We start from the raw sequence: 115,745 nt of genomic DNA on the forward strand, positions 1-115,745 counted from the left end.
TTTTCGCCCAGACCTACGCGGTGTGGTGAAATGTCGTGCTTTCTCGATGCGCTCTCCGTGAGCTGTGCTCCGCTCGCTCCGACGCTCTACCTCTAAACTGTGCTTCAAAGAAAACCCTCGTTATTATTTACAATGTAAACCACACAGCAAGACCTAATCCTTTCCGCCGGCTACACATTAAAACGGAAGGGCTTGTGACGGACGGCTGGGCGTGCGCGAGCACTCTGACAACGTTCTCGCGACACTCCGACAACGCTCCCGCGCCGTTGCGTTGCCGGACTGTCCCGTGCTTCCGCCGGGATGGGAGAGCGGGACGGGTGCGCTCACCGCGCTCCGCGGAGATTGGGCAGTGAATCTGTGGTTTCTCCCTCCTTCCTCCCTCTTTTTCTTCCTCCTCTTCCTCCCTCTCTCACAACATTTGACCCCACCCCCCCCCCACCCCCACCCCCCACAGAAAAGAACCTCGTCCCATGATTAGTCACGAACCCCGAACCTTTGCTTTCGCCCAGCCGAGACGCAAACCTCGCCGAAAATAAACCTCTAGCGCAATAGTACTGATTTTCAAACTCAACAGGCAGCCAAGGGATGTGAGTAGCAGAACGCACTGGGAGTAGCCGCTCGGTCCGCGGTGGTTACTGGTCGACGGGCTTGACGTAGTTCCCCGGGAAAGTGCCAAACTCTTTTGTTCTCCGGGAGGTTCCTGAACACAACGAGAGACACAAAAAATAATTAATGTAAGTCAACACCCAGGCAGAGACATTTGTAATGCTTACTGTCTTTCTAATGGCGGCAAAAGCAGACATCACTTGCATCAGAAGGAAAATGCTAAATCTGCGCAAAATCAAAAGCTCGACCAATCTGTCCTTGTCATTCACTTGCTGTGCATTAGCGGATAACTGGAAAGGTCCGCTATTTTTAAGACCCAAATCAATAGACCAGCACAAGCTATAGAGCTGTAGAGCGCTTGATGTCTGTTCTTACAGCACAAATAGGCTGATGATACTATTTTGCTGAAATAAATGAATGGCTGAGGACGCAAGTACGTGATTACTCGCAATATTGCAAAAACACAGAAAGCCTGACACGAGCAGCTGGAGTTTGATTGGATAAATAGCTGTGTAGTAATGCTAACGCCAGCTTCCACGGGGGGATCCGCTGGGCAGAAGTTCTGTCGCTGTCACATGATCACTCCCGCAGTTTACACATCAAGCTGCCAAGCGTTCTGCTCAGCGTGTGTTGTAACTTTTTTTTTTTTTTTTTTTTTTTTACGATCAAAGCATCCTCCAGCTTAGATGCAAAATGAAAGTAGCATAAATCCATGTATCCATTATCTATACCCGCTTATTCCTGGTCAGGGTCGAGAGAAGTGCTGGAGCCTATCCCAGCATGCATTGGGTGAGATCCAGAAATACACCCTGGACAGTTTGCCAATGCATTGCAGAAGTAGCATTAAAAAAAAAGATATATAATTATATTTATATGTTATATTTGGAACAACCACCACCTATCCAATAAGGATGCTGCTAGAATATGTACAATATTTCAGCCAATAGATGGCGCCAGTCTGGTTGTTTTATATCAATGAGCAAATGGCAAGGGGAGCGTTGGACGTACCGACAAACCAGCCGTCATCGCACTTCTCCATGACGTTGACCAGATCCCCTTCCCGTAGCTCCAGCTCGTCCTCGTTCTGGGGGACGTAGCTGTAGAGAGCCTGGAAACTGCAGAACAACGTGAGGTCAGACGCAAAGCACCCCAAAACCACAGAAACATCACCACAAACACCGCTCACTGCCAAGGCGCAGAACAAATAACCAATGTTAAGTACTTGCGGTGAGCAACTTGATAACAACACTAAAATCATTTCCATTGCAGGCATTTAGCAGATGCTCTTATCCAGAGCGACTCAAATCACCAACAGGAATGGGTTGTTTCTTTAAGTAAAAGGGTGGAATTGAAAAATGCATTTTGAACGCATGTAACATAAATTGCACATGCACAAATGTTAAATTCTCCGATGCCCCAGATACTCTCTGCATGTTCTTAACAACCCTACCAATTTTAAATTCTAGCGCCTTCTAAAGACAATATACCATACTTCCTTCCAGTGTGAATATTGATCCAGTCATTAGATATACTTTCATGCCACAGGCCTGATAGTTTCATAAGCACATACCCTAGTTAATTAAATATATGCTTAAATATCTGCTCTATGCAAAACATCATCACTATGACATGAGTTCAGGGTCACAAACGGAGAGATGTATGGTTGAGTGACTTTACACATTCAGTTTTTATGCATTGGGAGTCATTCTGAGAACCAAATGAAGCACAGACATAGTCTACATGTAGGAATACATCTAACAGAACCAGCCAGCAGAAACAAAGACTTCTGTGGCCTTCAATGACCTGCGAGTGACCCCAATATAATACTGGCACTAATCAAATAAAACATCATAGAGATCATGCACTGTCACTTGCAGAACCTCAGCTTCTGCTGTGGGTTTCCTGTCATGTGTCATTAGCGAATGAGCTCCGGCCAAGGGCAACGTGTCAACTGGAGAGTGTTGCTCAAACAACACAGTGCAGTACCTCAACTTTAACAGGTACTGATTGAGTCACTAATGATCCCCATGTGCAGTGCTAGGGAATCCTCTTCCTGGAGGGAAGCACTGGTATTCTGTTTTTTGCTTCCACTAATTATCCCAGCTCAATGAACTAATTAGTTGTTTAGACAAATTCTGCTTCACACTCATTAATAAGACCACAATCAAACGGTGTTATTTTTGCACCCGCTTTTGTCCAAAACGCACCCCTTGCAGAATCTGCTCTGCTATGATTGGTCAGTAGCACGAGCCTGAGATTTGCACAGGTTAAGGTATCAACTCTCTCTACACATCCGAAAGTTTAGCTGAATTATAGACCAGTGGCCATTCTGTTAAAGAGGTACCCCACCCCTCACCCCCCAGTAGAACAAAATCCAATCCAAAGGCATGCAGGCTAGGCTACTTGGGGGGGGGGGGGGGGGTGAGGGGGGGGCGAGGGGGGGCAGCATTCTCAGGGCGTTGCAGGTCGGGGTACTCACATTCCGCAGCTGGGACGTGCGGGTTCTGGGCTGGGGGTGTGCGGCTGCGGTTGCTGGGAAACGATGAGAGACTGTTTACTGGGGTGCGCTCGCAGACCCCGCGCAGACGCGGGGGCCCGGGAGAGGGTGCTGCAGTACCGCACCGACGTCTCGGCGATGCTCAGGATCTCCTTGCACACCGCCTCCTGGTGGTGGGAGGCCAGAGTCCGACGGCCCGCCCCCCCTCCCCAAGCCCCACCCCCATCAGAGGGGACAGCCAGTCAGAGGGAAGGAGAGATGGATGTTGTTGTTGGTGGTGATGGTGGTGGTGGGAGGGGGGGGTGGGGAGGGGTTAGAAGACAGTCAGAGAAAAGGTTCGGAAGGAGGCAGCAGGTCCGGTAAGTACCGAGGTGGAAAGGGGAATCCGTTAGAACCAGGGAGACCAGGAAAGATGGGAGGAGGGGTCCAGAGGTAAGCATGAAAAAGCAAGACATCAAAGTAAGTGCATGTGCAGTAAGCAGTCACAACGCCACCCATTAAAACTGCGTGGAGCAAGACATGCAAAGAACATGAATAGAAGACAGTGAAGACAGGGTCTGCTTAGAAATGGTTTCAGAGGGAGAGTAATGCCAAGCACTCGTATTACAAATGAACTACCGGTTAGTTTCACTTTTAAAGGAAAGAACACCCGAAAAGAAGGTAGTAGGAATGGAAGTGTTAGAGGAAAGGTTAATCTAACAGTGAGGCTGGGGTGATGACCAGGGAGAGTTCGCGATGGGCCGTCTTCTCTGTCCTCAGCACCCTCTCCCTCCGCCCCATCCTCTTCCTCTTCGACAAATTCACTAACGCTTTGGAGTATGTTTTTTCAGAATGATTTTCTTAAAAATTCTATGTCAGTGTTCTAGAACTCCATTGCTTTCAATTACCAGTAGTGATTGTGACATCAGCATTAGAATGTTCAGTTAAGAACATTCCATCACATATTTGTGACCTCACACCTTAAAGCGTTAAATGCCGTTATAATTCAACACATTGTAAACAAATGTGATGTTACATTTTTCTTTTTGCCCTCCCTACATTTTCTTTGTTTGCATCTAACTACCTTTTTGCTCTGTGATAGAAAAGGAACAAAGCAATGCTGCAATTATGTACCTCGGCTTAAAAGAAATATAATTTTACTGCAAAGCAGCAGCTTGGCGCTAAGCAACCACTTACCGCAAACGAGTTGGCATTCATCACGTTGTCCTGGATGTCGAAGAGCAGCACAGGACTCCTGGAGGACCTGCCCTGATAATCGCTGTCACTCTTCACCAGCTGGTGAGGAAAGAAACCGCGATTAGCTTCCGTGGGTTACACAGCCTGGCCTGCAGAGGGCGCTGTTAGTCTCACAGAGGCGAGGGGAAGCACAGTCCGTCAGTAAGGGAGGCAAAGGTCACCCAGGTGCATCACACTGAGAACTCTGTGCATATTTCACACCAGAACTTATCAGCTCGGCGCACAATTCACACAGACGCACACAAGTGGCTATCTGCCAAAACAACACATAATCCTGCTTTCATAGACAACATGCAAGTGAGCATTTAAATAGCAGAATAGCTTTGGTTGTTCCTCGAATGAATAAAACCAGAATCTTCAAGCAAAATGCTTAAATATGACTGAAAATTCTAAGTAAACGTACCAGCTCAGAGCTAATATAAAATTAACCTGTAATATTTGATGTGGCACGTTTTTAAAAATCCACTAAAAATAATCCCCATAGCTTGCTTTCTCCAGGAGAAAAGGCTGAAGAAGTAGCAGGCAGTAAGGGTTAGTGGTGAAGAGTTAAAACCCTGCGGTGTGATGCAGGCCCCAGCGTTTGGAGTGTCTTTCTGTGAAAACTCAGGATTTAACTGCAGGTACGTGACTTCACCAGTGAAAGAAAGTCACTGATAAGACAGGCTTCAGACTGGCACCAGTACCATACAGACATCTGAATACACAATGATATGAGAAAACCCACTCAAGAAGAGCCAAGGCACACAGCAAAAACCACACAGCGACATTCTGTTAAAAAACGTTTCAGCCTGGCATTCGCCTTCTCATTGGGCGGTAGCAGTGGTTGCTGGGTAACGATGCTGGGGGGCTAAGAACGCGATTGGCCGGTGGCGGAAGTGATTTGCGAGGCCCTGAGATGCAGCACTGCACACCATGCAGGTGATACCTCTCCGGGGCTGCTGAGCCACTCCCCCAGAGCCTCCCGTTCGCTGGCCCTGTCAAGCTCCGCCCCCTCCCCCAGCAGGCTGCTGAGGGGGCTCCGCCCTCCCAGCCAGCCCTCCAGCTCCGCCCCCCCGCAGGGGCTGAGGCTGCGCGAGAGCCGGGGGGAGGGCGGGGACAGCAGAAACTCCTCCCCCTGGGGAGGGGTGAAGGTCAGGTAGGGCGTGGCCGAGCTGGGGCGAGGCGGGGGCAGTGGGGGGAGAGGGGACGGGGAGGGGGAGGCAGAGGGGGACACCAGCCCGGGGCTGTTGCTAACTGGGGGGACGGGGCTGGCGGAGAGGGACGGGGGGAGGTACTCCCCCCAGCGGTAGGAGGAGGAGGGCGGGGGGGGCAGGGGCGGGGTGGGGGCCGTGGGGGGGCTGCAGCCCGTCCCCATGGTGAGGGAGATCCACTCGGAGGAGATGGCGTGGACCTCGGGGGACACCGAGCGACGGCTGGAGCGGGGCAGGGGGAGGGGGGAGGTGCTCAGACGGTTTCGGGAAATCTTTGGGTCGAGGAGGAGAGAAGAGAGGCAGAAATGGAGGAAAGATGGAAGATTAAAAGCAGACAAGAAAAAACCAGACACAAAATAACAGGAGGAAAAACTTGAAAGGTTAAAATAATCTTGAAAGGTTAAAAAAGGGGAGACAAACACATCTCTCTCTGTCGCAGAGCACAAATGGAAAGACCTGATGAGAAACGGAGGACTCTTCTGTGACTTTTCATTTCCTCGACGAAAATACACGGTTATTTCGAAAGAGGTCGAGCGCTCGCCGATTGGCTGCCTGCTCACCTGCGGTGAGGCGTTGCTGCTGCGATTGGGCGACGGCGTGATGGGCGGGTCGGGGTAATCCACGCCGTTCTTGACGCGCGGCCGCTTGTGCACGTCGATGTAGGTGACCGGGAAGATGCCCTGGCGGTTGGTGCCGGGGATTTTGCCCTCGTACCAGTTCTCGTCCACGCGGCGAATTAGCGTGATCCTCTCGCCCTGTGGGGAACCAGAGCAGCGCTCAAACTATCGCACGGACGGAGTGTGGCACAGTGGGTAAGGAACTGCGCTTGTAACCGAAAGGTCGCAGGTTCGATTCCCAGGTAAGGACACTGCCGTTGTACCCTTGAGCAAGGTACTTAACCTGCATTGCTTCAGTATATATCCAGCTGTATAAATGGATACAATGTAAAGTGCTATGTAAAAAGTTGTGTAAGTCGCTCTGGATAAGAGCGTCTGCTAAATGCCTGTAATGTAATGTAATGTAATGCACGCAAAGTCACACTAGCGCGTATGCTAACGCTAATGCAGATTCCGCACTACAACCGAAACACAAAAATGCACACATGCACAAACCAGCCAACCAAACCAGGCACTCAGATACAAATACAAACACAGACACGCACACACACACCGCACGCCCCAAGCGCACACAGGCACGCACAGACGAACACATATTGATTGTCCCCTTTGAACAATACACACAAACACAAGCAAACAGATTTGCGGACAGCAACGAAGAGCAATCACACAGCAGATACACAAAGGAGGATGAAAACTGAAATCCATTTTTAGCAGCCGAGCAGGAGAGCTGAAGAGGATCTCTCCCACCTTTCTGAAGGACATCTCCACGGCGGTGTCTCCGGTGAAGTTGAAGCGGGCCAGGGCTTCGCCGTATTCCAGGACCTGGACCGGGGTGGGCTTCTTGGGCTGGGCCTTTTCTGTGGGCGGCAGGAGCTGCAGACCATACAGACACTAGCTTCAGTATCCTCGTGCATCAGCTTCACCAGCTTCACAGACATACCAGCTTCACATGAACACCAGTGTGACACAGGCACTGGTACCATACAGATGCTATGTTCACCCAGAAACCAGCTTCATATGGACAGCAGCTTTAGACAGGCACCAGTACCATAAAGAGAAAACGTTATACTGTACAGATGTTTGCTTCATGCCCTTTGCTTGTATAGTACACCTTTACCAAAGATGTTACAAAAAACCCATGACACAGGGTACAAATCTGCATGTTGTTTACAGAGGAAGTTTTTAATATATTTTAACTGACATCTCCAGGAACTAATGAAAAAAAAGCACATAAATTACCTCCACATAACTCCGGGGGAATATACCCATTCTCCCATGGTGCTCTCCTTCGAACCAGTTCTGATCAATCTGTCGACAAATGTACACGATGTCCCCCTTGTGAAAAGGCAGCTCCCTGCAGGAGAAGAGCACAGGGCGAGAGCAAAGCAAAGCCCCAAATACATTAATAAACCACCCGCATTACCACTTACTGCAGAACGGCAGCCCGTGTGATTCTTAGTTAAGGCAGCGTACTGTCTTTCATTACGGAAGAGACCGGGGACAAACTCAAATGACGCATCAATTCAAAGCCTAATTCAAGAGTTGTGCTTTTCCTGCGAACAAGTAATTTTCACATAATGAACAACAGTCACTGGGGAAAGCAAAAATAGCGCTAAGCTAAACAGCGAAATGAGACCGGTGGCACAGCACAGCACCCGACCAACTGTTCGGAGTGGCACAGCTGGCACCGTGCCCCCCTGCCGTAGACCTCTCCAACGGATTTTTATTTTGGGAAATAAAAATCGCTCCGAATATATTTATTTATTTAGGCTAGAGGAGTGACACTTATAACAGTCTATCGTAATGTATTTTACGACACTTATTTGAAAAACACCGTTAACAGAAGCTTCTCCGTGATGTCGTATCACGATTACGTGTGGTGGTCATGGTGGATGTGCACAGTGGAAGTCTCTTTACAGAATCTGAAGATAACATCCAGGACTATATGCCCACCTTGCCAAGACTTCATACAAGACCTGATCCACCCAAACACTACTCCCAGGTTAAAGCATTCTTACAAGTGAGACTACATTAATTACAATCCCACACTGGATATGACCACTGAAGAGCTGACCAGCGAGGAGTCTGCAATTTGTGTGCTTCTTACTCACTTGAGTGTCTCGGCTTTGAAGTCAAATTTCGCCAGAGCCGGAGTCCTCTGTGAACACACAAAGCTTAAATTAGGGAAAGAGAACAAACAGGCCCCTTTCCTGCGGCTGTCCTGTGCTGAAGGTCCCGCAGTGGTCACATGAGCACCTGTGACCTGCTTTACACACACTTGTGAGGACGCAAAAAGGTCCCCACTAGTGCAAATGCAAACGCTGTAAGGCAAGACTTACGATGAAAACGCACGGCGCTATGGTACTTCAGCACATTTATGGGGTCTGAAAATTCTACCAGTAAGCTATCCACACACTGAGAAACTAAAGACTGATAGGGGGCATATGTACTATGTGTTGGGCCTACCACAAATAGCCTAGATGCTACTGCAGACAGTACAGTAAAATAATAGATTTCATATCTGTTTCATGCAATGTTTGCAAAGAAAAGGTATGAGGTGTATGGCACTGGAGAGAACAGCATTTATGTCATGCATGTGAGTTCACACAAGAGCCTGTTATAATTAAGTGAGGTCATCAACTTGCGTAAGTTCTAATCCTCTGGCATCTCAATTGCTCTCTCTCAGCACTGCAGCGCGCGTATGTATTCTCACTGAGGGAGGGGGGCAGGGAGAGCTCATCTGTTTGGGGGGCTGCTCTCTCTCAGCACTGCAGAGCGCGTATGTATTCTCACTGAGGGAGGGGGGCCGGGAGAGCTCATCTGTTTGGGGGGCTGCTCTCTCTCAGCACTGCAGAGCGCGTATGTATTCTCACTGAGGGAGGGGGGCAGGGAGAGCTCATCTGTTTGGGGGGCTGCTCTCTCTCAGCACTGCAGAGCGCGTATGTATTCTCACTGAGGGAGGGGGGCAGGGAGAGCTCATCTGTTTGGGGGGCTGCTCTCTCTCAGCACTACAGAGCGTGTATATATTTCCTTTGAGGGAGGGGGGCAGGGAGAGCTCATCTGTCTGGGGGGCTGGTCTCTCTCAGCACTGCAGTGTGTGTATGTGTTTCCTTTGAGGGAGGGGGGCAGGGAGAGCTCATCTGTTTGGGGGGCTGCTCTCTCTCAGCACTGCAGAGCGCGTATGTATTCTCACTGAGGGAGGGGGGCAGGGAGAGCTCATCTGTTTGGGGGGCTGGTCTCTCTCAGCACTGCAGAGTGTGTATGTATTTTCTCTGAGGGAGGGGGGCAGGGAGAGCTCATCTGTTTGGGGGGCTGCTCTCTCTCAGCACTGCAGCGCGTATGTATTTTTCTCTGAGGGAGGGGGGCAGGGAGAGCTCATCTGTTTGGGGGGCTGGTCTCTCTCAGCACTGCAGTGTGTGTATGTATTCTCACTGAGGGAGGGGGGCAGGGAGAGCTTTGTTTGGGGGGCTGGTCTCTCTCAGCACTGCAGCGCGCGTATGTATTTTTCTCTGAGGGAGGACGCACCTCGGAGCCGGACTTCCTCTTCTCGGTGTTGTCCATGTTGAGCAGGTCGCCGAAGCGCTCGTTGGTGATGAACTGGTGGTGGGTGAGGAAGTGGCTGGTGTGTCGCCGGGCCGCGGCGTCCGCCTCCTCCTGCTCGCGCTTCAGACGCCTCTGCTCCTCCAGCATTTTCTGCGCGGAACACACACACGCACGCAAAAATATCATTACATTATTCCTCTTATAAAACACAGCTTCAAACATTTTATTCAGCTGCTATATTATATTATAATTCTCTGTAGAAAAAATCCTGAAGGGAAAAAAAGTGTTGATAAACACTAAACCTACAGGCTTAACATATTTACCTTGCATTTATCAATTTACCTGAAGATTCTCAATTCATTAAATATATCAATATCACCAAAATGAGGACAGGGGCACACAATACTGCAATATCACACATGATAAAAACACAGAATATATTATATATTTTTCAACAAACATGAAATATCCCATTTTAGAAATCTAACGACTTTTAATAACAACTTTATCCTATTTAACTTCATTTAATAACTTTATTGACAGCAGCACAGAACGCACAAAAACGAGCGAGCGCACAGCTTGCGGGTTTGCGGGCGCTGAAAGACGTTACCTCCTTGTCCCCGTACCGCCTCCTGAGGGCCTCCTCGGCGTTCTCCGCGTGCTCCCCGTGGGCGTGGCGCGGGGAGTCGGACTCTACTCGGGAGACAGCGGGAGTCAGCACTTTGCCCCCGTGACAAACGCACCAAACACGAGCCAGACATTCCCCATCAGCACGGTCACGTGTTTACACCAGGGCTTTCACTTGCTGGGACACGAATGCCGGTTCCATTACGTTTTTTTTTAATTTTTAAAAAAAAGGATTTTGTTTATTTTACGTTCCAATGAGCGAAGAAAGCCTCCGTTGGTTATTAAAATTTCAATGAGGAAGCTCGTTTTGGAAAAGTTTTGTAAATATCCGATTAGCTTTGATAAAAGGGCGTATATATGGAGAGGTTAAATTGCACGAATTTGCTCAACCACTGCAAATCAAACAAACAGAAACAATATGACGTACAGCCTTAGACCGTACATGCCAGTGTGGAAACAGAACACACATGTACACATACACACGCATATATGTATGATAACATACATATATAGCCATATAGATACATAAAGGTTCGTGAATGGAGTGATGTGTCAAACAACACACCCAAATGCTTCACTTTCAACCACCAGGACAGAGAAAGTGCTTGAAAGGCAAAATAAAATGTGGAAGGACCCGTGGCATGCTGTTGGACTCCTCAGCGGCTAACACGCTCCTTTAAAAAGCCACCGTACACCTGCACCTCCCCCTCACCCTCTATACATGCAGAGCCCTCATTAGCATCTGATTACAGCATACAGACAAGACACGCCGCTCGCTAACCTCAGTTAGAAATGTGCAGGTGTATTCTCACAGGTAGGATTGTTCTGAGTTTCATATTCACACAGTGTACTGGCTAATTATGGCTATTTAGAACTCCAGAAAGACACATAGAGATGGATTGCCTGATAATAAGCTTGAAGACCTTGAATCTGCATTGGAATGTAGATTGTATTTATTTTATTTTATTTTATTTATTTATTAGATTTTTATTTTTGTGCTTTTTTGGTGGGTGGACTTTTGCTCTAAACATTTCCTCAATCTTAAAATGGCAAAATCCTGTATTTTACCCCGATAGCAACACAGACAGCAAGTACTAATGGATTCATATACATCATTTTCTTTAAAAAAAAACCATTAAATATAATTTTTCAATATTACCATTTAATGGTGCATACTGTGTACCGGACAATGTATCATAATAATTCCATTAATTCTATCAAAGTTTTTAAATGGTCTTTTTGTAATTTATAAATGCATTATTATTTTCCACAAGATTACTTTCTGATGACTAAGTTCATTGTGAACTATACAACATATCTGCTTTGATACTATTTGACTTTTGGATAAAGCGAAACTTGCAAACAACTGAAACGACTGGATTACAGTGAAATCTTTTCTGTAGCGAGAGACTGAAAGGCTGATTAAATGAAAAGCCTAGCCACACACAATCTACGCCATATCAGTCAGAACGCAAGCAGGCTACGCTAAAGTGTCCTTGCAGCACAGTCAAATGCCACATTTGTTTGCTTGCGTGATAAGTCTGCTCATGCATTACCGCAGTGGGTTTACTGTATCTGGGTTTTCCCAGGGACAAATGCTACAGATATGAATAATTACGGCAGCGGCAAACTAAAAACACCGTACTCAACTATATACTGTAAACGGACTGCAGTGGGAAGCTTCTGTTTATTGATGTAGGGAGGTGACGGGTCTTTTATATATTTGCCAAATAAATATAAACATTCACTTGGGAACTGATGTTAAGTTTCATAGAAGTGGTATAAACACAGTTCACTGAGTGCATAAGAGGAAATAAAAAATGTGCCGTCTCATGTTTACTGTCTATACTTTAGAGATGGGTAGCAGTTCTTACTGCAAGTAAGCAAAAATAATAAATGTTGTTTATCTCAATCTAAGTGTTTTTTCTTGTTTGCTTGAGCCAAGTAAACCAATTCCTTCATTCTGGATATAAGTGAGTGGATCTGGATCGGATTTTGGACGTATTTATTTTTTCTTCGGCGACTGTAAATAAAACGACAGGTTTTTGGGTTTCAGAGAGCTTCTCTGATCCACACACTTCAGCCGCTGTGTGGCAGAAGCTCTGAAAGGAGACAGCGATCAGTCACCGTGGCGACGCTGCGCTCGTCTCAGCTATTTCAATCGCGCTTTAACGACATCACGTTGCCAAGCCTCTGCACTCAAACGCCAAACACTTCATCCGTCAAAACAGATCCGCCTCAACGTGACGCAAATGTATTTGTAGCTTAATTTAAAATGATTTATAAATATTTAGCGACCTCCGGGATTGATTTGCTCTGTTATGAAACGCGCACCGATATTTATTTATCTGTCAGCAGTTTGTATTGTGCGGAAAGAACTGGAAATCTTTACCATATGTAATGAAGGAGACGGTAGCGTGGACAGCGAAGGACAGTTAGAACGCACCTCCAACCTCCACTGTTCAACAGCGTAAGATAAGCATGACCTATTATGCAACTCTTTACACGCACGCAATGCTCCAACTCAGCCCAACGTTGCTTTGACAACACTGCTTAGATACAACAGCTTAAGTACAACTATTTAGCACCTCAAACGGATCCCTGTAAAATTGTCACTTCTCTGGTTACAGCAACTAACACCCACTGTCCACCAAAGACGCTATCAAGCCCACAAAGCAAAGGAATACATCAAATCCCATTCACAGTCTGCCTCTTCATCAACCTTTCAGAGACAGATGCTCACAGCACACAGATGCATGGATAGAAAATAAAAGATGAAAAGAAGGAAATATAGATAAACATGCACATTATGAACACACATAACCATACACACACACACACACACACACACACACTCACACACGCACAACCACACACACACACACACACACACTAAAACATGATCAAAGCTTGCAGGTACCCCTCCTTACATCACACCCTCTTAAGAGGGCCACAGTCCCCTTTGGTAAAGTTAGTAAAGGGCTTGACTGACGGACGTGTCCACGGCCAGACGAAATGCCACTGAGATCCTGAGAGATGCGACACCACCACCACCACCAAAACAGCACCACACGGACAGAGAATGGAGGCCGGCGTCACTCGCTCTCCGCCGGCGAAGGAGGGAGATGCGGAGGGAAAGAGGGGCCGGGGGGGGGGGGGGGAGATGGGAGGCCGCAGAGATGAGCGAGTGATCGGCGGAGGGGGCGGGGGGATTGGGGGGGTCGGGGTGGGGGGGGGGATGGAGATAGCCACCTCGGTCGTGCGCCGCGGTCGGGCACACAGGGTTTCTGTTGCAGTCCAAGACGGCCGGGCCCGAGCCAAAATGGCCGCCGTTAAGGAGGCGTCGCCCGCCGCCTCCGCCTCCGCCGCCGCCTCCTCCCCCGGGGGAGGAGCAGGAGGAGGGGGAGGTGACCTCCCCGTTGCTCAGCCTCTCCAGCACCTCCAGGGAGGACATGCGCGCGGGGACGAGCGGCCGGGGTTCCGCCGAGTGCCCGCAGGGGGCGCCGTTCTCCGAGGGCTTCACGGCCGAGAAGGCGGCCGTCTTGCGGGCCTGGTGGCTCTGGAGCGTCTTCCTCAGCCGGAAGGGGGCGGGGCCCATGAGGAAGAGGCTGCTGGGAAAGGGCTTCTTCCTGTCGGCGCCGGGCTGCCGGTCCCGCTGCGCCAGCTGCTTCTCGTGCCGGCGGATGGTGGTGAAGCGGGTGTAGGAGGCGGGGCACGTCCCTTTGCACTTGCTGGGCTTGTGCTGGTGGTGGGCGTGCGCGTGGGCGTGGTGCGGGGCGGGCGGGGCCTCGGCGGAGGGGGCGGAGCTGTCGGCGGAGGCTACGGAGCAGCGGTCGGAGCAGCGGTCGGACTCGGGTTCGACGTCGGCGTCGGGCTTCGAGGGAGAATCCGGACTCGCCGCGTCCAAGAGCTCCGAGGAGACGGGCTCGTCCTCCAACGGGCTCCCCGATACGGGGGCCTCCTCCTCCTCCTCCTCCGCCGGCGACGCCACCTCCCTCCTGGGGCCGCCCGGGAGGAGCAGGGATTCGGCGGAGACGGCCGCCGTCATGTACGACGGGGCGGGGCCGGGGGCGGGGTCGGCGTGGAGCGCGGGCATGGAGCAGGAGCGCTGGATGATCTGCTCGAACTCCGTCACCCGGGACGAGACGGCGTCGCGAGGGGGGGCGCCGCCGCCCCCCGGCTCCTCCCCCCCCGCCCCGCCCCTCCCCGGGGCCCCGCCCGCCTCCCGCTCGAACAGCGAGGCCAGGCTGCGCACGCTCCCGCGGGGGCTGTGGCCCTCGGCCCCGGGCCGGCGGATCTGGTGCATGGTCCGGTACATGGCGCTGAACTCCGCCGTGGCCCTCCAGGCCGGGCCGGGGGGCGGCACGCCGCACTCCGCCAGCCCGCCGGCGCTCCCCGCCCTCCTCTCCGCCCCGGGCTCCGCCCCCCCGCCGCCCCCGGCCCCGCCCCCGCCGTCCCTCAGGTCCTCGCAGCTGTGGGCTTTGGGGCGTCTGGCGGGCGGGGCCCGGGCCTCCCGCCCCTCTCCGCCGGCCGGGGCCAGCTTGGGTTTGAACTTGGAGGGCAGGATTTCGGGGAGGCCCGCCTTGGCCGCCGATAGCGGCTTCTTACTTTTACACTGGCTAGCGAGTGCGCCGCCGGCCAGAACCGACGGGCTAGTTACAGAGGGAGAAGGTGAAATTATGTAGCCATTCCCACCTTTACGGTCCACTGGCAAGCATGCAGGACAACAGAACAGACAGCATGTTAGGAGACATAGAGCACAGGGTTAACACGCACCAACGTATGCAGCGCCCTACCGGTCGCCCACACAACCGCTAAACACGCCTCTGAGCAAAGGGAAAACAGTAGTGGGGTGGGGGGGGGGCCGGGGGGGGGGGGGCCGGGGGGGGGAGGGGCGGTCGAGCAGGGGGTCAGGACGAGGCCGACTCGACACCGCTCGCGCCCATCTCTCCACCGGACCTGAGAAACAAAATGGACGTTCGAAAGATGCGCTGCTTCCTAACGCTACGCCGCGTTCTGATCAGAGAACACAAAAACGACGCGCAAGATGAGCGGAGAGAGGCATTCCCTGGATGATGGGAGGTGAGCGTGGTCCTGCAGTGACTGTGTGACACGAGGACAGGCACAGAGCGTGACTCACTGAAGCCCATTTCGCAGTTTTAATGGAGCAATCTTGAATGACGGAGTACATGCATCGCAAAAAAGCATTCCAGACCATGCATAATTCACTATAAAGTGGAACGCATGTGCATTTGATGATGAAACACATTCAAATAAACACATTTACAAAAAAATATGAATTCAGGAAATGCGCATGACAGCATTCAGTGCAACTAAAAAATATACAGCCAGCTACAGCACAACCAAACTAAAAGGAACAGGAAGGAAACAAAATAACAAAAAGAAACAACATGATAAGATGGCAACAGATAATGTAGACATCTATGTCTGATAGATTCGTATCAGCCTAATTCTTAAGATTCAAGTCCAGTTCAGACCAAAGATTTGCAATGCGGCAAAACTATTGCACATAGAAGAGAAGAAGTATTCGTCTTAGAACTCCTAATTCCAGAGCTTGCCCTTGCAGTCTGATCCAACTTCTGTAATCGCAAGTGACAAGCTGTAGAACACTGCAAAGAGTCTCCTGTTGCAATGCGTTGCATCGCGAAACTTTGGCTAGAAGTGGGCTTCAACCTCATCACCCCCATCCCCTCCCCTACAGGGGACAAACAATTAATCTCAGGTTTCTATTTAAAGTGCAGTCAACTGGGAAAATGTATTATTCAACATTAAAGATTGATGTTTGTTCCGTAATTCCACAACCTACAGTCCACATAACAGTTACTAATTTCAATTTTCCTTTAACAAATTAAGTAATCGACACAACATCATAAACAACATCATTTGGGACATCAAATCAAGGAAAAGCAACACTGTAAGTTTCATTCTGTTTTACAAATTTTTACTGGATTTATACGTATCAAAGTCTTGATTTAAGACCATGATTAGTTAATGAATGAATCAGGTGTCATAGTGCTGGGCTAAAACAAAAACCTGCACCCACACTGGCCCTTTTTGGATAATATTTATCACCCCCAGAATAGAGAAAGATTGCAGTTTCAGTAAGCTGAATTGCAAGTGAGAGATAAATGTTCTATTCTTATCTTAATCAATCAATCAATCAAATTTTATTTATATAGCGAATTTTACAACAGTCACATTTACAAATGCGAACAATCTTTATATGCCATTGTATTTGTACAACAACAGGACAATGGACAACATATATATTTTTAAAATTATCATTAATAGAAAGGAAGACAACATCATCGATGAATGCTTTTCAAAAACAGTAAGCAAGCTGCTGATAATTTCAGCGTTCTGGAGGATCCCAACTGCCCTGACCTGTCTCTTTACATCGCTAAGCAACACTGTGTACTACCAACCGATCTTCCATCATCATGAGCGCTGGCACTGTCCCCTCTACCAAACATTAATAGCTCATCCTAAGCCTTCCGCCGTGACATACTCACACAGAGCAATCAAATCAATCATTTAAACAGGTACGAAGTGGTATCGGTAAGAACGAGTTCCAGCGAATCATCACCCTCGATGAAGGTCTCAGTGGACACGGTACTTCACGAAACATCAGTCACTCAGACTACGTACCAATCAACAAGAGGCATGAAGTAGCGCCCTGGATACAGCAGGGAAAGGGAAAAGGAGAGGTAATGCCCTCCTAGAGTTGCACCAGCTGACTGGCGGGTTGGCGCGATGCCTGTAGCGGGTACGCGGGTGGAATCTTCGGCACGTCGGCCACGGGGGCTCCGATACCGCCCCCGCTCCCCGCCCCACCCGATCGGCGTCCGCTTGCATTCCGTCCCCTGACCCCGGGTCAGCTGACTTCCTCCCGCCCCCCCCCCCACCCCCCGCTCGTCTGTTTATCTCTCTCCCTCCCGCCTGTCCATCCCTGGCACGCCGCGCGGTGACCTTCGACCCCTTCTCCTTTTATAAATACATCGCTGAGCCGTGACCTCACTCTTTAAAACCGCGGCACGGACCTTCCAGGTGATAAATAAAGAGACCCCGGAAAAAACCGGGCTTGAGCCCCCCGCACGGGTCCGGGCTAGCGCCATTAGCACGACTGAGGGCCACCAAAAATAACCCCTCTGGGCGTCGTCAGGTTTGGAAGCGAGAGCCAAAAACCAGCAGAGGACCGACAAAGATACACAAGACAAGTTAAATATTTGGCTTCTTTTGTTGGTTTTTTTGGGGAGTAACGGATGAGCGTCTTTGTTGAACGATTTCGTTCCACTGTCTGAAGAGATAAACAAAGCCTTCCTGTCTGTAATCTACGCAAAACGAGCTCTTAAAGTGTGAAAATGTTTCAGCCCAGAAAAACACGTAACACTATTCGCGCATCGACAATCTGGGAACGTTATTCAACAAATGCCACTCTGATAATTACAACAAAATTTTTATTTGTTTCGAGCGCTAACGTTTCACGCGCAATAAACTCACGCCTGCACGTGTCACACGGGTGCATTTTCCTGCATCTGTACATATCCGTGAGTAAAAATGTCAACACTGAAAAACTGAAAAGTAAAAAAGAAAAAGACAAATGACTGTTTGGAATAACAGAAAACTGAGAATGAGTCAGAAACAAGATGTTAAAAGGAAAAGACGTGGACCTCAGCTCGCTTGCCAACCCCACTGATTAAAACCCACATTTCAGGGAGGGGTTTGGAGTAGGGGGGGATGTCTGAGGCCTCTGAACCCTCACCTTTAGAGGAGGAGGAGCTGGGGTGGCGCTTGTTCAGGGCTCTGAGCCCCTGCAGGGGGATGTCGCCGCCCTCCAGGACGCTCTTGTAAATGTGGCGGTCGCTGTCCGCGGCCCCCGTCTCGCCGGGGGCCGGCTCCCCTTCCTTGGCATCGCCGTGGTCCGACTCGCTTTTGGAACTGGAGGGAAACAAAAAGCCGGAGAAAGTGGTTCTTAGCCTGCGGAGTGCCGACTCCCCTGCCAGAGTCCCCCCCCCCTCCTGCTCAGCACATGTGCCGGGTGTGCGTTTCGGTACTCAGAAGATTTTGGGCGCTACACTGCGGTTGTGCTCAAGCTGTGTGTCCCCTCTTTTGCTTAACCAAAAGCAAAAGCACAAAACTATTGCCCACACAGACAAGCACAAGACTTACAAACTTACACAGGACACACAAAAACAAAAACAACATTGATTATTTTGGTGTCTTGAAAAATATATGCAGTAAAAAGTCCAGTTTTAATTCAACTGTAATAGATTACATATGAGTCCAATAGGAACCGTGTACTTTGTAAGATTTGATTCAACACTGAACATTTTACTGTGTTATGTTCCATGCTCAGTTAAGACACAAACAGAACAAGCAGTAGCTTTTACAGACACAAACAAACACAACAAATTAATGCAGACAAAAACATAAAGGCTGAAAACTCATACAGGTAACACATGGTTTGTTATCTAGTCAAAAACAGACACATTAAACTGTTGCTTATTTTGACACAAAATCCTCAGTTTACACCCTGCTTCATTTTACATCTAGAAAAGTGAGGCGAAAGGGTTCTGAATGTCCACATTTCAAGAACTGTTATCTCTTTGTGCCATTTCATCACTTGAATAGTGCAGCGATTCATACTAGCTTCTGAATGGACTCATTAGCTTTAATGAGATTAGCAGTTCATACGTGTTCCTGAATGGACTCCTCATCAGACGCAGTTCACAAACAGCACACTACACATAGCTATTCATTTTAATTTACTGCTTTCCTGACAACACACCCTCAATGATATACATTAAAACATAATTTTCATATTTTCATAGAAATTCCACATATTTGCATTCCATCATTTTCATAAGGGTAACACAATAGAATCACTTTCTGAACTAGTATCACCAAACAATTAATAAACTGTCTGCAATGGGCTATTTTACATAATGTATTGTCTGACGGTAACAGTGCTGACTCTATCAATGGGAGCCCACAGGGATAAGACAACAGGCCTGTAAAATTCTCCAGTAGGGAGGGAGGGCTCCGGTGGGTCATTCCCCGCTATCTGCCTACACGAGCTGGTGGGAGCCACACACCAAATAAACCAGCATCCCGAATGTTTCAGGGGACACTGGTACCAGGCTGGCCCCTTCTGAGCTCACTGAAGACGCGACAGCGACGGGACGGGCCCGCGGATACGGACGGACATTCCAAATTTGGAAGAAAATTCAATTAGGCGGCAAGCACATGCTGAGCAAATATCACAGGAAACTGTTATCTTCAAAGCGTTTCGCACGGTCATGATTCCTCTTGTTACTGACTGTTAGCCCGATGCTAATATACAGACAAAAATCTGTAAGTGCTGCTTGAACGGACAAAAAAAGAAAAAGGCAAGCTTCTACAGACCAGAACAAATGTGATACAGATTCCAGTTGCACGACAGACATTTTCATGTATGGAAAAAAAACACACAAAACTGCTGCTTGAGAAACTTTCACTCAAACTGAACTAAATCAAAGACACAAAACAGCCCCTGTTATATTATCCTGAGAAAATAAGTTTTAGTACTTTCATTTCACATAATACTAGTGTCTTGGATGACCCGGAAAAAAAAAAAAAAACCTGTTGCAGTGAAAATGTTTCCAAAAATATTGATTTCATTTTTAATGAATGTTCCTGGTACCATATGCTTCAGCACAGAAGAACATATGGTTCTTAAAATGAAGACCAGATACTCATGTCCCCTACAGGGGACAAATTACTGGGTCTTAGGAGGATGAACGAAAACAGACATGACAAAAGCTGGCGTAGTTAAAAACAGGCACAGCGCGCAGACCACCGGGCACAGACTGAATTCAGCCCGAAATCGAAATGCAGACAGAAACAAAAACAGGTCAATCTTTGTCAGTTAGACCCAGCAGTCTGAGAGACCAATTACTGGGATTAGCCTGACAGAAACCGAAGCGTGCTGCCAGCCCCTGTGTGTGACATCTGTCCCCGGTGTTGTGTTACGCCGCGCTTTTTCAATAAAAGGAGCGACCGGTGCATTAATACACTTTTTGCAAATCTCCTGTGGATTTAAATGTCACTTCATACGCGTCACAGACTGCTGCAAGCTGAACAGGGCGGGGGTGGAGTAGGGGTGGGGGTCGCTATCCGAGCGATTATTAGCTGAGTGTCACCGAACACCCCCAGCCGCTCTTTAACGCCGTAGAAAAGCAGACCGCTGGTGTTGACACGCGATCTGGCGGATCTGGTGACGTCGTTGGCGTAAGTGTTTTTTTTTTCCCTCTCGAACTCAGAAAGCATCCGGGCCACTCGCGGAACCGGGCAAGGCACAAAATATTAGACCCAAAAACAAGAGGCCCCCCCGTCGCCGTGACTCTTATCTCTAGATTCCGCAGAGGACAACATGCCACCGCTCTAAAAATACTGCTGAACATTCCCGTGTGCCACTGGCAACATTATGTACCTGCAATTACATTTGTGCACTGCAGGTACATAAATATACACTTTCGTTTCCTATACATTTACAAAGCCAAAGATTCCCTAGACCACATACTGCAGCTTATTACAGGTCAACTGCTATTTGCAGATGTGGACATAGGATAGATACACAAATAGGTTTAAACAGCACAGGTTTCTCAAACAAGAATGCTGAAGAACAACTGAGCTCTATACTGGAACACCCGTTTTTCATCAAAAATGAATAATATAAAAACACTGAGCAGAGCAGAACATTAAAACTGATGTTTAAATAAAAAAAGCAGACCCTAGGTCCTGTTAGATGGGGGTCCCCTGAGAGGGCCCTAAGGCACAGAGGGGCCTCTGTTTCTCAGGGCGTCGCCTATCCCGAATTAACACTGGAATCCCGGAAAGCGGGACTGGTGACGCAGACGCGACCCCTGCGCGGCACGCACATGACACGGACGCGACCCTCCTTAACCCCCCTCGGACGCAGACATCTCCGACTCGCACGCCAACTACGGGCACGGCCCGCTCCCCACACCACGCCCGGATCGGAGCCGAAACCAGCCCCGGGCCACGCGTGACATTAACCATGGACAGAGAGGAGCTTTCAGCTTCAGGGGCAGGGGCAGGGCCAGTGGAACCTCTGATGAGCTCAACTCCTGCTGTCACACAGCACATGCCGGTGTGCGAAACATCTGCTTCAGTGCGAAGATGATCGTGTGCATTCAATTTTATTTATTAGTTTTTTTTTTTTGAAGTTTATTTTTTTGGGGGTGGGTGGGGTGGGGGTAGGAGAGGGTAGAATCTTGTTCCTGTTTATGAGTCACGCCCTAGCAGAAGCAGAGGAATGGGACTCTGACAGGAAAGAACCTCTCTGTCAGACGCTCATCCGTTTCAATCACGACGGACGGAATGCCGTCGCGGCTCGAACCCGCCCGCAACCTTCCCGGTCGTCGCGGCGACAGCCCCGTCCAGTGAAAGTGGACTTTGGGCTGTGAGAGAAAGCATTCTCAGTTTTCCCCCCCTCTTTCACAGGGAGGAATGCACAAGGCGAGATCCAGGAGACCGCCGGGACACTTCCGCCAGCACCTTTAAAAGCGCTCTGTGGGGAAGGCTCTGCTCTACGGGGAAACGTGTTTACCGTGTAAACAAGCACGGGGCTCAACCGCAACGGCGAGAAAACTGCACGCATTTGAGCAAATAAACAGCCCCCCCCCCACCCCCCCCCGGCATTTCAGCCGGGTGTGGCTGGGGAACCCCTGTTTAAACGACATTAAAACGCATGGCGCAGCCTGGGACGGTCCCAGCGTTTCACACGCTAATGAGCTTCATCACAGCCCGCGATCGTATTACTCTAAAACTGCACGCGTACTATACCATTATATACTATAAATACTACCGCATGTCCACTGCTACTTTTTCTACATAATCATTACTGAAGCCAAGAATGGGAAGATAATGAATGCAACACTGAGTATCTGGATAAGTAATTTGGCTTTAATGGACCCCCCCGTGCCCTTGGTGACCTACGGAGAAACAGAGTCCTCCTATGGGATTTAAACTACAGGGAATTTCAAGTATCCCTGTTTCAACCACGGCTGCTCTGTCTGAAGCTTTCCGTTATATACACAATATTTCCCACACATTTACATAATAATAATAATAATAATAATCACCATCATCATCATCATCATCATCATCATCATTATTTGTAGTGTCACAGTGTTTATTACAGCACAGAGAGGAAACCTGATGCGTTTAGTGCACCAGTAACCGCCTGCTTGTGTCGTCTTCAGCTGCAACAGAGTGAGCCCAAACCGCCTCCACCATTATGGAGAAAACAGATGGGCGAAAAATGCATTAACCCACTTTTCCTGCGTTTTTCTCAAAAAGACTGGCGGTTACGGCTCGGCCCCCCGGGGGGACTGAGAAAGCACGTGAAACGCCGCGCCAGCGTTCCCCGAGAACGGGAGAGCGGCCTCTTTTTTTACGCAGAACTACCCGCGGGCCCGTCCGCCGCTCGGAGACGCGCTTTCGAAAAATCGCGAGGAGCGTCATCGACCCGGCCGCCCCGCGCGGGCCTGAGGATCGCCGCTAACAGAGCCGCGAGTCTCCCCCTGCGCTCGCGCCGATTTCAGCGAGCCGCCGGCCCGGCCGCCAACCGAGAGGGGAGAAAATTTTAAGCGAGGCTCGGCAACGAGGTGCCGCATTCCCGCCCCCCCCCCCCCGAGTCGAAGCTGCGACCTCCTCGCGCCCGTCGGCGCAGCCGGGAGGGAGCGGGGCAATTACCCGTGAAGATAATCTGCGTGTTTACACAGCTCCGCGAGCCCACGTGGGCCGGACTCCGGAGCCTCAACGCTCCCCTTCAAGTTCCCGGCAGCGCGCCGCGCGACGGTCGTCTCGCTAGGCTAGCTAGCTCCTAAGGAGCGCTGTTGTTTTAAACGGCGCCCCGTAAGACCGCTAACCGCTAAACTGTTTCGAGGGAAACGCGCAGCTGACGGCCAGGAAGCGGGCGAGGGACGCTGGGAGGGAGGGAACGGTCGGCCCTTAACCCCACAGATGTGCGAGGACGCCGGGAGACATTTTTAACCTTCCAGCCCCGAGCCGGGTCCAAAAAATTCCTGACATTCCTTTTTTTTCGGGAAGAAACGAAAATAGATCAAATAAATCGAGCGTGACGTAAACAAAGCCCGCCATCCGTCAAATCCTGTCGCGAGTTCCGAACAAAGATCCACCTATCACCATTAAAGGCTGCCAAACTGACAGAGGACAGAAAAGGAAAAGAAAAAAAAAAGAGCAGGAGTTTCCGTTATCACCTCCACATGGGAGATAACGGTACCCCCCCCCCCCTTCCCCCCCAAAAGAGACAGAACAGCCAGGGTGGGAAAAGCAAGTCTCTTATCTCCTCAAAGAAACATTTCCAGCTTTTATTTTCAGTTGTTAATTTCCTGCTTTTAAAATAAATCAGGGTAGAGGCTAACCCCCCCCCCCTGCCCCCGCCCCCCCCCCCTTTAGCCACGCAGTGAGCACGCTCTGTACGAGCAGCCCGCCGGACAGCACAGCACCCCAGGCAGGAAGCTGGGGCGCCTCATCGGGGTGTTCCCGCTAACGCACAAACCCAGCGGCAGAACTGAAAAAAGCGGGGGACCGGGACATGAACACACACCGGCGTGGAGAGGACACGCAACGCTACACAACAACGGGGGAAAAAAAGGACGGTAAAATGAGAGGAGGCACTTACAATTGCGGCAGGTCGGCGGCTGTTTCCAGAGGAGTGAAAGAGGGAGCGCTCTGCAACAAACCAAACAAAGAAGTCATTGATAGATCCGGGCGAGGGTCTTTCCCAGGCAGAAGAGAAACAGGGGCATCGGTCAGGGTCGTTCCGTTCCCTCTCGTCCGTCCCGCGTCCGTCCGTCCGTCCCGCGCTCCGTCTGTCCTCTCTGAGAGCCCCCGGGCGCTGTGCTGGGCAGGAGCGGGCTCTCTACATGGAGGAGTAAACGTGTGTTTTGGCTCACATGCGAGAGGGAGAAAACAAGCGGTAGTGTGGGAGGGGAGGGGAGGGGAGGAGGGGAGGAGGAGGGGTGGGAGGGAGCTGGGGCCAGGGGGCTGAGAGGGGCACTTGGGAGGGGAGGGGCTGATTACGACGCAGCCAATAGGCTCGCGGCTTCCACAGAGGTCCATTCTTTTGTCTGGAAGTGAGCCAGTCTCATTACCACTGGACCAGACCGTAGATCAGCCAGCCAGCTGGTGAGAAGAGCAGGCCTCTCTCTCTCTCTCTGACTCTGTCTCTCTCTCTCAGCCTTACTGTCTATCTCAGTCTGTTTCTGCGTCTGTCTCTGTCTCTCTCTTTCTCTCTCTCTCTCAGTCTCTCTGTCTCTCTCAGTCTGTTTCTGTGTCTGTCTCTCTCTCTCAGTCTCTCTCTGTGTCTGACTCTGTCTCTCTCAGTCTCTGTTTCTCTCAGTCTCTCTCTGGCTCTCTCTCACACACACACACACACATACCACTACACTCAAAAACACAGATCAGCTACCTGTATGTCAGACTCAGACAGCACATACTAATACATTCTCTCTCTCTCATACACACACACACACACACCAGGTTTCCATGAAGAATGTGAGAACTTAGTTTGTATTATTTTTGGTGATGCTGCGTGTAGCTTCAGAGTGAAAGCAGGCGTTATTCTGAAGCAGAAACTGAAGCCCATAGCGCCAAACACAGAGCAGCTTCCTCCCTCAGCCCAGCCCCTGTTTCTATGGCTTTACTTCACGCGGACGTCACAGAGAGCAAAAATAACACCGATGACCAGAGCGGTAGCCTATGAGTATTTGGAAATAATATTGCGCAATCCCTCCCCGACGGTCACACAGAGCCTCACCCACACCAACACCACGCCCCTCGTCCTCCGCCCAACCCCAGCCCCACCCCTCCCCTCCCCTCCCCTCCCCTCCCTGAAAACAGAAGCCCAAAAAACCGCACCGCATATCTCAGAAGAGCTATTGCAAGGGGTTGCTAGGGGAAAGAATATCATGAGTAACCTTTTGAGAATGAATGCCGTCCTTTATAAGACAGGAATTAGCCTGGCAGGCCCGCAGATAATCTATTTATACAGCTCGATGTTCCAGTCCCCGGACCCCTCATGGAACAACACACACCACATGAATGCGCACACGGCATGCCATAGCTTAAAAGCCTTTTTCCTGTACGACTGACACACTGCTCTCGGTAATAAAATTTAAAAAAAGGACTTTTAAATGACATAACCTACCGATGCCCGTTTGGCGAGCGAGCTTTGCACTGACAGCGAAGGAGGGGGAAATAAAACAGGAAAGGGTCGTAAGCATCCAGAAGCAAAGCCTCTGTTGGCGGAGATAAGAACGTTTTGACGCTTGTTTCCTGTCGCAAGATGACCGGCCGCTTCCAGCGATCAACACCGCAGTAAAGACCCCTTAAAAATATCCCGGCGGCCATCTGCGCGAAGCGGGTCAAACGTGTAATAAACTATGTCACTAGTAAAGAGCGCCAATGAGCAATCGAGTGGACAGTAACGCGAAAAGGTGAACCGCTTAACCTCACCCGCATACCATTGTCAAAATGTGGAATTTAAGATGAAGTTTAATGACACAAGAGCCGACAGTTCACGAAGTGCTGTTTTTCGTAACTTAAGGAGTTTTTGCGATGGGAGAAGATGGTGATGAACGCTGTCAGTGCAGACGGACGTGTCGTGACTCACCACCCATCTCGCCGGCCGCTATGACCTTAAAAGCTAACGGCCGCGCAGACCACGGTCACCCGGAGAGGCGTGAAGGCGTCCGCTCTATTCGTTACCGCCATCGACAGACGCCCTCCTTTACGTTCGCGGGACGCGCCTTCATTCGGCCGCCGCGTCCGTATGGCGGTACGGCGTTAAACCTGCCGGGCCCGCTGCTTTGTTTCCAGACCAACGGCCGGTGTTCAGGGCACGGTCCTAACAAGCGCTCTCGCACGTTCACGCCGACCTCTGCAGGTGAGCTCACGCTAAATACCCGAAGAATAACTGACATCAGCTGGCAGCGACAGCGCTGCAGTGAGCCACAGTCGCCTCAGACCCACAGACAGCGCTCGCGCAAGGAACAAATGCACTTTGGGAATCGTAACAACTATAACATAAGCCTTGAACAAAGCCTTCTAAATGTAAAAACTGCAATTATGTGGTTTGGGCTGTTTCAGTAGCTGGATTCGGCTCTGGGAAACAATCTGCGTAAACGTTTAAAATACATTTAGACGAACGGCTAAATTGAACGCAATGCGGGAGACCTGATGGCGGGTTTCTTTAAATGGTAAATGGTAAATGGACTGCATTTATATAGCGCTTTTATCCAAAGCGCTTTACAATTGATGCCTCTCATTCACCAGAGCAGTTAGGGGTTAGGGGTTAGGTGTCTTGCTCAAGGACACTTCGACACGCCCAGGGCGGGGTTTGAACCGGCAACCCTCCGACTGCCAGACAATCGGTCTTACCTCCTGAGCCATGTCGCCCCAGCGGAGCTATTTAGACAACGGACCTCCCTCACGTGATTATTAGGAATGTAAAAAACACCAGAAAATGGGGCTTTGAAGAGGATTAAATCTTTTTTCACGAATTGAAAAAAAGTGGTATATTTTATACCCCCCTCTAGAATACGAATATCATAGACACAAAATAGAGACTCAATAAAGACATGACACAAATGCGATATGCACAAATTCATTGGTAGTGGAGGGAGTTGTTAGTTGGCTAGTTTTATAGCAGAAGGAATTTCCTCCAATAAAATAGTGCATAAAGTTTCACAGAGACTGCAAAGATGTTTTGAAGGCAGATACTGAACAGCTAAAAACAATACCCAGAATATGATACAAGAGCACAGAAAGCAATATCTACATGGCATAGACATACATCCTTTAGCACACACAAATACACACAAATACAAACACACAAACCCACGCACAAATAGACAACACACAGAGGACCAAACACCACCCACACAGTACATACCCCACTCACACCATCACCACCGCACACTACCGTACACATACACACGCATGCCTCTCACACACGCAAACTCCATAACACACACACACACACACACACACATACATACAGTACGCCTCACACACACCACACAAAAATCTGCGGGTGGCTCCATATATCTAAAAATGACAGGGAAGCAGTGTGAAATGTGATAATGACAGACTGACCCTGAACTGCGTTAGGAGCGAAGAGGGCCAGTGGGCTAAAGGGGCCGGTTGGGAATTCGGGGGAAGGGGGGGGGGGGGGGGCGGCGGGGGGGCGGGGCGGATTCCTGCGGATAAACGCACGGGATCCAGGCCGGGGTGTCATTGGAACAGCTGGAGTCTGCATCGTCCTCCTCCGTTTGAGTGCTGTTTGTTCAGTCTGCCTTTACCCTCCCGCCACAGTCGCACATAGGTATCCAAACAGGTGCTGAGGATGCCATGGACAGCCCACTGCTTTAGTGCGTATAAATATGCCTGTGTGTGTGCATGTGTGTGCCTGTGTGTGTGTGTGTGTGTTAGTGTGTGTGTGTGTATGTTGGTGCATCGTGTGTGTGTGTGTGTGTGTGTGTATGTTGGTGCATCGTGTGTGTGTGTGTGTGTGTATGTTGGTGCGTTGTGTGTGTGTTAGTGTGTGTGTGTGTATGTTGGTGCATCGTGTGTGTGTGTGTGTGTGTGTGTGTATGTTGGTGCGTGGTGTGTGTGTGTGTGTGTGTGTATGTTGGTGCGTGGTGTGTGTGTGTGTGTGTGTGTATGTTGGTGCGTGGTGTGTGTGTGTGTGTGTGTGTGTGTGTATGTTGGTGCGTGGTGTGTGTGTGTGTGTGTGTGTATGTTGGTGCGTGGTGTGTGTGTGTGTGTGTGTGTGTGTATGTTGGTGCGTGGTGTGTGGGCGTGTGTGTGTTGGTGCGTGGTGTGTGTGTGTGTGTGTGTATGTTGGTGCATGGTGTGTGTGTGTGTGTGTGTGTGTGTATGTTGGTGCGTGGTGTGTGTGTGTGTGTGTGTGTGTGCGTGTTGGTGCGTGGTGTGTGTGTGTGTGTGTTGGTGCGTGGTGTGTGTGTGTGCACGCGGGAATGTTTTCTCATTTTCCAATTCCTAAGCAGTGAGTGGAATGATGACTGTACAGCTATAACGGGAGACTTTCATAAGCTGTCAGCAGTGACCTCGTTCCTGGCTGGGGGTCAAACAAAAAAACAAAGAGCAATGACACGGCCGTGCTTTCCTGTTGCCTCGGTGACAGCCTTTCCTCTGCGCCGTGTGTTTATTTACAACTGTGACTTTACAGAAGCAGGACACCAGCAGACAACAACTGCATTAATCCAAATGGGGGAGGACACCACTTCTCTAAGCCACTCCAAATAAGCCCGTCCGCTAAGTGACGGCAATGTAATGTGATCCAACGGACATCACATAATGCTAATTGTCACAGGGGACTGTTTGCCAATGCCTAAGGAGAACTGGGCTCCAGCCCCTCAGCTCTGAAACAGAGACCCCTACTTTCAGCATGCACCAGAGAGAACCGCTCAAAGATGGTCGCCCTGTCTACCCTTCCCAGCGTCCATCACCTTCACAGCCACTAATTGCTCCACACATTTTAGACTTCCTTTCCGTCTGGGATGCCCAACCCAGGTCCTGGATTCAGTGGGTCTGCTGCTTGTTTGCATTTTATACAACCACCCAGTTCCAACCCACGAGACCAGGTGAGTTAAGGAAAGTCAATTGTAATCAACTGCTTTATTTTATCAAATAAAAACAGAGGACCAATAAGACTCAGCAGGTCCTATGGCTCTCCAGGACCAGAGTTAGGAAACTTAGCTTTAGATACACTGCAGGTGGCTAACAGATGCTTAGTAACTGTCCCAGAGCCATACGCGTAGGTTCGGGGGGAGACAGAGAGACACGTCACCCCCAGTATTTTCATATGAATGAACTGCAAGACTAAGCTGGTATGCTTGCGAGACTTAACATCTGACTACGTGAGACTAGGCGGTCCAGCAGTGTGTCTCCCCCAAAAATCGAAACGAAGCCTGCGCCTCCGTTCAGAGCCCGTGCGGTCCCCCCTCCTTTCTCTGCACAGAAACACGTGAGGCTAAGCGGGACGCTCGGTCCTGAGCGTATACTGAACGCGCTCAGCGCTCGCATGCCGCTCCACCCGGTGACGGAGACGGTGACTCTCAACGCCGACATTAACAGCAGGAGCGTCTCCTCGAGTCGTCCCCTTCCTTTCCCAAATCCGGTCACTAGCATTTTCACCGCCGAGCAGCCTCAGATAATTCCATTCCAGTCAACAGTACAGTGGAACCCACTTGTAAGCATGTAAAATGAGAAGAAAATCCAAAGGGTGGAATCACTCCTGTCTAACTGCTGTTTAAATACTTTGCACTGAGTAATAAGTATGTTTCTAAGAATGATTTTCAGTTCTGTGAACACATGAAATATGAATGGCATGCACTCCCATCTATTAATGCTGCAGAAGTATTTACTGTACAGTCCTTTCATGTCAGCCTGATAAATGAGATAAATACTAATGGAACGCAGACAACAGTAATGTACAGGGCTATGTCAGACTGTCCATCACAGGAGCCACACGCAAGGCCTGCTTCAGGAAGAAGCTCAGACCAGCTCTAGTGGTACATTCTTAAAGATGTGCTTGAATACGAATGTGCTCATAGTGCTCATGTCTAGTATTTTTAATGTTGTGACTGTCATATCTTGACTTAATTCTGTGTTGTTTTATGCTTATTTTAATATTTGCTATATCTTGAATTTTTTTTTGTTTTTTTTTGTTTTTTCACTTTTAAATTATTTTGTCTTGCACATTTATAGAAATGTTTTTGAGTTATTTGTGGACCCCAGGAAGAATAGCTGATGCCTTGGCTTCAGCTAATGGGGATCCTAATCAAATCAAATCAAATCAAATAATAAAAGAAGCTCTGATCTGAAATCTGTATGTTCTCCTGCCTTCTGTTCAGCTTCACAGCCTCACATAAAACGTTTAGATAAAGAAGACCTCATGAATCAGGCGCTCTTCAACATGGCTGCAGAACGGTAAAACACAGCCACTGCCAGAAAACAGAACGATGCGACTGAAATGGTTCATTTACGTTTCTGAGTTTCTGCTGGCAGTTGAAATAACGAGCATTAATTCTGTGTTTCAGTTGGCTGGACTGTAGCACTATGCGGCTGATACCAGTTCAGATGCAGCATCAGACTGTGAGGTGTGCACTGTGAGACAGCTTCAGTAAACATTACTATAACTACTATCACATTCTTCTGTGTGCTCACCATGTCAAACAAAGCAAAGAGGAAAGGAAATCAATATTTCTGATGCCTGCTCATAGAAGCCAAATGTTACCCATTCACATAGGGAACATAAGGATCAGAACACACATACACACACACACAAGCACAGACACCCTATCTCTCTCTCTCTCTCTCTCTCTCTCACACACACACACACACACACACACACACACAAGCACAGACACCCTATCTCTCTCTCTCTCTCTCTCTCTCTCTCACACACACACACACACACACACACACAAGCACAGACACCCTATCTCTCTCTCTCTCTCTCTCTCACACACACACACACACACACACACACACACACACACACACACACACACACACACAAGCACAGACACCCTATCTCTCTCTCTCTCTCTCTCTCTCTCTCTCTCTCTCTCTCTCTCTCTCACACACACACACACACACACACAAGCACAGACACCCTATCTCTCTCTCTCTCTCTCTCTCTCTCTCACACACACACACACACACACACACACACACAAGCACAGACACCCTATCTCTCTCTCTCTCTCTCTCTCTCTCTCTCTCACACACACACACACACACACACACAAGCACAGACACCCTATCTCTCTCTCTCTCTCTCTCTCTCTCTCTCTCACACACACACACACACACACACACACACACAAGCACAGACACCCTATCTCTCTCTCTCTCTCTCTCTCTCACACACACACACACACACACACACACACACATAAAACAAAGCATTTAAGAGTATAAATGTTCCTTCACATATGAATGAAGAGTTCAGGTAATGAGGCCTTGTCAGTGAATTTTTAAAAGGTTGCAGATAAAAAGGGTACTGAAGAGGTAAACAATGCCCATGATTCATTGTAAACACATTTAGAAGCAGATATTGGTGGATGTGCTACCAGACTCTTCATAAATATGAAACAGCAAGAGAAGCTTAGCGACAAACAGACATGATTATGGGTCCAGGACCTGACATCCTGTTATGGATGTGAGTTTAGGACCTAATATGATGTTATGAATGTGAGTTTGGGTCATAATATTATGTCATGGATGTGATTCTGGGACCTGACATCATGTTATGGATGTGAGTCTGGGTTCTAATAATTATGTTATGGGTCCTGTTCTGAGGTTATAGATGTGAGTTTGGGTCCTGTTCCGAGGTTATGGATGTGAGTTTGGGTCCTGTTCTGAGGTTATAGACGTGAGTTTGGGTCCTGTTCTGAGGTTATGGATGTGAGTTTGGGTCCTGTTCTGAGGTTATAGATGTGAGGTTGGGTCCTGTTCTGAGGTTATGGATGTGAGTTTGGGTCCTGTTCTGAGGTTATAGATGTGAGGTTGGGTCCTGTTCTGAGGTTATGGATGTGAGTTTGGATTCTGTTATGAGGTTATGGATGTGAGTTGGATCCTGTTCTGAGGTTATGGATGTGAGTCTGGGCCCTCTCCTCAAAGGAATGGATCTGGTACAGAGAGGGAGGGATTCAGGGCTCTGAATAAAATATTTACGACATGCAGGGTTTTAATACATCGTCATGTCAGAGCGTTAAATTAAAGAGTTCAACTCTGGGACTTACCCGTTTTCCAAACTCCATCTCTGAAAAGAATTTATACCAAGGCTCATTCTCTAAATCTACGTCCTCGGGACTTAAACCGTGAGTCTACAGGGGGTGCGGCAACAAGGAACGGGGCGACAAAGAGAGAGAGAAGACAGTTGAGCACAGAGCATAAAGACAAAGCACTCATTCATAGACATGCTCTGAAGCAAAATGACAGCGGGGAAACTGGGCACATTTTCAGAGTCCTCCGTTAAATATCTGCAACACAACGGAGGCATAAATAATAGCAGTGGCTATCGTTCTTTTAAGGAAGATGACACTCTACAGGAAATCTCAGCTGCTGAACCTGAGCAGTGAACATTGCTACTTTGTTATTCCTGTGACATGCACTGTTCATGCACATGTGGTTTCTGCAGTTTCAATGATACGTGGTCTCTGCTGCAAACACCGAACGTCTTCACTTTAATATCCAAGAGGGGAGGAGAAACCATTTTCAGTGTCAAAAATAATGAACCAAGCTACGGCCACAACCAATCAGAACGATGGAGAGGCCTGCGATCCGCCCACTGAAGTCCACACGGTTAATATTCATGAGGAAAATCAACAGTCTGACACATGCGTCTCTCTGACGCTTTCTGAATTTTGTATTTCAAAGCTACAGCTATGTAAAGCAACAGTGGTATGCTTTGATGAATACCCCTGCAAGACTGACTTCCTGATATTCCACATGAATGGCACATGTGATCAGGGTCATGTGACCACCACCGACACGTTCTCATTTCCTCTGCAAGCTGAGGACAATGCGTTCTACTGTGCAGCAAGACCTGCTCTGGATTCAGACAAACGCTAAGGCCTCCTTCCCCTAGATCTGTTTCGTATTTGTATAGCTCCACCAATCTTCATCTGTACCGGATAGGCTTTGTGAATGGGAAGACCGATCCAGATGATTTCAAGATAAGTATATCTGTGCAGTCTGAGATCAAACCGAGAAACCGCTTAGAAAATTTGGTCTCAAGGAATTGGCAGAATGATTCCAATGCATTCCAGGGAATTAGCCAAAAGGAGAAGGGAAAGGAAAAAGCGGTCTTTGAGCACTGGAAGGAATCCTGACCAAGTGCACTGCAGCTGATTTAGGCCAATGCTCGGTCATATGTCTGGAAGAATACCCCCCCCCCCCCCGAACATCAGCTTGCGAACACTGAAACAAACCGCAAACAGCTGTAGGAAAAACGGAGGAAGAGACAAAAAAGGAGAGGAAATGAAATCAGGAAAGCCTAGAGAAGGGGAAACAGCGTAGACTAATGCCTTTCTTCTGCTTGACTTGAACCTTTTTTTTTCTTTTTGGGGGGGTTGAGTTTCTTACCCAAAACAGACAATGTATTTTTAACACAAGCCCTGTTGGTTCATGCTATTTCATGAAGAGGAGACATTCTGCGTGCTTATCTTTCTCTATTAGCAGACTCAAGGTTTTCAGTTAATTATCTTGAATCAGAAAGAGGTCAGCCTCCCAAGCCACCAAAAAGCTATCGCGCATATTTCAGGGCCTTTGTATCAAAGAAAGTGATACCGTCAGAGGAATAACATTCAGCTCAACGCACGGCTGTCTGTGACAAAGGCAATCTTTCACGAGCAGCTGATAAAGGTCTGCTTTTATACCAACGGGAATAATTTGAAAAAAGACAGCCTACGTGTGGGGCGATTATGAAAGACCTTCCAGACAGACCAGGCCGACGACTGAAGTGTAAATTTCATTATAATAAATTTGCGCCGAAGCAGAACGACGGGCGAGAAACAACTGGTCCACCGCCAGAACACACAGAGTGCGATTCACCCCCTACTGTAAAAACAGCGAGTGACATCCTCTCCCGTCTCTAATGAAATACAGCGTTATGCAAGGGCTTACGCAAAACCCTTTATTCATAAGGGCGCTACCCGCCTGTCACGGAGGACATTAGCGTGAGCTATTTAAATATCTGAGAGATTTTTAAAAACGCACCGTCAAAAATTTCATTTACAAGAATTTTTTGCCGATGGGATGGTTAGGACAGGGACCCTGTTTTGCGTATGTTTCCATGTAATTTGCTTTATCGAGAACATACAGCAAGTAATCAGACCAAATGTGTTCCGTACACAAACTGAAGCTGAACAAAGCTAATGGAGTCATTTTCAGGATCAGCTCTCCTCTCCCGGATTCCTCCGCCCACACGGAACGCAAGGCCACAGTGAAGAGTCTCCAGCGACTCGGAGACGGCGTGGCGTACGAACGGTTCCCCGCCCCAGCCCAAGGGCATCAGCTGTACCGCCGGCAGGGGGGATGTCAAACTGAAGTTCCTTTTTTCTCTGACAGAGCACCATTGTAATGAGACAACATTATAAGCGCATATTAAACAGAGAGCCAGCCTCCACTCAGAGAAGCAGACACACTGCTTGTGTCGGCTACGAAACATTGGGCGAGAGAGCCTTTTCCGTCGCCTGTGGGTGACAGAAGACGCCGGATAAAAACCCCGCCCCAGAACACGACAGCCTGGGAACCGGCTGGCACCAATCGGCGGGAGGACTCCCCGGAACTCAGCCAATCGGAGGGGAGGAGCAGCGAGTGGGGGGGGGGTGTGTGGGTGGCGCATGCAGCGACAGAGCGGTGTGTGGTAAAGCAGAGCAGAACAGCGTGCAGTACCGTTCTCTCCACCCTCAGCACCGAGGACTTCCCCGGCTCGTACTGGAAGATGCTCCTGGGCTGGGCTCGGTACCGCCTGGTGTCCACCTTCCTGTCGGGGGGCTCCCAGTCCTTCCTGGAGGGGGAGAGACGAGTGGGGGGGGGTGGAAGGAAGGGGAGGGGGGGTGGTGTAACAAACTGCTATTGAATTGAGGACAGTCTCCATGACAACCTTCACCACAGGATTTTTGGTTGATGTCTCAGCCAACCATGATACTTGTTCCCCCCCCACACCCCCCCCGACCCCGCTGCCCTCACAGTCAGTGTGTGGCGTTTCATGTCTGTTTAACCTGAGGATCTCTCTGCGGGCGGGCAGTTATTTTTATTATCGCTAACGCCGTTACTGTTGTCGCAGCTGTCAGGTGTTATCTGTTCTCTCGTAAAGCAGGACGCCGTGTCCATGTGTCCGTGCGTCCGTGCGCGGGCGCCGCTTCGCGCTCCTCTTATCGTCCGCCTCACGCTGTGCGCCGGAACATTCCGTCTGTGCCGTCCTGCGGCCCGTGTGCGAAATGCGCCCTTTTCGAGGCGCTAGGCTAACACTAACGCACGCGTTCCTGCGCGGCGGTGCCCGTCCGCTCCGCTCACGGCCTCCTGTCAGGTCAGAGGGAGCGCAGACCCGAACGCTAGCACAAACAGCGACCCAGCTACCAGCCCAGCCGCTCTTATATAAACTGTGCAAACACAACACGCTGGAGGTTATTCGCCAGGGCTGTGGGTCACCGCTGATTTACTAGCGCCATTGTAACTTCGGTCGCCTCTATAAATCTGTCCGAGCCCTCCGTCCGTCTTCCTTTGTTAACCACACACTGCAGAGGGGCCACTTTCCAAACAGGACTTGAATTTTTTCGAGCCCCACCCCTCCCCCCTTTGGCTGTTCTGGCAGCACTGCTGGCCAACTGTGACATCACCGCCCTTCCCTCCAATCGCGCTCGCGTCATCATGCAGGAAGCAAACTTCCCTTCTCCCAGATAGTATTAATAATGGAACTGCTCTTCTGTATGTGCAGGAGACTGAGAAAGGGCATTAATACCTGAGCTGAACAGATGAAGGTTCTGGAGAGAGTGAGGGTCACCTACATATGCTTATGTACACGAGAGCACAGAATGTTCTTCATCAAAAAGGAAAATGTGTGAGCGGGGCGGGGGAGTGGGGCGGGGGGATTTGGGGGGGGGAATGGGAGCACGCTGCCCCTTCTATTTGAAATATTGAGTTCAGCATATGTTACTGTAAATCTGTCCGAACTATTTTGTTTTATACTGTTTACTTTTCATTATTCCATTCCCCCGGTATGCTCTTCCTGCTCTTTGTATTGAGTTTATTTTGTTGCGTATGTTGTCTGATGTTAAAAAAAAAAAGAGAAAATAACATAAAAAATGTATGCCAGCTAGGGAACATCATAAAAATTGTATTCTGCATCATTGATTTGTGCAGTTTGTTTAACCGTTGACCCCAAATAAAACTTCTGTCCTTATTAGATATGACTGAATAGGTCATCCTCAGTAAAAAAAAATAAAACAAATACATAAATAAATAAAAACCGAGAATTTGAATGTGGGGTGCACTTTTAGTGAAGTTAAGTGCATAAGGCACAGTTTGACAAACTCTTTGGCATGTGCAAACTCTGAATTTGCTTACAACTTCAGTGCATCCATTGAACAACAAGCCCGCATCGGTTCCACACAGATGCTAAGGGCTAAAGCACTGTACTTGACTTCAAGGCAGCTGCTTTCGCTGTCTCAGGCTTTCTGTGGCTGCTACTGAAGGAAGGGGAAGTGGGGCTACTGGATGGACCAGCGGGGCACTGTCTCACTGAAAGGGGGCGTGACCCCGACCGGCCACTGAATGACTGGCGGCCCGCGCGGCCAATCGCTGACCTTTCGGCGGACGGCCTGAGGGAGGAGGTGCGGGCCGGGACGGGCATCCTGGACGGGGCGTTTCCGCGGGAGTCGGTCAGCCCGACGTCCGCGGCGCTCTTCGATCGCGGGACCCCTTTCGCTGGGAAATTAAACGCAGAATTCAGCAGCGAAACAACCTCCCTTTTTCACACAAAAAAAAAACATGCAACTTCTGCACATGAATTAGTCATCGTGAAGAGGTAAGCTTGAAAGAGCCATCGCCTTTGCTGCCATTTGTTTTTAGAAAAGAAACAGAAAGAATTCTGGGATTGGTGACACATTCGCAGGGGGCACAGGACGAAAAGGGGGAACATAAACAAGAAAAATGTCAATTATTATGCAAGCAAAAGCAACAATGGCTGCATTCTGAATCTCTGCAGCCGCTCGGTGTTTGGCATTTCGGGAACACAAAACAATCATTTTCTGCATTCATAAAAGATAAAAGGCAACCCCTGTACAGTTCAGGGTGGGCGTTAATGGCAGCAGCTATTACAATTCTTAGCACCCGCATCTCCTCATTGTGGTTTAAAGAGCACAGCTGTGCTGAATCTTCCAACAGACACTGGCAGAAATAAAACTATAAAGCACCTGAGGACAGCGTGAATTCTAGTGTACTGGCTGCCGTTTGGAATGGCTCTGCAATATTAGACATCGTTAAACAAGGGAAGGAACTCACCACTGTCGTCCGAGTAGATGCGACTGTATGGAGCATCATCTAAGAGAGAAAAACTCAGGATATTGTTACGGGTCAAAATACTATCACGGTAGTGACAGAAAGGTGGAGAATATTTGCCTTTCACAAAATAATGAACAATTTTCTACATGTCTATAAAACCCAGAATCTTCTTAAGATTTGTTCAGTTGAACTAGCCAAAGAACACTGCCCGTCTGTTGAATATGGTGGGATGATCCATATTTCAAATAACTCTGATGTTTCACAAGTTTCTCTCCAAATTCCAATCCTGACTCTGGAGTGTTGGTCTGTTGCTCAATGTAACAAGCGTCACTCAGTATACTGGACTTCACCTCAACACCGTGACAGACAATTTAAGAAATTCATGAGCAGAAAACTGTCAAACAAGGGCTACAATGGCTTTCAGGGCAAAGGAATTCTCCTCCGACCACTGTTTAACCCTCACGTGATGTTTGACAGCTTAGAGAATTCCCAAAGAGCCTCTGCCCATTATAAATGCTCTTTTCTTTGCGTATGAAATCTTAAGCGGACGAAGCGATAAGCCGTTCTCACAGAACTCTTTCTGTAAACACGCATGGCAGCCACGGCCGTGCTAGCTGCTGATAGCGAGCGTGCGGCGTGGTCCAAGACACCTGGAGCGTCCTGATGGACCGCTCTGAACATAACAAGAACAACGCCCCCCGACCCCCCCCCCTCCCCCCGCTTCCCGCTCAAAACATGACTTATGGTGTAAACCCACAGAACTGAGAGATATCGGGGGATCGGCTGCACTGACGCTCTAACGATGGCACGGGGTAAACAAATGCAACTCGTCTGGGCTAAAAACACAGGAGAGAAAAATGTGCTTAAATACATAAACTCATTTTGAAATATAAGGAAAATGGTTTGAAACATGTTGGTCCAAGAGAACTGCCAGTAGAGTAGATCTGGCAACACTTATCGGATGAGTAAAATCAGATGAGTTTCAGCCAACTGTAGGACAGACTGAGCGAACACACAGAATAACTACCACTCGGGTGCAAACACGGCAACATGGACAGGTAACGGAACAGTGGCAGAACAGACAGGAGGGGGCGGGGAGAGACGGACGTGACTACGCATGCATTAAGGAGAGTTAAACGTGCGTAAGCTGTTAAAAGCCACTGCGGTGAGTTCATTCTGCGTGATGAATAACCAAGCATGCCCAGGGGAGACGCTTAGTGAGAAAAACGCAGAACTAATGCAGTTAAGGTACTGAATGGAAACGACGCGTTCTCTTTCCATTAATGCTAGTGTTACTAGATCCTGCGTAACAATGCTTAGTATGTTGTTTTATGTCATTCTGTTCTACTGAATTTGTGCACCACCTAGTGTTTTGGATAATTATTGCAACGAAAGAATAGCTTTTCTAAAAAAGATTAAAAAGTCAAACTGAAGCAGCATGATTAGCGTAGTTAATCATCGGAAGTTACGTTTGCAAAAGCCGAAAGGATGAAATAAATAAAATCCTCTGCTGTCGTTCGGTACCTCGCACTTTTAGTGGCTTGTCATTGGTTTCTGGAAAAATGTAGGTGGGGCGGTACGGATTTTCCTCAGGAACCTCTGAGCCAGACGACGAAGAGACAGAAGACGGGAAACACAACATGTGACAAACACGCATGCCACAGGAGCTTCAGCACTGCGGGCACACAACGCACTGCCACGTGACACACACTAACGGGCACACAACACACTGCCACATGACACACACTAACAGGCACACAACGCACTGCCACATGACACACACTAACGGGCACACAACACACTGCCACATGACACACACTAACGAGCACACAACGCACTGCCACATGACACACACTAACGGGCACACAACGCACTGCCACATGACACACACTAACGGGCACACAACACACTGCCATGTGACACACAAACGGGCACACAACGCACTGCCACGTGACACACACTATCGGGCACACAACACACTGCCACATGACACACACTAACGGGCACACAACGCACTGCCACATGACACACACTAACGGGCACACAACGCACTGCCACATGACACACACTAACGGGCACACAACGCACTGCCACATGACACACACTAACGGGCACACAACACACTGCCATGTGACACACAAACGGGCACACAACACACTGCCATGTGACACACAAACGGGCACACAACGCACTGCCACGTGACACACACTATCGGGCACACAACACACTGCCATGTGACACACTAACGGGCACACAACACACTGCCATGTGACACACAAACGGGCACACAACACACTGGCACACGGGCACACAATGCACTGCCATGTGACACACACTAATGGGCACACAATGCACTGCCATGTGACCACACACTCACATGCACACTCTAATGTAACACACTTTCAGATAGACTGCGGGTTATACTACCTGGGACTTTGTGGATCTGTTTAAACATGTTCTTGTACCAGTCTTTAGACCTTTCTGTGTTCTGGAAAAAAAAAAAACACACAAAAAATAAAGTAAAGCATTAGCCAGGTATTTAGGTATAGATTCACTCTTAAATAATACGGCAATACAGAATATGGAAAAGCGAAGAATAATGGACTTCCAACCGTCCAAACGTCCAACCGTCAAACTCGGAAGGAAATCACAGGCTTCGTAACGCTCGGGCGGAGCTGGAGACTGCGGCCCGAAGATGGACACCCTGTCTGACATCTGAAATTCAAGGCTCTCAGCTCGCCTACCCCCTCTTTAATGATACCCCCTTTTTAATGACGGGTGAACACGAGACATGGAGAGAGTACTCCGTGACTGGACGTTCTGGTGCAGTATGCATGTGGAGTAATTTTTTAAAGAGCACAACATGTACCACTCACCCGCAGTAAAGTAAACTGTGACATTATAACCCTCAATTGAACTCGGAACGGAACATTAATTATGATTAACAGTGGTAATATTAATACTGTCATTACTGTGAACAGTTCAGGATTGAGATTTCAAAAATATTCAGTAGTTCGTATGATGTGTGTAGGCTCATACATAAATTCCTGAAATCATAATTATCATTAAGCAAACTTAACATATGCTGTAAACAAAAAAAAAACAATCTTATGCTGTTTTTTACACATATTTTACACAAATTGAACATATTGAAAGTTCTCATACTGTTCAATGCAACATAAACATCCCATAGTGATTAAGAAATAAAACTGGTTCAAAAATCTATTTGACTAACCATGATTTGTGTTTGTAACAGATTTTGTTGCTTGTGAGAATTCCACTTTTTAGAGATGTGAGGTTGTAGTGTGATAAAAGGTCTATTCTCCTGAGATCTAGCAATTCATTTCTGTCGACTGACAAGAACCATATATCCTACCATGCTGAAACCTACACTACAAGGGACATTCAATAAAAATTTAGACGGAAAGTCCAGGGGTCATAAATAAAAGTCCTGCTATGTGTTTCTTCCACCCATGAACTCACCCACCGATTTCACTAATTAGTTCAACCTCCTGGCTGATGAATTGTGCTAATTGGCAAAGCCAGGTGATTGGATTTGAACTTGGATTTTTCAACTCTGACAAAAAAATAAAACAAATAATATTCTTCACTGCAACATTTTTTTCATCCAAGACACTTGCATTATGTCAAAAAAATAAAACTACTGAAACATTCTTTCTTCCAGGTCCCAGTGTGGAGGATATGGTACGCTCACACACACTCACACTCACAGTGTACGCTCACACGCTCACACTCACAGTGTACGCTCACACACTCACACTCACAGCATACATGCTCACACACGCTCACACACGCTCACAGCGTTCAGCCTCCCTTTCCCGAAACAGAGCGGGTGTGAGCGTTTGAGTCAGTGTGTGAAACGCACCAGATGTGTGTGAAAAGGCAGAGAGTGGGGGGGGGGGGGGGGGTTTAACAGGAAAGCAGGTAAACACAGCTGACAGCTACAGCCTGTGCTAATCTTCTCTGCAGCCCCCGCCCTGGATTTACAACCGCTCGGCAACGAGCTCAAACAGACCCCCGGAGCGTGTCGGAGGTGAAAGGCGAAAGGCGGAGCGTGCGTGGCAGACGGCGTGCGTGGAGGACGGCGCGACGCGGCGGGGCGGCGCATCCTTACCCGCACGGCAACGGCGGCGTCCTCCAGGGGGCGGGTGGCGGGGGCGTGCAGGGAGAGCCTCATCCGCTTACCATCCATCTCCCCCTGGCAGCTCTCCGGAACCCCGCCCGGATCACCCGCCGGCACCGCCTTGGTGCTCCCCGTCTGCTCCCCGGCGCCCCCTTCTGGAGCGGAGTCTTAAAAAACGAACGCGCACCGTCAGTGAGGTGCTGCATCCTACGTGGGACGGGTAAAGAGGCACTGCATTGGCCACAAACAGCTGTTCGTACGGTTGTAAGGACCAGTCGAGCATCATTGTCAGGTTTCTGTACAGGGCACATGCATATCAAAATGAACATTTAAAAATCGTTACAAAACACTGCACTACTGGAGTATGATTATTTGCCCAGATAATTAAAAAATCATAGTAAATTAACAAACCAAAACCAGTGGTGAAACCCTCATAATCACGTTCCATTATGTAGACCAGCATGCATCTCTTATGTTAAAACATAACAGGCTGATATTCAGGTTAAAATCCTTTCAATTTTTAACAGAAATAAACAAATAAAAATAGCATAGCTGTAGGACAGAGGACACTAGAAACAGAAACCACAGTTTTAAAAGCAGAGACAATAAAAGTGAGAAGTTGCGCCGTCTCTCTTCCGAGTCAGTTAGGCAGACAATACAAACCAGCGTGGGAATCCACAGCACAAGTAACCCGCTGGCTTTTCTTTCTGAGGCCAAACACTCGGCCCTTGACATGAGCTCACAAAGACAAGACTCACCAAGACAAGACTATCAAGCGACAAGAAAGAGAGGACACAATCACACGACAATTAAGGACACAGTCATGTGACAGGAAAGGGAAGAGAGGACACCAATGATGTGAGAGGGAAGAGAGGACACCAATCATGTGACTTCGACATCTCAACAGTAACACTAGTTATCTGTATTAATGGGAAATGGGGGAGCTCGCTTTTACTCGATAACTACCAGCAACCAGCTTGTAACAGGCTTGGTATCAGTATAAAGGGAAGCTCTCTGCTGACCCGCCATCTGAAAAACACCTCCACAGATGCTAAATCAGAAAAACAGTGGCATCACTACTGTGAGGCTCTGTCTACCTCTTCAGCAGATGCTTCACAAGAGATTCTGGCAACATTTGCAAGACATCAGCAGTGCCCAAAATACATTTTATTGGGAAACAACATACTTCACAGCGAGTCCTGGATTCCACAGTGCGTTGGGTGGAGTCTTAAACATGATCTGCAGATACAGCCCTGATCTGTCACCGTGTGTGTGTGTGTGTTTGTCTGTCTGTAGGGGGGTATTATGGCATAGAAACTAAGTAAAATCTTATTGAGAGTTGTAGAAGTCGTGAACTGGAAAAGTCTGATGTATTTGAATTTAAAAGTTCAGCTAATTTGTTTTTATTTCAATTGAGCGTCCCGGCAAAAAGAGTAACAGTATAAACACTACGTGTTCTTGTTAAACAGCAGCTTATATACCACAGGTTCATGAAACGTCTGTTATCCATACATTAACATTCGATCCAACTCAACCGTATCACAAAATATTCAACGGGGAAGGAGTACATGGCAGCATGCCTACACACAGTTAAAAAGCCATACAGTCAAAAACAGGCGTGAAAATTCATTTCCCTATAGCTGCTGGCATCACACTATATTCTTGTATAACTTTCTGGGGAAATCTCATAACAGTCAGAGAGAGAGAAAGCATGACTCCCCTACGGTTCTTTTCTGTAAAATCAGACTTCACTTTGAAAAGTCATTTATCAGATAACGTGCAAGTTAAATTCTAAAATGGAGTCACTTTCATGATTCGTAATTTCTGTATGTGCTAATATAAATCTCCAGGTAATAGTATGACTAAGTCTGAAAAAATCTACAGGGTATCCTGCATGGAAACTAATACTGCGTTCTAAGTGTAGTTTTAGCACTTTGTTTCACAGTTAAGGTCCAATGAAGGTCATGCAAAAAAAAAAAAAAACACAGACATGCCACATCCACCACAGAGAAAAAAGAAGTATTTTGACAAACAGGGCCAAGAGCAAACACATCCTTAAATTTTTTTTTTTTTATGATTATGGGGGGGGGGGGGGGGGGGCACTCATGTTATTTCGCCCCTTTAACAGAACTTTGACAGAAAGAGGAGGAATACGGAGACTAATGGTTCTGTACCATCAGTGGCTCCATTGCTCTAAAAAGGGCCATTGTTTGCTTTCCTCAATGGAAGCTTTTCACAGACTTGATATATGTCTTTTTTTGTTTGTTTTTTTGCTGTCGGGCTGGTCTCTCAGTTATTTATTCACTGTTGATGACTTCCTCTTGCGATATTATCTTGCCTTGTCTCACACAGAGACAAACTGTCTGGTATGATAGGTCAGCTAGAAATTTCATAAAACACACGCTCATGACAAGAATTCAGAATACAGAACGGGAACAAGACTACAGTCAGATGAATTCAGACAGCGTACCGGCGCATGTCAATATGAATAGAAGTATGACTGACATTTTGGGAGTGATCACATTTTCACTTTCATTTTCATCTTTCTTTACCCGACTGTGTGATATTAAAATGGGTTAGCAACACTGCTGTGGAATGTAGTCCTTTTCTCAGTCCACACACGCCAAAATGTTAAATGACTCAAGACTTCCTTAATGGGAAAGACTGCTCGCAGCAAGAATCGGAGCTCTGTGTCAAAGCTCTGACCAAGCTCACAATCGCGAGCATTGTTTCCTTACGCGTTAATCCTCCGTTTCAAAACGGCAACATTATCATTCATGCTGTCATTCTGATCATTTTCCTCATCGTAAATCTGACAGCCCTGAGGCTAATCGGCTAATATCACAGAAAGTTCACTCGAAGACCTATTAAGACAGAGTGTCAGGGAAAACACACACTGATGAACAAGAGATGGCTGTGTATCAGAAACTTCAGCCCTGTGATAGATGGGCGGCCTGTCCAGGGTGTACTCCTGCCTCTCGCCCAATGCATGCTGGGATAGGCACCAGCACCCCCCGCGACCCTGCTCAGGTTAAGCGGGTACAGGTAATGGATGGATGTGTATCAGAAATGGTTTCTGATCGTGTTTTCTCAGCCTCCGTGGCGAAGCCGAATGTGTTTGCTGATGGACCCCCCCCCGTTCAGCCGGACCCTTCTCCCCGACCTTCACTGCCTACCTTCCCAACAGTTCAGGCGCTTTTGTTGTTCTGCCAGCGGAGAAGAACAAAAGTGAGAGACAGAGAAGAGACGATCAGCTGACTTTACGGGCGCGGGGCGGGGCGGCGGAGCGAGCGCGAGCGAGAACGCGACAGCTCGAGGCTCGTCCGACGCCTTCGCTTCTCAATGTCTTCAGAACAAACAGTGTGAAGGCATTACAACATGGAGGGCATGCAAGGCGGAAGCTATCGTTTGAGTCACGTTATTGATCCAATATTATAGTATTATGAGGTCAGGGGCTCATAAGTCAGTTAAAGTATTAGTACAGCAAATGTCTGTGGTCGAATGTGCAACAAACAGTACAGGAGGTAAATCTTCAAACTAAAACTTAAATGTCTGTGGGGAAGATATAACTACTGTTAAACTTCCCATTTATTTTCCAGTTTTCTTACTGCCTGTATGACTGATAAAGCTTGTGTGTACAGCACAGGCCCCCAAGCTGGGTTCCACAAATTATTTTTCTTCTTTTACGAGTATCTATATATTTCCACATATCGTAACGGTCCGACATATTTTAGACTTCCTGAAAAAAAAGCTTGTTTGATCATAATTATTATTAATGATTACCATTATACTAACTTGACCTTTTATAGATCCACAGTATAACATGCGTCCATGTGCTAGTGTGTTATTCATACCAAGTGCTGCATGCAGACTGTGGTGGGTGTGGATAAAGGACTCAAAATAAATGTTCTCATTCACAGAGTGATCATTTCAGGGGCGTTGAAATTGGCCGTCTGAGAGAACAGGGCTAACAAAACGTCCTTGTGGTCTGATATGTACTGTACTACGTAAAAGGACAACAAAACAAAAAAAGATTCAGACTTCCCTAAACGTTTAGTCATTTCTCACCTCCAGGAAACAAAATACCTTCAGAAGGATAGAGAAGGAGGAACAGACATAAAGAAACAGCAATGCTAAAAAACAGAGACACTGACACTAAAGTTACAGACAGGGGGAACCCTGAATCTGGTCTGAGTGAAGGCAGGAAATGGGGGACAGGAAACAGGATGTAGACACGCTGGACAGGGACACTGCGAACACACCATCACTGCATCACAGATTAAAACTTAATTCCCTCAATACAAGTAACGGCAGCTACAGGGAACACCTACTCAGGTTTGAGAAACCATTTTGCAGTTTATTGTGCACTGATTATCACCAGTGGAAATACAGTATATTGTTCTTACAGTAGCTTTCTATCCGTACAAATCTGTCTTATTTGGTATAATGTTCAAATAAAATGTTGCATATTTTTTAAATAGTACATCTTTAAATTTAACACCGCATTAAATAAAAACATCCATGTGAAAAATAGTATACTTCAGTATACTTGAAGGATAATAATATAAACTATAATTATACTTATTGAAGTGTAAAACAGTATTCTTCAAGCAGAATACATTTTTCACGTGGGAATTCTGTTGGGACTGTGGTGAAGAGCTAAAATGCAAGAACTACTTTTACCTGCGTAAAAATAATGTAGGGGGAGAATCAGTTCACAATTTACAGCTTAAACCCTAGTACTTCATTTTAAGGCCAAGAATGCAGATAAAGCAGGTCAAAAAAGGGTGGCACCATTTCATATCCCTTCATCAGCATGTATCCTTTGTGAAACAGCCAATGCTGTGCTTCAGTAGTGAAGAGAGATTACAGTTTTAAAATTCTTTGCCAACACAGACCTGCTTATTGGCAAGCCAGGGAAGCTTCTTGGACGTGAACTGAGTATCTGATTGGGTCAGACTGGTCAGGTGAACGCTGGACAGAGTATCCGATTGGGTCGGACTGGTCAGGTGAACGCTGGACGGAGTCTCTGATTGGGTCAGTCTTGTCAGGTGGACAGTGGGCGGAGTCTCTGATTGGGTCAGACTTGTCAGCTGAACACTGGGCGGTTTCTGATTGGACCTTGCAGTGAACGCTCACCTCTGTTGTGCTGTAGAAGGACGATGGTGGGGTTGACGAAGGTGGTCGAGGGGTAGGCGGAGGCGGAGCTTCTCGAGGGCGTGAGAAAGCTGGGCGTGTCTGAGGAGGATGTGAGCAGCGGATCCTCAGTGCTCACGACTCCCACCTGCAGATGTGAGAGGATGTGAGGTTCAAAGGTCACGGTCCGAGAGCTCAGACATGCTACACTTTAGTTAGCTTGGTCCCAGCCCACCTTGTCCTTCAAACTAATCACTTGGATTTCACTACAAAGTCAGTTAAGCTCTGTTTGGGAATGACATCACAGCACATTTGAGCATTTATCATGTGCTAGAGTGGTGTCATGTTGGATACCACAAGAATATTGATCTGCAGTGTTAGTGGCCAGGCTTTATAACCTACAATTCAGCAAAAATAGCTTACATATTTATCTTTTCAACATTAATAAGAACACAAATAAATATGTTACAGATTTTTCTGTGTAAATTAGGGGAGTTGACTCCGTTTGTACGGCGAAGCCAGGTAAATTACAGGAAGTCCACATATGCTCGTAACATGGTGACAAGTAATGGCTGTACCTAAATCAACTTTGCAAATGCATAAACAAGGGATCATTTTTCTTTCAAAACAGCCAACAACGGGAGATCTTAAGCCCTGTCGAAAGCCGTATCGTATGCCAACAATTCCATTAAAAGGTTGAAAAACCTTAAAAACCACGCTCCCCTGCACCAAATCTCACATCTATCTGGAGATTAATGTGGAGCTTGTTGGGACAATAGGAGCCAAACTCCTAATGTTTGCCCACAGAAAGCCTTTCTCTGGGAAACACAGTGTGCCAAGTGTTTTAAGAACACCCAGCAAAGCACCCGGGGTGATTTATTCAGTAGAGAGGTTTTCTGTTTCCAGAAGGTACCGCCAGGGATTGTTCTATCTTTTCTTTCCTTTTATTTTCTTTTTCCTCTCATCTCTATACAACAGACACTCGAGCGTGGGGTGCAAAGACCTTCAGTCCCGGAGAGCTGCAGGGTCCAAATGAGTTTCAGCACTTAAGTGATAAATTTAAGTAACTGATAAGGCTAAGCAGACAAAACAGACCACACACACCTCGTTTCAAATGTCTACATTGGCTGCTGATAATAAAAACACACACACACACACACACACACACACACACAGTCCTGCAAGTCTTTCAGCTCTCTATGGTATGAGTTCGACACCACAATCCTAAACACCGCATATCAGTCCGCATTAAAAGCTCTATATGCAGTGGATGTGAGATCATACACACAGTCAGTGGGCCCATATCCCAGAGATACAGAACACGCATGTGTTCACATGAAGAAAGGCACAGCACACGCATGTGTTCACATGAAGAAAGGCACAGCACACGCATGTGTTCACATGAAGAAAGGCACAGCACACGCATGTGTTCACATGAAGAAAGGCACAGCACACGCATGTGTTCACATGAAGAAAGGCACAGCACACGCATGTGTTCACTTGAAGAAAGGCATAGCACACGCATGTGTCCACATGAAGAAAGGCATAGCACACGCATGTGTCCACATGAAGAAAGGCATAGCACACGCATGTGTTCACATGAAGAAAGGCATAGCACACGCATGTGTTCACATGAAGAAAGGCATAGCACACGCATGTGTTCACATGAAGAAAGGCATAGCACACGCATGTTGCCAGGTGGACAAAGGTGCAGGTACATGTTAAATTCCGCCACAGTCACGTTTGAATTCACAGCATATTTTTATTCGCAATAAAGTTTGGAAACATTAGTCTTGCTTTCGTGCTCCAGTTTAATTGCTAGGTTGACTTTGTGAATTAATCTTCAACAGCAGCGTGTGATAAGCACCAAGAACTAGATAATAGACTGCGGCTAATTCTGAATACTTGACTGCACTGCTAAATGAGATACACACACGTGTGTGCGTGTGTGTGCGTGTGTGAGAGAGAGAGAGACTGAAATGTGTCTAAATACAGGGAATATTAAACACTGAGGAAGCAAATAAATGGGAATAAACTCATTTGGAACCCTACATCATATACTACAATAGAACACATATTATAAAATACAATGCTATACAATAAACGTAAAACACCATTTAACAATGAACATAATAGAAAATCTGCCTAAATACTGAATGCATGGCCACCAAAGAAAGGCCAGCCCCCTGCTTTTTAATAGCATGATAAATACGTGTTCTTAACAGATTAGGGATTCAAATTCAAGTTGCCGTAACTCACCTGCGAGGGCAGCTTACTGTCTGTGGGAAGACTCTCTCCACCCTTCACCTCCACAGAGGCTCCCGAGCAGTCTCCATTAGTGTCGGCCACACAGACATCTGTAACCCAGCGGAGAAAAACAGCCGGTCGCATCAGAACGAGCGGCTCGTTTCTCTCCCAGACACACACACACACACACACACAGAAAAGGCCACCGTGACTCGGGTAGAGAGACGGGATTAAGAGCCTGGAATGGAGAGGGATACCTTGGTCCAAGGCCCCTGGCGACAGGCCGGCTTCTGTTCCCAGTCAGGTGGAGGACGGACGCGGGGAACGGGAGGGAAACAGACAGCGTTAATTACCGGAGCAGCTTATTGCCTTCGCTTCGGTTGACAAGAGAAAAAAAAAAACCCTGCTGGCTAGAAAGGTCTGTATGAACAGAGCTGCTAACTGCCCGGAGAGCAGGACTCTCTCTCTCTCTTGCGATCGGTGAACTTCTGCGACGGGAAACAAGGCCTCTATTCAGACGCCTGTGAGGGCCGTTTTTGTTCTCGAAGGCTTTTATTCGGGCACAACAACAACAACTCAGGGCCGGGCGAGGCCGCAGCCCCCTGCTCCCGTGCTTCGGATGCCACGAATACCCCCCCCCAGGGGGGTTCGGGGCAAACGTTGTGGGCAGCGCAGAACAAGGGCCCGCTTTGACCGCCCCCCCCCCCCCCCCCCCCCCCCACAAATATGGAGCCGTCGCCGCGGAACGTTCCGCAGAACGTTCGACGGACACGCGAACGTCCGCTCCACGCAGGCCTGTTCTCGGGAGCGGACGGACGGCGCTTCGCGCGTGCGCGGAGTCGTCGGATCGCTCCGGAGAACGCTGAACGCAGAGCGTGGTTTTTATTGCTTCGGTGCGCTGGATCGCCATGGCGACAGCGCCCGCCCACTCCCCCCCGGCGCACACAATGAGAGGCAGTGTACACACAAGGCCCTGTCCTTTCTCACTGTTTCCAACGTGAAGTCACCGCCAACATGTAAGATTTTTACAGCGACATGTCATTCCCTTCTGTGTGACCCTTCTGTAGTTTTCTCAGACTGTTTACTTCCATTAAATTTGAATGCTGAAGATCTCCTCAATCAATTATTTCAATATTTCAGTAGTCTCACCTACACATTAAAGACTTTAAAATGTTTCAGTTTCAGGTCATGCAAAGCAGCTGATATCTAAGATCAACATGTCTATCAATAAGAGTGACATATTTAGTTCAATTTATTACATACACACACAGAATGTGTGCGCTTCCAATTATATATGTCATTCAGGAGGTCCAATTTAGCTCTGTTTACTCCTTATTTCACAAATTGTCAGCGAGAAATATTGTAAACTTAATGCTGTCACTTGCTTTTATCACCCTTAGCTTGTACACAAACTGTGTGACAGGCAAAAAAAACAATGAAATACTTAAAATAAAAAGAGCAGACTGTTTTATCTTTTATAAAAGAAAAGAAAACAATAGCCATACACAGAGACACTATTTTGGCGTTCCTCCTGATGGCTGTTGGCCAGACATTTTAAAACACAGTTACTTTTTACTGTGCGTAACAGTAAATTTCCCTGGCACTGTAACCTCCACTCTTAGTGTACGTATATGAACAGACTCACTCTGCGCTGTCTGCTGTGTGTCCACGGTGGGCGGGGGGGCGCCGATGTCATCGTCGTCGATGTGGACCAGAGTCGCCCTCAATGTCACGACCCCCCTCCCCTTACACACTCTGGAGGGGTCCATATCTGAAAGGGGGTGGGGGGGGGAGACAGGAGATATCAGGCACATTAATGTAATAAGACACCGCACACACTATATTTGGGATTTAATAGTATGTATTCTTAGAACAGCAGAAGCCCTGGTTAGACTGGACTGATCCTGGGCAGGTTGCATAATCGCCCCCACACTGCGCCTCAAACGCACGTCCGTCAGACGGATGGGCGGAGTTTTTGTTTACCGAAGCCTCGACTCTGTCTGTCTGTCTATTGGTTTATGGGCCTTGCGGTTTCTGGTCTGTAGTCAGGCGGTTATAGATCCGATCCCCCGGTGAGCAGTGTGGAAACCTGCCACCCTCGGCCTCGCGGGCTAGCCTCGGCATTAAGGACGGGCGGAGGTGGAGGTGAGCTCCGAATCGAATTCCCAGGCCCGTGCCACCAGCACAAGGCCTCCAGCGTTTCGGGTCGGCCCGGCCCACGGGCTCCGGGCCCCGGCCGGTCCCGTGCGGTGCCAGGGCTGAACCGTGTGGTCATTAATCTGGAGCAGACTGCAGACGGGTGCTCCATATCCACCCGAGGGGGGGAGGGGGGGGGGGGCGTCTGCCTGCCGACGGAAACCTTCCCTCTCTGAGCAACGCCACGGTCAGCACTCGCACGGTCTAAAACACTGAAGCAGCCATTTAGGATTTGTGTGTGTGTATGTCTGCGTGTGTGTGTGGGTGTGCACGTGCGTGGGTGTGTGTGTGTGCACGTGTGTGTGTTTGTGAGTGTGTGTGTGTGTGTATGTGCGTGTGCATGTATGTGTGAGTGTGTGGTGTGTGCGTGTTTGTGAGTGTGTGTGTGTGTGCGTGTATGCACGTGTGCGTGTGTGAAAGTGTGTGTGTGCATGTTTGTGAGTGCGCAAGTATGTGTATGTGCGTGAGCGCCTGCGTGTATTTGAATGTGTGAGTGTGTGTGTGTGTGTGTGTGTGTCTGTGCATTCCCATGATGCTCCACTCACCAAATGACACACAGTGTGTTCACATCGAAAGCTTTCAGACCTGATTAGGGGACTAAAAGCTATCAGCACTGTGAAAGCTTCTCTGTGACAGAGTGCAGGTGCAATGTTTACACATGCCAAGGACTTCAGCAAATAAATCCACACTACTGTCAAGCTGTGGCATGAAGGATCTTCCCTTTGGAGAAGTCAAAACATTTTTCACTCTGTTACAAAAGTCCAATACAATCCAATCGACAAAACTGCAAAGGGCCAATCAATTTTAGCAATTGTAATAATTTACTGTATTTCATAATATCTATAAATGTTTTTGCTAGCGGACCTCTTAATAAGAGCTAATGAACTCAATCCAGAATGTGTGGCCTTTAGAGAAAGATGCCAGACATTAATTACATCATTTTTGCACTTCATTATAATATTCTGAAAGCCTAATTACTGCACACACTTCGCACATGTTAGTGTTGTGGCATAATATGTTACATGGCCAGTGTCATAATGAATAGGTTAGTGATTTAATATAAACAATAAAATAGCACAAATCGTGAATCAGGCTAAATGGATCATGTACTACTTAGATAGACCTGCTGGTTCAATTTATGCTCATTTGTTAATTCCTTCTCTGGGTGTATACTTTCTTTTTTAATAAGTTATTAAATTCCCTAATTAACAGTTATTATTATTATTATTATTAGTAGTAGTAGTAGTAGTAGTAGTAGTAGTATGATCAGTATTACTATTGTTACCTATTTTTTAGTCTATATTTGATTTTATTTTTAATTTTGATAGAGTTAGGGTATTTACAAGCACACAAGGGTTTTCTTTCCAGCACCTGCAGATTACTTTTTTGCTTCTGTGCATATTTCTGTTCTGTTTTATTCCTGTCCAGTCAATAAGCTAACCTAATCAACACACATTTTTAGCAACAGTCCAATAGGCTAAATAAAGTCAGCTAGACATGAAAGTATAGTGCTCCAGTCGTCCAGAAACTAGAGGTAGATATTCACCTGTAGCTGGCATGAGGTCAGGAGAGCTCTTCATGGTCTTCACAGGAGTTATTCTGACAGCAGAGACGTTTCGCCGACCTGAGGGAACTACAAACACAAAAGGACTCCAGAGATGAGACAAGCACAGGAATGAAATCTGCCATTTAACGTATTTACAGAGCAAATTCAAGTCGGTTCTGTATGATCAACATGCAAGGCTGCTAACATAGAATATAATGTTGCATACCTGCTCTGTCTTTGAATATGTCACACTCAATTGCTTCTATTACAACAATAGCTTAAGCATCCCTGATTTGTGCTATGATTAGAAAATAATAACCATATCTCTTTGTTACAGTAAATTATGTAATCTGAAATGCCACAGTTGCTGCTCTTTAGGAAAAAGGAATCATAAGCAGATTGTTTAGGCTGAATAATGCGGAAAAACAAATTCAGGACTGTTATCAGGTTACAGGTACAGATGTACTTCTGTCTTTTGTGTCACAGCCCAAGAAACCAGCACAGGTCTGGAGTGATTGACAGTGGCACGGGACAACTCAGAGCCCAAACTCTCCAAGGTGTGGTCAATGAGAACTGGTGTGTTCAGCACAGGAGAGCTCCTTAACGCCAGCCTCATATAGCAGACAGTTCAGCTGCGACCTCACAGCGCGTGAACAGGGCTTTTAGCATCAGCTGCTGAGATACCACAGCGAATAGTCAGCATGTCTTACACACGGTGCAAATCGGGGGCTGGCCGGGGGGGGGGGGGGGGGGGGGGGGGGGGCAGGACTGCGTACGAGCGGCAGGAAAGGATGAATGCGGGTGGAGTGGGGAGGTGGAGCGGAGGGAGAAAGAGCAGAGGATGACAGGGGGAGGATAGACAGATGCTCAGAGCAGGAGGAGGTCAAAGGCATCCGGTCTGTTTGCAGCAGGGTATCACACTGTGTATGCACTACACTGTAAATTCTGCAGTAAATAAATAAAGCCGGGTAACTCTGCTGGAAATTGGACAAAGTGTATTTATATTGGAAGAGCATGTACATTCCTGTCTTTTAAACAGGAGCTTGAACAGTGTGTGAGTGTGTGGGGGGGGGGGGGGGGGGGGTTAGGGTTAGGCATGGAAACCAAGTTAAAACCTGTGAATTGAGAGTTGTAGATGTCATGCACTGGAAAGGTCTGCTCATTTCATTTTTATTTCAATTTAGTTTCCTGGTAAAAAATGTGGAAAATAAAACTTTAAAAAAAGAAACAAATAAAATAAAACCGTTTTCCCATATTATGAGTCATGTTACCAATCAAAACGTAAAAAACCAATCAAAACATTTTGCTTCACCACAAATCACTGTTTTTTTTCATTGGGGGTGGGGCAAACAGGAGTTGAAACTACAGTATGAGCTCCATGGAGCCTGTGACTATGCTTAGATACACGTTAGTATTTACCTGTGAATATGATTGGATACAGGTTAGCATATCCCGGTGAATAGGATTAGATGCAGGTTAGCATGCTAATAAAGGTTAGCATATACCTGTAGATATGATTAGATACAGGTTAGCATGCTAATGCAGGTTAGCATATGCCTGTGAATATGATTAGATGCAGGTTAGCATGCTAATAAAGGTTAGCATATACCTGTAGATATGATTAGATGCAGGTTAGCATGCTAATGCAGGTTAGCATATACCTGTAAATATGATTAGATGCAGGTTAGCATGCTAATGCAGGTTAGCATATACCTGACTGTGGGGCTGAGAAAGGTGTGGACTTACCAGCCGATCTGTCAGGTCTCCCAGAACTCTCTGCTGCAAAGCCCTGTAACACAAAGACAGTTTACACTGCAGTACATGCTTACATTACATACATCAGTGTAATACATGCTTTTTAGCATTTTTCAATATCTGAGTACTTATGCTATTCCCTCAGAGACAGTACTTGTGACAGGGGACCCATGTGATCTCTTTTATCAGGCCCAGTGGCCCCTGTTCACAGTAAAATTAAATGAACTAAAAGATGCCACCCTAACGTTAGATTTTGGTAGGCAGTAACAAATTGCAAATAATGCTAAATCACACAGTAACACATACAAACGGCAGTCGTGCGCACACAAACACACTATTTGTTTTTCCCTCCACTCTCCCCCACTGCTCTCTGAGAGAGACAATTCTCTGGAGTCATTTGCAGATTCACTGAAGTAGATGGAATGCTGGAGTTTTATTACTATTTACTGCCTTGTCTCGTTTTACGAAGATTCTCGGACCACCTTCCATGTAAAACGTAAAACGGCATGGAGAGGAGAGAGAGGAGGAGTGTCTGAGACAGACAGAGAGAGAGGAGGAGTGTGTGAGACAGACAGAGAGCACACAGAGAGAGGAAGAGTGTGTGAGACAGACAGAGAGAGCACACAGGGAGAGGAGGAGTGTGTGAGACAGACAGAGAGAGCACAGGGAGAGGAGGAGTGTGTGAGACAGACAGAGAGAGCACACAGAGAGAGGAGGAGTGTGTGAGACAGACAGAGAGAGCACACAGGGAGAGGAGGAGTGTGTGAGACAGACAGAGAAAGCACACAGGGAGAGGAGGAGTGTGTGAGACAGAGAGAGAGTACACAGAGAAAGGAGGAGTGTGTGAGACAGACAGAGAGAGCACACAGAGAGAGGAGGAGTGTGTGAGACAGACAGAGAGAGCATACAGGGAGAGGAGTGTGTGAGACAGACAGAGAGAGCACACAGGGAGAGGAGGAGTGTGTGAGACAGAGAGAGAGCACACAGAGAAGGGAGGAGTGTGTGAGACAGAGAGAGAGCACACAGAGAGAGGAGGAGTGTGTGAGACAGACAGAGAGAGCACACAGGGAGAGGAGGAGTGTGTGAGACAGACAGAGAGAGCACACAGGGAGAGGGATTACAGGCCTACACTGTGTAATTCTAGCTGCATCAGCGGAGCACGGTAACTTACAGTATGGGGACTAACAGCACCGTAAAGGGAGTAGTCTGGACATCCCTCACACACTGCTACACACAACATTAAACCTTCCTTTACAAAGCCTGACACACAGAACAGCACTAACCCCCATAACACTAACCTTTCACAAACTCCTACACACACTAACCCCCATAAACCCACTACATTAACCTTTCACATACTCCTACACACAACACTAACATCTTGCCTAGGTAACAGCACTAATCCCTCTCCCAACAAAGACCACTAGTCCTTCACCTCGAAAAAACTCAACAAGCAGTACTAACCAATCACAAACCTCAAAACTCTGCGAACACTTTGGAAGAGTTCTGTACAAGGCCTGAGCTGGTCAGAATAATCTATGTCAACACTATCATAATGGCATAGGTTCAAATTGTGTGGAGAGCAAAGAATTCTGGGATTCGGGAGGTCTACTGAGAAATGGTAAGATGTGTCAAAGATCCTCCTTACTGACCTCTGAGGCCAAGGGTCATGTTGACTATGACACCAAACTAAACAGTTCAAAAGTCCATGAACATGATAGATGGGCAAACTATTTACATACTCCATCACTGACCCCAGGTCAGTATACTTTGCTTTAACAAAATAGTTACAGATAGGATTGGGGGCCTTTGCTCTGACCCTGAGCCTTTGTTTTTGGTGCGGCTGAAAATGCTCAGAGCGTGGACAGGCCGCTTGTCCCTCCTCCTTTTTCTCCTGCCTCATTCCTCTTCTGCTGATCGACACCAGCAGCACTGCTATACTGCCTCCTGGTGGACACCCTGTGGTCCGACCACTAAAATGTATGCGTTGAATTAATCAGTAAAAATAATTACATGTGGCATAGCAAGCATACCAAATCAAACTTCATAAAGAAGACAGAGCTTGTTCAGCTGCTGGGACTTTCCTGACCTTGTGACTGGACAGAGAACTCAATTAAATGTTACTGACCGGCCATAAGTAGAGTCCTGTAAATTGAAATGTAAAACTTATGACCCTTGATATTTCATATGGAAGAACACAGCGGCGGGACAGAGTACATGCTGTACAGTCGCCTGACGTCTCCCTTGTTGATCTCAGCTCTTTCTTCTGTCCCGGGGACAGAAAATAAGCTTCGACCGTTTATGAGCCAGCCCAAAATGCTACGCATGAGCGCTCCTCGTTCACAACCCCATTAACACCAGAGCGTGCTGCGGGCGCGGCTCACGCGGTTAGTGAAAATGGCTGAAACGTCATCGTAAGTGCACATCCTAAAATATAAAAACGTAGGCCGATAAATTTGCCTGTGTGCCCTACATATTTTGTTATGGTTTAACTACAGTAGATACAGTATTCCGAAAAAATGGAATCAACAGAGAAATAGTAGAAGAAGAAGAACAATATAATCCAAATTTAGAGGTTTTTTTGTCTGTGTGATGTTGCATCTGAATTTTGTTTTGACATGTCTGAGGGTACAAATGTTCATGATAGTGAGGAGCAAGAACATGCAGTTATTATAATTATTTCTGTGGAAAACCCAGAACAAATATCTCCCAGTGCTGAACAGGTATGGGGTATACCTTCTAACCTACAGCTTGCTAGATGCCATACTTGCCAACCCAATCAGAAGCATGGTAACACTGTTGAAAATCCTGCCAAAGTTTGCCAACTTAAATTCTACTCTCAAATTATTTATTGGAAAAATACTCACTGACACTATCTCAAGAACAAAGTACAGGACTGGAAACACTTTAACTCACTTTAATTACAAGCATGCAATCAAGAAAATCCCCTGGATTGGATAGACTGTTCCCAAAATTATTTGCAGAAGTTTGAGCTGTACTTGGCCTTTCAAGTTATGAGTCCTTTAACTGTTCCAGAAAAGCAGTAACCTTTCATAAAGATCAAAAGTCTCATTAATTGTTGTTGAAAGGGTAAGGACCCACAGAACTGTCCCCAGTTACTGGCCCCAATATTAATTAATCTGGGTATAAAATTTTATGACAAAGACCTTGCTAACGGTCCTGAACACCGTACTGGCACTTGCATTCGTTCAGATTAGGCCGGTTTCACGACAGGCCGCTACATGCCAGCCAATCGGCAGCGTTCGCTGACGCGGTGGAATGTGCTGGCTCTCAGTCTGGAACCAGGTGCGACACTTTCTTTGGATGCCAGAGAGGCAAGACCACCTGGAGCGTGTAGCTTCATTTGTTCTCGAGAGATCTGGCTTCACAATTTAGTGAGATGATCAGTATGCAGCGCCCCCTTCAGGACAAAAACATTTTGTCAGGTCCTCCCCCCTTCATATTAGACAGAGATAGGAGGAAAGGTTGTTGCTTGTCCACCTGCAGCCCAAGCTAACAAGGCACTGCTCAGAGAAAAGGCCATTTGCATTAATGGCATAAGGCAGAGTATCTCATTATATGTGGATGACAGAGGATTTGTATTTGTCTGATGCCTCTATTTTTGTGCTGCAAGCCACCACGTTTTTTAAAATGGTATCGGGAGCTTTCTGTATGTGAAATAAATTGGAGCAAATCTATTTTTATGCCTCTTGATGAGTGTTCACAGGTAATTACGCCCCCCACCCTATCCAATCACAATGAATCCAAAATAGTTTACCTATTTGGGGACTAAAATTCAGCCTGCTGTCATTGGTACTTGTAATAAGAATTTCTGTAGGTATCCGTAAAATAGCTGAATCTCAATTGGAAAGAAAGGAAAGGTAACTGTACCCCAGCACTGCACTCCATTATGAAAACGAAACATATTTTTGAGCATTAACTTCACCAACAAATCACTCAAGTGTGACAGAGACCCAAAGAACAAGGAGGGATTGTGGTGCCTCAATTTTGGTTATATGCTGTTATATTTACATTCTTTAAGTGTTTGGCTGGACCCAGATAAATAAGTATCATAGAGAAGAATTAAGTCTTCGCTGATCAATCCTACTTGCCTCAAAGACATTTCCCTTCCCAATTTCACAAAACAGGACCCTTATCTGTGAAAACAAGGGCTCTTGGAGAGTGTCTTCTCTCCAATTTGGAACAATATTTTTCTGCTCACTTGAGGACAGACATTTAGCCATTTTAAGTAACCTAGAGGGATACGTGGCCTCTTTGATATGGGCTATTCAATGACCCAGGACTCTGGAGCTTCTGGGACTTACAGATGACAGCCCTCCCCAACTGTTTCCATTTATTGTATTTACAACTTTGCTCATCCATTGTGGCTGGTAGTGAATCAGCAGATAAAGCTGGAAATATCATGCTGTACTGCTTTCAACTTGCAATAGACATATACAATGTATGTGTTCAGATTACATTCAACATTAATTAATTATTTGCCCATTTCTGTCATCTGGAAAAGATAAATACACCAGACAGACCCAAATGGGATCAAGTTTGTCTAAAACATTTTTCATAGCACACCAACGTATACATAGCTGTTACAGAGGGCTCTAAAAACCTACATGTACCTATATTTGACCCCTCTAGTTTAATTTACAATAAATAAAAAACAAAATGCAAAAACTCATCATGTGTGGGCAATTATTTCAGATTGTTACAAGCTAGTGGCAGATAGTAACCAAGATGACTGCTAGTCTAGAAAACATTTAGACAGTATATCTATGGAATACCCCAGTCTCAATCTGTTGGTGCTACTGCATATGGCATTACTTACTGCTGTTACATTACTGTAAATTACTGTAATGGTGGGCCCAAGATGATCACTGCTGATAAGAACATCACTTTCACACCTTCAAGCCATATAATATAATAAGATCTACTGATAAATTGCATGGTGCTAACGTATCAACAATTACACTTATGATAGACGGCCAGATATGATGGGCTAAGTGACATATTATGATTTGTGTTTGTATTTTAGTTTTTCTTGTTCTGAAATTTGAGGATTGACATATAACTGACATGAGACTGAGATGTTCAGCTCAGCCAAAGATGTGCCATCACTGAACTGATCCCCACACACTTTATTTTTCTATTTGGTGATACTACATTTCCTGTTTCCTGTTGGTTGCTGATACGATCAGCTGGAGTGAGTGGGCTGCTTCGCTCTCACCCTCCACCATGTTTGAAGCTAAACTCGAAGCCTCCTTTCGTGCTTCGACAAAAAAATCCCCCGAAATAGTGAAGCGCTGTTTCGAATGCAGATATTTAGCATTCACAGGGAAGCTTTCCCTCCGCTGTGTTCCTAACACTTTTGGCCGGCGGTTTTGCGAGGGGGACTGTGCTCTCGGATTCCTAATGAGCAGCCCGCTGTCAGTCATTTGCTTATTAGGCCGCCGGATGGCTGCCTGGCAACGGAGCTTCCTGCCAGGGCCTTCGACAGTGTGTCTGCCTATTCAGTAAACAGACACTGAGGCGGGCAAACAGCTGTAACTCACTGACGGATGAATGGGCAATGAGTGTCAGGAGCATGTTGGCCTCCTCACAGAACAACACTGTCACTGCCACCTCCTTACAGAACAACACTGTCACTGCCACCTCCTTACAGAACAAAACTGCCACTGCCACCTCCTCACAGAACAACACTGTCACTGCCACCTCCTTATAGAACAGCCCTGTCACTGCCACCTCCTTATAGAACAGCCCTGTCACTGCCACCTCCTTATAGAACAGCCCTGTCACTGCCACCTCCTCACAGAACAACACTGTCACTGCCACCTCCTCACAGAACAACACTGTCACTGCCACCTCCTTATAGAACAGCCCTGTCACTGCCACCTCCTTATAGAACAGCACTGTCACTGCCACCTCCTCACAGAACAACACTGTCACTGCCACCTCCTTATAGAACAGCCCTGTCACTGCCACCTCCTCACAGAACAACACTGTCACTGCCACCTCCTTATAGAACAGCCCTGTCACTGCCACCTCCTTACAGAACAACACTGTCACTGCCACCTCCTCATAGAACAACACTGTCACTGTCACCTCCTTATAGAACAGCATTGTCACTGCCACCTCCTCACAGAACAGCACAGTCACTGCCACCTCCTTATAGAACAACACTGTCACTGCCACCTGCTCATAGAACAACACTGTCACTGTCACCTCCTTATAGAACAGCATTGTCACTGCCACCTCCTTATAGAGCAGCACTGTCACGGTCACCTCCTTATAGAACAGCACCATCACTGCCACCTCCTCATAGAACAACACTGTCACTGCCACCTCCTTATAGAACAGCACTGTCACTGCCACCTCCTCCCAGAACAGCACAGTCACTGCCACCTCCTTATAGAACAACACTGTCACTGTCACCTCCTCATAGAACAGCACTGTCACTGCCACCTCCGCACAGAACAGCACTGTCACTGCCACCTCCTTATAGAACAGCACAGTCACTGCCACCTCCTTATAGAACAGCACTGTCACTGCCACCTCCTTATAGAACAGCATTGTCACTGCCACCTCCTCACAGAACAGCACAGTCACTGCCACCTCCTTATAGAACAGCCCTGTCACTGCCACCTCCTCACAGAACAACACTGTCACTGCCACCTCCTTATAGAACAGCCCTGTCACTGCCACCTCCTTACAGAACAACACTGTCACTGCCACCTCCTCATAGAACAACACTGTCACTGTCACCTCCTTATAGAACAGCATTGTCACTGCCACCTCCTCACAGAACAGCACAGTCACTGCCACCTCCTTATAGAACAACACTGTCACTGCCACCTGCTCATAGAACAACACTGTCACTGTCACCTCCTTATAGAACAGCATTGTCACTGCCACCTCCTTATAGAGCAGCACTGTCACGGTCACCTCCTTATAGAACAGCACCATCACTGCCACCTCCTCATAGAACAACACTGTCACTGCCACCTCCTTATAGAACAGCACTGTCACTGCCACCTCCTCCCAGAACAGCACAGTCACTGCCACCTCCTTATAGAACAACACTGTCACTGTCACCTCCTCATAGAACAGCACTGTCACTGCCACCTCCGCACAGAACAGCACTGTCACTGCCACCTCCTTATAGAACAGCACAGTCACTGCCACCTCCTTATAGAACAGCACTGTCACTGCCACCTCCTTATAGAACAGCATTGTCACTGCCACCTCCTCACAGAACAGCACAGTCACTGCCACCTCCTTATAGAAGAACACTGTCACTGCCACCTCCTCACAAAACAACACTGTCACTGCCACCTCCTTATAGAACAACATTGTCACTGCCACCTCCTTATAGAACAGTATTCGTATTCACTGGGGAGAGCCTACAATTCCAGCCCATTCTTCCCAGGCATCAGTAGCACACAATAGCCTTGTCTTTGAAACGGGCCAGTTGTGCCAGGGGAGGATCTGGCCTATTCTCTTAACTCATTCCTGTCGGGAACAAAACGGACCCGGACGTTATTTACGGCCTTTTTCCACCGTCCAACTGGCAGCGAAACCGTACGTGTGACCTTTCAGATGCAAAACCCGGTGAAATAAGACTGGCACCGGGAGAATGGGCCTTGCCTGCGGGACTGCTTACAGCACAGTGGTGCACTCAGACCCCCAATCCCACAGTTAATATCTCTATCTCCTAATATAACTGCAACTATAAGCCATGTGCTCTCACAAGCCCAGACCCAGACTCAGAATGTAATGCTAGGAATGCCGCTTTCTTATGCTTTCTGTCATTCGACTCCTACAATGTCACTGTTAAGCCCAAGTCGGCAGTGTAGTATAATGGGCAAGAAACCGGTCTTGTAACCTGAAGGTCGTAGATTCGATTCCCGGGTAGGACACTGCAGTTGTACCCTTGAGCAAGGCACTTAACCTGCATTGCTTCAGTATATATCCAGCTGCATAAATGGATACAATATAAAAGTTGCGTAAGTCGCTCTGGATAAGAGCGTCTGCGAAATGCCTGTAATGAAAAGACAGAGACTGAGAGTGAAGAGATAACGCTCCTCAAGAGCAGCTTTGATCTGATGCGTTTCTGACCAGCTCCGCCTCATTCTAGCACTCTCCGCGCTCCCACGGACCCCCCTCTCGAACCCGATCCTCCCCTCGCGCACGTGCCCTTCTCCCCATTCGTGACACGCTCGTTCGCACCCCTCCCCCGCCGGAGCGTCACGGCGCCGTCATTACAGGAATTAAAGCCGCCGCTCCCCGCGCCGGTCCCCAGGGGGGGGCCGCGGCCTGCCGGCGGAGCTCGGCGGTAATGAGGCTCGCGGCGATAACCGAACGCTGATCTGAATTTGATGGCGCCTGACAGGTGTCCGTCGTAACTCAACGTGCGCTACGGGGCCAGCGCGTTCGGGAACAGGCGCAAGCGAAAAGCTACGCGCAGCTGTTAAGCGACTGTTCAATTAGCGGGGAAGGCCGACTCTTACTCGTCGGCGGGCCAAATACCAACCCAAACCACAAAAACTTTAATAGAAAATATACCAAGGGAACCAAGGCCCAACCACCAGTGAAAAACCAGCAATCCCTGTTATTTATCAAGTTCATTTAAGCAGCCAGTTAAATATTTTGGCCAATCAACATCAGAAACTGTGTTCCAATTACCTTCCAGGTTTGTTGGCTATTTTATTCGTGAACGTAACACCCTGCCGAGCTGCGTAGCTGCTTGATGTTGGAGGTCTGATTGCAGGGTAAAATATTTACATTAAATGGAGGCTCGGTTTGGGGGCTTCAGGTGGCTTATCCACTGAAAGCTCAGAATCTTCTAGTGAGATTCCTCGTGACCTAATATGGCATCCTGACAGCTGAAGGATTAATGGATTCGTGGGATAGCGGATCAAGGCTGCTGGAGGTAGCGCACAAAAGGTTCTGGTGTCCAAGGACATTTTCACACCTTGGCAACCGATCTCTAAGAATAGCGCAAAAAGACAACTAGCTCAAAATCACAGGTCATAAGGCACAATGTCTTGGAGGAGGTTGTGAAAACTATAAACAACTTCCACTGCAAACATGATGATACTTTGGCTATATCTTATACACAAACTTTGCTGGTCAGTACGGTCAGATTGGTAATGGTGATGATAGCATTTAGTTTTGGACCTCAGAAGAGAGGTGAGATCTATTTGCACTGTGGTCAGATGAGCAACCATTGGAGAGAAAGGAGAGAAGACCAATCGCAGGAAAAAGACCTGAACTCTTTTCGGTTTATATCAGTGCGAGGACTGGTTGCCCTGCAGACTGTCACTGTCACTGTCTGCAGAACACTTGGCACTGCATTGCACTCCACGAAACACTTGGCACTGCATTGCACTCCACAGAACACTTGGCACTGCAGTGCACTCCACACGCTAAGGCACTTCTGAATGCTACGGCTCGTCTCTTCTCTAGAGCACGCTCACGCTAACACACTAACATGCTAACACGCGCACTCTTTATTTAACATCTCCCTCCTCTTTTTATCACATTCATTGATACATTGTTTTTTTGTCTTATTTATCTACACAAGGACACAACAGCAGCAACATACTGATTGTGCGGGGGAGAAAAAGCCCAAAAGGGTTTATAGCACTCTCACCTAGTACTGGTGAATCAATTGAAATAATAAAAAATAACAACAACAAAAGAACAAGAAGACAAATTTTCAAAGGAAGTGCCTTCAAGGAGGCATGCAAGATGAAAGGGGAAGAACGTGTAAACAAAAATCCTGTTAACAAACTATCAAACAGAATGTGTGAATATGAGTGAGGGTGTGTGTGTGTGTGTGTGTGTGTGTAAGTTTAAGCTAAAGTTAAAGCTCTTCCCCTAACTAAAACACGCTCTTACGCTAACACAGTCCTCACGGCGCTGTCCAAAGCAGCTGCAGCGCTGGCCGTGGGCCTTTCTCACCATTGTGACGGAGGTCCATCACATGATAAACCATTCAGAACACCACAAGTGTGCATTCATCGCAGCAAGAAGAATCTGGTAAAACGTATGTTTCATTATAAAGAGTATTACATTAAAGGCATGCAGCGATTCCTAGTGACGTTTTTTTAAAGGTACATTTTACAAAAGTCAGGCAAGACAACTGCCAAGCAATTATAATAATACTATAATATAATATTCACTATATTGCCTTAGACATATCAGGAAAGTCGATATGAGTTTTTATCAGCAAGGAGTTTTTGTTCAGTTTCGCTGGAACTTCACAGATACTCACTGGCAGACCCATGCAGCACAGTTAAACCCCCCAAACTGCTCATAAAATCCCAGTATTGCCCATTCCAGACCTCCCAGTATCAACTCATCCAAAGCCACCCTTCCCCCTACCTCGAGCCGACAGTGTCTCCAATCCCAGAATCCCCTGTTGGAGGGAACAGAGAGTCTCAGAGCTCCGTGTGTCCGTGGGACGGACACTGTGGGCCACAGGGGATGTGACTTCCTCTCTAAACCCCACACCCCCCGGCCCACCCAATAAAAGCGTCCTGTTTCGACCTTGATCAGACCGTCTGCTTTTCAGCGCAAGGCGTCCCCAAATGGGACTGTCAGCACCTGCCACTTGAGAATGTGGCACCTACTCTACGGCTCCCAGACACAACAGCAGCTAGTACCAACCCCCCTAAACACACACACATACACACGCACACACACCCACACACACACACACACACACACACACGCACACACACCCACACACACAGACACACATACACGCGCACACACACCCACACACACAGACACACACACACACACACACACACACGCAAATGTACACACACATGCATGTGCAAACACACACACGCACGCACAAAAACACACACACATGTACACATGCGCACGCACATGCACACACACACACGCATGCATACACACACACACACGCACGCACACACACATACATATACACACACATACACACATGCACACACAGGCACACGTGTGCAAACTCACCCATACACACACGCATACATACACACACACACACACACACATACATACATACACATACACACACACACACACACACAAATGCACGCACCAGTGGTCAACAATTTTTATAATTTCTTGGTGTGCAGTTTCACAGAAATTCATTTTTTTAACACATACCTGTAGTTTCAGGAAAAATATTGACACTTGTTTGACAGAGAGATTTCTCCTGGGTTAAACTCAGCTCAGGGATCTTCCCATTTAATTAAAAATAAAGATTGGACAGCAAAAAAAAAAGGCAAAACATGCACAACCAAACTGAATCACACAGCTAATCCAAACCAGGCAGCTAAACTGAGCCATGCACATACACTGAATCATACAGCTAAACTGAACCATGCACCTACACTGAATCATATAGCTAAACTGAACCATGCACATACACTGAATCAGACAGCTAAACCGAACCATACAGCAAAAATAAATTAAATGAACAAGGCCACTAAACAACTGTGCTGAAACCTCACAACTGAACTGAACCAGACAGCTGGGCTAGGCCACACAGCTGAACTGCAGCACAGGCTGAACCGCACAGCTAAACTGCAGCACAGGCTGAACCGCACAGCTAAACTGCAGCACAGGCTGAACCGCACAGCTAAGAGTCGCGTGGCTCTCTGGGAAACGTCTACACTCCACGCGAGGCGCGCGGTGATTCTGTCCAGGAGGTCAATGACTCCTCACACATATCAGGCATAGCGGGTAAATTCCATTACCCTCGGGACCGGATGCCAAAAATAAGGGCTCTGGACCGCACCGCCAAGCATCTCGTTATAAAACAGTCACGTGACGAAAAAAAAAACAAAGCACCTTGATGTCCGCGGCGCGAGAACAGCTCACCCCGCTTCTTCAAAGCCAAGGTGCGCGCTAACGCACAGACTCGAACCGCGAGCGCTCAGCAGTTACGTAACTGTCCGTAGCGGTAATTATATCCATGGCGATACAGCTGAAGCTCACCGTCTCCCCTCAGGAAGGGGAGCGCTGCTTCGACAGGCTGCTTTTCCCTCCACAGACTAATGATCGATTTCTAAAAGGGACCCAATGAAAAAAAAGGGGGGGGGGGGGGGGAGGGGGGAAATACCCAAGATTCCATTATGAGTGAAATGTAAATAAGGGCGTGCGTCACGCTCGCGACGGAACAAGCTCTTCCGCCCCCCCCCCCCCCGCCCCCCCGGAGGAGCGCGGCGGCCGGGCCTTTCTGGGGAAGAGCACGCTGGCCGTGTTAATTGAAGATGCCTTCATACATAAATAAACAAGGCCCCGGCACTGAGCTGGGGGGGGGGGGGGGGGGGGGGGCGGCGGAAGAGCCGAAACGTCTCCCCGCGTGCGGGGGTGGGGTGGGGTCGAACGAGGGGGGGAGGGGGGATGGGGGTTCTGAAAAACAGAGCTCCATACATGGTTGGAGAGAACGTTCCGGACTGCCGCGGGTCAGAGCGGGGGAGCGAACGGCGCTTTTTGGACGGGGGTGGGGAGGGGGGATGGGGGGGGGGGGGGGGGTTGGGGGTGACGCTCTCCTTCCATAAACACCGTCCCACAGCCGGCTGGACGCAGGCCTACGGGCCCCGGCGTTCTCCAGGATTTATTCCACCCGCGCGGCGGCTCGTTTAGACAATTGGTACATAAAAGGAAATGTATGCGACGTCCTGCGTCCGGGCGGCGCGTTCCAGGCTGTTCCGCGTGCCTCCGGAACGCTGGGCTCACGGCACGGACGCTCCGCCCCCCCCGAAAACACCGCCGCAGATAACCGCTACACGGCTCACCGTACCGCTGCTCAGGTCTCCATCACTGAATCTCTCAGATTCGCTTTGGCTTCCCAGCTATGTGAGCTGCGGGTTAGAGCCAGAAGGTGAACACTGCAGTGCTAATCACATCATGGACGTATAAAATTTATATTAGTCTCGTGACATAATCTTCTAAACCCTCCTGATCACGTGGTTCTTCTTGAAGCCAAGCAGTTTCTTGCCATCTTAATCAGCACTGCACAAAATGCTTGGAGATTCAGGACACCCAACTACAGACACTGTGTTCCTTCAATCTTTGTCCCTATAGGGCATTTTATAAATGGAAATGTCTGCAGCCTGCATTAAAAAATTTACCCAACAGGACAGGGGCTCCTTATAGAAACTTCAAGCCCATCTCATGACTTCAATGTCCCTTGTCAATTTTAGAAAGCACACAACAGGCTATCCATCCATCCATTATCTAACCTGCTTATCCCTGGTCATACAGTAGTTGTGGGGGGCTGGGGGGGGCTGGGTGTGGGCCTATCCCAGCATGCACTTGGCGAGAGGCAGCAACACACCCTGGACAGATCGCCGATCCATCACAGGACAACAGTTAATGTCTTCTGAAAAACCAGCAGCCAGCCACCACTTTTCATTTCACAACCCACTAGCTGGGCTATAAGGTTTACACACTGCAGGGTGGCAGGTGAAGCCAGCACAGCCAGGAGCACGACCAGCAGGAGGTGGTGGGGAATCCCTGCCAACCGAAGTACTGCCCTTCCAGTGCAAGGCTACGTACAGCCAGCGTACTACACCCCGTGGGACTGCCAGACACCCACGGCACTCACAATCTGACCACAGCAGAGACGGCTCCTCCAGATTCAATGGGCGGGAAAGAAAGCATGACCAAAAACAGTAAAACGCTTCCCCTTGGTCGTGTTGACACTGCGGAGTAAAAAAATGCCATGTTAGGAGAGAGAAATCTTAGGAGAGAGCGCATTCCTGAATCTCTCAAGGAGACACATCTGGAAACATCAGCTTCTGTTTGGACTGAAGGAAAACCACACTGGCGGGGAGGCGGGTTACTGCACGCTCAGGCTCGATAGTACCCTCAGCGAGGAAGCCTCCGGGGGGGACTGTGTCCGGGAGGGCAGGGGCGTCCTCATTTGCACCGACCGTGCGGTACGTGTCATCTGGGTGACGGCGCAAGCTTCGTTTCTAAAGTGTGATGATAAAGTATTAATGCATATAGCTTCCGGGTGATGTGAGACTCTTAGCCTCTCCTTCACGGCCTACGGGCCTTTTCAAAAAAGCTGTCAGACACAACTAGTTTTCAGGCTAGTGCCTCTCCCTGCTGCTAATGTTTAATCCTGAGGAAGACGAGATGATATTTGCTGCTCGGTTCATGAAGCAAGTGAGCCTCTGCAGCTGGTGTTAACAGCAGGTAGAGCAGAGGAAAGATGGGAAGACTTGTGTGTAATAATTCCTCTAGCAGGAGTCGGTGAAATCCAGAGAGCCGTGCGTGAGAAGCACTGTCACCCACAGGAGGGAGATATTTTTAGTCACCTGCAGGGCTGAGGATCCAGGACATCTTTAATCATCTGAGGACTTGAGTCAGAGAGGGCCATGATGATAGACAGAGAGAGAGAGAGAGAGAGAGAGAGAGAGAGGGAGAGAGTCGGAGAGAGAGAGAGAGAGAGAGAGAGAGAGAGAGAGATTGACTGAGAGAGAAAGAGCGCTAAGGCCATATCCATTTAATAAAAGATACAGCAAAAGAATGAGGTATTTGAAATAAACGAAAATTGCGCTTAAAACCAAGGGGTGCACTATATGGGAAATCTGGCTAATATCAATCTCCAGTACTTATTGGAAGGACGAGGAAGCAGATGGAGTCTGAACAAAACAAATGGTGGTGGGGTAAGGTGCAGGTCCATAAATAGAGCAGGAGCTGAGGCATCAGCTAATGCCTGTGGGGGTGGCGTCAGGACTGGCCGCCAGAGACCCCGCCAGCCTGACAGATACACAGAGCCACAGCGAGCAGGGCTGGAAACAGAGCATAGAGCAGGCTTAGGAACAGAGCAGGGCTGGAAACAGAGCATAGAGCAGGCTTAGGAACAGAGCAGGGCTGGAAACAGAGCATAGAGCAGGCTGGGGAACAGAGCAGGGCGAGGAACAGAGCAGGCCTGGGAACAGAGCACAGAGCAGGCTGGGAACAGAGCACAGAGCAGGCTGGGAACAGAGCACAGAGCAGGCTGGGAACAGAGCACAGAGCAGGGCGAGGAACAGAGCAGGCCTGGGAACAGAGCAGGGTGAGGAACAGAGCAGGCCTGGGAACAGAGCAGGGCGAGGAACAGAGCAGGCTGGGAACAGAGCAGGCTGGGAACAGAGCAGCATACGGCAGCCATTTATAGAGGCTCTGAGTTAAGATTTCTGCTAATCCACACAGCCTCCACTTACTATGGCAGAGAGCGAATATTTCTCCAGTGATCCACAGCTTCCATTTATATACACAGTCAGTGGATATTTATCCAATGGTCCAAACAGCATCCATTTGTAACCACTGGCAATAAATATTTCACCAAGAATCAACATAATAGGGCTAATTATAAGCACAGAATATTTCACCAGTGATCCACAGTTTTCATGTGTGTGTGCGCGCGTGTGGGTGTTCGTGTGTGTGTGATCTCACAAGTAGGATCTCACTGACGTTCAGGTTATCTGCATTGCACATTTTACAAAGGGAATCATCACAAAGCAGCTTTGCAGAGATCCGGGCCTGAACCCCCCCCAGGCAAGCCTGGGGCGACAGTGGCAGGGAAAATATCCCTGACTGGGAACAGGAAGAAACCTTCAGCACAGCCGGACGTAGTGGGGGAGCCCAGCTCTCGCTGGCTGCAGGCTGGCACCGGTTAAATGTGAAAGCACATAATATGCAGCACTGAGAAAATGACATAAATGTCAATGGAGCCCGGCGTGGATGACTGCGGTCACATGGGGAGACGGGCCAGTGGGACGACGGCTGGGGCTGTCAGGCAGGGGACAGGAGCAGAGCTGGAGCTGAACCAACAGAACCAGGAGGGGAGAACCAGGAGGGGAGGGCCAGGAGGGGAGAACCAGGAGGGGAGAGCCAGGAGGGGAGAACCAGGAGGGGAGGGCCAGGAGGGGAGAACCAGGAGGGGAGAACCAGGAGGGGAGGGCCAGGAGGGGAGAGCCAGGAGGGGAGAACCAGGAGGGGAGGGCCAGGAGGGGAGAACCAGGAGGGGAGAACCAGGAGGGGAGGGCCAGGAGGGGAGAGCCAGGAGGGGGGGTGCCAATAGGGGGGGGTGCCAGTCAGCACTGAGGGTACAGCTCCAGGCAGGTGCCCAAAGTAGGAGAAAAGACGAGAGCAGAACACTCCATTCATCAGATCTAACGAGCAGAACACTGAAAGCAGGTTAGCCCTAGTGAAGCAGGCCTTGGCCAACAGCATCCAGTTAGTCAGGGAATATTTCACCAGTGAGCCACACAGAATCCATTTATAACCAATGACAACGAAGATTACTGAGCTCTACTGAGCTCAGCCAGTAAAACCTGCGCATGAAGCGGGACTCGGCCCCCCCCCAGGGCTACTGAGCAACCAATCAGCCACGCCTTTTCTTTCCTTGGGCCCTGGATGGGAGGGGCTGGGTCCAAACTATGTCACACTGAAGGGACTTTAATAGGTGCTTTTATAGCTGCCAATTAATTACGTGACAGAGAGGACGTGGAGTGGCATAGCGGGCGTGTGTGAGCGCGTACTCTGCCCGCCTTTCTATGCCCTCATGGGCATCCCTGTCTGAGCTTGACTGACAGGCCGAGTGGGCGGGGCTGGAACAGACCCATCTGCAGCTCTGTGTCAGTCATCGAAAAAATAAGCAGCCAAATATAACAAATTATTCAGGGACTTGACTGGTCACACAGGGGTGGCACCAAATGGCTCGGTTTGCACAGGGTTCGACACGTCTTGGTGGAGAATGTGCCACACCCATACAGCACAGAGGGCTTGGCACCTCTCAGGGCATCACACAGAAATAAGGTCATTTCATGATTGCTGTACAATGACCACAGACTTGTTACAAACACTAAGCTATGTGCCCTGTGATCTCACGTAAACACACAAAATTCAGTTAAAACTTCTCAACACTGCATAATAACACTCCCAACTTGAGTTATTTTTTTCTTCTTCTGAATCTTTTTTTTTCTGTCTCCAGTACAGACTTACATTCCCCCACATACCTATAATATCTGTGGCTATGCACACACTTCTATAATGCATTTCTCATTACTTAACATGTAAACTCAAATTAATGCTGCTTAGACAGCTAGTGTCTAGGCAAAATTAAAACACACTAAATCTGTTGAAATATATTGGTGTAAAACACTGGACAGCCAATCCTAAACTGGCCAGCCACCTGGCTTGCTGGGTCATCACCTACACATACCTGTCAACTCACATAATGTGCCTAGATATAAAGCATTGGTTTCAAGCCAATACAAATACACCCAAAACTGAATGCAATAAAACTAGCGCCTCAAATGACCCAGCACGTACATTAGATACAGCCAGAACAGCTGTGTAGATTTCTGCATTTCTAAAACATATTATTTATTTATTTAACATGTAAACACTCAGACAGGAAGTATAAAACTCCAAAGTAAATTTGGGCTCTGGAATCTGAGAGATGTTGGGCTGAGCCGTTATGAACCGTATGACTAAGGCTGTCATTACGGATGATGAAGTACATGGTCGGTGAAACACACCGTCAGTGAGGCATTTCATATTTCAGGACTTATCATCATGATGTGAAGAAGAAAATAAACACCGTGCGCTGAATCACTATGCACTTTATGGAATCTGTTATTTTTCAAGCATGCTGAGGACACACAGCGTTCTCTGCTCATCTTTCCCATGGGTGTGATCATAATGTCATCATTCACGAGGAAAACCGACAGGCCCCAAACACGGTGAATCTTCACTGTATGGGGCTGATCGGTGAGAGATAGCAGAGGCTATGCGGAGCAGACACGCCGGTCTCTCAATGAGAGCTTTAGTTCACTACGCCTGTGCACGTGCGCTCTCGCACGCACATGACCTGTGGTGAACACAGCACACTGACCCCGACACCCTGACAGGAAACAGAGCTCTCTTTATTAGCTCCGTTCACCTCTCTCTAGCTGGGGTCGCATTTGTCTGGAGTAAACCTGCCCCCTGGAAAGCACCATACAAGGGCAAGTACCAAATAAGATTCTAAGAAAAAAAAAATATTTCCATTTTTTTTTTTTTTTTTTTCCCCATCCAGGAATGCCTTCCATGTATTCATGCTATTCATATTAGTTCCACTACAAGCATAAAATATTTTAATATTTATTTTTTCACTGAACTTTCCACAAATTCAGCCAAGTCAACCCTTTCAGTGAATAAAATGCATATAACTTGCAATACCCTTTTTACTTTTTTGTGGAATTTATTAAGTAACCATTTTTGAATGTTTCTAAACTACAAATTCTCACAGGGAGAATAAAACTGTAAAGAAACACAAAAATATGGCATTTAAACAATATTTAATTATTCATTTTTTTTAAACTGAGTCTAACTTCATATTTCATATTTGAAATGCACAATAATTATTTAGTTTTCATTCAAGGATGGAAAAAGTTCACCTGTCTCGCTGACCATAGTCTTTCAATATCACCAAAGCAGCAAACCAGTTAGGCATGCACTACTAATAATAAACTTCATTTACAGGCAACCAGTGGTCCGTAGATGACTACAGTTTGTAGGCCACCGTATTACAACAGCAACAAGGGTGATGTAGCAATGTCACATTTGACATGAAACGCATACAAAGACTCAACAAAACAGTGCAGTATTTCCTAAAGAAATACGGTTAAGAGATTTACCTTGAGAAGCTTGCTCAAGCATACCGAAGAGATGCTCCATCTGAATCTCACAGCCTTTTGGCCTTCAGTTCAGCTCTCTAAGACCCCAAGCACCCTCTGTATCAGGAATCTGAAACATCTCCCTTAGGCCACTGATATCGATCATCCCGGAAAAAATAGCACAAAGCGGCATGTTGTGTGCCGTGCAACATCGCATTAATATTACATAGGGAAACACTCTCTTGTTATGTTCCCACATTTTACCACACTGGCAGGACCAGTTGGCAAGTCTACATCTGTATCAGTAATACAGAAGAGGGTGTACCTGTACTGTCCAATGCCTTTGTGCTTGCACTGACTCTTTTGCATATGTGTGTAATTTTACATGCTTTGTTATGCCTGTTGCATGGTTATGCCACAACACAATGTCCCTAAAGAGAGAATAAAGCAGCTAAGTTCTGTTACAGGACATAGAGCTGCCATCCTACATGTTTGAGGATCCCCGCACAGCCAATAAGGCATGGCAATGAAGCAGAGGTCAGCTGGCTTATTAAACCCAGGTTGGCTGGTGATGGGGTCTGACCGTTTGCTCATGGGAGCTGGATGGGTCTCCACAGCTGGGAAGGCAGTGTGATCACGGCGCTGCCAGTCTGCGCAGGGCAATAACAACAAGCGCTCCACCCGTCTGTGCTGCGTGACCTCACTCCCACGCCTATTTCTACAATCCACACAAACATCAACCCCCCACCCTGCAAACACACACACACACAAACAGGCACACACACACACAACCCCCCACCCTGCAAACACACACACACACACACACACACACACACACACACACACACACACACACGTTCACAAACACACACACAAACAGGCACACACACACACACACGTTCACAAACACACACACACACACACGTTCACACACACACACACACACACACACAAACAGGCACACACACACACACACACACACACACACATACACGCACACACACACACACACACACACGTTCACACATGTGTTCTCTCTCACACACACGTTCACGCACACATACACGCACACACGCACACGCACACGCACACAAGCACAAACACACACAAACACACATACACGTTCACACACACACACACACGTACACAAACATACACGCACACATGCACACAAGCACAAACACACATACACGTTCACAAACACACACACACATACATATACACGCACGCACGCAAGCATAAACACACACACACACACACATACACATACACGCACGCACGCAAGCATAAACACACACAAACACACATACACGTTCACATACACAAACACACACACATTCGCAATATTAGTGTGCAATACACACATTATTTATCACAGTAACAGGACAGCCCTCACCCACTCACTACAAGGGCAACATCAGTAAACAGTGACTCATACATTCATTACCATAATAGCATTACTGTATAACACAAGCACATGCTTTGCCATGTAAAAAAGCGCTCTCTCACGAAAACGCAGCCCGGATTTGGCCGCTTGGTCTAGACACAAAAGAACCTGCACACTGTGGCCTGTGGTGTAGCTGTGCTGTGTGTATGTACACACACATACATGGATTTATGACAGCTCACTGTGGCCTGTGAACAGATGTGGAGAGTTCTTAAGCACCCGTAACCTCTGGATGGTGAAGTAATTTCTCTAACCTACGAAGCGTCACATCATCCAATGGCAGACACGCAGCTCTCCACAAACAGGAAGCAAATGCAATGTCCTAACTCAGAGCTACTCAACCCTACAGGGCCACAACTTCTACAGACTTCTACAGAACCCCAGTGCCTTTCAACAGCTCCCTTGCAACACCTTATTCCACTATTACTGATATTAACTTAGGCCTGGCCAGAGGAGTAAGGGCTACGATGAGCACACTAAATCTACTGCCCCCTTGTAACCAGAAGGTATGGCTGCAGCATACCGTACCCTCCTGCTGGACTACTATAGAGGCGCCTGCTTCAACCAATTAGCCATGTAATAAATCAGCCAATCAGAATGCAGTTATTATAGCACCATTAATAATGGGACTGTTTCAGGGGCAAAGATATTTTGGTTAATAGTTTTTTTGTTAGTTTTGTGCATGTATACATTTTGTGTCACTGAAATTTTGTGTTTCATCAATCTAACAAAAATCTAAAAACATGGAGTTTGCACATCCCTATAAAGAACACAATCCCTGTCTGTGCTTTTTGTGAGAAGTTAAACTGCACAACAAGGAGGTCATTTTGAGCCATTTTATTAATTTTGTCATGTGTTGCCTGATGAAAAGGCACGTGCACGTTGCGTTGATGGGTTGCAGATACAAAGTTGAGTAAGCGTAGAATCGATATTGTTTAAACAGCAGCATATTCACATTCATCAAAGGGTAAGTTTCTTATTGACAAGTATGTCCTGAAGGAGGACAGTGACTGCAAAGCTGAAGCTTAAGAGCCCCCAAAAATATACCTGCTAAAAGTCACTGGATCTGTGAAGGACACGACACATATACACCAGGGTTATTCTTCTAAACCTGCACTTCCACATATATGCTAACGCTATAAAAGGTACCCGTTCTTTGGAAAGGGGGGTGGGGGGTGTGTTAGTACTGCAGTCCCATAGGTGCACAGGACGCTTACAGATTTAAATATTTAATGACTGCAGCCTCCTGTGTGAGTGATATTTCTGTAAGACAGAAGAGCAGCAGTAATCATCTCGCCTCCTCGGCCCCTCGTGTGAAAACGGGCCGGGTGCTGCTGCTGTGGCACTGCTGCCCATAGTGCTGCGGCATCATCGATCTGCTCAGACTCACTGCTACAGAGCCACTGCTACAGCACGCTAACATCACTAAGCCTGCTCAGAGTCACTGCTACAGACTCACTGCTACAGCACGCTAACGTCACTAAGCCTGCTCACAGTCACTGCTACAGACTCACTGCTACAGCACGCTAACGTCACTAAGCCTGCTCACAGTCACTGCTACAGACTCACTGCTACAGCACGCTAACATTGCTAAGCCTGCTCACAGTCACTGCTACAGAGTCACTGCTACAGCACGCTAATGTCACTAAGCCTGCTCACAGTCACTGCTACACAGTCACTGCTACAGCACGCTAACATCACTAAGCCTGCTCACAGTCACTGCTACAGCACGCTAACATCACTAAGCCTGCTCACAGTCACTGCTACAGAGCCACTGCTACAGCACGCTAACATCACTAATCCTGCTCACAGTCACTGCTACAGAGCCACTGCTACAGAGCCACTGCTACAGCACGCTAATGTCACTAAGCCTGCTCACAGTCACTGCTACAGAGCCACTGCTACAGAGTCACTGCTACAGCACGCTAACGTCACTAATCCTGCTCACAGTCACTGCTACAGAGCCACTGCTACACAGTCACTGCTACAGCACGCTAACGTCACTACTATCCTGCTCAGACTCACTGCTACACAGTCACTGCTACAGCACGCTAACGTCACTACTATCCTGCTCAGACTCACTGCTACACAGTCACTGCTACAGCACGCTAACGTCACTACTATCCTGCTCAGACTCACTGCTACAGTGTCACTGCTACAGCACGCTAACATCGCTAAGCCTGCTCACAGTCACTGCTACAAAGTCACTGCTACAGTACGCTAACATCGCTAATCCTGCTCACAGCGCACAGCGTTTCTCACTCCCTGCTCAGTCACATGTGTACGACACTAAATGAAAATGTCTAGAAGACAGTCAGAGTCTGTCCTGAGTGTGGAACTGTCCAGAGTCCGTCCTGCCAGAATTGTACCGGAGACGTGCCAGAGAAGGGCCGGCCCCGGACAGCACTGAGCATGCTCCAGTGCCACGACCGTGACACGGGCGATGCAGGACAGACAATAAGCACTTAGTGCCTGGAGCACAGCAGCACGCAATTCTGCAACACTCCACCGCCACAAATCTTCAGAGGACAAAAAAACGGTGGACAATTAAACAACCGCATGTTGAAGCAGACCAGTGCTGCACCTGGGTTGTGTTACTAGGTTTCTGATTTATTCAATTGGGAAAGCTCATCTCAAACCCTCCTCAGTTAAATTCGGACCGGTGTCGTCTGAACTTCAGCTGCCACATTAGTGCACTGTGGAGCACGAGGGAGGTTAACCCCTGTGTTTCCGGAGTATTCCGGAGGTCAGCGGTACTTTTGTAAGAAGACAAACAGCAGTGCAAACAGCAGGTCCCTGACAGGGCAGGGTTCAACCCCACAAGAGGCCAGAGTGACAGAAACACCACATTCAGCAGAGTCTGATGCAGAATCTGAACAGCTTTATTATAAAACTACTAAAGTATATAGTATGATTACACAACAATACATATACAACTGAACACACCAACAATGCCTCACAGTAAAATGGGTGGCATTCCGCAGAACCTCAGCACAGTATAGGCCTTTCACAGAAAACATACGTTTTCTTTGAAATTTGATTCAGGTGCAAAACCAGACTTCCCAGGTTTTAGCTCCACACAGACTGACAGCCTATCCTTATTCACAGAAGCCTTCTGCTAATATTTGCAGAGCCCAACCTGTATACATTATGTGTCTTATGGTGAGGTTCTCTGCTGTCTGTGCAGTTGATGAATACCTATTACAAATTTAAGGGAGCTCTAATTCCAGTTTTAGAAAAATGTAGCTGTAATTACATTGAAAGAAACTCGTCGGAAATCAGTTTTTGAGTTCCGAAACATTTGTTCTCACGATGCCTCTCCGGCACCTCCGAAGGGACAGGTAACATGACGCTACAGGAAAGCTGTAAAATATTTACCAGCCGACACAAATTATTCATCAGCAGCCACGACGGGTCCCCTCCGAACACCGAGCCATGTGCTGGCGCAATGCTACATGTTTTCACCATAGAAGCACTACAGTTCCCATCTGCACTGAGCGTACTTTTCAACTCCATATGCTACATGTTTTCACCATAGAAGCACTACAGTTCCCATCTGTACTGAGCGTACTTTCAACTCTATATTATGTTTGCACTATAGATGCACTACATTTCCCATGTGCACTTAGCGTACTGTTTACTTCTTCACTGTTTCTATCATACAAAATTCAGTTTAAGGCCATAACCACTCTTCACACTTCAGCCTGGGAGTTGACTGGAAGTGACATTGGGACAAGCCGCATTCCACAACTGAGAGTACAGCAGCTCCAGAGCCAGGAGTTACTGCACTCGTTCCAGGGTACTGATAACTGTGTAGTGTTGACTGTTAGCTATTCGCTTAGCTTTTCTAATTTAAGAACAGAAATGAAACCCCTGAAGTCTCCTTTCTAATTAATGACCAAATGTGGGCATGAAATGATAAAAATTTAATGAAAATAACTTTTTTTTTTTGCTGTTTCGAAAGATAAAACACTCAAGTTCAAGCCACAGAATAAAAGTGCAAATGAGTATACACAATTCTGTGTTTGGAGAGCAGAATCGCTCCACTTGTGTATCACTGACATTATTCCATATGCAAATACATGTATGATGGGACACAAAGTGTTTTCATAGCATTTTAATTTAATACTGAAGGAGGCTGTGGAATATTCTAGGCCTGTATCCCTAAAGCAGAAACACAATTTGCCTTTTAGTCTTTCTGCGGATCTGTGATTTAGCTCCATTTTCACATTTTTTAATTGCAAAAAAGCAACCTAGGCAGCAAATTAATATTAGAGTTGCCATACACTGCACAGCCTTCTCCAAATGGAAATGGTACATGCCAATCATACAAAAGTGGAAAAACCCTATAAAAAGTGATGACTTGTGTAATTAATCCAATAGTAAATCACTTCTTTCACAAATACAGAACATAACTTTGTTGTGTATAGTTGAGGAAAATTTATTTTTAGCATGTCATGAATGTGATCTAGACTTTTTTGTTACTGCTGAAGCTTTGTGTTGACAAATTAAAGGTAAATATTGAGAAATACAGCACCTGCAGCACGAAGCTGGCTGTTGGACACAGAAAAGGGGATTCGTTGTTTTAATATATATATATATATATATTTCAGGCAGCATATATTTCTGTTTACCTGTTCCACTATTTTTAATTCACACAGGGGTCTTTGGATTCTTTAAGATGTTGCACTTGTTGTATTATTAAACTTCACTTTAAATGTGTTTCTTTTTTTTTGCATCTCCAGTTGAATGTTTGAAAAACTGACTTTCATTGTGTCTCCACTTCAGCTATCAGCATCGTTACAGAAATATATATGTAAAAATGATTTTTCAGTGTTGCAGATAATATTCAATCCAAGGGTACGGTTTTTAATGCTCTCAGGTGTGAGGCAACGGTGCAACGGCACACATCGGCCTTTTTGAAAGGGTGAAGCTGGCAGCGGCCTTCGAAAAACACAGCTGAGACTTTGAACAGGCTCGGGTTCTGTTTTGTGTCACTACCGCACGGCGCAGTAAACACTCTGTGCCCTCCATAAATGTGCAGCCTGTGCGCGTAACTCCAAAGAGCCGCAGTCGAGTAGCCTATCCGGCGTTTGCACGCAGTTGTTTCAGCAATGACAGATGAGACGGATAAAGCTGGCTTTTATGTACTGTGCGATAATGTGCGGTTCAGGCTTTTAGATTCTCATGCCTCTCTTATTAAATTACCCCCACGTTACTATGATTGATGAAGAGAAAGCTCTCAAAGCCCGATACTGAATGTCATAACATACACACACACACACACACACACACATACACACATGCACAAACACTCACATACACGCATGCACAAACACACACATACACACACACACACACACACACACACACACACACACACACACATACACACACATACACACATGCACAAACACTCACATACACGCATGCACAAACACACACATACACACAAACACACACATACACACACACACACACACACACACACATACACACATGCACAAACACACACATACACGCATGCACAAACACACACATACACACACACACACACCACTAGTATAAATAAAGTTGACAAAACTTCGTTGTCAGCAGCACCTTGATATTGTTGCAAATCTTTCGTCACGCGAAAGGGCCATAGCGATGATTTAGCCAATCAGAGCTGAGCCAACAAAATCCTGGATAAAAACCTGAAATGATTGGCCCTTCAGTGCTTTCATCGTTAACAAACTCCAGAGCACCGCAGGGAGGCTGGCTCAGATATGAAACACAAGTGTCTCTGCAACTGACAGCCAAACTAACCACATGGAAAGAGCAATCTGTCACTTACACCATGAAAGTGATAAAAGCACACACACACTCATATATATATATATATATACATATTTTTCTTGGTTTGGTCTGTACTCCACAATTTTTGATTTGGTTTGGTTAAACTGTCAATTCTCAGCTTTTATTAGAGAGTATTTTAATACATTTTTATACATAGCAGTCATTGCATACAAAGGATATGCCACAAAGCACTAAGCATGGTTATTTTCCTTTGCATAACATGAAAATGGCCCAAACATTATGGTGCCCTGAAATGGTGGGGGGGGGGCTATGTATAAAAAGTGCTGTATAATTGTGTATAATGAAACAAAAATGTGTAGAAATACCCATTAATAGAAGCTGAGCATCTGCATTTTAACCTGTGTATATACGTAAAATATAAAAAGAAAGAAAGAAAAATTTAACAGTCTGAAAACATCGCGTGAAAATACTTTGTGGGTCCCCTGTAAACAAATGCAGCCGGATAAGGGTCCATGCAAATCACCGTTAAACACAGATCGATGCAGGATGTCGATGGCTGCAGCATTATCAAACCACCATCGCAGTACCGCAACTCAGGGGTGAACACAATTTAAACACAGTCTGGGACTGGGAGCACGCAGGACTGCAGGGTCTGCTTGTTAGCTCGGCAGGCCCCTCTAAATGCAATGTGTTCGGCTGATCTAGTGCTTAAAGAATATGAGGAGACAGGAAACAGAGAGAGAGAGAGAGAGAGCAGGTGAAGGGAGGGTGTGAGAGAGGGAGAGAGAGAGTGTGTGAAGGGAGGGTGAGAGAGAGAGAGAAAGAAAGAGAGAGAGTGTGTAGAGGGAGGGAGAGAGAGGGAGGGTAGGGGGAGAAAGAGAAAAAGAGAGAGAGAGAGAGAGAGGGTAGAGGGAGGGTGTGAGAGGGAGAAAGAAAGAAAGAGAGAGAGAAGGTAGAGGGAGGGGGAGAGAGAGAGAGAAAGAGAGAGGGAGGGTGGAGATAGAAAGAGAGAGAGAGACAGATAGAGAGAGTGAGGGTAGAGGGAGGATCTGAGAGGGAGAAAGAAAGAGAGGGAGGGTAGAGGGAGGGTGTGAGATAGGGAGAGCACACGGTATTAGGGTTGTGCAATCTGTGTAATGGAGGGTGCGCGGCTGGTCTGTCCCTTCCCTGGACTGCTGCTGAATGTCACATGTCGCTCCACCATGTAAATTACGTTTGGGTGGCCAGGAAAAGGCCTGTTCAGAAGGGAGGGCTTGTCTCGCTGCGTCAGTAAATGAACAGGTACAGAGACGCAGGCAGTCCTCTAATTCCCCACTGCGCTCGTCCGACGATTAGCCCCGTTCAAAGCCCGTCTCTGAAAGCCATTTCTGCCGATCGCAAATTTTCTTTTTAACTGGCACTCAGAATTAATGAGTTGTTAGCGGCCCTCCGGGGGGTTCCAATCTGAGCAGGGTTTGAAGGCTCTTAGCGGTATCACACCCCAAAGATAACGGGGAGTTGCCAAACACATACAGCGAATTCACAAACTGATCAGAACAGTACGGGTGGCCAGCCCTGGTCCTGGAGAGTCACAGGAGTGTCTGTTCTTTGTTTGACCCAAAATTCAGCAGACACTTCAGATCCAGATGAAACCAGATGAGGTCTGTGTGGACAACTGTTTCAACTGATCAACCAATCAAACGCAGAGCAACGGTGAAGTTCAGAAGACCCCCAGGGTGTGCTTTTCTGATGTGTAGAATGGGACTGGTGTGATGTGAACAGGGACAGGGATGGAAGGTTATTTGTACGTCAATGAATCTTCACAGGATGCATTCATGGTTTTGGCTGTTTCCCTAAAAATGACCCAATATACGCAACGTTAAAACCCTGCCAACTGTAGTTATCCAAGCTTCGCTAAGACATCTCAGCTCCAACTGCCTGCAGGTTGTTGCATCCTACTGCTCGAGCAGCTCTTAAAGTATCAAACTGAAAGAGGTACTTTCCTTGTCGTGCTACAGGAATAATATAAAAGCCACGGTAACATTTCAAAACCACTGTAAATGCACCTTGGTACAGTGATCTAGGATATTTCCACATGGGATATGAATACTACGGGCAAAATAGTGCACTACAGTTGTGGTGCAGCTGCCAAGCTCTTCACTAGATAACCTGCTTTGTACTGAGAATCACTCACTCATCACATGTTTTGTATTAGCTCCCCCCCCAACACCCCCCCGCCCCCCCCAACAAAAAAAAATATACTGTCCTCACCGCATTCAACAAGGATTATGCAATCCTTCTTTGACAGACTGCTTTATGTACTGTCCTGTTTTGTTTTTTTTAAGCATTAATATTATGATGCCATTTGCGTAACATTAGTTTGTATATAAACATTAAGTGCAGAAATTCAGACTGTGTTCTGTTCAAGGCTGAACTGAGATTTCCTCAGCTGTACTGTGGGGATTTTGTTCACCTCCTTCTCCTCGATGTTTGGTTCTCCTACACCTCCTGAGCTCCTCCAGACCGACTCACGTGCTCCTCTATCTGAGCTGAGCTGACAGATCTACGGCAAGTTCACATTCATGAATATAAATCACGAGAATACCGTGTAAACAGGCTACTTTACGCATGCAGCATATTGCACAAAACTGCTGCACAGGAAGGGGTATGTAAAGTTATTAGAGAGTACGCGGAAGACTCGCTATCACACATAACAGCAGTTGCTTTATTTACTGACAATAATATATTTCAGAGGTTCAATAAATGCATTGGTACGAAGAAAGCAATAACAATGGATCGACTTTCTGATGGAGTAAACACTAAATCATATATTCACGTGAAACATAATCTTATTGCACGACATACCTCGTTTAAAAAAAATACAGGTCACAAGAGACCATCTTCAGAGGAGGCAGGAGGGAGTGGACCAGCTACAGCAACAACCACATCAAATACCAGAGCTACAGTAGTGCTCACTTAGTAGCCCCAGCTAGGACGTGAACAAGAACATAATGTGGCCTTATCCCAGATGTTGGAACAAGTCCACCATGTTGCAATCTGTTTAAACTGCGCCCAATCGCTGTGTTTGTACCTTAAGCTCATAGAAGCTGTTGGCCAACGAGTCATGTATGACCTTGTACAGGTACTAGGAGTGACTACAAAAAAAGTCCAAACAGAAACAGCCAACGTGTCCCTGTCAGTGTCCAACACATGGCATGTGTTTCATTCCTACGATACACTTTCATTATTAAACAATATAGAACAATCAAATACAATTTACAATATATAAGTATAGAAATACTTCATAATTGATAAGTGAAACTTAAATATCTTAAATATACCCCAACAATTATACAGTAGTATTAGTAATAATAATAATAATATTAATAATAATACAATATTATTATTATTATTATTATTATTATTATTATTAAGGATATATCACCTATTTCACTCTACTTACAAATACATTTAATTTCGCCACACTTCTAAACTTGCTGTCTGCACAGTCGCTATCATTAATCTGATGGATACAACATGTTCACCTTTTCTTCCATATAAGGGTGTACAGTGCAGCATCGCTCGTTTGGCTCCTGACTTTCAAACGGCATTTTCTGCAGCAATTGCACGCTCCTGGGTCTTCCCAGTCTTTTAAAAAAGATTTTTATAGTCCTCCATCAAACACGAATTAGATGAAACGCGGTTCAAATAATGTAGGCACATGCCTGGACACTAACACAAACATAAATGTTTAAATGGTCAACACGATCATTTAAAACATTAATTATCCGCAATATTCAAGCTGCACCACGAGATACTGGGCAACAGTAATGTAACCATTGCGAGTTGAAGCATATTGTTATATCGGTGGCGTACGATGTCAAAGCCCACACAAACAGCTTATATATGTATGCAAGGTGACACATGCGAACAACATGAAAGACAAAAGCCGCACTTCATTACGAAACAGGGTAGCGCAGGGGTTCCTACCTTTGGGGAAAAACACTCCAGTGTTCCTTCTAGATGACGCCACTGCACGCTGCAGTCGGGATTCTGTTTGTGCTGCTGTGACAACGCGGGCACGCGGACTATCCACCAACCGCCCACCAATCCGGGCGACCCGCTTCCAGCTAATTAGAATATATCTCGAATCGTCGGCGCTGTTAAAGGGGGCAGTGGTGGACGCACGCAGTATCTCTCAACCAATGGAGAAACAATGGATGAATTTTAAAGACCACCTCCAAAAGAGGGGAAGCATTCTGGACTACGTACTGTCGCACTGGCGCGCAGACCTGATGCAAGCAGTCTTCTGTATTTTGTGCTCCCGTCACGCAATAATGCGTGTTTTATAATTTATACTCATGTGCCTGTACAGCGCGTGCCAAGTGCTGCCAGAATGGGATGCGACCTGTTAAGAAAACTGCTTCAGGCTGAGTTGCGAGCAACTGATGGAGTCTAGGCTACCTAAGCGCGAGAATGCCATACAAATCTAGTGAATCGAGACAAAAAAAGATTGTACATTGTACCGACTTAATAATCTGCGTGAAGGAGATGGCTGTCGTGTGGCCCTGTTGTCGCATTGGATCTGTGGCAACAAAACTGCAGGTTCAGGTGCCCAGATAGGCCAATGCCCGATGTTGCTATTTCACGAAAGGGACTTGAATTTCTCCATGTTCACAGCCAGCCCCCAAAACTGTGAGCATATAATAAGACATTTGTTATGCAATTAAGGTAGACAAGAAATAACTAGGTCAGTGGCATTTAGCAATTCAGAAATTAAATAATAATTTGGAATTCATAAGGCCAAAACTGACATTAATGGAAGTGTGGTGCAATTATACTGTATGTAAATCTCTTTCTCTGTACGTACATTTAAACTAAATAAGCGCATTTATAATCACATGAGAATGGGGATGGCCTGTGGGTGAAAGCTCGAGAAGGCCCGATAGATATTTGTTCCAGTTCATTCTGTTAAATCTAGAAAGATGGACTAGCTGCTGATAAAAGAGCCCAATTTGCACACCGTGAAAAAGTGTTTCTATCAAACCCATTGTGCTGCTGTTTCTAAGGGCATAATTATAGTGTTTTTAGTGAAAGGGTGTGCATCATGCACTTGTGCTGTTAAGTTATATCTCCACATACAAAAATGAGTTTCTCTCTCATACTAACTAAGCATTGTTGTATGTTGAAAAGAAACAGGTGTGTAATCAGTCAGTTTTCCTTTACCATGAATTACAAATAAATGAAAGTATTTGTCATATTTTTTAAATGGATTAGGGTAATTGTTTTAAATGGGTAATTGTGTACACAGACATAGTAATTGTTTTTCTGCCTGTAGATGATCTATAGGCCTACGTGCCATTTGCAAGGTAGCGACAGTAGCCTAGTTAAAAAGTAGTTAATGCTAGAAATGCCACAGTGGTCAATTTGACCATTGCTACTTTATGAAAATCAATTAATCTGCTATCATGAAATCCATATGGCTCCCCCTTTGTGACTTGTCCTAAACATATGTGTTGAACATTATGATATAATTTGAATATCAATATTGCATTAGGAAATTAAGTTGTAAATGTGTACATAAATGGCTGACAGTCAAATTGTCTGTCATGTATCTTGCCTGTATGCTTGATCATTTTGATATTGTTGCGAAAAGGACTCCAGTAATACCCAGCTGCAGCACCGCAGAACAAGCCCCTGACTGGGAGAAGCCTGAAAAAGTACTCCAAGGTTACAGCCTTGTAGTCATGTAGCTGTCCGAGTTATGAATAGGGTTGGGTACTGAAACCTGGTAAGGAATAACACCAGTTTCCATATGACAGGTACCTACCAGACCAAATCGGAATGCAAATTTCCGTGCTTCATTTTGGTGCCGTTTTCGCTAACGTTACACTTGCTCGGTCCTCTATATCAGTGGCAGCAGGTATTGTTAGCAAAAGCAAAAAGCGAAACTGTATAGTGTATATTATGGTATTTTACCCAAAATGATTCAAACAACGGGACTTGCCATTGCAATAAAAAAAGATGCTCTTTAATGTTGTTAATGGCTGTTTATTTGAAAGAAGGTAGACTACCGGTTCAGGGCAAGCACCGTTTGTCCATTTTGCCTGAGCATCCAAATATCCTGTGATTGGCTACTTTGATCAGACTACTTTGATCAGATGCTGTTATTGGCAGAAGATGTAGCTAAATGTCCAGTTGGGAGAATTATTGATTGTGGAACGGGAACATTCGTGATGACAAAATTGGCAGGAAAAGGAAGAAGAAGTAATACTTGCAAAATAACCCAAATTTGGGGCTTTATTGCACGGACGTGTAAAGTACTATTTCTGCTACTGCTACTACTTCTACTGCTGCCACTGCTACTACCACTGATGCTACTGCTGCTACTGCAAGTGTGTTCTCCCATTTGTAGTTTGTCAGTTCAGATCAAGATGAAAGAATAATATAATCATTCGCTAGGTGTTGTGTCCTGTTGTAAAAGCGCTTACCCAGCAACAAATGGTCGGCCAGTTTAGTGTGTTTGATGGTGGAAGCAGGGCCATAAATATGTAGATGTGCACCCAAAACTGTGGAGGAGTGGAAAAGAGAGGATAGCAAAGGGATTCAGGCTGAGAAAGAACTTCAAAATAACGAGACACATAATGGAGGTGCCTTAAGATCCCAGAAACCCTACAGGAGTGTAACAAACTCCACAATGAGGCAAAGTAGGAAGTGAAGTGATTTCGCATAACATAAAAAAATACATTTTTTTCACATACAGTCAGTCTGATCAAACAGATTCTGACACAGCGTAAGTATTCACATTAAAAGTTGGTGTTTTAAAAAGGACATACTGCCCTCTAATGGACAATTTCAGCTAATAAGTTTTTTTGATGAATGTTCTGCAACCCTGGTTCAAGAGAGCTTCAGGAGGTCTACATGTCACCATAGTCCAGGTCAGACTTGGGTCAAATACGTATTTGTTTTGGATTCAAATACTTTTCTACACTTTTCTGACCTTGTCTGGTGTATTGGAACCAATGGAATACTCTCAAAAAGTGCAAACCCCACCTTCTGGTCATATTGGCAGGCTCAATTACACCAGGAAAAATCAATAGAGCACAGAAAAGTATTTGAATCCAAAACAAATACGTATTTGACCCAGGTCTGGTCCAGGTTTTCTGACACACGTGACAAAAGTAGTAGGAGAGAAGTTAGGTCTCCAGAACTGCTAAAAGAAGTTTGAGCTTCAAGCATTAGCTGTGTTGATGGCCAGGGCGGCCACCAAAGACAAGCTGTGTTGAGTTTTAGATGCAGTGTATCGTGTGAAGTTCTCAGAAGATGTATTATTATAAAAATTATGTAAGGCTCACAAGTTGCTGAGTCAGTTATGGTGTTCATCGCCTGTACAGATTGGGCCCTATAATCTGGATATTCCATATTAAAGTGCGGGCTGTGTCAGTGTGCTCAACGGCCTACAGTTCCCAGAAATGTGCTTTACCTGCCCAGGGCAGAAAGGTTGGCATGGATTCCACAGGTTACCTCCCAGTGGTGTACCAGGTACCCACCAATCCTAGATGTTGCAACTAAGTAATGTTGTCCTGTGCTCTCCAGTACTGTGTGACAGTATTGTGGTGTGAGGAAGTCCCTAGCTTGCACGAGAGTGTGTCAGAGGGGAGCTAGCCTGTTTTCTATCGCCGTTCGTTTTTTTGGAACATGACAATATACATCTTAAAAGTAATACAGGAGTTCATTGTGCAACGATGTCTGACTTTCTTACAATGTGAAGGCGAGGCAATGCAGCAGAGAACGATTACTTCCTCTCGCGGCCCTGTCCCACTTCCTTATTTATAACCATTCTGAAGTCAATGAACCCCTGGCCCAGGAAGTGAAAGTGGACAGCTATTATCACTGGCCAGCCGAGCATGCACCATCATTTAAATAATGCAGTTAAGAATAGCCATGTGTGTGCAGTATGTTGATCTGATGCGATGTTGGCGCAACAAGGGTAACTGTTCATTCAAGAGAGTACATTTTGGTTGGAATGTAGTACTTTGTGGTTGGAATTTAGTACATTGTGGTTGGAATTGAGTAGCTTGCAGTTGAAATTTAGTACATTGTGGTTGGAATTTATCTTGATAATAAGAAGTCACAGTGGATAAGACCATCTGCTGAATACCAGCACAATAACAGATCTAAAAGGTGTTTCAGAATATTTTTCTGCAATGTAAAATACAAACATGACATTATACCAGTGTTCTCTCGGGAAAAAAAGTTTCATAAAAATGTTGATTCTGCTCTATGGACATGATAAACTTTTATTAAAGTTCATTTCAATTTCAGAAAACAAATTAAATATAACGACAAAACATAAAATCATGTGAATATTCTGAAAATTATGCTAAATAAAAAGCATCCCACTAAACATAAATAGAAAACTACAGACTACACAGCTGCTGTTTATAAAATCTATTAGGGGTGATTCAAAGTTAGAAACACCATTACATGATGTAGCCTTACAAGTTGTTACATGATGTAGTCTTACAGGATTACAAGTTGTTACATGGATGTAGCCTTACAAGATTACAAGTTGTTACACGATGTAGCCTTACAAGATTACACGTACAAGTGTTTGCCCAGTATGCAGTCAGCAGAATGAGGGGGAGTACATTTGTGGAAGTTACATTTCACACTTTAACCAAGATGTTGATTTATTTACTTACTTATTTGGCCAGAGTTGTGCGAAACAACTTGCTGTGACCTATACTAGAAGCAGAAGCCCTTGGTGTGCTCAGGTCTAGGCTAGACATAGCCTAAAACAATTCTTATTCTGAAAAAAAACACGTGACACAATTATTCTCATCCCCACATTTAGGATTTAGTAACTGCGCTCTCTATTTGCCAAGATAGCAGCATTGAGTCTTCTCCTGTACATTACATTACCTTACAGGCATTTAGCAGACGCTCTTATCCAGAGCAACTTACACAACATTTGACATGGGATTTTACATTGCATCCATTTATACAGCTGGACATATACTGAAGCAATGCAGGTTAAGTACCTTGCTCAAGGGTACAACAACAGTGTCCTACCGGGGAATCGAACCAACCATTTTTAGGTTACAAGACCAGTTCCTTACCCATTATACTACACTGCCGCCCCTGTAATGTTTCATGATGAGTCCACAGCCTTCGCTTGCAGTCTACTGCCCTCTTTCCTTCAGCCCACAGGTGTTCATTGGATTAAAGTCAGGGGGCTGGCATGGCCAAAAGCATTTTATATTTTTCTCATGTTCTGCAGGCACAAGACCAAGCTGATAAACCACGACGACGTTTCATTGGTTCATACGCTCTTTTGCTCACCTTTGTATAATAATGAACACTCAACACTGCAGCTCACGGTCATTGCAATGTCCAAAAAACCAAACCCGTTTGGAAAAAAAAGAAAGAAGGAAATTGTGCATTAAACGCATTGCGCAGATCGAATGGCTGCAGAATTGATCTGAAGCCATGCTTTCACAGTTGTAGTCTTCACTTAACTCTGCAGGGGTTCTATAATAGCAACACTTTCACAGGTTTGCAACCAACGCCGAAACTTCTCCACGCTCTTTTACAGCAATGCCATGGGAACGTTCCCCCCCCAAAGCAGCCTAGCCCGCGTGTCTTTGGATTGATTCGGATTTGGACGTATACTCACTAAAACTAAAAATATGCTAAACTATCATGTTGCGATGTGCACATTTTTCATCAGTATTTGTGACACAAAATGGAGAGACATATCTGGTTACATATGAAAGCAAGATGTCAAAAAAAATAGAAGAAAGCTAGTTTCCTGTGTAAAGCGTGTTCTAAAAACAACTTTCAGATAAAAACATGTTTACCTGAAAACCACAAGATATATATCTGACAAGACACAGCTATGTTTGACACAGTAAGATTAAAGATTAAAAGTGAAAGGGTAATTCCAAAAGATCCTCAAACACAAACTCTAAACTTCCGAACCTTCACCTACACCTCACCTCATCCTGAGGATCCATCTTACCTTATCTTTCTGTAAGTGATAAATAACTATTTTCTTTACAACAATTTCAAAGTTGTACCTCTCAAGTCAATTTTTTAAAAATACTGCAATACACGACAAAGCTGCAGGCTCTCAGCAGGTAGCTTGCTTCCTAGCAAACCTGCTGCGTTCTTTTTAAACAGACGTTCTCTGCACGAGGAGCAAGTTGAATAAAAACAATGCTGTAAAGCAATTTGTCCACAGAGCCCAAATGGCGGACACCTCTAAGCACCATTACACTTCTAAATGTGCTTGCCTTAGTTCAATGGAAGGCCACTGTTCAGTCCAAAGCATGGTTCATAAAAGAAGGACATCAATGTAAGAGATAAGTGTGGAAAAGGATAAGAAGACCGACACTTTGGAGAGGATATTTATTAAAATGACCATAATAAGAATTCACCTCAACAGAACAAATAACGCAACAGGATTTCCCAAAAATTACTCACCGGTTCATAATTTACATGGAATTGTTTTGCACATATTGAACACACATATATCACACTTTATAAATAACTCCGAAAAGTAATCAAACATGATGGGATAATCCAAAATCAGTAATGAAGTAACCTCCAGTACCTGCCAGGACAAATAATTTAAAGAATACAGGTATGTAGGTTAACTTTGCTAGAGATGTTTGCAGAAAGCTAGTATATACATTGCGTAAGTACCCAGTTCACCTCATTGGTTATTAACGGTATATTAGCCCTTATCCAGACAGATAAATATTCTGATTCAATTGTTTATGTTACCTTTAACTTGTGCCACATCTGTTTCTACCTTAAAATACAGTAGGCTCACTACATCTGTATTCTGTGCACTACATACCTAGTCCCAGTCAGATCAATATTTATAAGTGCAGCACAGATTCTCAAGCCAGTCTTTCAATGATCACATGAACTTGAACTTCAGTGTCAAATTACAGAGGAAAGAGAAACTGTTCACAAGCTTTATCGCAATATGCACTGTTCTGTGTATATTATAACAAAAAACGTGGCGACGCCCTTAATATCAAGCTTGCTCACACATTTACATAACACACATGCAGACATGCTTTTGGCAAGGTGGTTTCTTTCAGAATGGCCTGCGATCCAGGCCCATCCTATTGATTCTGACCGCCTGTCTGGGGACCCATCGGAATGCCTGATGTGCCCACTGCCACGCCCCACAACTCCGGAAGAAGCTCAGAAACGGATCCCGAGTGACGCACGCTTGCCGAGTTCAAGGAAATGGCGCCCTCAACAGTCGGAAACACTCGGAATTGCGATTTAGCGTCTTTTGGGCCAAAGAAGGTTCTTGTGAGCTGAGAATAGAACAGTGGTGGAAGGGGGGGGGGGGGGGGGGGTGGTGCTCCCCTCTTTCAGCGAGGTCGTCTGGGGATGGGAGGGGGGGACGGAGCTCTCTGGGGGGGGCGAGGAAGGGAACGAGAACGAGACGGATTTTGTACGTAGCGCTCCGTCATGGGGCTCTCAGGAATCCTGCAAAAGACAAGATCAAAGCTTATTCCAGCCTGGCGTGACTGAGACGCACAGCTGAAAGAACCCGGGTCCGTGCTAGCACTGTGTTAGCGCTGTTTTCTCAACATCTCTCGACATTATGTCAGGATCTCACTCATTTTTTTCTTTCCATTATTGCCTCCTTTTCACCTGTTACCGATGCATAGACGTTAATAAGCATGTGCTAAGTGTTAGCGTGGCTCTAAAGCTGCGTCCGGCACAAAGGCGTACGGCTTCCTGCTTTCCTGCACCGTGATTAGCACGTGCTCATGGTGCTGCCGCAACGCACCGCCTCCACCAGAAATGACTTCTGTTTACGATGGGACGTCTCTCGGCCGAAACGCTGCAAACCGAAAGAGAGGTCGAGGCAAGCGTCTGAAAATAAACTGCCGGCGTTCAGCTTCAAAAATATAACACCGTCTAGAATCTTCCGGCGTCTGAGAGCTGTGCGCTGTGACTCCGACGGGGCAGCTACCGCTCGCAACGTTAGCGCGCGGCTGAGAGGGCAATTCGGCCGCGAGCTCGGCCGCGCGGTGAGGTTTACCTTTCGGGTACCCGGGGCGGGACCCGCGGGGGGGGCAGGACTGGGGGCGGGTCGCTACGCGGCGGCCGCGGTGGGATAGGAAAGTCTACGCTGTCCTGAAATGTGAAGAAAAGAGAAATTACGTTTACACAAGCACAATCATTCTCTTCCCAAACGATCACAAACACTAGCGTGGGATAAGCCATTTACTGCTTCCATACACACTACATAAATAAAGTACAGTATATATACTTTAAACTATAAGTATAAAACCTGCCTATTGACAGGCATGTTATAGGCAATAGCTACATACTTCATACATACTGGGCGTAAGACATAAACCTTTGAGTGAGATTCTTCAGAGGATGGGGAGGGTGGGAGGGAGTGGGTGTCATATTTGCATTTTAAAAGGGATTTAAAAAGTGGATTTCACAAGATATTCTAGGTTGACTATAGGTGGAAATTAGGCAATGGAAAATTTTGCCCTGATACGAGGAAGCAATTTTTCGAATGTTCTCGTGTTCTCGTTCGAGGGAGGGGTTTCGGTTGTGGGCCTCACATCCAAGTCGCCGTCCGCTCCACTGCTGAAGCTGAGCGTGCTCAGTCTGTTGCTCCCTTCACCTGTTCAAAATTAAACCCAAAATGTCAGCCTCTTCCTCCCCGTGTGGGTGAAGTAAAGACAGAAAACAGAATATTCACAACAGACCACAGAATGCTCGCAGTGAGATATGGTTATTTATTCTCTACCTGCCAGAAGCGTATTTGGCCAGGAAGACAGGTTTCTTTTGTAAATTAAGTATTTTTTTTTAAAATAAAAATTAAAACTACTCAGAGAGAAATATTAAGGGGTAAAAGTATGATAACCATTAAAAGCAAAAAGCAAGTTAATGCTAGCAAAACACTTTAGCTAATATGTATTATTAAACAAAAGTGGACGCAGTGACGTGCAATACATAAAACTTCTGATTGGGTGACTAAAATATTACAGCTGACAGCTAATTCAGTGATTTTAAATCTGAACCATGAACAGACTTACAAGAATTCCACTTTATGAAATTTAAAAAATATACTATTTCAGTTTTAGCGTATGTTTGATCGGCACAGAAACCTTTCATTTAACATTTTTAAAAATTTAACATTTTCACATGTGATTGGCGTTTTTCACATGAGCGTGAAAATGTCCACATGCGAAAAGAAAACATGACGTGACATCATGTGAAATTCTGAATTTTCATGTGACTGACTTCTACAAATGTGAACTGAAATTTTCTTGTGAAGACAAAATGTGACCCGAAGCGTGACTTTCCCAGCTCTCGTCTTACAGGAGGCATTCTTTTTATAGTTCACATGTGTACTTACACATGTTGGGTGTTCACATGTGGCTTTTGGACTTGTGGTTTTTTTCAGAAGGGAATATAAAACTGATATGTGTACTGACAATGGTGAATGAACACTATAAAATTAATTTGTTGATATTTTCAGCCTTTGGAAACATAATGTTACTATATAACCTGGAGCTAACTGAAGAGTATTTTCTTGCATTAAACCACAAACTTGTGATTGCACCCATCACCCCCCACCCCCTCACAAACCCAAAATGTCAGCCCCTTCCTCCCCGTGTGGGTGAAGTAAAGACAGAATATACACACCAGACCGCAGAATGCTCGCAGTGTGATATGGTTATTTATTTTCTACCTGCCAGAAGCATGTTTTGGCCAGGAAGACAGGTTTCCTTTGTAAATTAGGGTTTTTTTTTTTAACTACTTAGAGAGAAATATTAAGGGGTAAAAGTATAATAACCAATAGAAGCAAAAAGCAAGTTAATGCTAGCGAAACACTTTAGCTAATATGTATTATTAAACAAAAGTGGACGCAGTGACGTGCAATACATATAACTTCTGATGGGGCGACTAAAATATTACAGCTGACAGCTAATTCAGTGATTTTAAATCTGAACCATGAACAGACTTACAAGAATTCCACTTTATGAAATTTAAAAAAATATTATTTCAGTTTTAGTGTATGTTTGATTGGCACAGAAAGCTGTTGTTTAACATTTTAACAATTTAGCATTGTCACATGTGAATTCAAATATGTGCATGCGAGAAGACAATGTCACACGTGAACTGGACGTTTTCTCTTGTGATTGGCGTTTTTCACATGTGCATGAAAATTTCCATGTGAAAACAAAACGTGACATGAAATTCTACATTTTCACATTTTCAAATGTGAACTGCAATTGTCCTGTAAAGACAAAACATAACTAAATATATAAATAGCATAGGTTACCTTTTCCAGCTCTCGTCTTATAAGTGGGATTATTTTTACAGTTCAAAGATGTACTCTTCTCATGTTGGGTGTTCACATGTGGCTTTTGGACACATCGTTTTTTAGATTTTTTCATAAGGGAAATAAAACTGATATGTGTACTCATAATGGTGAATGAACACTATAAAATTAATGCGTTGATATTTGCAGCCTCTGGAAACGTAATGTTACTGAATAAGCTACCCTGAGGCTAACTGAAGTGTATTTTCTTGCTTTAAACCACAAACTCGTGATCTCACCCTCCACCTCCCACCCCCTCACAAAAACTGTCTGAGCCAGCTGAAAACAGACTCTGAAAAAAATGACATTCTATTTAAAAAAAACCTATAAAGTGAACTATCCCTTTAACCAGAGAAGGACAGTGGCCACTGTTTTATCCCGTAAAGTGCTCAGGCGCCCAAGACAGAAGCATCACTCTGCCGTGACAGCACTTCCTTCCCCAAACACTAGTTGAAATTACCTCAGAGGAAGATGGCCTAGCGTGCGGTGTGGTGCGGTGTGGTGTAATTCAGCTCATTCTGATTGGTTTATACTGCTCCAGATTGTACATGAGGCTGCATCTGGTGATGTCATTTTGCTCCCATTAAGTGAAATTCAGAGGAACTGCAATTGTGTAAGCATTGCGTCCTACGCAGACATACGGACAGGAAGAAAAAACGGCAGGGCGGCAGTGTAGTAGAATGGCTAAGGAGCTGGTCTTGTAACCTAAAGCTCGCAGGTTCGATTCCCTGGTAGGACACTGCCGTTGGTACCCTTGAGCAAGGTACTTAACCTGCATTGCTCCAGTATATATCCAGCTGTATAACTGGATACAATGTAAATCGCTCTGGATAAGAGCGTCTGCTAAATGCCTGTAATGTAATGTAATGTAAAAAACAGATGGACATTCCTACGGCAAGGAGAACTGATATTTGGAACGCTGGGTGAAATGTTTTCTCAGATCAGATGAGAAGCCTGAAACAGGTTTATAAACTAAGCTGCTTAATCTGAAGTAATATCATTAGCTGAGCTCATGACCACAAACAGCTGCCGATTCTCTTGCACCACACAGCACGTAGCCTAAACTTAACACCCCAGAGAAAGTGGAATCTGTTGCAATGAGTGGTGGGGGAAAAAAAACCCTTTGTCACATATCCTTTGCAGACAATGACTGCTTTAAGTCATCCACCAGTGCTCTTTGTTCTTAATGATGACCCAAACTGTTGATTTTTGTGAATCTAAGGTTTGGCCTATAGTATGTCTCTGACTGTTTTGTTCTTAATTCTTAGTCCCATAATGGCTTGCTAGCCTCTCATTGGTACAACTCTGGTCCTTATGCTGACAAACACCAACAACAGACTACAAAAGCAATTAAAAGCCTAGGATAAAGAATAGATACTAAAAGCACTTATACTTGCACCAAAGAAGCAATCAAACACCACTGACTAATCAGAAACACCAGCGAAGACAAACATTACTGTGCCCTAAAATGGGGGGGGGGGGGGTATGTATAAAAAGCGCTGCTATTTCTACAAGGTGAAACCAAAATGTATTTCAATACCCTTTCATAAAAGATACAATCAAACAATTCACTGTAACCACATAAGAATTATTTGACTATAAATCCAACATAATGGTGTAAAGAGCCAAATCAAGGAAAAATATGCCTTTGTCCATTATGGAGCTATATATATATATATATATATATATATATATTAGAATCCGTTCACTGAACACTTAACTTGACTGAGTAAACCTGACCAATCACAACCAAGCTCTACTGCCTGTGTTTCTCATCCACCAATGGATGAAAAATCACTACCTGGACCCCACAACTTCGCAACTCTCCTCAGCCCTCGCTGTATTTTGCAAACCGACACCAACTCAACACCCTGCAGTTGTTTGTGCTATGTTTAACCTTCAGGTCTAATTGAGACGGCCGTCAGCGAGCCCTGGGATATCACCACATAACTTAATGGCCTCAGTAAACAGGCAGTTTACTGCCGGCAGTATGAACAGTGTGTATTTAGCAATGGGTGTCACGTTAGATAAGGGCAATCTGCTCAGCTAATGCACTGTTTTTATAAATGTGAAGGAGAATGGCAGCATTGTTTTCTTTATGCTTATCAATACGTTTTTTAATTTTTAACAAACCAAAATAATATTTATGGGAAGGTGCAACTTGCAAGGTGCATAAGGAGAGCAGCTCTATCAGTAAAAAGGTATGTTGAACTGTGCTGAGGTAAAAGAGCAGCACAATATTTTGAAGTTTTCTTTATGAAAAATAGCAGAAGAGGAGCAGCAGTGTGTTTGTAAAGAGGAGCAGCAGTGTGTTTGTGAAGAGAAGCAGCAGTGTGTTTGTAAAGAGGAGCAGCAGTGTGTTTGTGAAGAGAAGCAGCAGTGTGTTTGTGAAGAGGAGCAGCAGTGTGTTGTAAAGATGAGCAGCAGTGTGTTTGTGTAGAGTAGCAGCAGTATGTTGTAAAGAGGAGCAGCAGTGTGTTGTGAAGAGTAGCAGCAGCTTGATTGTGAAGATGAGCAGCAGAGTGTTTGTGCAGAGGAGCAGCAGTGTGTTTGTGAAGAGGAGCAGCAGTGCGTTGTGAAGAGGAGCAGCAGTGTGATTGTGAAGAGGAGCAGCAGTGTGTTTGTGAAGAGGAGCAGCAGTGTGTTTGTAAAGAGGAGCAGCAGTGTGTTTGTAAATATGAGCAGCAGTGTGTTATGAAGAGGAGCAGCAGTGTGTTTGTAAAGAGGAGCAGCAGTGTGTTTGTAAAGATGAGCAGCAGAGTGTTGTGAAGAGGAGCAGCAGTGTGTTTGTAAAGAGGAGCAGCAGTGTGTTTGTAAAGATGAGCAGCAGAGTGTTTGTGAAGAGGGGCAGGCCTGTGTTTCGGAGTAGGCGTTGCACTCACTGGACACGCTGGAGACGCTCCCGTTGTGCCAGCTGCCTCTCTGCATGGACCTGGCGGGCGGGTTGGAGACGGGGGGCAGGGTCATCGTACGAGGCGCCGTCTCGTACACGCAGCACTCCACCTGCAGGGACGCGTCGCCACGCAGGCCCCGAGGCAGCGGGCCGGTGATCTCTGCACGGAGAGAAGGCATCCGATCAGCGCTCACTGTCTGACTGCATTAGAGCAGACAGCCTAGTCTCACAGCACCCTTTCCTGCCTGAACCCGACCAACAAGGCCTACTTACCTTACGCTACATACAGATACATGTACTGACTTTTTTTTTTTTTTTAAATATGTTTTTTGGGGTTTTTCAGCTTTATTTGACAGATCAGTGTAGAGAGACAGGAAATACTAGGAGGAGAGAGAGGGAGAGACATGCGACAAAGGTCGGCCGTCCGACTCGAACCGCCAACGTCGCAGCTCGCAATGAGCATGTGGAAAGCGCTCTACGGGCTACGCCACTGGAGGCCCCTACATGTACTGACTTACATACACACACACACACACACACACACACACATGCAGACACACATGCAGACACACTCACACACACACACGCAGACACACTCACACACACACGCAGACACACACACAGGCTAAGGTTTACCTATGTCTTTTCCAGTTCTTCCTTTCTCTTTGTGCCTTCTGGTAATGCTGTCTCTCAGCCTCTTAAGATTCTCCTGAAATCGAAACTGCAAGTGAATCCTCCTGTTACACATGCAACTCATTATCCTACTCACGTACCGCACTTTTAAAAATATTTGCTTACACAATTCTTTATTCTGACTAAAAAACACGGGACAAGAAGAAACATATTACAATACTGATCACAGCTCTAGTGAGAAGGATTAACAGTCCATGAAAGTGAGCGCTGCAGGGGTCAGTTTTACAGGTTCCACATGGGTTCTGCACAGCTGTTCCCCTCAGAAAAAAAAGTGTGTTTGGAGAACCTGCTGGTAGCGCAGAGACTGGGAGCGCCTCTCCTGGTTCTGCTGCCAGGACTTGAACTCCAGGACGGCGTCCTCCACGTTCAGGGCCCCCACTTTCACCCGCTCCTGTAGCGAGATCAGCTGGCGCTGCCCGGGCGTCCTCATGCCCGCGTACGGGTCGTAGGTGGTGGTGGACAGCCTGTCCCGGACCGGCCTCGCGGGGACTGACGCAAACAGAGACAGCACGCGGTCGTGAGGGACAATTCAAACACACAGGAACAGCAGCTAAACGTAGGGCCTCATAAACACACAGGAACAGCAGCTAAACGTAGGGCCTCATAAACACACTGGAACAGCAGCTAAACGTAGGGCCTCATAAACACACTGGAACAGCAGCTAAACGTAGGGCCTCATAAACACACAGGAACAGCAGCTAAACGTAGGGCCTCATAAACACACAGGAACAGCAGCTAAACGTAGGGCCTCATAAACACACAGGAACAGCAGCTAAACGTAGCGCTTCATAAACACACTGGAACAGCAGCTAAACGTAGGGCCTCATAAACACACAGGAACAGCAGCTAAACGTAGGGTTTCATAAACACACAGGAACAGCAGCTAAACGTAGGGCCTCATAAACACACAGGAACAGCAGCTAAACGTAGGGCCTCATAAACACACAGGAACAGCAGCTAAACGTAGGGCCTCATAAACACACAGGAACAGCAGCTAAACGTAGGGCCTCATAAACACACCCGAACAGCAGCTAAACGTAGGGCTTCATAAACACACAGGAACAGCAGCTAAACGTAGGGCCTCATAAACACACAGGAACAGCAGCTAAACGTAGGGCCTCATAAACACACAGGAACAGCAGCTAAACGTAGGGCCTCATAAACACACCTGAACAGCAGCTAAACGTAGGGCCTCATAAACACACAGGAACAGCAGCTAAACATAGGGCCTCATAAACACACAGGAACAGCAGCTAAACGTAGGGCCTCATAAACACACAGGAACAGCAGCTAAACGTAGGGCCTCATAAACACACAGGAACAGCAGCTAAACGTAGGGCCTCATAAACACACTGGAACAGCAGCTAAACGTAGGGCCTCATAAACACACCCGAACAGCAGCTAAACGTAGGGCCTCATAAACACACCCGAACAGCAGCTAAACGTAGGGCTTCATAAACACACAGGAACAGCAGCTAAACGTAGGGCCTCATAAACACACCCGAACAGCAGCTAAACACACTGGAACAGCAGCTAAACGTAGGGCTTTCATAAACACACTGGAACAGCAGCTAAACGTAGGGCCTCATAAACACACTGGAACAGCAGCTAAACGTAGGGCCTCATAAACACACAGGAACAGCAGCTAAACGTAGGGCCTCATAAACACACTGGAACAGCAGCTAAACGTAGGGCTTCATAAACACACAGGAACAGCAGCTAAACGTAGGGCCTCATAAACACACAGGAACAGCAGCTAAACGTAGGGCCTCATAAACACACTGGAACAGCAGCTAAACGTAGGGCCTCATAAATATAAACATTTTACTAGCTTAGCAATCCAAGGGTTTGGAGATAAAGTCGAAGTGCTGATGTGTGAGCTGCCTATGAACATTATACATTTGAAAATAATGACTTAGATGGCGTTCATACAAAAGAACTGAATATATTGGCAGGTGTCTGGGGTGGTGTTGGCACTGTTTTAAAATCAGGGGCTGTATTTCGTATATGTATTTGTATTAAATAGTTTCGAAGATACGAGTGGGATACGCGTGCTCACCTGAATAGAGTCCTCCAGGTGTCAGCGTGGTCCTGTGGCCCACAGGCTTTTCGTGGAACACTGAAAGAACAGCGAGGACAGCTTATTGCCGCTCTTATACATTCACGCGTGAACAAGAGTCCTGGGTTTCAGCAAAGAGATTACTTTAAGTAGCGGAAGGTCTGGAGGATCTAGTGCTACTGAGTGGTGCATGGGGTAAACCCACCTCTGGAGATGTAGGTTTTGTTGTCCTCTGGCTGGGTGGTGACGGTGGGTCGGGGAATCGGTGCCGGAGGCCGGTTGGTGACGTCCGGGACGTAGCTGAGGAGCTCATCCACCGTGTCGTATACTTGATCCGGAAAACACAGGTTATAGGGGTCCTCCTCCTCATCTTCCTCTTCCTCTTCCTCCCAGCTCAACCTGTTCTCCGCCACTCTCCCCTCCCCTTCCTCTCCCCGCTCCTCCTCTTCCTGCTCATCCTCCTTCTCCTCCTCCCCTTCATTTTCAGTGCTGAACTTGTCTCCTTTACCTGCATTCCAAAGAAAAGAGAGTTGCATTCCTACAGGGAATATGACCGTGCTGGGAGCAGACCGAGTTCACTGCACTGAATAACAGAGCTGTGGTAGAGCAGGTGTCCCGACTGACCGAGGAGAAACTTGCGAAGTAAGGCCTCCTCCGGGTTCAGGGCCTCGTGCCGCATTTTTTCCATATCCTCATCTGTGCGGGAAGTACACAGGGTCAAAGGTGAAACATCCCAAAAACAACCCAACACACATCAAAGCGCCAACACAAATCCCAGAGACGTGAAAAGGCGCGCCTCTACATTCGATCCGATGGAACGCGCGCTCAGTTAATCGAATAAACAACGTCAGTTAGTCGACGCAATGAAGCGGTTAATCGCTCAGGCCGACGGGGTGTCAAAGCGAAACAGGAAAAAGGGTTTTCGAATCGCAGCGCTGTTCCCTATCGGCGGCACGCCCGCGCCGATCGGAGTTCCCCCAGCGTGAGTGAGGGGGCCGTACGTACAGAGGTCCTCCACGCAGTCTGGGTCCAGCTCCAGCATGGACTCGTAGATCTCCTCCGAGCAGCCGGGGTTGAGGGAGAACTTCATCAGCATGTCCCGCGACGCGGCGGACATGGACTCGTACACCTCCTCCTCGCCCTCCTGCGCGATGCTGTCCTGTATGTGCGACTTGAGCATGTCGGCCGTCTCCTGCGGGGCGGGGGGGGGGGGGGGGGGGGGGGGGGGAGGTGCCGCACACAACCGTGAAGAGCGAGGAGGACAAACGCGAAAAACCGCTAACAGCAAAAGTCCGTTCCGGGATTTCAGACTGCCCTTCGGTTAAGTAAAGGGGGGCGGTTCTGGGGCGGACCTGGGCGCTCTGACTCACCACGTACTCGTCCATGAACTGGCGCAGGTTGGAGAAGCCGTGCTTCTCGGCCACGTTGTTGGGGTAGTCGCCGTAGCGGTTGGCCACGCTGTAGGCCTGCAGGGCGCCCGGGCACTGCAGCAGGAGCGCCGCCAGCTTCCTCAGGCCGAACTTCGCCGCGAAGTGGAGCAGCGTGGGGAGCTCTTCGCTCCGCTGGTCTGTGTGAGGCGCCGAGGTGGGGTGGGGGGCGGGTTGGGGGTGGGGGCAGGATACAGGAGGTGGCGGCCACAGAAGGGAGAACCACCACAAGAGTCACGCTAATGGAAGGTTACACCCATCTGTTCAGCTCAGAAATGAAGATGTGCTCGCCAAGAAAGCGTCGCCGAGTTACTGCGCGAATCTGACACAAATCCCATTTGCTGTATCAGCATTTAAACCGAAACAAAATGGACGCCTCAGAAAGGGCGAAGCTACATTTAACGGTTAAACATTCACAGGTTAAACTAAAACGAGACACTTACAAGTTGACATGTTTTCTTCCTCAACTTGGCTCACGCCAAATATGTGTAAGCCTCTTGTGGGTATTCTGCTCCTAAGGGACTCGGTCAGTAAATTGTCCAGTGCCTCTGTGCTATTGGAGGTTATATTAAAAGCCTGGAAACATTGACAAAGAAAGTGGCATGTTAAAAAATTATTTAATGTTCCTCCCCGACAGTGTTCATGTTGTCAGGACGTTTGTCACGACAGCCATTGACACTTGACCCCTATTAAAACTGGGAAACATTATCTTCAAAGCCACATCATAGACACCTTCATTATTAACATATCTTTGTTTCATATCTTTCATAAATAATCTATTAAATCTGTCAGCCATTTTATGATTTATGTCCATTTGTTAATTGATTCAAGTTCCAAGATAAAAAAAGATAATAGAAGAAATCTCCAGTATGTTACATCTTACCTGACACATGAAATCCAGGGGATTTGTTATGTTTTCTAGGCAGCTGCTCAGTTCTCCCATGCTGGTGAAGTACGCAATGGGCCTTGAGCAGATCACCGAGTCATTGCAGTACAGAGACACTAGCACCATGCCCGAAGGCATATCTAGAACAAAAAAGAGTGACCTACATTTACACATTTATATTTAACCAGAAACAATTTACCCAAAGCCACAGACAATTACATCATTGTGTGCTGGTAGCAGACCTGGTGCAAATACGTATTTGTTTCAGATTAAAATGCTTTTCTGTGCTCTATTGATCTTGCCTGGTGTAATTGAGGCCGCCAATATGACCTGAAGGCGAGGTTTGGATTTCTGAGAGTATTTCATTGGTTCCAATACCCCAGACAAGATCAATAAAGCAAAGAAAAGTATTTGAATCCAAAACAATTACGTACGTGACCCAGGTCAGGCTGGTAGGGTCTAAACGACTTGTTATGCAGTGCGTGTAACAGTGTGCAGAAAATCAAATCTGCATTGCACTGCACTTTCAATCAGTAATAGTGCTGCTAGAAGCAACTGACGATCAAACTAACAGCATCTGTGCTCGAGAACCCCCCAGGGAAGCATGTGGGTGAGTGTGAATACAAAATAGCCTGTGGGCAGGGGGGGTGGGGTGTGGGGGGGCTGGTATGTGGTGTTGGGGGGCGGGGGGGGGGGGGTGGTAGGGTGTGGGAGGGCTGGTATGAGGTGTTGGGGGGTAGGGTGAGGGAGGGCAGGTAAGAGGTGTTGTGAGAGGTGGGGTGGTGGTGAGGAGGGGGGGGTTGAGGTTTGGGTTTCCTCTTTTAAAACATTTATTTGAAATGCTGGTGCCTACCAGGGGCCTTGACTCTGACGGTGTAGTCGTTCTCAAAGGTGCCCGGCTCACGCTTGGGAGCGCAGTCCTGGCAGGAAAACTCCACTTCAGCCCTGGCCTGGCAGTCCATCTTGCACCTCAAGATGATGAAAATATTTACCTGAGACTTTCACGACACGCAAAAGGGAAAGAAACATTTATTTATTTTTTTTAGAATGGTTGCAATGATCACGTGGCAAAATACAATTATAGTGGCAGTACCGACATCTAATTCTCTGCAAATAACACGGCAGACCTTCAGTGTTATTTAGAAACAGGGATTTTTAAAATACTGAACTAGTATATACGGCACACAGAAATGATGTAGCAGCGTCAAGCCTGAGTGTGTTTAAGATGTGACTTCACCCCGAACCCAAAGTTAGCACATCTGAAATAAACCACTGTCTGAGGCAAAAATATCATATGAGAGAAGAAGCCAGCAACAGTTCAGAGCAAACACAGACTGTGTCCTCCCCGTGGACGAGCAAACACAGACTGGTTCCTCCCCGTGGACGAGTAACACAGACTGTGTCCTCCCTGTGGACGAGTAACACAGACTGTGTCCTCCCTGTGGACGAGTAACACAGACTGTGCCCTCCCCATTTTCCCCATAAAAGCTTTAAATGGCTGAAATGAGGGTGTATTCGTGCCTCTCATCCAGTGCGACCCTGCCCGGGATAAGCGGGTATAGATCATGGATATATTTCATTCTCAGTCGAAGAAAATGCGCAGTACAGTGTAACGGTCCTTACCCCACACTGTATCCTGTCGGGCTGGACGGTGAGGCACGTTTCCTGGACTGAAGCGGCGGGCTGGACAGGTGACCCTCGGCGGATCTCGCGGCCCTGCTCAGGCGCTTCCGTTTCCGGGGGTGATTCGGGGGGTCGGGGCTCCCCAGCGAGCGTTTCCGGGGCGACATCAGGCTCCGGCTCCGGCTCCGGCTCAGGCTCAGGCTCCGGCTCTGGCTCTGGCTCCTCCCACAGCTCCGCCCCCGGCTCTGGCTCATCCCCCAGCTCCGCCCCCGGCTCTGGCTCCTCCCACAGCTCCGCCCCCGGCTCTGGCTCATCCCCCAGCTCCGCCCCCGGCTCTGGCTCCTCCCACAGCTCCGCCCCCGGCTCTGGCTCATCCCCCAGCTCCGCCCCCGTCTCCGTCACGCTCGCATCGTACTCCGTCTCCACCTCTAGCTCACCGACCGCCGCTGTGTGAGAATGGGGAAATGGACCAACGCGTGACCAGGAAGTAGCAGAAAGCTGCCCTTAAATGGCCAGCACCGCATACCGGCATCCCCCGAAGATATTAGACCAGTTCATTTTAGTCCAGAGGTTTTTCATTAAATTAAGCTGAAATTGGCTTCAAGTTCAACAAATTGATCACTCCTGACGGAAACACCTAGTCAGCCTGGATAATTACTTGCGTGTGATGCGTGTCGCAATAGGAGGAAGACAAACAGCTCTGCTATTATCGTGCCTTCAGGTTGAAAAATTGACAGAAATGCACCGCGTTTAAATATTTGATTCTGAATCAAAGGACATTATCAGTGACTCAGGTGACTCTGTCTATGCTGAGTCTGTAGAAGACATAATCGCTGATACGAATACCGCTGCACAGCCTTTCAAGGTTGAGCCAGAGGTGATCGGTGTTGGAGCCAAAAACTAGAACACATTCTGGGAAATACCCTTTTCAGCAATCTTGCCCAGATTCATACGGGAAGACTGATACCAATTGAGTGTGTCCCTGTGCATCCAGTACTATTAGACCAGTGGTCTCCAACCCTGGTCCTGGAGAGCTACAGGGTCTGCTGGTTTTCATAGTGACTCTGCACTTCATGAATCAATTACAGCAGTTGATTACACAGTTAACTCAACTCACCTGGGTGTCTTGGGTCTCAATTGGGTGCTGATTTTAAGGTGAAAACAAAAACCAGCAGACCCTGTAGCTTTCCAGGACCAGGGTTGGAGACCACTGTATTAGACAATATGGGCCGCATGCTAACAGTATTAGCTCTAGCAATTGGTGCAGATGGACTAATGCTGCAAATTAGTCTAGCATTATATGTCGATTTCACTTTTCCATTAGCGTTGTCGCAATAGTGTTCTTATGCGCCATCATGTATAAGCGAATTGTTTGGTCTAACAGAAACAGGGCAAGCTATAGCAAGCTATTTCTATCTCACTTCCTCATCACAATATATGACGTAGGTGATCATTCTGAAGATTGCTGAAAAAGGGAGGCGGGCCAAGGAGTAAGCAATTGGATCTTTTAGGGCTTATTTCTTGCCTTTATTTCAATAATGTTCTGTTTTTTTTAACATTGTTAGTCATTCAATAGGACAACTTCTTCCATCTGGCTGGTGTATTTCCTTTTTTATAATATGTGGTGCTTGCCCTTTAAGAACTGACCTACCCAACGATAGACAGGTCTTAAAAGAACCAATATTGTTGACTTCCAAAACTGACATCTAAAACAATTTAATAGTTATATTCATAGTCGTAGTAATAGCAGTAGTAGTAATAGCAATAGTAATAGTAATAGTAGTAGTAGCAATAGTAATAGTAGTAGTTGCAGTAGTAGAAGCAGTAGCCTAGTTGTTGTTGTTCTTGTTGATTTTTTTGTTGTTGTTGTTATCACTGTACATATAAGGTACAATTCCTTCAAAATGTCAGTTAAACAAACACTAAAATAGCGCTCTTAAGGTAACACAACCAAGTCGTAATGTAATTCCCTTTTACACAGTTTTTTTGATGCTAATCACATACAGTGAGCACTTGGCAGCAGGCAGATGAATTAAACATCAACCAACCTTGCGATCTAAGTGGAACTTTCACATAAAACTCATTTGGCAGGTAAGACCTTCAAACTAAGAAAACAATTGCCCAGTCATTACAGTCAACCTTGCTCATTGCTATCGCATGACGTACGGCCACCAGGAGACGGAATCACAGCAAAAAATGGGAACTTTTTCTGCGTCACATCAGATCCTATGCATTTCCATTCTTGTTTAATTTATTCATTTTGCTAATATTTTGAATTCTCCGCTAGCTCCATTTATGCTAAAGGTACAATAACAATAAACGAAGATGAATCAAAACTAAACCTAATTATAATATCATCCCAGAAAATTGATTAAACATAGCACAATTAGAGCATTATTTTAAACTCCTTCTTTGAAATTTACCATGTAATATTGTCACGTGGTAGTTTATTTATTTTTTTACATGAATCTTTAGAACAACCATCTTGATGGACCAGTGGATTCGAGTGCAATTTTATAAATAAATACTGCATTCACTTCCAGATCATAGTTAAAACTATAACTATAAAACAGATAATTTTGTGCTTAAAATATAAAATAAAAAAACGGTGGTGCATTTATTCAGTGATTAAAAACAAAACACTGAACACTTCCATGGAAATCAGTAACCATGACAACAGTTGCTTTTTTGGACCTGAAGGGTACAGTTCATTTAACAGCATATTTTCTTTGGCTTCTCACAAGCTTCATTAAAATAGATAGTGATTTTACTTCCACCTTTTAGGCCTAAAATTGTATGCCTAGATAAAACTATTTCAGTTCCTAAATTCTAAATTTTGAGTATAGAGCTTTCATGAAAGCAGTTTCTGAATTATCTTGATGTACACGGCCGCTTTTAACGTGAAGGACTAAATAATGCAACGCGTTTCAGTTCATATTTACCCTACCTTACTCCCTACCAAATCTTTAGCATGCATAATTGCCTTCTTGAAAACTGAGGCTATGATTGAAAATGTCTTTTTATTTAACTTTCAGTTGATGCTTTAGCTTTTGGGTATACAGTAAAAGCTAGCAGTCAGCATATAACACCATATCACTAATAAAGGAAGAATGCTGAAACCTAATCTTAAGGCTCATCATCTTAACTGAACAATGTTTGTTGTGGATCTTTTACCAATGCACAAAAACTTCAGCCACAGAGTGAACCATGACTCTAAAGTAGAAATATGTGAAATGAGAATAAATCAAATTGGTAATCAGAAAAAAGGTTAAAGAAAGTCTCATACAAGTAAAAAGAAAAGGCCTTGTAATTTTTGGACACGCGTCATCATTAAAATGGAAATGGGTAAACGAACAGCATCCTTCCTGTCAACACAAAAGTGAAATGTTATATAACCGCATGCAAGCGCTCTTTATATCATTTCTAATAATATCGTGCGCTTTCTGACACTGCGGGCCTACGCTGACTGTAAGAGGAACTTAATCTTGTGTGTCTGCACGTACAAGGAGGTGCAGCAAAAATATTCTGGTAGGCGGCATTATCCAAAGCACTTTACAATTGATGCCTCTCATTAACCCATTCACATACACACTCACACAACAACGTTGAAAGGCTGCCATGCAAGGTACCAATCAGCTTGTTGGGAGCAATTAGGAGTTAAGTGTCTTGCTCATGGACACTTCAACACACCCAGGGTGGGGGATCGAACCGGCAACCCTCCGACTGCCAGACAACCGCTCTTACCTCCTGAGTTATGTCATCATCACTGCCCGTCACCCCACGGCATTTTCCTCCAGAACCCAAAACCTATGTGAGATCCTGGATGATCATCTGAGCTTCTCAGGATGCATAGCAACAGGCTGCCTAGCCCTTCAGGTTCTTCCTTCACCCCAGCCACTTCCACTGCTATGAGGTTACATGGCTACAACAAACCCTCATAGTCCCTCATCTACCACGGCTGTGACTGTTGCTTGCTGGACTCACACGTCCTGCTTTCCAACACTCTGCACTGGCCTCCGGTGGCTACCTACACTCAGATCGCCGTTAAGCCGGGAACGATGCTGTCCCTTCCTATCTTCAGACAACGATGACACCGTATCCTCCAACCAGATCTCTCCGTTCAGTGTGATCCCTCCCAGATGGCTGTCCCATCTCATCCATCGCCTGGCAATCGTTCCTCACAACCTTCCCCAATCAGCCAGGCTGGCACATTCACTGGCTATTTTCCACAAATACTGGAAAGCCCACCTTTCAGACTACGCTACAGCGCTTCAATTTTAAACAAACAAACAAGAAAACAAACAAACAAATTAATTAATTCTCTCCTTTAATCTTGCAGGTCCTAAGGCATGCACTTGGATGGAACACATAAATCAATATAACTTTATTGTTGCAACTTTGCCTATCTCTAGTGGTGCTTGCTTATCACGTGAAATGCACTTTTTAAAAAGTAATTTTGGCTAAAAACGTCAAATTATTAAATGGACTGCATTTATATAGCGCTTTTATCCAAAGCGCTTTACAATTGATGCCTCTCATTCGCCAGAGCAGTTAGGGGTTAGGTGTCTTGCTCAAGAACACTTCGACATGCCCAGGGCGGGGTTTGAACCATCAACCCTCCGACTGCCAGACAACCGCTCTTACCTCCTGAGCTATGTCGCCCCTATGTCGTATTAAACTGTAAATAGTAATCTGTGCCACAACACTACTGGGAATCTGGATATGTTAGAACATATTATTATTATTATTATTATTATTATTAGGAACAATGGGCCTCAGTCACAAAACATGCGTACAATCATATTTGGTCAAAAACTGTGTGTAAGAACGTTTCCACTAACATTTCGGCATTCATAATTTTTTTTTCTTATCTATATTTGTTCATGGCTGTTTCCTTACGCTAATCACATAAACAGGATTGTGCATAAAATTTAAAAACAGTCAGCTTTCATCATCTCATACACCTGGGATATGCACAGAAACAACGGTCTGCATGTGTCATGAATCCCATATTTGTTTTTCATAGGAACAGTTAATTAAGAACAAATTAAGTAAGAATAATTTAAGAAACGTTTTGCGAATGAGGCCCAGTGTTTTCCCAACACAACAAAGTGGATGGGACACTTGACTCAAACGCGTAAGCTAGGCCCACATCGGGGCATAGAGCATGTACTATACGCGTGTCTATGGCTTGGGGGATCGAATTGGGTGGCTGCACTGGGCATGTGAGGACCTTGTGTCAGGTGGGGATTTATTTATTTATTTATCTAAATACTGACCAATTAAATCATATTTATTATTAGCTAATCATACAGGCCAAGAAAATCTAGCATAGCCTACTGTTAGACAATGACAGCGGACTGAGCTGAATATTTACGGGGCGGGAAAATTACCCTTAAACTTATTATTTGTCACTTGATTAATTTATTCCGTTGCTAATTAACAATACAGCAATTTACAGCATACTCAGTACCATCAGATACAGCCAGTTCTCCTCAATTAGGCTATTCTTTTCACTTGCATCAAAGAACTATGGACATTTTATTGACAATCGGCTATATAAAATTGTGGATAAATTCAGAACTTTTATGTAACTTAGACTCACAATGTTTTATGAGCTGTGAACCATGCGCTATCCATGTTGTGCCAAAACAAACTTCAAAGAAATAAAAACAGACACGTAACCTGTTTGATGTTTTATTTCAGTAAGCTAATGCAATTTGTGCATGCTCTATTTCTAACTTTCTGTTAAAGGCAAAAAGCATGCTCTTTCTTTCCATGATGGGTGGCCATGGGCCTTATTAAGCGAGTAAATGCACCAGCTTATCTATGTATTTCACTCGTAGGCGATTCCTATTCTGGCAACTGCCTGTTGATTTTTTTATTTAAACTTCAAGCACATGTTGCTACAGTTGCACATGTTATTTCACTCGTTTCCCACTGCTGTGCATGAGATCTAATTAATTTCATAAATGAACATTTTAAACTGTGATTTCTCTTTTCAGTTTTCTGCATTTTCAACGACTTTGCTGTGACTGCTCCGTGACTTCAGCCAACATTCTTATTATAGGCGACAAACAGTCACGGCAAAGTTGTTGAAAATCACAGAAAACTGAAAAAGCGAAAGAAATCTTGGCGTAAACTACAGATTAGTAATTAAATTAATGAATGGATCTCATGAGCAGCAGTGGAAAATGCATGAAATAGCACTCACAACTGTAGCAACAGTCACAAGTTAACTGCTTGAAGTTTCAAAAAATCAACGGGCAATAATCGGCTGCTAGTCAAAAATAGCCTATGAGTAAAATATTGATATGGTGGCGGAAAGAGCATGCTGTTTTGCATGCTCAACTTGCATGGCTAAAATAAAACACATGTCTGTTTTATCACACCTCCTAAGAAAGGATGTTTTCAATATATACATAGGGTACATTTAACCATCAATTACTTATAGGAAGTAATAACAAGATAGTTATTGTTGAAAAAAAAATGGATTGAAATGTTGAAATAATATAATAACATAAAAGGAATATACTCATAGAGAAAGTTAAAATAATAATGAAATTAAAATAAGGAACTGAGCAAGGGGCTAGAGTAAATTACATTCAGACATAAGTATACAAAGTTTCCTGGCATGGGAGCTTTGACCTTTTTTATACATCTGTTAAGTAGAGAAAATTCATTTTTTAGTGCATTCCACCATGGGGGGAATTCGGCATTTATGTATATAGTATTTTGTTATGATGATGATGATATTGTTAACTAGAAATTCAATATGCTTGTTCTTCAAGATTACTCCTAACCGGATAGTTTTGAAAGAGAAGAAATCTATATTTATGGATTTGGAGCTCAGCCAATCATGCAAGGATTTCCATAAGTTTTGGATCGTGTCACAAGCAAAGAACAAGTGTTCTGTTGTTTCTACATTTGTGTTGCATAGGTGACTACCTCAAATTTAAATCTTGTTCTGATTAATTCATTTGAAGGATAAATTTCGTTTACAGTTTTAAAATGTATTTTTTTTTTTGTTTAGGAGGAATTGGAAATTTTAGGAATTTTGTTCTAATAGCCAGTATTTCAGTTTTTGAGATTAAATGTCCTCCTCGTTAAACCGGGGTACTTAGTAGGCCTATTTACCAAATATTGCCTCAAAAATGTATTATTGCACCTTTTGTGTTAAAAAAAATCCACATAGTCTATATTTATATTTTGTAATTTAGGTGTTGGCGGGTTATCTATATTTTTAATTAATTGAATAAGTACCGTTGGAATGTTTTTTGTCACTTTAATACAGTTTTTAATAGAGCAATTCTAGTTATATACATTATAGGTTTTATGGTGCGCCACTTGTCACTGAATGTTACCGTAAATGGGGGGAAGGAGCGCTGGGCAACAACACTGTTGACATGTGGGGTGTCACGACAAATTTCAACCCCATGGGGCCGCCACACTTCTGAGACAGGAATCTTGATCCCAACCCATTCCAGAATCGAATCTGTATACATTGTCGCACCTTGTTTCTCTCAGCATTCTGCAAAATTGTTAAAATGCGTATGCCTACACAAATAACAGGATAAGTTTGACAGTTATCATCCAAACCGGCCAAAAAAATAACGGAAAGCTCTAAAAAGGAGGAAATCACGGAAATAGCGAAACATGGGGAAAGCCACAGGCTAATTGTGGACTACCACACACCTTCATATAAATTTCCCAGGGACCAGCACCCCGAGGTTGCTAACTGAGGAAAGGCAACTGGTGCTGTCCATTTTCACATAGGCCAACATTAAAAACTACGGAAGTGCACTTACCGTCGGAAATAGACTCCAGAACAGTAGAAACATATAGAGCTGGATCGTCATCGGAGTACAGTTTTCTCCACGCGTGCCAATGTTGGAAATGCTCCTCTAGCATCTCGCTCTCAGACACCCCACAGAAAAGCAGCACCATTTTATTTGGAGGACAGAAGACCTTCTGGTACGTCTTTAGCACTTCGGGGTTGTCTTGCAAGTCTAAGAACGCAGCGGACATTAAAAGGACTATGCTGCTGCTCGCACGAACGAGCGCCTGCTCGCGCTCACGCAAGGCCGTGCTCGCTTGGAGCAGATGCAAGACCACCGATTTGTCGTTGAACTTCCGCGAGAATCTGAGCACGTTCTGCAGGTAGACGGCCCACTCCTCCGCCTCGCTCATGTAAACGATCAGCACCTCACATCGGGAGGAGGATTCAGAGGTCACTGGAAAAGAAAAGATTACATTTTTCAGAGAAAGAGAATAATTTATGCAATACTCCAGCTGTCCTGGTCTTGTGCTTCAAACAGGAGTCGGAATGCTCAAATTAACCTGCTAGGACATTTCATTAGCTTTAAAAAGGAAGTTCCTTCTGTAACCAGAGAGTTTTTTTCAGTGTGTCAGATTTGTCTGATAATTACTGCATATAAATTATTGTGAAGCTTCTCATTCAGTTGGACTATTTTCTCAGCCAACCCACAGAGAAATCCATATTTAAAATAGGTGACAACAAATCTATGTTACCTACTGTTTGTGAAGCTGTACATAGATGCTGATTTGCTTTTCCCTTCCAAATTAAGAAGACTTACTAGGTAAATATTTTTTTTAATGATTACCCACAGTTAAAAAAAAAAAATAAATAAAAAACTCATTTTCAGCATGAGACCGAAACTCTGGGATTTGTTGTGTTTTCAGTTAGTCATTCATTAACTTCCAAAGCATAGAGAACAAATACATGGCTGCTTTATAATTAACTACGCTCCATGTGAAAGAATGAGTAGAGGGGAGTGCAAATATTGTGCTAAATCAACATTTCAGGTTTTATTTACACTGGAAATGCTGTGTCTTCTGTGTAATGCCATGTAAAACACGTCTGTAAGTAAAAAAATTACATCCTCATTATGTCATTACAAAATGACAACCACACAGAGCTGAACAGACTAAAGCAGAACAGGCTTTTACAGCAGCCTGAAGAAAATGCTATTTTGACATAATATGCGCTATACTGCTCGATATGAGAAATGCTCCTCTAGGACCAACGTTTGAGGAAGACAAGTGGCTATATAACATTCAAGTTGGAATAAAAACAATTCTGCTTCATTATTTTAGTCAAAGAAAAAAGCGTGCCCACCAAATAAGCCAAAGAAGGAAGCAAACCGAAACGGACATACGCACTACAAACCTGGTTCTGTCATGACAGTGTGGTCCATAAACTCCTCGCCTGCAGTTGGCTCGATGGCAAGTTCAAGGATCAGTTTGTCACGCAGCGGTTTGGGAGGTCCGATAAGCCTTTACAATGCCTCGGATCGCACTCTGTGGACGTTTCTTCAGTGCAGGTTGCGTGCAGCAACCGGGTCGAGCTCTACCCGCTTTCAGCCCCCCCAGCACAGAAATAGCAACTGACAGTTTCCTGCTACTGAGCGCCACAGCGTCACTTCCCAGAATGCATGTGCTCAGTGAGAAGTTGCAGAGAGAAGTTTCTGAAAGAAATTGTCTGCTGTCTAGCTGACATCGCCATGTTGCCTGCGAGCAATTTTATATTACTGTAAAAATGTATAAAGTGCCCTGCACAGAATGTGGATTAATGGACAGTCTCTGTTTTATTTTATTTTATTTTTTATTGTCAGCAGAATGTCTGATAAAACTTTCATAATTATTTGCTTAAAAAACTTGATTTGAAGAAACTTTGAATACCATTTGTCCACTGAAGCCGTACAGATTTCCACTGCACCTTTTCATATAATAAATATTTGTTGAGCTTCAAAGTGCAAATCAGGAAGTGAAAGTCATTACAGGTTAGACTTGGTGTCTTGTTTCACTGATCTGAATCACAAAAAGAGCAAGTCCTTTGCAAAACTGAAAAAAAATGAACTAATGGCCTGTTGAATAACCTACCTGAAAAAGAACGGCTTTGACAGGTAATACTTCTCTAATTAATCTATACTCATTTGGTTATATTTTAGATTTGGGCATATCAGATTCCCCCTGTCATGTGATGCACTTCATCTGAAGAGGGCAGTATGTTGGAAATGTAGGCTCTTTAATCACATTTTAACAGCATGGATTGCTGATGTTGTATGAATGCTTTGGGGGGTGTTGATGAAACGGAATCCGTCCTTGTTCCTCAGAACAGGACTTCATCGTGCAGATTCCTCGGTGGAGTCCATGTCCTCCCTGTTTATCCCAGCTGAGTCTCAATCCAGTCCATTCCAATGGTGGAACTGCACACTGCGTGGGATATAGTGAAAAGTAACTGAGCTTAATTGATCATTAATTAATCATTTTTACCAATAAAATCACGACTCCAACACCACATTTTCGTCATACCTAATATAATATTGTTATTAAATGTTATTTCAATAAACATTAGAAAATGGAATGCACTCAATCGCTTATCAGGAGAAACAAGTACATTTTTTTTTACTTTTTATGTTCCCTTTCTCACTTCCTTGTTAGTACTATCATTGTGTGACACTGAAGGACTTATTTTAATACTAATGTTCTACATCAAACTGAGACTGCTAAATGAGTCAATGAAAAGACAGACATTAAACAATGCTGTGATCTTTCTTGGCCATACATACACTTTACTTCCATTTCTGGTTTGCTGTACGAGTTTGTGACTCACTGATAAAACAGACTTTTGAGCTGTAAACTGGACTGATATAGGAATTCCCCTATTTGTTTGTGTGTGAGTGCGTGTATGGTCGTGGTTACACCCACTCAGTGGCCTGGGTCTTGACTCACAGTGAACTTTGATAAATGTTGTGACTAAAACTCCCAAATTCTACATCTTCGGGAGGAGCAAGGGGGAGTTAGCTTAGCACAAGTTTCCTGTCCTTCAGGACAGCGCCTTCTGCTAGCTGTGTTAATTAATTCTCCCTTGAGAATGACAACGTTTATATCAAAGTCAAGGAGGATATGTTTAGATAACTTACAGAAAATCCAAAATGGCAGAAAACCAAATATATTGCACTTCATTGGTCCTGGAGACAAATGTTTGTGAGATGAGCCAATTTGATGACTATACGTGGGTCATATGAATAATATGATTGCAAGGTTTGCGTTTCAGATGCCCATTATACCAACATTGTGTTGCTGATTTGCATAATATGAAGCCTTATGTGCTTAGTACTACTTTCGATTAACATGCAAGGTTTTGCGCAGTTTTGACAATCAGGTTTGATTTTTTGTAAACTGGCCAGATGGCTGCTATAACATCCAGTCTCTTTGCATCCTCTGTGAAATGGTAAAGTACTCCAGTGGATTAACACTGCTTGAACAGCTATGCCAGTGGTGTCAAACTCGTGCCACGGAGGGCCGTGTGTATGCAGGTTTTCATTCCAACCAATTAATGCTGCCTTAATTAAGTCCAATT

At 46.1% G+C, this 115,745-nt stretch overlaps 3 protein-coding genes across 6 annotated transcripts; all 3 read right to left on the minus strand.

Moving 5' to 3' along the window:
• Positions 1 to 218: 218 nt before the first annotated feature.
• LOC118218379 (sorbin and SH3 domain-containing protein 1) lies at positions 219 to 84,678 on the minus strand. Of its 3 annotated transcripts, XM_035400990.1 has the most exons (29): positions 83,258 to 83,390; positions 82,866 to 82,955; positions 54,488 to 54,530; positions 52,742 to 52,828; positions 50,645 to 50,770; positions 49,257 to 49,289; positions 49,012 to 49,109; positions 46,756 to 46,900; positions 41,608 to 41,783; positions 39,900 to 39,960; positions 38,997 to 39,071; positions 37,473 to 37,511; positions 36,776 to 36,896; positions 34,863 to 34,977; positions 32,207 to 32,290; positions 24,052 to 24,101; positions 18,103 to 18,278; positions 13,572 to 15,026; positions 10,303 to 10,385; positions 9,675 to 9,842; positions 8,261 to 8,307; positions 7,389 to 7,503; positions 6,897 to 7,022; positions 6,090 to 6,284; positions 5,265 to 5,801; positions 4,280 to 4,378; positions 3,086 to 3,270; positions 1,615 to 1,721; positions 219 to 700 (listed from the first exon to the last, which is right to left on the minus strand). In XM_035400990.1, the coding sequence occupies exons 4-29, from the start codon at positions 52,773 to 52,775 to the stop codon at positions 633 to 635; spliced, it is 4,518 nt and encodes a 1,505-aa protein (XP_035256881.1). In that variant the 5' UTR covers positions 52,776 to 52,828; positions 54,488 to 54,530; positions 82,866 to 82,955; positions 83,258 to 83,390; the 3' UTR covers positions 219 to 632. The 3 variants fall into 3 exon arrangements, with proteins under 3 accessions (XP_035256881.1, XP_035256883.1, XP_035256882.1); XM_035400992.1 differs by lacking the exons at positions 5,265 to 5,801; positions 82,866 to 82,955; positions 83,258 to 83,390 and adding an exon at positions 84,383 to 84,678 and having other exon boundaries at positions 3,086 to 3,138; XM_035400991.1 differs by lacking the exons at positions 5,265 to 5,801; positions 82,866 to 82,955; positions 83,258 to 83,390 and adding an exon at positions 84,383 to 84,678.
• Positions 84,679 to 90,788: 6,110 nt separating this feature from the next.
• Positions 90,789 to 104,632, minus strand: pik3ap1 (phosphoinositide-3-kinase adaptor protein 1). 2 transcript variants are annotated; one of them, XM_035400498.1, is made up of 15 exons: positions 104,360 to 104,632; positions 103,590 to 103,705; positions 102,734 to 102,876; positions 102,294 to 102,426; positions 101,794 to 101,990; positions 101,429 to 101,615; positions 101,048 to 101,119; positions 100,629 to 100,931; positions 100,424 to 100,483; positions 98,651 to 98,853; positions 98,308 to 98,380; positions 97,661 to 97,831; positions 93,010 to 93,071; positions 92,472 to 92,566; positions 90,789 to 91,909 (listed from the first exon to the last, which is right to left on the minus strand). In XM_035400498.1, exons 1-15 carry the CDS (start codon positions 104,611 to 104,613, stop codon positions 91,792 to 91,794), a joined length of 2,187 nt encoding a protein of 728 aa, XP_035256389.1. In that variant the 5' UTR covers positions 104,614 to 104,632; the 3' UTR covers positions 90,789 to 91,791. The 2 variants fall into 2 exon arrangements, with proteins under 2 accessions (XP_035256389.1, XP_035256388.1); XM_035400497.1 differs by lacking the exons at positions 90,789 to 91,909; positions 92,472 to 92,566; positions 93,010 to 93,071 and having other exon boundaries at positions 93,266 to 97,831.
• On the minus strand, positions 104,624 to 113,771 carry LOC118218363 (phosphoinositide 3-kinase adapter protein 1-like; the record flags this gene model as incomplete). The annotated part of the gene is made up of 3 exons (XM_035400970.1): positions 113,550 to 113,771; positions 112,168 to 112,593; positions 104,624 to 104,805 (listed from the first exon to the last, which is right to left on the minus strand). Coding segments are annotated over exons 1-3 (636 nt in total), but the record flags the coding sequence as incomplete, so codon positions are not given.
• Between the last annotated feature and the right edge of the window lie 1,974 nt (positions 113,772 to 115,745).

Source organism: Anguilla anguilla, chromosome 18 (genome assembly GCF_013347855.1).
Source record: "Anguilla anguilla isolate fAngAng1 chromosome 18, fAngAng1.pri, whole genome shotgun sequence".
In the NCBI taxonomy this organism is placed as follows: domain Eukaryota; kingdom Metazoa; phylum Chordata; class Actinopteri; order Anguilliformes; family Anguillidae; genus Anguilla; species Anguilla anguilla.

Bases quoted from the DNA above. Each gene is read 5' to 3' on its own strand.
- LOC118218379 (XM_035400990.1), bottom strand. From the start codon at position 52,775: ATGAAGAGCTCTCCTGACCTCATGCCAGCTACAG. The intron at 50,771-52,741 runs GTGAATATCTAC...ACCCCCTTTCAG, and splicing joins TGACCTCATGCCAGCTACAG to ATATGGACCCCTCCAGAGTG. The intron at 34,978-36,775 runs GTCAGCGATTGG...CTCCCCCTCCAG, and splicing joins CTCAGGCCGTCCGCCGAAAG to GAAGGACTGGGAGCCCCCCG.
- pik3ap1 (XM_035400497.1), bottom strand. From the start codon at position 104,613: ATGAGCCAGAGCCGGGGGCGGAGCTGTGGGAGGAGCCAGAGCCAGAGC. The intron at 101,991-102,293 runs GTAAGTGTCTCG...CGCCTCACACAG, and splicing joins GGAAGAAAACATGTCAACTT to ACCAGCGGAGCGAAGAGCTC. The intron at 97,832-98,307 runs GTAAACCTTAGC...CTCTCCGTGCAG, and splicing joins AAGAACTGGAAAAGACATAG to AGATCACCGGCCCGCTGCCT.